General features: G+C 33.7%; 7 protein-coding genes and 2 pseudogenes across 12 annotated transcripts; 4 read left to right on the top strand and 5 right to left on the bottom strand.

Annotated features, from left to right (window-relative positions):
• The first annotated feature begins 13,372 nt into the window (after window positions 1–13,372).
• On the top strand, window positions 13,373–34,073 carry SEX1 (Pyruvate phosphate dikinase, PEP/pyruvate binding domain-containing protein). Of its 5 annotated transcripts, none has more exons than XM_029275102.2 (34): window positions 13,373–13,583; window positions 15,296–15,412; window positions 18,738–18,779; window positions 18,884–18,993; window positions 19,114–19,192; window positions 19,325–19,416; window positions 19,527–19,680; window positions 20,836–21,105; window positions 21,236–21,574; window positions 21,664–21,771; window positions 21,891–21,989; window positions 22,085–22,222; window positions 22,323–22,414; window positions 24,356–24,490; window positions 24,719–24,881; window positions 24,987–25,076; window positions 25,158–25,343; window positions 25,850–25,912; window positions 26,012–26,074; window positions 26,163–26,222; window positions 26,425–26,577; window positions 26,717–26,800; window positions 27,364–27,540; window positions 27,621–27,727; window positions 27,875–28,088; window positions 28,852–28,955; window positions 29,118–29,256; window positions 29,420–29,545; window positions 30,512–30,622; window positions 31,378–31,476; window positions 32,124–32,297; window positions 32,417–32,509; window positions 32,704–32,819; window positions 33,516–34,073. In XM_029275102.2, the coding sequence occupies exons 2-34, from the start codon at window positions 15,404–15,406 to the stop codon at window positions 33,718–33,720; spliced, it is 4,194 nt and encodes a 1,397-aa protein (XP_029130935.1). In that variant the 5' UTR covers window positions 13,373–13,583; window positions 15,296–15,403; the 3' UTR covers window positions 33,721–34,073. The 5 variants fall into 5 exon arrangements, with proteins under 5 accessions (XP_029130935.1, XP_020237483.1, XP_029130934.1 ...); XM_020381894.3 differs by lacking the exons at window positions 13,373–13,583; window positions 15,296–15,412 and adding exons at window positions 17,484–17,642; window positions 17,789–18,056; XM_029275101.2 differs by lacking the exons at window positions 13,373–13,583; window positions 15,296–15,412 and adding exons at window positions 17,484–17,642; window positions 17,789–18,056 and having other exon boundaries at window positions 22,326–22,414.
• Window positions 34,074–37,037: 2,964 nt separating this feature from the next.
• LOC109816768 (putative mitochondrial protein AtMg00860 pseudogene) lies at window positions 37,038–37,460 on the bottom strand (annotated as a pseudogene).
• A 5,714-nt stretch (window positions 37,461–43,174) lies between these two features.
• On the bottom strand, window positions 43,175–44,789 carry LOC109816772 (uncharacterized). Its single transcript, XM_020381888.3, has 2 exons — window positions 44,532–44,789; window positions 43,175–43,792 (listed from the first exon to the last, which is right to left on the bottom strand). Exons 1-2 carry the CDS (start codon window positions 44,756–44,758, stop codon window positions 43,384–43,386), a joined length of 636 nt encoding a protein of 211 aa, XP_020237477.1. The 5' UTR covers window positions 44,759–44,789; the 3' UTR covers window positions 43,175–43,383.
• Window positions 44,790–51,064: 6,275 nt separating this feature from the next.
• Window positions 51,065–52,720, top strand: LOC109816769 (uncharacterized; annotated as a pseudogene).
• A 20,821-nt stretch (window positions 52,721–73,541) lies between these two features.
• Window positions 73,542–77,999, top strand: LOC109816775 (protein neprosin). 2 transcript variants are annotated; one of them, XM_029275100.2, is made up of 8 exons: window positions 73,542–74,052; window positions 74,207–74,293; window positions 74,390–74,605; window positions 75,205–75,369; window positions 75,586–75,639; window positions 75,788–75,934; window positions 77,223–77,639; window positions 77,823–77,999. In XM_029275100.2, the coding sequence occupies exons 1-7, from the start codon at window positions 73,741–73,743 to the stop codon at window positions 77,598–77,600; spliced, it is 1,359 nt and encodes a 452-aa protein (XP_029130933.2). In that variant the 5' UTR covers window positions 73,542–73,740; the 3' UTR covers window positions 77,601–77,639; window positions 77,823–77,999. The 2 variants fall into 2 exon arrangements, with proteins under 2 accessions (XP_029130933.2, XP_020237480.2); XM_020381891.3 differs by lacking the exon at window positions 77,823–77,999 and having other exon boundaries at window positions 77,223–77,788.
• Window positions 78,000–84,022: 6,023 nt separating this feature from the next.
• LOC145957846 (uncharacterized) lies at window positions 84,023–85,132 on the bottom strand. Its single transcript, XM_083074259.1, has one exon. It carries the CDS (start codon window positions 85,130–85,132, stop codon window positions 84,023–84,025), a length of 1,110 nt encoding a protein of 369 aa, XP_082930385.1.
• A 306-nt stretch (window positions 85,133–85,438) lies between these two features.
• Window positions 85,439–88,003, bottom strand: LOC145957847 (uncharacterized). Its single transcript, XM_083074260.1, has 2 exons — window positions 87,502–88,003; window positions 85,439–87,324 (listed from the first exon to the last, which is right to left on the bottom strand). The coding sequence occupies exons 1-2, from the start codon at window positions 88,001–88,003 to the stop codon at window positions 85,439–85,441; spliced, it is 2,388 nt and encodes a 795-aa protein (XP_082930386.1).
• A 22,154-nt stretch (window positions 88,004–110,157) lies between these two features.
• Window positions 110,158–112,651, bottom strand: LOC109816770 (Tetratricopeptide repeat (TPR)-like superfamily protein). Its single transcript, XM_020381884.3, has 2 exons — window positions 112,364–112,651; window positions 110,158–111,624 (listed from the first exon to the last, which is right to left on the bottom strand). Exons 1-2 carry the CDS (start codon window positions 112,589–112,591, stop codon window positions 110,380–110,382), a joined length of 1,473 nt encoding a protein of 490 aa, XP_020237473.1. The 5' UTR covers window positions 112,592–112,651; the 3' UTR covers window positions 110,158–110,379.
• Window positions 112,652–137,553: 24,902 nt separating this feature from the next.
• LOC145957848 (uncharacterized) lies at window positions 137,554–139,068 on the top strand. Its single transcript, XM_083074262.1, has 2 exons — window positions 137,554–138,118; window positions 138,206–139,068. Exons 1-2 carry the CDS (start codon window positions 137,554–137,556, stop codon window positions 139,066–139,068), a joined length of 1,428 nt encoding a protein of 475 aa, XP_082930388.1.
• Window positions 139,069–144,179: the final 5,111 nt, after the last annotated feature.

The following is a 144,179-nucleotide window of genomic DNA, read 5'->3' on the forward strand; positions in this document are numbered from 1 at the left end:
AGTTTTTTTTTTATAAATATAAATAACATATATGTTTTATACACATAAATTTTAATAAAATTTATATTATATGTTAAAGGTGTTTCAAACACACACACACAAAAGTAGTTGAAAAATTTTATTTTCACATGATACATATTAAATATGTGAATTTTATATTTAAGATGATATATAAAAAAAATCTACCACGTATATAAAAAATAAAAACATTTTTACCAATCAAACAAAAATATTGGATTAGTAATTTTTTATTTTCTTAATATATATTAATATATAAATTTTATAATTAAAATTATATTAAAAAATATGTCACCTCTATATCAAATAAAATCATTGGAGGAGTGACAATTACACTCTCCATGAATCATGGGACCTAGTATCAAATCCTTTTTATTGTCAAAATTTTAGTTTTAATTTTTATTGGAAGTAATTAAAATCTATACCGACTGATCAACATAGCTTCATAACTAATTGATGGACATGTCAGCCCAAAAGTTGTGTGACCTATGCACATGTGCATGAGTGATTCATGTCCTAAACCTACATATAGAAATTTAGAATCAAGAGTTTTTGTGAGTGTTTGGAGATTTGTGCAAGAGAGAGATAGATAATTAGGAATAGAAAAGGAGAGTTGGTTGGGTGATTCCCGCATGCCATTGAAATAAATAATAAAATAGTAATCCTTAAAAAATTGAAAAAATATAAAGTTGGTTAAGTGGAGACAATTAGAAAAAGTTAGAAAGAAATCCTTGGTGAAAAAGCATGAAATATAATCTCCCAAAATCATCACAACAAAGTTCCATCATCCATCTAAAATAAATAAATAAAAACAAAAAGCACCGTGTATAAGGCAAAATAAATCTCACCTCAACTCTGCCAAACATTATCGCTATCAACAAGAGCAATTCGTGTGTGAGAAGATGAGAAGATGACGAGGCCATTTTAGCAATGCTAGACGAGGCCATGAGGCAGATATTAGCTTTTTCATCATCTAAATTGCTACTACTTCTACCTAGATATTCTCGTGTAAAGATTATACTTTTCATGACTTTCTTCTTACTAGTCCATCGTTTTTCTAAGTGCAGTGCATTCAGCCTTCATGTGTCTTATAGCAAGTAACCTTCTTATTAATTTATTATTGTTATGTAGATATAGGATGGCAAAATAGACCTAGACCCTACGAGCACCCATCAAAATACCCGTATGCCAGGTAGGTAAATACTCATTTATATGAGGATGGATACGGACAACTATAAACCAACAAAATTTAGTAAGTACTTATGTGAGTACGAGTATTATGGTACTCAACTCGCTCTACCCAACAGTTATATATATATATATATATATATATATATATATATATATATATATATATATATATAATTATTTATTTATTTATTTAAATTGTATTATGATATTATAACTTAAATCCTATCAAGTCTCACTTTTTCTTCTTGCAATCTTGCGTGTTCACCCCCACTGTGTTGTCACTTGTCGTCTGGAGACATATGTATCTATAAAGTTGGTTGAAACACAAGAACCAAGGTAATAAATAATTAAAAAAATATTTAATAAAAGTTGTTTTATTTTTTATTGTTGGTTTTAATTAATTTAAATTGTCTAATCATTCAATTTCTTGTCATGTAGTTTCTATTTGTATTATTGGATCAAAACAATATATAAACTTGGAAGATAAATGTTTGCAAAAATATGGAGAAGTGATTCTGATGATGAAGCCAAATGTCTACATATTTATTTTTTGAAATTTATAATATATAATTTAATCTATAATTTTAATCTAACTAATTTTTGTATGACTTTTTTCACAAGTCTTGGAGAATATTATTTACACGTGATCATGATGTTGGAAGTTTAATTACAAATTTTATTATGTTGAGTTTTTTAATGTTTATTTATAAGAATTGAGTATTTTATAATATTTATTTATAAGAATTGTTATGTTAGATTTTTGTAAAGTTAAAGACCTAACAAATTAATATTATGTTTGCTTGTGTTAAATGTTATCTCTTTATTGATTTATATACTTTATACACAAATGTGGGTTGTAGGTGTGGATATGGGTACATAGGTACCTAATAAGTATGGGTTTGGGGATTGAAATCGCTATCTGCGCAGGTATAGAGTAGGGTATAGGTATTGTTTTCAAATGCGGGTATGGAGAGAGGTACTATAAAACCCTACTCATTACCATCCCTAATCAGATCATTTGAATTTGTCCTTATTTTTATGGAAGCTCCTCAATCTTCTTTTCCTTTTCAGCATGCTCTTGAACTTTTTAAATGAGAGATGTGTTATCATTTGTTGAGTTCTCAAAGCTTTCATTTGAGTTGTTGAGCTTGGAGTCAACCTTTAGAGTTTTACCCTTTTCTTTTGTTTTATTAGCTTTATAACTTCTCAAGGCAACAGACTCATTTGCCTTAAGTTGGTCTCTATTGTTCAAATAAATTTCATGAACTCCTAGAGCTCCCAAAAGTGCATCAAGAGTAAGGATCTTTAGATCACGTGCTTTAGATATGGTTGTGGCTTTGGGTTCCTAGATCTTAGGAAGACTATCCAAGATCTTGAAATTATTCTAAACTTTGAAAAACTCAATTCCTAGGGATTTTAGTCCATTAAGAATTGTTTGGTATCTTCCAAACATCTCATCAATAGTTTCATTCTTCTTCATGGAGAATAACTCATAGTCTTTAAGAGTGGCAATTCGTTTGAGACTGACATCTTCAGTACCCTCATGACTTACCTTGATGGCTTCCCACATCTATTTTGTTGTTTTGCAGCTACAAAACTTGTTGTATTTAGCTTTGGATAATGAGCAAGCCAAGATGTATATCTAGCCTAGGTATTGAGTTGCAATATGTTGTAGTCATCTTGTGTAAGCTGGTTCTTTGTCTTTGTTACAATGACATCCCTTCTATAATGACCTTCCATAGTTGATATTGGGTGGATTTAATGAACATCTTTATTCTATCCTTACTATAACACCCTTTATCTTGCATACGTAGATAATTCAAAACTTCATAACACAAATACAAAATTCTCCGAATTTATGCATCAATAGTTAAGGTGAAACCTCCATCATAGGGTAAAGAGTCTCATATAACAAACTTTAAAACAAACTTTATACTACTGCAAAAGTATGAAACTAAACATGACCTTGTATTAAGAATTAATAAAGAATATCCCTAATCTAAGCTCTGTTGTTATATATTTTATCAGAACACTCCCAAGACAAGGATTAAGCCTCGTCTTCGGCATCATTAAGATCCTGATGAGCACTACCTGCAACAACATACATATAACCAAGACATAAAAATAAAAGGAGTGAGAAAACTTCTCACTCTAGTTCATGGCATGAAATAAAAGATGAATAACCAACACACTCCATACAATATTTTCACATTAGCATGATATTAACAAATAATTATCCTTATCAAATACAATAATTTATTCATCACCATTAACACAATCACTCGTTCGTAATGCATCAATCATAAATAATTCGTTTACATGCAAGTATGTAATGCAATGGACATGGACTCTCAATTTGCATGCATGTAGTACCAATCTCAAGATATGCGCAGCCATATAAAACGATTTGTCAATTTGTTAATTTATATGCATATGATGCATGTCACCATGGATTTTATACCATGCTCAATCTCATTCATCATGTTGACAATTTGCCATGTACATATAAATATTTTCATACATATAAGAAAATACCCATGAACATCACATCAATTGAACATAGCAATATACTTGCATAACCATGTTAACATGCTCTTATATCATTAACATTCATCATACAACAAGTATAGTTAACATATAAGTCATTCATCAAAATAAGAAGAAACTTAAAATATTAAAATGTTAGTGTGACAACACAGAAAAATAAATTAAAATATAATATTAATAAATATATATTAATTTATATGTGGGGGTGGGAATGAAAAATTAATTGAAGCCGCGAATCGAAATATTGTCTAAGGCACGCACAACCCCTTCTTCTCATTCTTTCTCAGCCACACGTGGCACAAATTCATGCTTAGGGCTTGGATCATCTCAAACGGAAAATGCAACGCATAGTCTTGGCATTCATTATATTGAGATATGATTTCCTTTTCCGCTAAAATCCTTATTTTTCGTCTTTTCTTTGGATTCATTCTACATTAAGTGGTCTTATTTGTTCCTAAACTGGTACCCTGATATCCCTGTGGGTAGTGGAATAGTGCGTAGAGGAAGGTCTTGGAGATGGGTTTTGTCTTTAATGATAAGCTAATAAAAGGTTAAATCACAATATTGCAGTAAAGTGGGAAGTTATGATGTTGTAGGCATTTGTGGCCTCTGTTGTGTAAACTGGATGTCATTTATAATCTATTGTTGAATGTCATTTATAATCTATTGCAAATATATGACCTGGGGTTTGGTTAATTAGTGACAAAATTGCAAACCGAATGTCATTATGTAGTGGCCATTAATATAGAAGCAGTTGGTGCGACGGGTGATGGAAGGGTCACAATGTTAATATAGAGGCAATTGGTGCAACGGGTGCTCTAAGGGTCGCAATTATGATTTTGCGACGATTTATGCAGCGATTTCGGTAACCATCGCAAAATTCACTTCTGACAGACATTTCTACGACGTTTGGTGAATCGTTGCAATGACGTCTTTGCGACGGTTCTAACCGTTGCAATGTAAGCCATATAACTGTTGCAAAATCTTCATTTTCTTGTAGTGAATATATATTTATTTTTGATAAATTTCATGTTTTGAAGCATGTTGGATATGATTTAAGTTGTTTGGAAAAAATGGATTTTTATCAAAGTTTTTTGTTCTTGATTTTAATTCTTCTTTATGATTCTTTTATGTCTATAGTTGCTAAATATATATTTATTTTTAATAAAATTTCATGTTTTGAGCCCTATTGGATATGATTTGAGTTGCTAGTGAAAAAAGGGTTTTTATAAAAGTTTTTTGTCTTAATTTTGATTCTTGTATATGATTCCTCATTGCTTGTAGATCTGAAATATATATTTATTTTTAATTAAACTCATTCTTTGAAACCTATTGGATATGATTTGAGTTGCTTGTGAAAAAAAGGTTTTTCTAAAAAAATTTGTTCTTGATTTTGATTCTTCCTTATGATCCTTTAGTACATGTGATGCTAAATATATATTTATTTTTAATTAAACTCATGTTTTGAAGTCTATTTGGTATAAATTGAGTTACTTGTGGGTTCTTGTGAAAATCCTAAGGTACATTTTGGATAAATTGCATGTTTGATTATAATTGGTTGTTTTTGGGTTGTAGAAGTGTTTATATGTGAATACATGATGTTTCGCTGATTGAATTGAGAAAATTTGCATGTTTGAGTGATTGTTGCATGATTTGGATTCATAGTTGGTGTTGGTGTTTGCGACAATGTTAGGTGTAGACTCATATCGTTGGGCGCCAACACAAAGTGTCGGGTGCGGGAAGGTCTCACCAAGTGTGGAAAGGATTCCCCTAGGCGCCATGCGTGCAAAATTGTTTTATGCAAACTTGAATTTAGTTGTAATCTTTCAAAAAAAAATAATATTTTATAATTATTCTTAACTTTATAATTTTTAGTCACGATTTTGAAATTATAGAAGAAAGAAAATAATCGTGTACCTCATGTCAAAGAAAATATATATATAATTGTTAATAAAATACAAGTTTATTAAGATAATATAATACTTCCACAAGAAAAATATTACTTTTGGTCTAGCCTACTATTAAATGTGTTTTTAATCATAAACTTTATCAAATTTCACTGTAACTTTTGAACAAAGGAATATCTAATTTGTACTAAAAGTAAATTTTAAATTCTAATTAAATAGAGTATATATATATATATATATATTAATATTTATGAAAAGATGATTTAATTTATCAAATATCTCATATTTAATTAACCATTAAAATAATAAATTTCATAAATTATTTATTAGTTGTTCAATATTCTCGATTTAATCCCTAATCAAGATGTATTATTAATTTCACTAACACATAAAAAAATGTAACAAATATTTTTTTTAATTTTTAGTTTCCCATGATTAACATAAAACTTTTTTATTCTAAAATAATTTAAAAGATAGAGAAATAAAATATAGTATATTAAAGTATTTTTTCCTTTTTAACATTTCTAAATGTAATTATATGTCATTATGATTTTACTTTTCTATTTTTTTATTGAAAGTAAAATTATAGAATTTTGGAATGTACATGGCTTTGTGTGAATTTTTTTTTCAATTTCTACTTTGTAGATTGCAACGGTTTACTACAAATTGCCTCAATATGGATAAATTTTGCGGCAGTTATTTGACTCCGTTGCACGAACTGTTGGAATATTGAAACATTTTGTAACGGTTAGGAGTAAATGTCGTATGAACGGTTACAATATAGAAGCAACGACGATTTCATGATAACTATCACAATTTATCCGTTGTAATTGATCATTTTCCTTATAGTGATTCAGCAACTATAGGCATTATCATAAGGAAAAATCAAAATCAATAACAAAAAACTTTTACAAAAGCCCCTTTTTCGCTCCAACAGGTTTCAAAACATGAAATTTATCATAAATAAACATATATTTAACAACTACAGGTACTAGGGAATCATAAGGAAAAATCAAAATCAATTAAGAACAGAAAATTTTTACAAAAACCCTTTTTTCACATGTAACTCAAATCATATCCAATAAGTTTCAAATACATGAAATTTATCAAAAATAAACATATATTTAACAACTAGAAGCACTAAGGAATCATAAAGAATAATCAAAATAAAAAACATAAAACTTTTATAAAAATCCCTTTTTCACATGTAACTCATCATATCTAACACACTTTAAAACATGAAATTTATAAAAATAAAATAAACATATAGTTAACAATTATAGGCACTAAGGAATCATAAGGAGGAATCAAAATCAAGAATAAAAAACTTTTAGGTTTTTTCCCCTTCATACAACACATACAATGCATAAAGGCAAAAATTCTTTACCAATCAATTATCCCACGCCCTAGAGCAAAAATTCTCACTCTCCTTACATTGATCAACACTGATTGTAGAAAACGAGGCTCGAGTGTGGTTTCTAGGCACTTCTCTCCAAGGTTCATTCAGCTAAGAACAAAAATAAAATAACCAAGGATCTATCTTTTTTAACACTTAACTTTAACTCAACCCTTCTTAACCTAACAGAACTCTCAGCTAACTCTAGTTGACTAATCCCTTATCAAATTCCACCTTTAAAATAATATTAACAACATATTAATAATAATATAAAATAACAAAATAATAATAATAATAACAAGATAATCATAATAATAATATAATATAATATATTATATATTATAATATAATTTCATAAACAATTTAATTAAAACCTTCTATAAAAACCAACTCTTTTCTATTTTAAAAATAAATATATGGTTAATTTATTTATGAAAAAGCAAGATGTCACACTTGCACTAGGGGTAGTTTTCTCTATTGAAGGTTAGGAGTCTCGCAAGAGAAACTCTTTCTAGTAGGTATTGTCCTTCACTGCTTGCCATCTTAGGATCTTTTCGTTTGGCACTTACTCAACCTCGTTAAAGGTTGAACAATAAAATCAAACTATGGAGAAAAGAGAAACACTATATGGGAGGGTTGAATATTGTTACTCAAAAACTCACATTTTTTTGTAGAGCAATGAAGTAGTATCATAACAAATATAAGAGGATAAACAAAACAAAAAATGAACTCAAAGATTCATACTAGTTCGTCTCAACACCGCCGACACTACATCCAATTCTTGATCCAACCAAATCAAGTTCTGCTATTTTATCAAAGATACAAGTATTCTTTACCAAACCACTTTTGACTCAACTCTAAGTATTATTTGAGTAACTACCTAAGTATTCTTTTTAGAAAAAGTCTCTTCAGGCTTCAATACCAAGTATTCTTTAACAAATAAGTCTCTTTAGGTGCAAACCAATAACTTAAAGTTTTACAAAGTTGTTTCATCTTCCTTTCAAGACACGATACAACAAGTTAAGTACAAATAAAATTTACAAAATGAATGAAGAACTAGGATTTCATTCTGGATTGTTGTCCTCTTCTTTTTGAGCTTCAAATTTCCTTTTATAAGGACTTTTAAAATGAATGACTAAGGTTCCTTTAGTTTCTATTTTAAATATGTTATTGGTAACTTGAAGGACTAAAATAATAATTTTGAAAATAACAGAAACTAAAGATAACAATTTTAAATTTGAGACATCAAAAACAAATTTACTCTAAATTAAAGGACCTTAATTTTTTTTCTTTCAAGATATATGAAACTTTTAAGACCGAAAGAACCTTATTTTTTTCATGAGTTTGTTAGAAGCAATTTTGTTTGAAATAGAACCAATAAATCATTATTTATTTATTTATTTATTTTTGTGAGAGATTAACTCTAATTCAACTCCAGTTGGCTAACTTTTTATATAACCTACCTAATAGATTCTCAACATTTCTAGTCATAAAGCATTTTTATGTATTTTATTAATAAATAAAATTTATATATAATATCTATAACAATAGATATAAAAAGATATTTTTTCCTCTACTATTTTTTTTTTATCAATGGGAACATTTTATCCTCTAAATAAAAATTCTCATTATATAACCGATATTTTTATTGCAAATAAAAACTTTTATTTAATAATTATATATTATAAAATTGTTTTTAAAATTATTATTTTTTTTATGAAAAATAAATTAAGGTACAACATATCTTGACCTTACTAATCCGTATTAATATATAAAAAAAATATCGCTTTTAATAATTATTTTTAATTTTTATTTTTATACAGATCATTTATCCTTTATTTATTTTTATAATTTTTTAAAATTATATCTTTTTATGAGTAATTTTTCTTTATTTTATTTTATTATGAAACTACTGTAACTACTTATAAAAATAATTATTTTTTCAATACAGCGCCGTGCCTTTTTCATGCTAATGTTAAATAAAATGGGTACTTCTTTAGTATAAAAGTTTGTTTCAAGTTGATATATATATATATATATATATATATATATATATATATATATATATATATTACTTGATTTTATTGAAAATAAAAATCTAATATATATATTCAATTCCCTGCTATTTTTAGGTGTTCATTCGTTTTCTTTTTGAGGATTAGGTTTTTATTTTGAATAAAATCAAGTAATATATATATATATATATATAATCCAAAAACAAAAAAGATATATATGACATTTTTCAGACCAAGCCGAGGGCGAAACATTTTTCTTCGGACCGTTGTTTCTCGAGAATAAAGTCCAGAAATAAAATTTAATTTATTTAAATTTAAATTAATTAAATTAAAATTAAAACCAGGAAATAACATTCAAAAGAAGTAAAACATTCATAAAGATAAAATTAAATATTTAATAAAAACAATTTCTTGAATATTCTAATTTAGCAATGAAATTTTACAATATAAATATAAGGATGGAACATGCTACATGTTCCTTAATCCTTATTGTGGCATGAATGTTATTGAAAGGGATGAAACATATGATAGTATTGCAAGTGAGTATAAAAATCTAGACACCAATGATAAATCGTGTGACCCATACACAAGATGTGGTTCGCCGCTAAAGCGAGGAAATCGACAAATACAAAGTGTGGCTTTGCTTGCGAGGTTGGGCAAGTGTCTCTCATCTTTCACATTTAGCTTTCGTTTTCACATACAAATCATTTTTGTTTTTGGGTTTTATTTTTCTTTAATTGCTCTTGAAAGTTGTGCATTTTCAACCCCATCTTTACTCTTCCTTAACACCTAAATCTATGTGCTTCTTCATTTTGTCCTTCATTATGTTCATCTTAGCAATTCTCGACTTTGCTTTGATTTTCTGACTTTTAAAATTAAAAATATTTAATTGATCTGCATTATTGATATGATATTTGATATACCATCGATTATTATAAGAATAAAAATTAATAATATTGAGGTATAATATGTATACTAAATGAACATTCTGAAATAATGTGCCAAAGGATAAGATATTTAAGTCGGGCTGAACCATTGATGTGTTAATCACTACAAGATATAAATGAAATAAATATGAAATATCTGCCAGTGTGTATCTTCAATCTTGGATCCATCAAGGACTCTGAATCAAGAAAAGCGGTTTGTGGAAATTACCACTTTGGCTGGTCAAACGACTGAAACTACGAAAATGGTACTAATATAATTTTACCTTGTATTTTTAATTTTTAATTTTTACAATGATCATGATGAAATTAAAATTTATTATTTAATGTATATTATCCAAAACATCCATGTTCCCCAATATTATATATAACCCAACAGGATTGTACTTGTAACAGATAACAGTAATAATAAGGATAAATGATATATTTTTATTTATTTTTAATATTTAATTTAATTTTTTTTATTATTTTAAAAATATTTCATATTATTTTTTAAATTAATAACATATGATGATTAAATTAAATTATTTAAAATATTCAATTCGAATATATTATTATTAAAATGTTCTATTTAATCATCTAATTTTAAAAAAATGTTTAAAATTATTATTTCATCTAATTTCATTATCATTCTTAATACCAATTTAAATGGTATGATAACATTACACTTTTTAAAAAAAAAATTAAAAGGTTAAATTAAATTATTTAAAAATAATAAAATTAAATTAAATCTTAAAAATAAATAAAACACTAGGAATATAATTTAACCTAATAATAATATAAAACATAAAAAAGCAATAAATAAACATAACTGAAATATTGGTGCAAGAGCCTATTCGTCTTGGCATGACCATGAGTATAATTATAAAACAATGTTCTCTGCTTAATCCAGACGTACACAACACTGCCAACACTGGACCCATAAGGATGATTTTCCTTTCAAAAAAATTTATTATTATTTTTTTATACTTAATATGCTTTTAGTTCATGTAAAATAAATTACTTTGATTTTGATATTTTTATTTTTATTTTTTATTTATCTAAAATTGAAATTATTATTTTTAGTTCATAATATTATATTATGTTTATTAACTATTTTTGTATTTATTATATGATTAAGTGATTATCTCTTGTGACTCACAACTATATTTGATACTATATTAATATGAAACACCTTTTTTTTATTTTATAAATTCTTAAAATAAATATTATTTATTTATATTATAATGGACATTAAGGACAAACAAAATAGTGGATTTAGATTTTAGAAGAATTAAAGTAAAAAAATTATAGGGAGTAAAATTAAAATTTGTTCATTTTTAAACACCAAAACTACAATTTCAAATTTTAGAGGGAGGAAAAAATGTGATATCATTATGAGCAAATTGTGTGTCTCACTTAAGCAAGAGAATGTCTTGCTTAAGAAATAGAATACATATTTATGTGAGAGAAAGTCTCGATTAAGTGACTGACCAAATCAAGACTGACCAAATCAAGTCTTGAGGTCTTTATAAGACGTATAGCCTTGGATGTTAACTAATTAATGACTTTGAACTCACTAAAAAAGTCTAGAACTCAAAATATGATTAAATTAGTGGTAAAGGTCAAATTGTCAACATTAGACAAAAATGTTATGATCTATATAATTTTAAGTATAATAATCGATAAAATTAAAACTTGAGATCAATACAAGAATTTTATATAACTTTCTAGTAAAATAAGGATCAAATTGATAGCATAGATGTAACTCTAGACATTTGTCTAGTAAGGGGAAAAACTGAGAAGTCTAAATGTTTGTTCAGTAGAGCAAAAGTCTAGGAAAAGTATATATGTTTTAAGATTAAAGTATAAATAATATGAATTAAAAGTGTGAATATCCAAATGATTCTTGAAAAATGATTGAGTGTTAAGAACTGAATGGATCATTTATATTGTGCTTGAGTTTCTATGTTATGAGTATTTGTGTGTTTGAGTCATATATGTCGAGTTATGTGACATATATGTTGTGAAATGAGATACTTGTGTATTTGAGACATATATGTGTAAAATTTATGTGATTGGGATATTATATGAAGAGTTATTTATGTTATAAGTTACCTATGTGTCAGGAGTTAAGTTTAAGTTAGGCTTAACAGTGTGAAAAGTTAGATTATGCTTGGTCATTTGAGAAGTCTAAACGTTTGTGTAGTTGGACAAAAGTCTAGGTATTGCCTAGTAATGTGCGTTGATGTGTTGTGATGTGTGATAGAGTCCATGCATTCATGCATCTTTCATTTGGAGGTGTTGACTGTGAATCTGTGTGAGAGAGTCTCTATGATTTTCTACCTTGATCCCAAGAGTTTAACGGTAGGGAATCTCTTATCAACGTGTGTGATGAGTGGAAACCATGTGCATCTATAAAACCCCGACTGATTCATGATAGATATTTGTGCTAGTGAGATTTGTAACACCTAACTTTTAAAACACTTGTTTTCTTTTATTTCTAGATTTTATATTGAAAAATTTGGAGGGAATATATCTCAAATTTCTAATCCATACCATTGTGATATAAGTTTTGAGTTCTACTTAATTGTGATTTTTACTAATCATTTTGAGTTGGAGTTTGAAAAATTTATAAAAAAATGACAAATTTTCCCTTGTTTCATAGTGTGATAAGTGCTTACATGAGAACAAAATTCAAGAGACAATAAAATGTCACTCTCAGCTAAGGATCATGTCATGTATATTAAAATAAAATTTTTGGATTTTTTTTTGAATTTTTAGAATCTTTTGAAAAAATGATTAAAATGTCCCTATTTGTTTACCAAAGTTAACTAATATCAGTTTAGCCTTTAAACTTGATAAAATTAGCAATGTTAGTTAATCTTTAGATGAAGTATACAAAAATATAATTTTTATAGTTTATTTTAATATTTATTAAATTAAAATGAAATTAATATAAAATTTTAACTAAAAGTACTAAAATAACTAATGAGAATTTGAAATTAATTAAGAAAATAATTTTAAATCATGAAACTTAATTTTTATATCTAAATGAAAATCTCATAAAGTTTTAATAAAAATTGAGATCAATTAATATCAAAACAAGAAATCTAGTGCAACAATAATCTTTGATCATTATTAGTACAAGAGAAACCTTCTTTCTTATAAAGGCATTAGAAAGTGAAAAATTAACGCTTTATCCTCTACTTATTGCCAATTCCTCTTTCTCTCTATTTTCCACACATGCCAATTAATTTTAATGGAAAATAAATTATGACATAAGCATGCTTACATCATAGAGCCCACACTAAGCACCATTTTTGCCTATAAACAGCCCATTTGTGGGCAGCCAACAAACATCACCTTCTTCCTCTCCAATAGCACGAGAATATCTCCCTTTCTCTCCCAAATTCTCTCAATTTTTTAGCTTTTATGTTCTAAGAACACCATGTTACAAAATAATCTCTATTAATCTCCTACCACCATCAAAGTTATCTTCATGGTCTTCATCCTTCATCCACCACCATTACAAGAGTTCCAAAGCTTCTCAATCAATATTAATCATCACTTTTACTAACCCAAGGTATAGGAGAGTGAAAATTGATCTCTTTATGCTTTTATTTTACTTAATTATCATTTATGTTATGTTATTGATAAATTTTCTTATTAAATTTGTGTGGATGTGTTGATGTTCTAAAATTTATAGGAACGATTCTAGTTGTGATTTTGCTCCAATTATTTTTGGAAAATACTCTAAATTAAAGGAAGACTCAACCAAAATTTCTCTTGAATTTTTTAAGTTTATTTAATACTTTCCAGAACTATGAATCTCTACCTAGAAATTTGTTAGCCCATATTTCTATTGAACACGACTCAATGAAAATTGCATAACTTTCATTTTACTTATCAAATGATCTAAAACTAGATTTGTTGAAAATCAAACTCAAAAGACTTCAACTTAGGTGTTGGAATTACTTGAAAAGGTTTTGAAGCAAAGACGATAACGATTACATAATAATGACGATAACGATTTTGAATAAGAATGAACACTATATTCAAGAAATTATCATAAATTATATGTAACAAATTAAATTATGATTTTTGGCTTTTTGTAAAACCAATTTATGTACTCAACATTAGTAATAAGTTTGAATTATTTTAATAATAGTATGAGCTTCGAATTCCAGTTTTATCCAAGTAGCTTTTCACATTGCATATAAAATTATAAATTTTTATAATTTTTGTAGATTTTTGTTGAATACAAATTTCCCAATCCAGAAACTATTTTCATAGATCTTTCCAGTATATACATATTTTAGTTTTTAAAACTGTTTTGTTTATTTTAAAAGTGCATTATACATTGACTAGTTGTTCAAAGCTAATCAGTAAAGTTGTATACCAACTAATTTTTATTAAAACTCATTATTTTAACTAACTTATTCATAAATAAATTTTAAAGTATCTTATTCCAATTATTTTGTAAAGTATTTTTTACCAAATTAATTCTTTATTTTCAATCAACTTATGTACTTTTAATTTTTATTATACCGATTAAATTTACAATTGCGGATTGATATTGTTGTATCTTGACACTAGTATGTTATGTGAAAAATCTCTAAGATTAAGGGTACATTGTTATGGATTGGTACTCATGGTGAATGAGATCAAGGAAGTCTATGTAGAAAAAAAAAAAAGATATTTTGATGTATTGTAAGGAATATGACGACGTGAGAGGCACTTGACAATATGGTGCCTTGCACTAGAAGTTACAACATGATAAAGTTGAGGGATGAAAGACAGGTTCCCACTAGGGAGAGGCTTTGAGGTAAGATGTCAGGTGGTAGAGAAAATTAAGGGTCACAATAGCGCCTTGTATTGAAATTTGTACCTAACCAATCTAATAATTACTCAAACATTTTGTGATTGGTGTTAGTACGTTCTAAATTTGGACAGGGAAGTATCTCATTGATATATTGAAATTTAGTCATGGGATGGAATTATACCATTTATAAGTTGGGATGTATGTATTTATAAAACCATACCGAGTTAGAGTTGAGTACAACTATTCTAGTTTCCCCACAAAGTCTTGTATGTTTGAAGGTAAGTGTTTTTACATTTGTACTTAAAAGAGTTAGTGTCCAATAAATAAACTATAACTAATTCTATTTTCCCATATAGATTCCTATGTGACTAAGGATAAGTATTCTTACCCTTAGTATATAAGTAAGTCAAGATTATAAAATTCTCACTCCTTTGTTTCTTTTATGTTCATGTACTTGATGAATATACATGAAGTTACTAATCAAGTATAGTGATCAGACTTATTCATCACAACAAATATCAAGAAAATTGTGAAGACCGACAAGGAGATACGACAATTAAAGACTATTTTTACTTATACTCATGGCAAGGGTAAGGCAAAATTTATATATACTACTTTGATTTGGTTTCATGATGTATAGGAAGAAATAATTAATACATATTTTTCTTGTATATGTTTATAATAAGAATTTATATTCATATTTAAGATCACGATTCTTTATGTTTTACGTTGAAAATATCTTATAAATAAATGCAAAAGATTTATTATCATTTTCATAACAAATAAATAAATAGTTAGTAAGGGATTGTGTCTAATGTAACAAGGTGTCACAAGATTAGATGTTAAATTACCCAGTGAGGTAATTTGTGTGATTTCATATCCTCCTAGGTTGCTTCATATATATGCGCTTTATACAAAGAGCTAATGATATCACATGCATATAAAATTAAGAACATAAGAGTCTATGTGTCAAGTGTCATGATTTGTGTGTGTTGGTTGTGTTTGAGCTACAATCTTGTGATATATTTTTAGATGCTACTCTACTTTCTTATATGTGCTTTTACATATGTGAGATGTATTCTCACTCCCTTTTTCATTGTTGTTTTGTTGTTGTTGCTTGGGTGGATCATCATTACAAGTGAGCATTATGTTGAAAAAAATGATAATGTGGGTGATGAAGCTTAAGCTTCCTAGTTTTATTTTGCTTGTTTATGCTATGAGACATGTGACATTTGAGTAGTTGAGAGAGACTCTTTTATATTATTTTATTTGGAGTTCCAATTTTGGATCTATATTATCTTTGAGAAATTTTGTAAAGGCCAATTGAGTGCATATTATTTTCAATAGTTATATTTCCTTTTTATTAAAAAATTTATTTAGTAAATTGCAAATGTGAATCTTTTATCCCATATTAAACTTTAATATTATTAAATTAATTCTTATATTTATTATAATATAAGAAAAAATATTTTAGAAAGAAAAGGATTGTCATAAATAGAGATAAAACTAATGAAGTTGCGAGAGAAATGAAAACACAAAATTACTAAAGTTAAAGATATATTTTTAAAAATTTTATATTAATTGAATTTGAACTAATGTAGTAAAGTTTCTTTAAAATGCAAAAAGATTATTGCACATTATATTACATCAATTCACTCATAAGTTATAACCAATATAAATGGTAATATAAAATACATTATTTACATTAATTACCTGTCAATGTTGTTGACATAATAAAACATTACATATATGAGAAAAGAATGATTATAACTCTTCATATAACAACTTATACAAAAAATTCTTAATATAAAATTAAATATTTATGTTTCTTAATAAGAAATGCAATCTTTTGCTTAAACATGAAGTGACAAATAGAAATGCATTTTATCTATATAAATGGATCAACTTAGTAGAGTTATACCTCCTATACTCATTAAAAATAAAAAACTTCTATTAATCCTTCAACTACCTTTATATGGTAAGAGTGTCAAATGCTTCTTCTACCTTTTGTATGGTAAGTATCAGATTCTATTTTTTTTATATTTGTAAGATTAAATATATTAATCTTTTACTTTTTTTTATAAAGACGAAGATATTATAGAGAGATTTGTCAGAAGATACGGCATCACGAATGATAAAAATATATTGCTTCCAAGATGAATTTAAACAAGAAAGTCAAGTTAGCAACCTCGTAACCGGGCTACAATACCCCTTGGGGAATGAGCTCAAATTTTCCAGCATAATCAACCAGACCCAACTAAGGTTAACATTATTTAAAAGCAACTTCAATGGTTTAATTAAGCCACACAAATTGAACCCAAAAATCTCAAGGCAATTTTTGCCGTCAAAAAAGAGAAAAAAAAGTAGTTTCGTTATTTCCCCTAACAATGCGGAAATTCTCAGCGTGTGATTTCTTTCCCTGGACACAAAAGAAGGGTATAATTGAAATTAAGTCTAAAAGCAGGGGCAATTAAGAAAGAAAGAGGTTGTGAATATGAGAAAGAGAAAGTATCGGTTCTCACGGGCCCCACGGGTTTGTCTCAAAGACACTGTGCTTTCATGCGATGAAGCACGTGACAAGTTCTCCATCCCTCACCCCGTCCAACACCATCGCGCCACGTGTCCCTTCCCGTTGATAATCATATTACCCTCACTCCATCCTCCCGAGTGAACCAACCCATATCACACACGCACAGTTCCAACCTCTCTCCATATTTGATATTTTCCTCTCCCATTTCCACGTGATTCCAATCTCACACTATTCTGGAGCGCCAACCGAGAAGCCACTGCCACGTTCCATTCCACCGTCTCAACACAAAGGTTTCTCTCTCTCCGCTTCCTCGCCAATTTCACTTTTGCGTTCCTTTCATCGTGTATATGTGTCGTTTTGCATCGCCAATTTGAGCCAGTGTCGTGCTTCATCATCAACGCGTGCTGCGCTAATGGCGTGGCTTGGATTTGTGTAGAGTGACAGTGATAAGGAGTGGATCCGCCGCGAAGATGAGCCAAAGTATCTTCCACCAGACCGTGCTTTGTCAAACGCAAACGGTTGCGGAGCATCAAAGTAAGGTTAGTTCCTTCGCGGTGAGTGTCAACAAAGGAAAGAATCCTTCGCTTTCTACAAATTTTCGCGGCAACAGCTTGTGTGTGAGGAAACGCAAATTAGCCATGGGAAAGCACCGCCACGTCGACGCTATTCCACGCGCTGTGTTAACCACGAATCCGGCTTCTGATGTATGCTTCAATCACCCTAACATCTTCATATCATCCTCATAATTACTATTATTTTTACTACTACAATTATTATTATTATTATTATTATTATTATTATTATTATTATTATTATTATTATTATTATTATTATTATTATTATTATTTAATGCTGCTGAGAAAATCGTATTGGAGTTCTGGTAGGTAACTTTGAATACAGTTTTGTAAAAATGTTATTATAAAGAGACTGTAATCTTAATGGAAATGCTGAAGCTGAAGCATGTTCACTCTTGACAATGTCTGAGGCGGAGCATTGAAAAATATAACGTTAACTCGCTTGAGGCATTAAATAATTGTAGCTGAGATAGTGGCTTGTATATGTAATGGTTAATTTGGGCTTAAAATTAACATTTCGCATGCGTGCGCACATAGATTTTAATCAATAATTCAATGTAGTGGACAATATAGACTCTTTTTAACATTTTCTTTATTATGTTTTAAAATTTATTAAAAATTACAAAATAATGAGATAAATTCATTAAACAAGATGTGAGAATTATAAAATTTTGTGATTTTTTATAAATTTTTATTGATAGAAAAGAGTGTGCCGTTAACATTTTTCTTTGAAGTATTTCTGTGCCTGTTTGCTTTTATTAACTTGAACTCGAATGCTGTGTTGACTGCATCTTTTTGGCCGTGGAGCAGCTTTCTGGGAGGTTCAACCTCGATGGAAATATTGAGTTACAGGTATACAACTGGACCAATCTGTTGAATTTTGTTTATGAATGATAAGTATGAGATTTTAGTATTGTGTTATTAGCAATAATGGATGCTATTATTCAATGGAGCAGGTCGGTGTTAGCTCCTCAGTACCAGGAGCTGCAAGACAAGTAGATATTAAGGTTTCATATAGTAGTGGCTCTCTGCTTTTACATTGGGGAGTTGTGCGTGATCAGCCAGGGTATGTTCTGTACTAGTTTTTGCAAGTTATTATGAAATTCCTCTAGCTTTTTAAGTGTTTGGGTGAGTTAATAATGATATGTAACTTGAAGGAGTTTTTATTTTTAAATTTTGTTTTCAGGAAGTGGGTACTTCCTTCTCGTCATCCTGATGGAACTAAGGTTTATAAGAACAGAGCTCTTAGAACTCCTTTTATGAAAGTAAGTTTTCAATAATGCCTGCAAAAGAATTTCTATTTTTTTTCTAGGAGTGTTTGTAAACCGACTTTTCTGATTTAAATATGAATTTGCTTATTGTTTGACTATTTTTTGCTTTTGCTTTTTTTTTATTAGTCTGACTCGGGATCCTCCCTTAAAATAGAAATTGACGATCCTGCTGCACAAGCAATTGAGTTCCTCATACTCGATGAGACTAAAAATAAGTGGTGTGCTTTTCATAATCTTGTTTCCTTTTTCCCTTTATTCAATTAACAATTTCATAGTAAATTTGAACATAGTTATTTTTTTATTTATTTCTCTCTCTCTCTAAGTACAGGTTTAAGAATAATGGTGAGAATTTTCACATCAAGTTACCAGTAAAAAATAAGCTATCTCAGGAAGTTTCAGTTCCTGAAGACCTTGTACAGATTCAAGCATATCTTAGATGGGAGCGAAAGGGTAAGCAGATGTACACTCCACAGCAAGAGAAGGTCAGTAATTATATGATTTTCATGGCTTGCATTTTGGCTGTTAATTTTGAAGTTTGCTAATTCTTTCTGCTGATTTATTTATTTTTATGATTTCCCTAGATCAACATTTAGTTTGTTTTGCTCTCCAATTTTGATGTTATATATTGCTTTTCTGCTTTACCTTTGGAGAATATATCAATTAATTTCTGAATGTATCCAGGGTAGTACATTTTTTGATTATGCTTGCCATTCCAATCTCCGAACAAGATTAGTCTATGCAATCTCCTTTTAATTCTATGCTCATGTATTCTCTAGCTTTATCGTTCCCAGTCCTGATCCTCATTTTAGTTGATTTTAAGATCTTTCACAGTAGGTTTTATGATCCACTCTCTTGTTTTTGTCTTTACCTTCCATGAAATATTATTCAGAGATAAGAGTAGACTTTCACTTGTGATTGAGAATACCAAAAGCAGCATATCTGTCTTCTCTATAATGATATGTATCTAAGAAGATAGTGTTCTTGTGCCTGTTGGATTGGCACTTTCCCTATAAGTGCCATTTGCGAGGACTCTTTTGCATTCGTTAAACATCCATGCTTTATATCATGATAAATAACCACTCTAGAAAGATTGATAATTGCATTAAAATATAGGTTATTAGATTGATTTTCTACCACCTTTGATTTTGTGATAAATAACCCATTGTTAGGATGTTAGGGCATAATGACCATTTTGTTAGTTTTGGTTATTATGCCTTAAAGTGAGATTATATAAGGGAAAGCTAAAAGGAGATGTCCCTGTACAACAGGCACTGTGAGTTACTTTCTCTACGAGAATTTGTTAATTTTTATTGTTCATTGTTTATATAAAACCACTGGTTTCCCTGCTCTTTTCATTACTTTTGACACAATAATTCTCTACACGAAATTGGACGATTTACTGTATTTGATTCCTTGTGTTTGCACAGAAGTTTGGTAAACATGTTTGCTTCTTTTGGTTTATAAGTTTATATCACAATCAGTACTTTATAGTCCATGTGTTGATAATCCAACATGTTATGGGAAATGGCTTTTATCACACTGTTGTCTTGTATTGTTGTTGGAATTCAACATTAGCTTGATATCTTTTACTGCTTGAGTCAGTACTCAGGACTAATGCATTTTGTCTTCACATATAGGAGGAATATGAAGCAGCTCGGCGTGAACTATTGGAGGAAGTAGCCAGGGGTACTTCTGTACAAGATCTCCGTGCAAGGTTAACTAACAAAAATAATCCTGCTGATGTAAAGGAGTCTTCTGTTTCTGAAGCAAAGAAGCCTTCTGTTTCTGTAGCAAAGAAGCCTTCTGCTTCTGAAGCAAAAACCATCCCTGATGAGCTTGTACAGATTCAAGCTTTTATACGCTGGGAAAAAGCTGGGAAGCCTAACTACTCTCAGGAACAACAACTTGTAACTTTCTGACATCCTTTCTGATTTTTTTTTCTTTTTCTTTTGAGTATTAATAACTGGGATTGTCAATATTACAATTTTCATTTTATTCTAACAAGCCTTTTTGGCACTCGCTGCTCAATTGAATCAGATGGAATTTGAGGAAGCGAGAAAAGAACTGTTAGCAGAGCTGGAGAAGGGTGCTTCTTTGGATGAGATACGGAAGAAGATTATCAAAGGAGAGATACAAACTAAAGTTGCCAAGCAATTGAAAACCAAAAAATACTTCCGTGCTGAAAGAATACAGAGGAAAAAGAGAGATTTGGTGCAGCTTATCAACCGACATGTTGCTGAAAATATAGTTGAACAAGTTATAGATGCTCCAAAAGCCTTGACAGTAATTGAAAATTATGCCAACGCTAGGGAAGAATATGAAAGTGGTCTTGTATTGAATAAGGCAATATACAAGATTGATAATAATAGTCTTCTGGTGAGACGATTTTGTCAAATTGACATTTTCTGCTAGTGGGTCTTCTTTTGTTGACCATCCTAATTTTGATAGTCTTTCATATCTTTAAGGTCCTCATTACCAAGGATGCTGGTAAGGTTAAGGTTCACCTGGCTACAGACTCGAAAGGACCTTTTACACTTCACTGGGCTTTATCTAGAGCATCTGAAGAGTGGCTGGTGAGTGTATATTGTTAACTGTAAACCTGACAGGAAGACTTAGGCTGTTAAAATTGTTGTATTTGTTTATCACATCTCTATGGGCATTTCATTTACATGAAACTCAATGGCAATCTTAGGTACCACCTGCAACTGCTCTGCCCCCTGGATCTGTTACTATGAATGAGGCTGCTGAAACACCTTTCAAAGCTGGTTCCTCATCTCATCCTTCTTATGAGGTGTCTACTGTATCAATCTGAAGATGTATTTTTAGTCATCAAGCCTTTTGAGATTTGAACCTAAAGAAATTTAATACCATCAATACAATTTTCAGGTCCAGTCCTTGGATATAGAGGTTGATGATGATACTTTTAAAGGAATGCCTTTTGTCATTCTGTCGGATGGAAAATGGATAAAGAACAATGGATCAAATTTTTATATTGAATTTGGTGGGAAGAGGGAGATACAAAAGGTTACACATCCTGAAAATTTTTATTGTATTTCCTCTTTATCAAATGTTGTTGGCGTATGTCACCATCTTATTATGACCAACAATATTTTTTTTCCATTAGAAGGATGTTGGTGATGGAAAAGGTACAGCCAAGTTCTTGTTGGATAAAATAGCGGAAAAGGAAAGTGAGGCACAAAAGTCCTTCATGCATCGGTGAGGAATCCCTTAAACACTTTTACTACTTTATTAAATTATTGTTATCTGTCATCAGATGCTAGAAACAAGGTTTTGAACAGTATCTTAAGAAAACATTATTTGCTAGTACTATTGTGCCAGAGCATGTGGCATATAGACTGGCCCAGGGTCTCTCACAGATAGTTATAGTCTTAAAGACAAACCGAGCTTCCTGTGCCACCAGCTGCCTATGCCATATACCACGTCTTTGTGTTACATGCACGTAATATCAAAGGTTTAGTTGAGTTATTAGTTTGTTGAAAATACTCATCACTGAAGTATTGGAGATTATTTTTTATTTTTTGATTTTGATATCCATGAAGAATTAATCTTTAGATTTATCATATTGAGAGTCATATTAATATTATAGAATTACAATTTTGGAATTGGGAGACATCTATCAAACTGTGAAAGGAAGATGCTCATGAGGTTAAGTGAAATAACTTCATTTTGATTGGATTAGGTTGGGTTGATTTGGTTTTCATGTGTCAAGTGATAGATGTTCCAAATTGATAGAGGTACTTTTAAGTTGTTTTGTCCGATTCTATGGGTGTAAAATATGTTAAACCAAGACATTTGTAACAAGAAGCTGAATTTTGGTTATTATCATATTTAATTTGATACCTTTTATACGAGATGAAATTTTTATCGAGAAGTAGGTAATCTCTTTTATGATAGCTTTGATAAATTATATATTTTGTTAGTGAAAAGAATATATATTTGGTTCATCTCAGCACCACCTTTACACAATGCTTTTGAATTTGGGTTATTTTCTATAATTTTTTAGTATCATATCTTTCAATTTCGAAGTGCAGCCCCTAATTAATATTATCAACTCTTGAGTCTTGATGTGTGTGTGTGTTCTTGTTGTAAAAAATCAGTCAGTGAATATCAGAAGGATGAATTAGTCAAAGGAGACTGCGTTACTATTTTGTTGTATGGGAGTAGTGATGACTGACTGACATTCTAGTCTGGAAATGCAATTTTTCCTGTGTCATAGATACATGGAAAATGATGTTAATTGTGAGATGATAAATTATCCTGACAACTACTTTTAATGATATTCTGAAACAAATATTTAACTTATGCTAGTTTGAGGTTGATTTTTTCTGCATGTTGGCACCTTCTATTCCCTGACTACTTATTGTGGGTTCACTAATATATTATCTTAGGTTTGGATAACACATGCCTTTTTGTGAACAAAACTAGGTCGTCTGCTATGTTCAGCCAGTCTAATATAAGCACCATCTTTACAAATAATTCTTCTCCTCAATATTAGTGAAATACATGAAAAGAAATAAGTGGGCATTTTCAAAACAGAGGAGGTTTCCTAGGTTCCTTTGTTGGATTTGAATTTGAAAAGAACTTGATTTTCTCCCCCTTTCTCTTTCTCTTTCTCATTGGGTTTTTCATTTGTTGACTGATCACACTTAATTTCCCTGTCAAGCGCTTATCCTCTTTTGTTGTTGGTTTAAGCATCATTTCTTATTGATAGTACTAGACAATAACTTTTTATTTAGAAAAGTGCCAGCAACACACTTTTTGACACACCCTTTACATTACACTATTATAGGTGAAATTCACGTATGTCTCACTAAATAGTGAGACCCACATAAATTTCACCTAATAATTAGGACATGTCAAATAGTTTGTGTAACAGCTAGCTAAATAGTGAGACCCACTCAAATTTCACCTAATAATAAGGACATGTAAAATAGTTTGTGTAAAAGATAGGGTTCCTCCTTTTTTGTTATATCCCTTTTCATTTGTAAAACCAACCATGATGCATTTGGCTGAACAAAATGTGACATGCATATGGATATTTTACTGCATTATTATTTTGCTTCCAATCAGTCCTTGATGTGGCAATCAGTCCTTGGATCTAGGTTGGTCACTCATCCTATTTTTTTTTCTCGTTAGATTTAACATTGCATCGGATTTGATAGATGAAGCCAAAAAAGCTGGTCAACTGGGTCTTGCGGGGGTGTTGGTGTGGATGAGATTCATGGCTACAAGGCAGCTCATATGGAACAAAAATTACAATGTGAAGCCACGGTAGACTTCCAACAAATTGTTTGTCATCAATTGGTTTACGCTCTTCTGGAAAATGAAGAATGTTTTAGATTATGAATCAAAATATTAGCTTTCTGCTTTCGGTTTGACTATTTTATTGTCTTTCTTTTGTAAACAAGTCATTCATTTGCTATATATTTTATGATCATGTATTTCCTGTCTGTGCTTGATGCTCTTCTAATCAAACGTATTAATTACCAATTGGAACAGTGAGATAAGTAAAGCACAGGATAGGCTTACAGACTTGCTCCAGGATGTTTATGCAAGTTATCCACAGTATAGGGAAATTGTGAGGATGATCTTGTCTACTGTTGGTCGTGGAGGTGAAGGAGATGTTGGACAGAGGATTCGGGATGAAATCCTTGTTATCCAGGTACATATGATTTTTATTTGCTTTTGTTTAGTGTCTGCCTATTTCCATTTTGTCTGCATATGTGTTGACATTAAATTACATGCAAAATTTCTATTTGACTTGTAGAGAAATAATGATTGCAAAGGTGGAATGATGGAGGAATGGCACCAGAAGTTACACAATAATACTAGTCCTGATGATGTTGTAATTTGTCAGGTAATGTACTTGTTCTCTTTGTAATCCTTATGGTTTGCCTTATCTTCCTCACCTTTGATGTTTCTCGTTAAATCCCTCCAGGCACTAATTGATTATATAAATAGTGACTTCGATGTTGGAGTTTACTGGAAAACATTGAATGACAATGGAATAACAAAAGAACGGCTTCTGAGTTATGACCGTGCCATCCATTCCGAACCAAATTTTAGGAGAGATCAGAAGGAAGGTCTTCTGCGAGATCTGGGAAACTACATGAGGACTTTGAAGGTTGTATTTATATATGTGGTCTTAATTATGTGTTCTTTCTTTTTTCTTGTTCTTTTTTCTTTTTCAGCTAGTTGGTGCACATCATTTGAAAATGCTCTTGGCTTCTATTCAATATTTTTCTTTTTTGTTATAATTCTTATTGTTGTGCTAATATGGGTACATATGCAATTGGATATGATCAAGATAGAAAAGTTGCAGTCTCTTTGTATACCTGATGGCATAAAAAAGTAAACGAATTGGAGTTCAATTTTTTTTTTGGATAAGGTTTGTTGTTGCCAATGATAAGCTTCAAGGGGAGGGCGAGGTTCATTAGGTTTCTACCTCACATTCTATAGGCATCTACTACTGCTACTGATTTGAAGATTTATTTCACCTTTCATTCCCTTTTTAGTGGGCTTCTTAGAAAATTTTGTCCATTCCTGTGTTCCCACCCTTGACATATGTGGCTCACTTTGTGGGTTATATTTTATCATATGATGATTTTGGTTTGATTACAACATATGCAGGCAGTTCATTCTGGTGCAGATCTTGAATCTGCTATATCAAATTGTATGGGCTACAAATCTGAGGTAACAAGATTGATAAAACCTCTGCTGCCTAGGGAACCATCTTGTTCTTATATTTTGAGAGATTTTTATGCCATTAATTTACACTTCATTGTTCCTCAGGGTCAGGGCTTCATGGTCGGAGTGCAGATAAATCCAGTGCCGGGTTTACCTACTGGTTTTCCAGTAATGTTGATTAACTCATTATAAATTTGTTTGTGATGCTGTTATGCCTTCTGAAATATAACAATTATGGTTGATCTGCCTTAAGCAGGGATTACTTGAGTTTGTCATGGAACACGTTGAAGATAAGAACGTTGAACCACTTCTTGAGGTATATGCTACTTTAATATAAATTATATAATCAATATTCAATAGTTAGTTTTTGTTTGAATTGAAATTATAGAATTTAGGTATGGAAAAAGGATAAGTGAGAATATGCTATTGAATAATATGAAATTGATATTGATTTGAGGTGATATGACAAAGCTCTAGCCTATTTATACCACACTAATATGTTTGTTTCTATGCAATAGGGGTTGCTTGAGGCTCGTCAGGAACTCCAACCATCACTCAGTAAATCCCAAGGTCGTCTGAAAGATCTTTTATTTTTGGATGTTGCCCTTGATTCTACAGTTAGAACAGCAGTGGAAAGGGGTTACGAGGAATTAAATAATGCTGGATCTGAGGTGATTCCCTGTTTTGAGGGTCTAACTGTTTTTAAATGTTGCTTACTGAATATGTTGATTATTTTAAATCAGTTTTTTTAGTAGACCATAAAATATGCAAAGATATGCAGTCTGATATGCTGATGTATGGACTATGCAGAAAATTATGTACCTCATATCCTTGGTTCTTGAAAATCTTGCACTTTCATCGGATGACAATGAAGATCTTATCTACTGTTTGAAGGTATAGTGATTTTCCCATTTTTATTTCATATTCACTAGTCATATTATTTCAAAATGCAGCCTCAAGCTTATAAATGTGGTTTGTCATCTGTATTTTTTATTTTTATTTTCTAACAACAAAGCCTTGGGTTCACTGCTTTAAAATGTTTTGTTTTAAATGCAAGCTGAATTTAATTGCAGTGGCAAAGTAGCAATTATTAGTATAAAAATATAAGTCCATGTCATGAGCTCGTTATTATTTACAGCTATTCATTATGAATTATAATTTAAAGTTATATGGTCAAACAATGTGGGAAGTTCTTTCAACAACATTAATTTGTAAATACCCATTCCACATTAATTTGAGAATTAAGATTGTTTTGTGCAAAATTAAGCTTCTAAAAAATGATTATACTTTATAAAAGGTTCATAACAATACTAGGAAGTAGAAAACCACATATGCTTTACCAGTATTGGTGCTGACTGCTAGATGGTACTGTATATGGTCTTGTAGATGTTCCTGGTCTATTTGTCTAGACAGGAAAATATCCACCACAATTTAATATCTCTCTTTTTCTTTGAAAGGGATGGGATCTTGCCTTAAGCATGTGCAAGAGTAAAGATACTCATTGGGCATTGTATGCAAAATCAGTTCTTGACAGAACACGCCTTGCACTCACGAACAAGGCTAATTTATACCAGCAAATTCTGCAGCCATCGGCAGAATACCTTGGATCACTGCTTGGTGTAGACAGATGGGCTGTACGTATTTTTTGGTTTGTCTTGTTTCCTATCTTTTATTTTTTTTCGTTTGTTTCTCACTTGAAAATCTCTTTTTGCAGGTGGAAATATTTACTGAAGAAATTATCCGTTCTGGATCTGCTGCTTCTTTGTCTACTCTTCTGAATCGATTGGATCCTGTGCTCCGAAAGACAGCTAATCTTGGAAGGTGGACTTGATCAAGCTTGTTTAAGTTGAATCCCTGATTTCATCTTAAATATAATATAGTTAATAGTTAGCATGCAAGACTGCATGCCATTATTCTATTGTTTTGATAATTATAACCTTCTAATGCAATTATAGTTACCTGAAACAGCTGGCAGGTTATTAGTCCAGTTGAGACTGTTGGATATGTTGAGGTTGTAGATGAGTTGCTTGCTGTTCAAAACAAATCATATGAGCGACCTACAATTTTGATAGCCAAGAGTGTGAAAGGAGAGGAAGAAATTCCAGATGGTACAGTTGCTGTCCTGACACCTGATATGCCCGATGTCTTATCCCATGTTTCAGTACGAGCAAGAAATAGCAAGGTATCATGCCTCGGATAGCCAGGCTATTTTGCTTATATTTAATGCTACTATTATTAAATCATGGACCTGTGTATTTCATGTTTAATTTGGCACTTGATCAGTGTGTCCACAGTCAAATATTGCGCTCTCTTTCTTTAACTATAATGACATTTTAGTGTATGCTCCATCTGTAAATTAAAGCACTTAGAGCCTGTTTAGAAGAGTTTTGAGAGATTCTCTATTGAAAATAAAGAGTTTTTTTTTTTTTTTTTTTTTTTTTTCAGTAGAGAAGCTCTGAAAAGTTCTTTTAAGTTTATATCCAAACAGATTCTTAAACGACAATGATATCTTAAAATAAATTCCTGTTTTTATAAACAGACTTGATTAAAAGACTTGACATGCTTCATCAGCTAACCTGTTACAGAAAGTGATGTTCATTAATCCAAGAACAAAATTATAAAATAGTTATCATACTTATCTTGTGTTCTTTTAATCAAGCCGAATGATGTTTTTTGACCCATGTGGCTCAAGTCATCTAATGGGATAATAGTATTGTTGTATCATACTTATCTTGCATGCCAACTTTAGAAAAATTAAATAATATGTATGTGACAAAATAGGTGATATTTTACTCTGTACATAAAGAAAAATTATCTCTGATGATATATCAACAGTGTATTAAGCAATTTTTAAAATTTTGATCATGATAAATGATAAGATATTTATTGCTGATAAGATTTTCACTTGCAATGGCTGTCAAATGCTGAACTTTCTAGTTTTCCAGGTGTGTTTTGCGACATGCTTCGATCCCAATATCCTGGCCAGCCTCCAAGAAAATAAAGGAAAGCTTTTTCGGTTAAAGCCTACATCTGCTGATGTAGTTTATAGGTAACGACGATAAGATTATTTCTGCTTTAGATTGATGTTCAAAAGATGTTTAAATGCCTTTTCACTAAAATATTCACGTCACCTCCTGCTGCACAACCTAAATTGATGTGTTCTATTTCCTTTCTTATACTATTTTTCTTTATCTTTTGGCATTTCTTACAGTGAGGTCAAGGAGGGTGAGTTTATTGATGACAAATCAACTCACCTGAAAGATGATGGTTCTGTGCCATCCATATCTCTGGCCAGAAAGAAGTTTAGTGGTAGATATGCTGTCTCATCTGAAGAATTCACTGGTGAAATGGTCAGGCTTCAAAATGCTCTGTTAACTTAGGCAGTTATATCGTTTATACTCATGTCTTTTTCTACCTATCATATAGCCAAACACCAGATGTGTTAGTATACATATTAACTTTTCTTATTCAGGTTTCCTTCAGCATAACTTGCATAAGGTTGTGTTTTCCCAGGTTGGAGCTAAATCTCGTAATATCTCTTATTTAAAAGGGAAAGTAGCTTCTTGGATTGGAATTCCTACTTCAGTTGCCTTACCATTTGGAGTATTCGAACACGTTCTTTCTGATAAATCAAATCAGGTTCTACATTTTATTCTTTTTGCCCATGTTTTCATGTTGCATAATGCACTGTGCAGCTCGTATTAGTGAGATTTTTTAACTAACAGGAATTGTGATTTGTAATACGCACTCAAATTGGCTTCTGATTCTGGCTTTTGAATAGCTAAACGTAATGTATTTGATCCATTGCAGTTGTCAATTGGTATACAAAAGAATTAGTAATTCTTCATTGGTGCATAAAATTTGAATATGAACTTTAATGTTTTGTTTGGGGGAGGGGGGAATGGAAGAGAATAGGTGAGAATTGATTTGATAGAAAATAAGTAAGAAATAATGTGGAATTCTTAGTTGTTTGGTAGAATGGAATCGGGTAAGAAATAAAGAGAAATTGATATTTTAAAATTGTATTTTTTATATAGTTATATTTTTATGTAAAAATATATTATTTAGACAATTACATTTTTACCTTTTATTAACTAACTATTTAGACAATAGTGTAGGTTAGTCTTGTCCAAGTATTTTTTTGTGAAAAATTCCACACAATTCCACCCATTAGAGAGTGGAATTAAATTCACATGGGTCCCACCATAATTTTCTCACAAATCCACTTAAATCATCTCCTCCAAACACACGTTTGTTTTTAATTCTTTGATAATCCCTCCCTTTCTTCTCCATTCCCTACTGAATCACCTTCCTCAAATACACTATAAGATGCAGAATCCAATTTTCATATAAAATTTTATGATGAACTGTTCTTAATACATTTTAAGTCCCCTACCTTATTGTTTGTGTTATAGCCTAGTTGTATATAGATGAGGTTATGGCGGAGGTAAACTCTTTTACTAAAGCATAGTGGTCCATAGGATTAAATCACAAAGATTATGTAACTGTATATATGACATCTATGACTTCATCTCATTTTTCATTTACTTTATGCAAATCTTTCCTGTAGTCTAATGAAATCCTGGACTGCATATTAACTAACAGGCAGTAGCTGAGAGGGTCAATATTTTGAAAATGAAGTTAATTGAGGGAGACTTCAGTGCTCTCAAGGAGATTCGGGAAACAGTTTTGCAGTTGAATGCACCATCCCAGTTGGTATGTTTATTTAATACTAGGCTTAACTTTGACATGATATGAAAAACATAATTTCTTTCTTTTGATTCTTATTGTTGCATATAAAACTAAAAGAGCCTTTGCTCAATGAGTCTATTGATAATTTGGTCTTTGATAGAGTCTAGTGGTATCATTGATTTATGTAGCTAGCCAACACCACCTAATAGGACAACGTTTGCACTTGATTATTGTTATGTAAAATATTTAATACATAATTTTGATATATTCAGGGTTTTTGTGTAATCAGAATATAATTTATTTATTTTTTGGTATTTTTTGTATATCAAACTGTACAACTATTGGTCCCTATTTATCATACACATTATAAAAAAGGCACGAGGTTTCCTATGAACACGGCTGCCAATCAGCAAAAATAATTAGCTGAAAAAACAGCTTAAATAAGTTATAAAGAATTCCTCTTTAATAACTCCACTTGAATTGGAATTCTTACAATCATTCTTATTAAAACAATTCTCAATATGTCTGTTATGACACTCCAAATACTCCATTCCTCCCCTTTCAAATATTTCTTTTCAAATATCTGTTTTAAATTTTTTGTTGTTAAAAGAAGGCCATTATTTTTGTTTCCCGCACTTCACATAACTGTTACTCAGTGTGGAATACCAAAAGTTGATTTCTAGTCTAGAGTTCTGTTATTTTGGTTATATTTTTAAAGAACTCCATGTGAAAATAATGTGAATTCTTACAGATGAAGCCAATGAATTATTTATATTCAGGTAGAGGAGTTGAAAACTAAAATGAAGAGTTCAGGAATGCCTTGGCCGGGTGATGAAGGTGAACAACGCTGGGAACAAGCCTGGACGGCTATAAAAAAGGTTAAGACTTCTGTCCATGTAAAATATATTTCATAAACTAGGTTCGCCTGTTTCATTAAAGTTTATATCTAATGCAAGAAAAAGTTTTATTTTCTTGTATATTTGGCTGCTGTCCGCTGCCCTTACATTTTCAATATGGTCAATATAAATTTGAAATATTTTTCATGACATGTTCCAGGGGCCAATATTTCTTTTTCCATTTATTTTCATCATATATATCACATACTCTTTTTGTACAAAATGATGTGTTCTGGAAATCATTGTTCAAATGCTATTCTCCAGAATCAATTTTTAACATTATTTTTCATGAATTTTTTTTCTCAATTATGAATTTATTGGTTCTTGTATAACACTCGATATGTAGAAATCCTTAATATGATGCATGGAATGAGTTAAAACCTTGAATTTTAGTTAAGTTTGTAACGTTGGTTTCCTTTTCTCATGCAATTTTAAGCACAATTTACTATCCCCCGATTTTCCTTGTTCATCACTTATTTTATTAAAATCTCCTCAGTTGTTTGTTGCACCTGGACATGCTAGCGATGTACAGTCAAAATAAAAATGTCTTGCAAAATATCCATGTTAGATGTGTAGTTTCTATTTATCTTACTGCTCATGAATCAATATATTTGTTTGATTCACAAAAGGTGTGGGGCTCAAAGTGGAACGAAAGAGCATACTTCAGCACAAGAAAAGTGAAACTCGACCACGATTATCTTTCCATGGCGGTCCTTGTTCAGGAAGTGATAAATGCTGACTATGCTTTTGTCATTCACACAACTAACCCGTCCTCTGGAGATTCGTCAGAAATATATGCTGAGGTATGTTTAATGATGTCATGTTTTTCATCTATTCTTCCACTAATTTAAGGAAACGTATTCACCATTTAAGAGAGACGGAAAGAAGCAATGATTTTGAGGGTGATGCTCTTTTGATATAGGTAGTAAAGGGACTTGGAGAAACACTTGTTGGAGCTTATCCTGGTCGTGCTTTGAGTTTTATCTGCAAAAAACGTGATTTAAATTCTCCTCAGGTACTTTTGGTCTATGTAGTTATCATTCTTATATTTTGTCAAGTATAAGAACATGATAATTGAGACCGTAGCTCCCTTTCCATTCAACCGACCCCCGACCCCCACAAAAAATAAAAATGAAAATAAATTATGGACGCATGAAGTTACCTTTACCAGTGTTAGAATTTTTCCTTATTTGTTTTGGGCTTCTTTAGGTCTTGGGTTATCCTAGCAAACCTGTCGGCCTATTTATAAGACGGTCAATTATTTTCCGATCTGATTCTAATGGTGAAGATCTAGAAGGTTATGCTGGTGCAGGCCTTTATGACAGGTAAACTTTGACATCTCCTCATCAGTGGACATCTTTCATATAGACCCTGATTAGTGATTAAGTACTTATATATACTTATCAATAAGTACTTATCGAAGAAAAAATAAGATAAAATGAATTAATATTCTTCCATAAGCTAAAATTAACGTTTTGGAGAAGTTACATGATTGAACTTCTATAAGGGTTGAAGAACATTAGTTAATTTTAACTTGTCAAAGAAACTTGCTTAATTCATCCAACTTTTTTATTTTTTCTCCTCTAAGTATTTATTGAGAAATTTATTCAACATAACTACTAAAATAAGGGGAATGGATTGTGTACACGTGTTGTGTCATCTTAATGAAATGGTTCTTTTCCCTTTTAATCAATATGAAATTTGAGGCAAAAATCATATTCAAGATACAAGTCATTTCCAAACAAATTGAACATGAAATTTGTCTAGCATAACTTGTCTGGCTTAAAAAATGATGTGTAAGGACAAGAGAGTATAGTTATATCTCCATGCATATTACATTAAGCGAAGTGTATCTCACTTTTCGGTCTTTCTGTTTCATAATTTCACGACGAATCCCTGGGATAAGTAGTATGCATGGAGATTTGAGAGATTAATCTGTCTTGTGAACTCTTCGAATTAATTTTTTGCAACTCCATTTCACGTTTTCTGGCATTGGTTAACTATGTTTCCATTCTGAACAGTGTGCCAATGGATGAAGAGGAAACAGTGGTGCTTGATTACACATCAGACAAACTGATTGTTGATGGTAGTTTTCGTCAGTCAATATTGTCAAGCATTGCCCGTGCAGGAAATGAAATTGAAGAATTGTATGGCTCTCCTCAGGACATTGAAGGTGTCATCAAGGATGGAAAAGTCTATGTTGTGCAGACCAGACCACAAATGTAGACATGTATACCCATGTCTAAGCTACCTACCTCAACTATGTTTATCCCCGTGCAACCCGGCGTTTCAAACGTGCCTGGGGCTGCTTCTGCGAGTTCAAGAGTAAACCTGGGGATTACCAAATTTGGCTTATAGATTCAATACAATTGATACATTAAATTAAGGAACGATATATACGTATATAAACGTAGAATAATGTAAATCAAGAAAAATATGAATGTTCTTATTCTCTCTCTATTATGTTATATCTAAAGTTACTTTGAAGTAATGAAGATTGTAATTTTACTTGAGGTGTATGGACCATGATTATGTTCGATAATATGCGATTGAATAATATGTCAACATTGTTATTCGAAGTACCCTTTTTAAATTTTGCATTAGTTAAAATGATTAGTCTTATGTTGTATTCGATGGTTTCATTAAATTTGATGATATCTAATGATGTCTAGGGCTCAAGTTCAAATAGAAAATCAAAAGGAGTGACTAGGTTTGAAAAAAGAAAACACCTAGTTTATATTGAACTGAGTCACATTTAGTAGTATTTTTCTATGTATGTTTCACAGGTTAAATGTTTATTATAGATAACTAAAATTTATAATGAATTATATATATAAATAAATATTATATTTGAATGTATAAATTATATTCAAAATTTGTATATATAAATATTTTTAAACAAATAAATTGTATTTTAGAAATTAGATAGTCGTTTGCATTCAATTTATAGAGATTGATTTAATTTATAAATATGATAAATAAAATATTTAATTAGTTAAGAAGTTAAAAGAAAAGTTAATCACCTATATACTGTTAATGTAAAGTTTTTTTACACTGACAACCAATCATATCTTTTAGTTGTGTCATGTCACTATAAATACATTTACTTTTAATAATGACATGGTGCAATTAAAATATATAATTGGTTGTCAGTGTAAAAAAAATTTACACTGGTAGTGTATAGGTAATTAACTATTAAAAGAATACCTATAAATGTTCTTATAAAAAATTAGTTCCTAAAAATGCTTTCGTGAAAGATAGTGAAAGGTACTGTAGAAAGAAGAAAGTGGCAGCAGAGAATAACAGAAAGGAGAGAGAAATCTTCAGAGAGAAAGTAAATTACTTTTCTATATCTTCCGTGCCTTTTACGCATACAAACGTGAGCTATATAGTCCAATTGGAAACCACCACACAAACTAATTATAAGCAATTAATAAAAAAGGAATATTACAATTATTCCCTTCTAACAGAATTGCCCTTTCTACGGGAGGAGGGACACGTGACAAACTAATCCTTCAGGTGTTGGGGTTGTTGACGAGACCTCTTGGAGCTACCCTCTGGTGCAGCCATGACAGTAGGGGCATGAGGCAATTCAGTATGGGCCTTTGTTGGGCTATGAGTATCTACCAATGGAAAGGACCTTGAGTCCCTTACATCCCCTCCGGGTTCGAGAAACACCTCGTCCTTGAGGTGAAATTGCTGCTGGAGTTGGTTCCAAGGCTCCCAAGTGGCTTCCTCGAGGAAGACCTTGCCAATGGACTAAGACATGCACCTGTGGGGGATTGGAGGACGTGTCCATTTTCCAATTGAGGATGTCACCAGGCTCTAAAATATGGTGGTTATCCTCAATAACCGGAGGAAGGGAAAGAGGGGCAGAAGTAACGGGCCCCTTGTGAGGCTTGAGCAAACTAACATGGAATACATTATGTATTCTGGCAGAGGGAGGGAGTTCAAGCTCATAAGCCACTGTGCCAATTTTCTGTTTGACTTTGAATGGCCTAAAGAAACGCTTCATCAGTTTGGCGGAATGTGTCCCCGAAACAGAGGATTGCCTACGAGGGCGTAAGCGCACATACACCAAGTCGCCAACCTCAAAATTCAATTCCCTGCGAGATTGGTCAGCAAACTTCTTCATGGAGTCTCGTGCCTTCCGCAAGTTAGACTCGAGTTTGCTCAGAATGTCACTTCGAGTAGAGAGCTCTGACTGAACCGCTGCATTTGCTGAATCCTTGGGGACAATTGGTGGCAAGAGTGGAGGTTTGTGACCATATAGCACCTCAAAGGGAGAAAATCCAGTGGAGGCATTGACTGAGGTATTGAAGCTCCATTTAGCCCAAGAGAGAAACTTGCCCCAAAGTGATGGTTTGTGGTGGACAAAACATCTGAGGTACTGCTGCAATGTTTTGTTGGTCACCTCGGTTTGTCCGTCTGTTTGCGGATGATATGCAGTTGACATTCGCAATTTGGTGCCTCTGAGCCTGAAAAGGTCTCGCCAAAACTGACTGAGGAAAATGGGTCACGATTAGAGATAAGGCTACGAGGTAGACCATGGTGTTTGCAAACAATGTCAACGAATAACTGAGCCACACTCGTCGTAGAGAATGACTTCGGAAGCATCCCGAAGTGAGCGGCCTTAGAAAATCGGTTAACAACTACCAGTATAATGGTGAAGCCTTTGGGAGGCCCACGATGAAGTCAAGGGAAAGATCCTCCCATCAACGCGAAGGAGGTGGAATAGGATGCAATAACCCCGGAGTACGCTGCGTTGGTATCTTAGTCTGTTGGCAAATGGCACATTGTTCCACAAACCCTTGGACATCTTTCCTCATGCTGGGCCAATGGAAGTTAACAGCAAGCTTGCTAAGCGTGCGGGAGACGCCTGTATGACCAGCCATGGGGGTCGAATGGAATTCTTGTAGGAGCAAGGGAATGAAAGTACAGGATGACGGTAACCATGTCTTCCCCTTATATAAAATTAAGTCATCGCGCAGCGAGAAAAGAGGGAAAGCATCAGGGGAGGCGGTTATTTTGTCACGCAATGCTGTGAAGTCAGAGTTAGAGTGCAGGGAAGACTTTAGATCGATCAAAAAGTCTGGATGAGACACTGATAGGACCAGAACCCGGATCATATACAGGCGCACCATCCACGCGTGATAAGGCATCAACAACATTGTTAAACTTTCCCGGTTTATACTGAATCTCAAAATCAAAGCCAATAACTTGACTAAGTATTTCTGCTGGTCTGGTGTCAGTACTGTCTGTGTGAGCAGCTCTTTTATTGATCTCTGATCTGTTTGGATAACAAAATGACGCCCCAAGAGGTATTGACGCCATTTTTGCATAGCAGAGGTAATGGCACACAACTCGCGCACGTAAGTGGAAGAGCTGCAAAGCTTGGGACAGAACTATTTACTAAAGTAAGCAACTGGATGCCCATTCTGAGATAGCACCGCTCCCATACCTGTACCAGAGGCGTCAGTTTGTACAGTAAATAATAAATCAAATTTAGGTATAGCTAAAACAGGAGCAACAAGCAGTGCATTCTAAAGCCTGTCAAAGGCCTGTTGTGCGCTATCAGACCAGTGGAAATTGTCCTTCTTGAGGAGGTCCGTGAGGGGCTGTGCAATTGACGCATATCGGGCAACAAAGCGTCTATAAAACCCTGTGAGACCGAGGAAACCGCGTAGTGATTTGAGGAAGGTGGGGGTTGGCCAAGCCTGTACTGATTCTAGCTTCTCCGGATCAGGTTGGACTCCCTCATTCGAAACTACGTGGCCCAAGCATTGGATGGTCTTGACACCAATAGAGCATTTGCTTCCTTTCAAACGAAAGGAGTTGGAGAGTAGCAGTTTGAAGGCAATTTCCAGATGAAGGACATGATCCTGTAAAGTGGAACTGTAAACTAATATGTCGTCGAAGAAGACAATTATAAAGCGGCGGAGGTGAGGGCGGAACATGTTGTTCATGGTGGCCTAAAATGTGGATGGTGCATTACAGAGGCCGAAGGGCATGACTTTGAATTCGAAGTGGCCATTATGGGTTCGGAATGCAGTCTTCTCCGAATCGGAAGGGGCCATCAAGATTTGGTGGAATCTAGAGTATAGGTCCAATTTAGAGAACCAAGACGCATTGCCCAACTCGTCGAGCAACTCGTCTACGGTAGGAATCGGGAATTTATCCTTAACAGTGACAACATTAAGGGCCCGGTAATCAACGCAAAAACGCCATGTGCCATCCTTTTTTTTGACGAGCAGTACCGGAGATGAGAAGGGGCTAGTGCTTGGTTTGATGAAGCCCAACTCAATCATTTTCTGAACTTGTGTCTCAATCTCCTGTTTCTGAAAGTGAGGGTAACGGTAGGGTCTCATAGAGATGGGAGCAGTGTTTGGGGTGAGGGTGATGGTATGATCAGTGGTTCGGGAGGGGGTAGGTGTGTAGGTGTAGAGAAAAGTGAGGAGTACTGGTGGATGAGGGAATGCAAGGGTTGTTGCGGGGAGGAGGGAAGAAGGTTGGTGGAGGAATTTGAGTTAGATTCGGTGGGGTTGCTGGGTGTGGGTGTAGAAATTGGGGAAGGGTGATGTGCTAAAGACAATTGGAATAAAGCTTCAACTCTATTTGTGCTCTGCAAACGACAGAGCTGATGGGTCGATATTGGGGATGGGGTTGGGCCTGGATCACCCTTTAACTCTATCAACTTTTCATGCCACATGAATCTCATAAAAGGCCCGTTATAATCCATGACAAAAGGGCTGATCATGGAGAGCCAGTGGACACCTAACACAACGTCGGTCCCTAATAGCTCTAGTGGGTAGAGATCCACTGAAAATTGTTGTTGATCCAAAAAGAGAGTGATTTGAGGGCAATATGAAAAGCAGGGTAGGAACTCCCCATTTCCCACCATAACTCTTAATGGGCTTGATGTGGGACGAGAAGGTAAATGAAGAAACTGAGCCACTCTACTCTGGATGAAGTTGTGGGTTGATAGACCCTGTGACCCTAAATGTGCGTGGTGTCCATTGACCAGAGAATGCATGGAGGCTGATGAGACCCGCCTCTTGTGAGATGTCATTAGTAATCTAAAATTCCTCCGTGTCCACCGCCTCAAGCTGCTCGTCTGAATCAAAGGTAGTGAGGAGGAGGAATTACGGTTTGCACCGGTGACCACGGGTGTACCTTTCGTCGCAGTTAAAGCAAAGGTTCTTGTCCCGATGGGCTTGCATTTCTGCTTCGGTCAATCGTTTGATGGGGAGTTTGGTGCTTGGTGTGGGTAGGAGAGGAGGAAGTGGTTTCGGTGTGGTTGATGGAGGGAGAGTGAGGGAATGTGATGGGACGGTGGGGGGGTCGAAACGCGATGGAGGGAAGGGTGGGGGGCGGTGTTTATCGTCATGGAGTTTGGCCAGTGCTATGGCGGTGGGCAAATCTGGTGGTTGGAGGGCTGTCACCTCACGACGAAGATGAGGTTTGAGGCTGGAAAGGAAACAACTAAGATAGAAACTCTGTGGATAATCAGAGATCCGGTTGGCTAAGGTCTCAAACTCAGAGAGGTATTCTTGAAGCCCCTGAGTTTGTGTGAGCTTGCATAAGGCAGCAATCGGGTCATCAAATTTGGATGGAGAGAAGTGCAACTCCAAGGCCCTCAGAAATGCATCCCAAGAAGTCAATAGGCCATTGTTAGACATCCATTGAAACCAAGCAAGGGCCTGCCCTTCAAGGTAGAATGAAGCAAATTGAATGCGTTGGTCCAGGGGGGTCTGATGGAAGTCAAAAAACTGGTTGATCTTGAAGATCCAACCAAGGGCGTCTGTGCCATGGAAGGTGGGAAGGTCAAATTTGAGGGGTTTGGAAGAGGGTTGAGGGTGGTTATGAGGTTGGTTTTCAAGAAGGGTGGTGCGGTTGGAGAGGTCATGGAGGGTGTTAGAGAGGTTGGCGTGTGAAAGAATGAGCTAGTCAAGCTTAACGTTGAGTTTGGTGAGCTCATCATGAGGTGGTGTATCAGCCATGGTGAGTAGGGACAACGAGAGCACCAGTGAAAGGTACTGCAGAAAGAAGAAAGTGGCAGCAGAGAATAACAGAAAGGAGAGAGAAATCTTCAGAGAGAAAGTAAATTACTTTTCTATATCTTCCGTGCCTTTTACCCATACAAACGTGAGCTATATAGTCCAATTGGTAACCACCACACAAACTAATCATAAGCAATTAATAAAAAAGGAATATTACAATCATTCCCTTCTAACAGAATTGCCCTTTCTACGGGAGGAGGGACACGTGACAACATAATCCTTCAGGTGCTGGGGTTGTTGACGAGACCTCTTGGAGCTACCCTCTGGTGTAGCCATGACAGTAGGGGCATGAGGCAATTCAGTATGGGCCTTTGTTGGGCTATGAGTATCTACCAATGGAAAGGACCTTGAGTCCCTTACAGATAGCCATTAACATTTAATATATGAGTTGATTTTAAATTACACATTTGTTGAAATCGTGATTGAGTATACCTTTGAGAATTCTCTATGCTTTATTAAAGTTTTTATATTGGATATATCATCAGGTTCTAAATCATATAAATTTGGCTTTAATATGGTGATACCAAATCTAAGAAAAAAGACGCTAAGAGCATCATGTTTTATGAGTTTAGAACATTGAATTTGGTTAAACACACTTGTTTAAAAACATATGTTAGAGTGAACTTGTGGAGAAAAGAAAGATATTAAAATGTGGGTTTAATAGTGTGAATAAAAAAGTCAACATTTTTTCTTTGAAACAATGAAGTAGTATAAAAAACTTTATGGATGCAAACAAATAGTCAAGAAAAAATAATACACTATTTTTATATTGGTCTGTCTCAATCACTGAGACTACGTCTAGTTCTTGATCAATCTAATCAATTTTTACTATCTTTTACAAAGATACAAATATTCTTTCACAAGTCACTTTTAGCTTAACTTAAGTATTTTTTGACTTGTTTCTTCAAGCAACTATCCACGTATTTTTTGAACAATGAAACCTATCCAAACTTCAACGATCAAATATTTTTTTATAACGATCAAATATTTTTTTCTAGGCAAATCTTTTCAAGCTCAAAGACAAAGTTAAAGTTGGGAAATTACTTGTTGTTTTGTCCTACTATTAAGACGTGATGTAACCAATTTAAGTATAATGCTTTTTATAGAAAGAATGCATATGAATTTTTTACAATTGTTATTCTCTATTCCTTTTGAGTCTTTTAAAACTTCTTTATATATGTGTTTCATAAAGATGATTGTTGCAAATCATTGAACATTTCGTACATGCTTGCTTCGTCTGTCTTTATATTCCTTCTTTTCAAGAAGAGATGTCCTTTGGTTCATTAATTGTGAGCAATAAATGTTTTCACAAATGGCCACCTCTTATCTAATCAAGAAAGTTACTTATCACATTTTTTATACCAAGTGGTAGGAACTATTGCGTGTGTTAATCACAAATGACTTTTTCTGAGATTTTGCCTATTTTGAGAGATTTGTTTATCATTATTTAATGCAAAACATGTTTTTTCATTTTTGAAGTGTGAGTAGCAAATAAGCTTTTTATTCCTTTCAATCTATTAAAGAATATCATAGTCAAATATGAACTATTAAACCTAAATTGGTTTAATGATGGGTCTGATTTTGAAAACATTGTAAAAAGTGATATAAATTCATGCTTGAAAAATTATATAACATCATACGTTATTTATAAAATTTTACATGTAGAATTAAATTATTATATAAAATAAATAAATAAATAAAAATAAGTTAACAAGAACTTTTCTTATTATTTTTTATCAAAAATATAAAATAGAAATAATGTGACAAGTGGGAGGTCAAACTCCTTGGGGCCTTGGCCCTATCCCTCTTTTATTTGGGATTGTGTATTAAGTGAGACGAAAATAAATAGGGCTTTTATGGAAAGGGGCATGGGTTAGTCCCAGGGCCATGTGCCAAATAATTGATTCCTCTAGGTGAGTGTTAAAACATATTTCTCGAGAGTTCTTTCTAAAAGAGTAAATATATACTTTAGGAAAGTACTTTAGGGAAGAGTAACTTATTTTTCTTTCGAAAAGTACTTTTTAGAAAGGTATTTAGAAAATAACTAAAGAAAAAAATGATATGGAAAGTGTATTATATAATGGATGAAGGTGTATTTAGTAGAAACTTTCTCATGAATGTAGTGCTTATTGATAGTTTCTGGTTATTTATCCTATGTACAATATGATTGCATGCATATTTGTTCAGTGCACGAACCTCCTCATTCAAAACTTCAAACAAATCCTAGATACATAAGTTGTTTTAAAAGATCACTTTCTTTCATTGATTATCGTTACATTTGGTTTTAACCTATAATAATGTCATTTTATCATTTAGAGTCATGGTAGGATACTATATGTTCAAGGGTTCAAACTTAAGGAAAAAGATGTATTGAGTCTCTCTTAAAGTAAGCTGTTTTAATTTCAACAATGATATTTTTTTTAAGGTATTTTGTTTTGAATTACCATTATTATTGAAATTATTTTTATATTCTTGTTGTAGTCTAATAAATAACCAAGAAACTATTAGTGCATATACTATGTAATGAAGACAGTGCATACTATTGTTAATTCACACATAATAACTAAGTGAGTTGAAGTAAATTTTACAATTTTAAAAATTATTAGCTTAAGTTGTCATTTTATTATATGTTTTATGAATTATTTACTAATTTTTGTTTTAAATTCCCTTAAATAATATTTATATATCAAACACCATTATTGTATGAAGACATAAAGATCATTAGAAAGTAAATGTACCATAATTCTTCTTGAGCATTACATTAACTAGGACTTATGTTTTTTAATTTTACACATGTTTTATAGTTTAGGTTGTATAACATTATTTTGGCATTTTACTTAACTTATTATGTTAACAAATATCTTACATGCATTTAAAACTCTTTCGATGATATTAATGGATGACATTTAGTTTTAATGCTTCATTTGTATGTAATTTGGTTCATTAAGGAGTAACATAGAAAATATAAATATTTTAATCCATTGAAAACTTATTAATTGACTAAATATGTATATGAATTACTTAGTATTGTTTGATTTGCAGGTTTTGTTTTGGGATCGTCCCAAAACAAACCTACCATTTAAAAAAATTGTCACTTTTAAAATTAATTATTTGATAATCGATTTTAAAAACTCAGACTTACAAAATTGTCTCTTTTAATATTGAGCAAACAACCGTTTTTAAAAGTCATTTTTTTTACTAATACTAGAAAATACTTTTCTGGAATAGTAAATTTATTTTTCTTTAAAAATGTACTTTCTAAAAAAAAAGTATTTAAAAAATAAATAAAAAATGATATGGAAAGTTTACCATATAATGGATGAAGTTGTATTTAACAAAAACCTCACTTAAATTCTCACCAATAAGCCCAACCTAGTTGATTGCACTAAATTATGTATTATAGTATGAGAAAAAGGGATATTCATTAAGAATGTAAAACAACTTTTCACAATCATCCAATCATAAACCACTTATTATAACTCTCATGGATTTTACAATAGTTATATTAAAAATCATATGATGGGTGATTTTTGATTGATTAACGGTATAAATTTTTTACAACGACAACAAAAGTTAAACAATAAGTCAATAATTTGTAACAAAAATTTCTAAGCCATCCATGAACCATCAAATATTTCATAATTTATATTTATTTACTATTTAATACTGCATATTCAAATCATTACCTATAATTAGATGCAAATTTCGAGTGCATGGAAGCATTGATAGTTTACATGAAACAAAACACTCCAACCACAACACCACTAAAACAAAACACTCAAAGCACAACAACACAAACAAAATACTGTCCATATACAATGGACAACCCTCAGCAATCAGCCCCTAGTTGCGATACTTTAATCCACACTTGGTTTAATCGATCCGTAGTATTATGAAAAGAAGCGTTGTATTGGGCAATAATATAGGAGCTGGTATCTTGTATTTTCACTGAGTGCTTGTTGAGGGAGGTCACAAGAGCTTCAAATTCTTTGTTAATGTTATCATCCTTCGCATACCCACTAAACTTGCGAACTGCGAAGCACTGAGGTTTCCATTTCTCTATGCCCAACTTCAGTTCAGGATTGGGAGTTGGAGGATTGCCCTCAAAGTGACTTGATATGAACATTCTTACAGTGTAGCCATCCCCAGGGGGTGACGAGGGCACACTCGTTAAGACTGGAGCAGTGAATGCAATTTTTGAAGAATCCGAATTGGCACCATGAATATATTCATACAATCTGCAGTGCATGATTTTGAATAATTAATTAACAAACAAAAATGATATGTTACATAGAAAATTATGTGAGATTCGTTCACTGAATTTTAGCTGTACACTACAATAATAAAGTATGTCCAAAAAGAATATATATTATTCAAGAGTGCATTACTGGCCTGCATTTCTTAAAATAAAAAGCACGTTATATTATAATCTTTCTGCAAGATATGAGAGTATATATTTATTTCATGTAGAGTATTGTTGCTAAAGTAGATGCAAATATCCCTTGATTATAGCATAAATTCTTAGACGCGTACGTGTTTTTATATTAAATTTCTAAAGAGTAGAGATATAGAGTGTATGTAGGCCCACTTAATTACATTGTACTATCGAATTTTCTTTTATCAATGAGAAGAATAGAACAATAAAATTTTTGAGTAAATCCTTTTTTTATCATGGTGAAAGTTCTCATACCTTGTCATAAGCCTTTTAAGTAAAAATACATGAATAGTTTTCAGTTGTATATGCATTATATCGCAATATAATTGATCAAAAATCTTATAAATATATCACGTGTATGTATTGTCCCAAAAAAGAATTCAACAAAAACAAATTGTAAGAAGCAGACTGGAATGATGCAATGGTGTTTAAGATATAATTAAGCAGAACTAATATGGTATAATATAATTAACATTTGTATATATACAGGTCTAAATTTCTCATATATACTATACAGAAATACAAAAATTAAAAAAAAAAACCTGTGAAATCCAGTTTTAGAGGCCTGTTCGAAGGATGTTCCAGAAACACGAGCTGACATCCATGAGGATTCATTGTAGAGTCTGATCTGAAAATCTGATTCAGACAATATGATTGTGTATTTTGGCAATTCAATTGCGCTTACTTTGGTGCCACACATTAGCATTAGCATTAGCATTAGCATGGACAAATAATAAAGTAAGTGCAGCAGTGTTGTTTTTGTTTCCATCTTCTGCTAGCCTCCTCTTACTAAACCATGAGTCCGCTTTAAATAGGAAGAAGCAAGAGAGAGAATAAGTGGGGGTGGGGTTTCGTTTTCGTCATTATTTGGATCTATACAATGATTTTAGATGGCATCCAAATTGGTTTTAATTTGTTGCTAGAATTTCCCAAATATCTTAATTAAGAGTGGGGGTGTTAATGGGTATGGTGTGATATTATATAGTATTCTCTCCTCTAAAAATAAGTATCGTTTTAAGTTATCTTATATATAATAAGAAAGTTAATTAATAAATAGTTAAAAAAAATTATAAAATTAATTTTATGACTAATATTTTATTAAAAATAATGTAATATAAAATCAATTTTTTACATAATATTATTAAAGATATAAATGAAAAAAAATGTGCTTAATATTGTATTAATAAATTAATATGACATTTTTTTTTTCTAATGCAACATTTATTATGAGATAAAAAGCATATTTATTTTCGTAATTACTTTTGAAAAATTATCAATCTCCACTTTCATGTCCATTGAATAGTAACTTAATAATAACCTTTTATATATTTAACATAATCATTAGAAACTTTGACATTATTTTTTTTAATATATGAATAGAGTTATAATGATGACGTCAATGAAATTTTAATTTTAATTTCTCATACATCTAATTTAACCTAATCTATAATTTTATATTATAAATTGTAAAGAACATAAATAGATAGATTAAATTTACTTCATCATTAAAATTGAAATTTTCATATTTGTGTAAATGTGTTTATCTCTCAAGTTAAATATTGTTTTAGTCTAATAATATTTATAAAAACTAAAATATGACAAAAACACTAAAAGCAACTCCAATGGGAGTTACTTGTCCCATAAAACAACTCAATCCTCGATTTTTTGTCATTGGAGGACTCTGACGTGGCAATATGAGTTACTTGAAGAAGAGACATAATTGTTTCTTCAAACAACCGTTCCTTACAAGATTTCAAGCAGATTTTATTGAACATAATTTGGAACGTTTCGGAAATAATAATAATGATGAAAATTAATTTCATATAATGTTTATGTATTTACTATTGCTTTATTTTATTTTTAATATTTACTTATTGTGTATTTTTTCTCGTAATTTATTTTCTTTCATTGTAGTGTAATTATCCTTTTTGATAAAAATTTAAATTTGATTCATAAATGATTAGAAAAAAATTCTAAAAGTTGAATTTCTTAAAGTTTCTTACCATTGGAGTAAATTTGTGTTTGAGTTGCTTAATGCTAACATGGCACACTGGGGACCACTTATTTCATTTTTCAATGCATGAAGTAACTCAAATCTGTTGCTTCTATTGGAGATGTCCATTAACTTATCTAAAATAACAATTAAAAGTACGAATAAAAGATAAAATAATTGTAACCGAATAAATAAAATATTACAATACAATTTACGATTTTAGGTTAAGATTTTATGTTATAATATAAGATATTTAAAAAAAAATTATACATAAATAGTGAGATGAGTGCGGGACACAATGACTATTATACCCATTTTAATTGAATTTTGTAAATAAATTTCCATTCATGCCTTTATCTCCATTATGCGAGTATTTACCTTCTGCATTTAGAATATTTTTGTGAATATTCGTAAGACTTGAGTACATTTTGTTATCCTTAACTAAAATCATTTTCGACACTTTACTTATAAGCAAAAGTATTATTAGATAATCAGATCATATAATCTAAATGAATTTTTATATGACACATAATTGAGTATTATTTTTTTAAAATTAAAAACTTTTTTTTACATAAAAATTAGTCGAAACTATATGAACATAGTGATCCAAGACGTCTATTAAATAATTTTTGTTCTTAAGAGAATTTTTAACTCGTTCTTGTACATTCTGCGGTACAATGTCATATCATATACTAGACTTCTTAATAGAGGTTTTAACTTGCTTTTTTTGAGCACTGTAATTAATTTCACATTTTTATTTTAGATAATTTATTTGTATTATATTTTGAAATAATAAATAAGTTAAAAATAACAAAAAAATCAAAATACTATTTGCGATAATAAATTATAGAAATAATTAATGAAAAATACATAACATTTTGTTAATAAAAAATAATTGTCATCTGATGTGTACTTCGTTTTTTTTTTAATTTTTTTTAATTTTTTTTTTTACTTTACTTCATTTTCTTTGAGGAGCATGGTGCCCAATTTAGAAACACACACATATTAATTTATTTCATTTAAAATGTTACATGGTGCTCAAATCTTCTGTTTGTCTCTCTTCTGATTTCATTTGGTATGTACATTGGGAAAAAGTGTAAACACTAAGATATAAAAATAATTCTCATATGATGAGTACTTCATTTTTTTAAAATGTTACTTTATTTCATTTTCTTTGATGAGCATGGTGCTCAATTTAAAAAGAAAAAAAAAATACAGACACACATTAATTTATTTCTTTTAAAAACGAATGTTACACGGTGCTCAAATCTTCTGTATATCTCTCTTCTTCTGATATCATTTGGTATGTACATGGGAAAAAAGTGTAAACACTAAGATATAAAACTATTAGATACTAAGTATATGCTCTTGTGCTCTGATACTAAACATCTTTTTATGATGTAAATATGAGCACGGTAATGCTTTTGATTTATTTTTATTTTGTCGTTATTTAAATCATTAATTGCTATTTTATATGATATTATACCTCTCTCTTGAAATTAATTTACGATAAAATAAAAGTATATGGCATATCATGGATGAAAACCCTCTATAGTCTATAGTTTCACATGAACTTTATGAATGGGAGGCAGGCATCATTTTCAACACTTGGATGACCATGTTTATAGTGTAAATAACGATAGGATTCTCGAGGGACACGAAATGGAGAGAATAAGTGTTGTGACTCGTTACATGACCCTTAATCTTTATCAATCCTAAAAAAATTATAATTTTCTTCATTACACAAATCATTTACTATGAAATTATGTAACTCCATTTTTAAATACTAACCATTATTAAGTAAAATGAATGCCCCTTTTTTTCACTATCCGTAGCATAGTAAATAATAAATAGGAAGAAGATATGTTTATGAGGTAAAGTTTATTCACCAGTGATTTCATTTCTTCTGTGAAGAGCTTGATTATTGGGAAAAATTCAAATCTCACATCGACTAGAAATTAGGCAATTAAATAGTATGTTAGAAAAGAATGACACAATTCAAGAGGGGGGTGAATTGGATTCTATGACCCTTTAAAAATTTCAAAATATTTAGGATTTTTATTTCACTTAAACTTTTCTAAGACTGAATTTTCAAATGAAGCTTCTTTAAAGACTTGTTATAGAAGAATGAATTCTATATGCTTTCTTGATTACAAAAATAATGAGGTTCAAATGTAATGCTTTAATTCAGTTTAAACCACCAATATTCACACACACATGCTAATCAAGAATCATCTTCTTTAATGTACAATCAAGATATTACTCATAGTAAAAGATAAAGGTAGAAGAAGATTGCACAAGTCTTTTATCCTGGTTCAGCCACTCCACATGTGACCTACATCCAGTCCTCAATCAGAACCTGATCAAGATTTGTTCCACTATCTTAATGAAGAAGGTTTACAAGCATATCACACATGCATATACTTCAACACTCAAGATAACCACTTTCTTGACCCCAAGAAAGCACTCCTTGTAGAAACCCACTACAAGAATCCTTACCACTTGAGAAACCCTTATCAAGATTTTACAAATATTCACAAAGAATTAAGGAACGAATTCACCTGAAATTCAGAAGCAAATCTTAATCTTCCTCTTTCAAGAATGTGATGATGATGATGATCCTTTCTCAAAGTTTTTCACAAACGTTTTTCTTCTTGGATTCACAAAGAAAACTCTCCAAGATGGTCACAAAGACTCCACAAAAACGCTTTTCTAAATTTGATTCTCAATTCTAACTCTTGTCTGAAGTTTCAAAAAGTTCAAACTATTTATAAAAGTCTCAGACCCAGATAATCGATTATTTTAAAGAATAATCGATTATTTTGTTCTTCAGGTTTTCTGGAAACCAACCAAGAACAATATAATCGATTATTTTGCTGGATAATCGATTATTCTAGAGAGTTATTTCTGGGATAATCGATTATTTTGCAAATAATCGATTATTGCAGCAAGGCATCCCATTTTTTCTGTTGCTGGAATAATCGATTATATTTAATGATAATCGATTATTTTGAGTTAGTTTTCAAAACTTCGTTTTAAGTCTCAAAATAACTTTTTAGTCCCTTTAACTCATCATCATACACTCTCTAATCAGTTTAGATATAGATTTAGCTTATGCACACATCACACACAACAAATAAACTCATTCAACACAATGTACATACTAATCCCTATTACATAGCACTTTCTTTGACTTTGTTTTTGTCTTCTAAGTTGTTGTTGTTTGTTGTTGTCCTTGACACACATTTTGTGATCATCAAACTCTCTTAAGCTTCAGAGATAATCTTGATCTCATCAAGTTCAGGCTCCCCTAAGCTCAACATAGTATATAAGTAGAAAACAACCCTCACTTTATAAGCCGGTTTTGTAGGGTTGAGTTAGGCTTAATTCACTATTCTAACATGGTATCAGAGCCATTTAAATCCACTTTAAAAATGGGCCACCCACCATTGATGCATGCCTTATAGGCATGAGGGGTGTATTGGGAAAAACTCAAGTCCCACCTATCCTAGATCATTAAAAAGGGCTACCCACCATTTATCCACGTACCAAGCCCAATAGTGCTGGACGTGAGGGGGTGTATTGGGAAAAACCCAAGTCCTACATCGACTAGAGATTAGGCAATTGAATAGTATAAGTGGAAAGCAACCTTCACCTTATAAGCCGGTTTTATAGGATTGAGTTAGATTTAATTCACTATTCTAACATTGATGGAAGTGTATTTAGTTTTTATGTACTGGTTTTGATGATTTTTAATGCCTCACTTCTTGATAATGTGGTGACATGTAAGATAGTGTGAGTCTATTTTGTTGTTGATTATTAGGCTATCTAAATAATTCTTGATGAATGATGATTCACAATTTGATTTTGCTGTCTCCCACTTGTTTAAAGTTACCCTATAAAAGCTTTTTGAAATTAGCTATTGATTATCAAAATCAAAGATATAATAACTCCATTCATTCATCGTACAAAAACAAATATGGGGCAATACCTTTTATTTACGGGTTTTGATCGATCTCACTGGCTAAAGTTCAAGAAATCGTAGGTCACTTCGACTTTCCTGCATTATCTTTCTAGATAAAGACAAAAGATTCAATAAACACGAAATTCGTATAAGGGGATTAATTAATGAGATCAATGCACAAGTGCTTTGGTATTTTGTAAAAAACTTAATATGGTTTGGACATGTGGATATCATCCAGATTCTGTTCTGTGTGGGCAAGATTTGAAGTGTACGGGCATGAGAATTGAGAAAATAAGAAAAATAACATGGGACAAACAAAAGGAAAAAATAATAAGAAACAAATGAATGCACTATAGTAAAGGACTAGAAAGTATTGCATGTGAGAGATTTTGAGGCGATTCCAAATTACAAAAGGAAAATGATTATAAATAGATAGAAATAAGAATGGCGTAACTTTTATTAGTTATATATATCATTTCATAATTTTTAACTGAATGATGTTTCTTTAAAATTCATAATTAAATTGAAAGTTTTTTTTTAAAATAATATATAGTCAAAATCTGTCATAAAAATCTATAAGAATCACTCTAGAAATTTGTCCAAACAATTGATTTGATACACCAATACAAATATATCAAATATCTTACCAAATATGTAACAGATCAATTCGTGTTGCAATCAATTACATCAATACGAGTAGAAAACTCGTTTTGTCAAACAACACATACTAATCAATTACATTTCATGTTTCAAATCCTGGTGCTCTTAATTGACTCTATATTTAAGGTCCTCGAGCCCCACTAATTCCACGTCATCAATTATTTGTTCACTCTACGATTACATCTTTAGGTCCATGTGTCCTCTACTTTTACATCCATTAGTTATATAACCGTTAGCTTTTAAATTTTTAGGTCATTATATCATGAAAATTCTAACGTGAAGTACCAGAATGTGTTACATGGATAAAATACTATTTTTAACCATTATATTTAATATTATAATAATTAACGGTTCAAATTTGTTACTTATAATTTGGAAAAAATAATTTTTGTATTTTACATATTAGTCCTTGTGTTTAGTACTCCACGTAGGAACTCACCCACGGGCCGACACCCACGATGGCGTCTAGCACCACCGTCGCCACCGCCTGTGACCGAGACCGTGATCGTGACCATGACAGAACTCGCGACAGAGAACGAAGATGACACAAGGATGACCGGGACCACGACCGTGACAATGACCGAGCGTGTAGCAAGAGATCCCGTTCGGGTTCGCCTGACCGTAGCCGCTCCCGCCACGCGCGCTCTCCCTCGCCCACCGACCGCTCCCACCGTCGTTGCCACCACCAGACTCCCTCCCTCGACCCGCCGTGGAAGCGCCACCAGAGAGACTCTGCGGATGAGGAGCACAAGGAGACGAAGAAGGCAGTGTCAGACTTCGTGGAAGGCATCGTGAAGGAGCAACAGCAGCAGCAGATTTCCACTAGATTTGACTCTACCAAGGGGAAACCGGTTGTCGGTGCTGACGTAAGCAACGTTAGAGCCATCACCAAGCACCAACCATGCCAATACATGAACCGCCGCAACGGATTTAATCATCCATTGCCTCCTGAGAGGAATCGCTAGGCTTTTTTCAGCCGCCAACCACGGCGGCGCCCAGCACCACCGCTGCCACCACCCGATTCCTACCCCGCCCCTGCATCGCCTCCCTCATCCACCGCCACCTTTCGATCCTCCACCGACATAAAACTATTTAACATAAGGACTATTTTGCAATTATAAACAAATTAAAAAACTTGTTATTGCAAGTCATTTTATTGCCTCATAGATGAGACATTGGTTCAACTGCTTCATGTTAGAAGCACTTTATTACTATATCCACGGCTTTTAAGTTTTGGATCCACACGTCTACCATCTTTAAGTTTTTGGATATTGTGTATGCTATTTTTAGTTTGGATTCTCGTGTCCATCAATTTAAGTTTTTAAATCCATTGGTTTTTTTTTTTTTTAATTACTTTTAACCTTCATGTCTCTAAACAAAATTGGACTTCATGTCTTTACATAACTTTTACTAGGATAATATGATGATGGAATCATACTTGGGAATGCAAGAGGTGACACACTCAAAGATCCAAGAGGAGTTGGCTAGACATGAAGGTTTGGGCCAGTCAGGGCCCAATGGGCCTGGGAAGGCCCAAGTTGAACTTTTCATGGGCCATATTTTGTTATAGCTATTTTTCATATGTTTTGTATACATCATGTTAGTATATGTATCATATATTTTGGTCTTGTATTTTGGACCACATAGAATAGCATTTTAGGTTTTAGGCTAGTTGGGCCTAGTTTTGGGCTTCATGGGCCTTTGGGCTTTTGGTACCCAATATTAGGCTCATTCTTCTTCTTATATTTTTTCCTATTCATTGTATTCATTAGACCAATGTATTTTGGTCAATAGCATAGGATTATATGAAGTATACATTAATAGGAGAAATAGGTTTCATTTAAGTATCATTTAGAAGTAATTTGATTTGAATTTGAGTCACATGGATGGCATGGAGTGGATCAGGCCATGTGAGCTTCAAATTCACTCCAAATCACTCCTAAATGACACCTAAATGAAGGTAGCAACCGGATTAAGCTTGTAGGATGCCAAAGTTTGAATTTCAAATTCAAATTTGAAATTCAAACTTGGCGCCAACTTTGCTAGTCTAAGTTGCCGCCAATCTTAACCTAGTTTCCCTCCTATATATGTAACACTTCCCTCCATTGTAAAACACTTTTGAATATATGAGAATTTCTGAACATTACCTTCAGCTAATTCCCTCAAGAGTCACCGAAATATCCAAGAGAGAAAACCTAAGAGAATGCCTTCAAAAACTTTAGGAAAACCTAGTTTCCTTCACTTTGAAGTGTGCAATCCCTTGAGTTCTTGAGCTTGGATACTTCCTTCTTCTATTTCAGCAAGTGTTCTTCATCTTCACGAGTTCTTCAAGTGTGTCTCCATCTCCATTGAAGAAGATCCGAGCCTAGGAGGAGTTTAGGAAGAGTTTGAGTTTCACTACTTCTACTCACCTCCATCATATGAAAACGTCAACTATTCATATTAATTGTAAAATGCAGAAATTCCTTTTTTATAAGAGTGAATAAAATGTGGATCATGAAATAGAAGAAAAAAAAAAAAGAAGAACGTAGGCTTGAAAATTGGCCTCTGTTCTGTTAGTTGTTGTCATGAGCTACCACTAGAGGCAATTTTCAATGATGGTCATTCACCTTCAATTGTCAATGATCCTTGATAGTAGAATTCTTCTCTCCCTCGTCACCCTACTATTGCTTAGGTTGCATGTGCCAATCCTAACTCAAGTTGCATAAATGGATTGAAGCCTTTTTCTTATACTTCTTAATGTGTCAATTTGTTTAAACCTAAAAAATTAATTAAAAAAATTATTTTAAAAAAAAAAAATACATTTTAAGAAGCAGATAGAATTTACTTCTTAAAATAAGTAAAAAAAATGCTTACTTTTAAAATAAAGTTTAGATAAACGTACTAAAAAGCAGAAGACTGCTTATTTTATTTTGTTAAAAAATAAAAAAAAAATGGACCAATATCCCTTATTATTTATTGCTAATTATTTTTCTTTATTTTATTTAATGAGGTCACCAGGCTGATTAGTACCTTTCTATTTCTTTGTGTGTGGTACATGGACTAGGCCCATTTCTTTTGTTTTATTATCAACAAGGCCTTTCTAATTGGATCAATTGATTTTGTTGAAGATAGATGCATATTACGCTGCAACGTGACTTTAGTTTATCTAGGCATTGACCAAAAAAATAAATAATAGAATATAATTCTAGCAATTTAATACAATCTTTAATAAGACTCATAATTGATTTTTTTTTTAATTTTAATTAAATATGAATGAGATTAAGAAATAAATTGTGATAATATTTATATAATAAATCATCAGAAATAATAATACAATATTTGATTATAATAGTTGAAAATAGTTTATAGATTATGATTATAACTAAAAAATTATTAGAGAAATAATTATTTGAATGTGGCATTCTCTTAGTAATTTAAGAATATAAGTTGTGATGACTTGTTATCTTAAACTTCTTTTTTAAACTAAAATTATATAATTAATGTTGTAAATAACAAATATGGTTACAATCTTCAACAAAAATACTTAAATTCTTGTTGTATAGACATTATTGCATAAAAGATTAATTCTATATGACATCTCTTTAATCTTAGAGTTTTGAAACATAAGTTAGACTAAAAAATGTTAAACTAAAATTAAATTATTAACAAAATAAAATTTTTAAACAAATTAAAATATTTGAATGAATTTACTTATGTATACATCTCTATCAATTTTACACTTTATGATATATGAATTGTGATGGGTTAAAAATCATATATCTAAAAAAGACAAATCTTAATTAAAAAGGTTTTAAAAAGACACAAATATTTTTTAAAAGAGCTATATAACTTTGATTCTTCATTACAAGTGGAGGTATATAAGAGTAAGAAATCACTTAATTCTATCAAACTAAAAAAGATAAAAAATAATAATAATATTAACTCTTTTTTATTTTTATTTTTTATTTTTAAAATAATCTATACTAATAAAGAAAATTGTACTTTTGGTCCACATATTTTCTGGGCAAATTTTCCCCCATAAATACCTCTTAAATTACTCTTTACTTTTCATCATTTTTATTTAGTTTTTATTCTTTTTTCTTTGTTTTTTACTTTTTAAAACTATCAAAAACTACCCTTACAATTACAACTACTCAACAAATTACAAAATCCTCTAATTATTGATCTTTGCTAATATTTAAAAAAAATATATGAAAGCATACAGTATTTTTATAATAATAATAATAATAATAATAATAGTAATAAAATTCACTCTTCATTAAAAGAAAATAAATACACAAGTTAAATAAATAAAATAAATATTTTGTCATAGTTAAATTAATTGTTTTAAAAGATAAATAGTTTAATAAATGTTGTATAGTGTTACCTTTCATACCGATAAATGACTAGAGTCCAAAATATGTTTATGTAGGCAATTTTCTTTTTGAGATTTCTTTTCTTCTAATGTTTCTAAAATAATATTTGTGGTGACTCCTTATTTTTTGTTTTATCTTCATCGTCCCACTCCCACCACAATCTTGGTTGTGATGATGTGGTAGGACACAAGAGCAAAGATCATGCATAGATTACCATAAAGCACATAAGATAGAGTTTTTTTTTTGAAGTTGAATAAAAAACTAAGATAGAGTATAACAAGGTTAAATATGCAAAATTAGCTTTGTTATCTGATACACCTGGTTGGGTTGCACACTTACATAGGATTTTGGCTCGAAGGTCTTAAAGATTTGACACAAAGAATGGTATACAATGCAACTAAACTTTAAAAGCATTACAACAAAAATTAAATCATTTATTGGTTTATCATACAACAAGTAAACATGAGCATGATGCATGTACAAGACTTGTATATACTTAGGATCTCAATGATCAATAGGAACAAAATCAATAAATAATTCTTGGTCATCAAACTACAAAAAATAAAATTTCTTTATGGAGTTATAGCCCTAAAATGGACAAATATATACATGTACACAAACTATACTACACAACTAAGTTAATCCTACAATAAAACAAAAAGGGTTAAGAGATGAATCATCTCTAACTCCAACCATCCACCTAATGGCCTTAACAACACCAAGCCACTCTCCTCAAGCTACACATATGTTCCCGTGTCAAAGACATGATTAGTTCAGTCAACACAACAACAACAATAAGGTGAGCTTGATAAAAGAAATACAATATATCAATAATATGGTAGTGTATAAAAAGATAATACATCGTACAATAATAAGCATTGAAAGTCACACAACATCAACAATCCCACATCAAAGGTCCATGCACAAGCACATCATATCAAAATTGTATGTCATAACTTGCAAACATCACAACATCGTGCCTACTTGTAGCATGTGTCATCATACAGGAATAACAAAGATCTTTTAAAATAAATAATTTATTCAACTCAACCTTACGAAATGATAACCACCTTAGTCACTTAGGTATTGTTGACATAAACCTGGAAAGTCCATCATCATAGATCTGGTATATAATAGCTTGGGTGTGAGCCTACCACAAAATTGGTTTGTAAAACCAAGTCCTTTATGGGTTTATCTCACTATACCCTTCCAACACTATATTGAGGTGCAGCCTAGATGACCACCATTGACTTATGTTCCAACTCAACATTTGGGCTCCTTAAGGTCAAACATGGCCATTCAACATCAAATATGAGTCGACACACTTCATACCATTTTCACAACACTATTTAAAGGAAAAAATAATGTTTTCATATAAATTCCATTTGGGGCTACAAAGTACTAGGCTCCTTGAGATCCAATCATCTAATGTCTCTTGTTGAACAACTCAACGAAATAGCCAGACATCATTCTCCTTTAAATTTCCTTAAAAGATTTTTCAAAAATAGCAAGGATGAAGGGGATTAGGCCTTGCCAACACTCACATACAACATCGCGAATAGGAGCCTATAACACCCCTTAGATTTGATATTTCAACGATTTTATACCATGACACTTTACATAGTGACACTTCATACAACTCTTTGCTGGTCAGAATCCTTCATCGGTCAGAAGCTTCCATGGGTAGTTCTTTTTGAGATGTTAGTCCGTCTTTAGAATCAACGACTGACCCCACAAATCAATACAAGACTTTTTTGCATGTTTTCTCCTCACTCGCATGCTTTCTAGGAAATTTTCTAGAAGGTCACCCATCCCTAAATTACTCCAAGCCAAGCATAGTTAACTATGGAATTCTTATGTGATGAACTACCCAAAAGTAGATGTATCTTGTTGGTATAGGTAGTACAAATTAATTCTTTTTATGCCATCCTCAATTATACAATCTCACACTTGTACAAATCTCTAGACCCCTCTTATTCTAGTGTGTTCGGGTTGTTATAGTGCCCAAGTTTTCCCTACATTCACTCTTAACAACATGCAAAAGCATAACAATTCAACACAATAATAGCCTTAATAGGCCTATGTCCACAACAAGACACACGACAATAGGTATACATCACCATCATAAATAATAAGCATTAACCATCATCAAACAACATATAATAAAAAACAACAATCATAACACTCACAAGACTTAAGGTAGAAGCCTTATTTTCCTAGCCTTTAAGATTTTTTGGAACTCATCACTCATCCATAACAACAACAAGCACAACATCATCCTTACTTTGAACATCACAAATCTTAGCTTCATGGCCTACATGGTAAAATAAGAGTTTCATTGAGTGAGCCCCTTTCTCGCTGAGTGAGACAATACCTTAGAAGGAACTTTCACTCAACTAGCTCTACTCATTCGGTGACCCACAAAGCCATACCAAGTTAAGGACTAATTCTTGCTTAGCCACAGTGTGCATCCAAGGCATCATTCTCGTTGAGTGATCTCCTCGTCACTAAGCCAGAGCAACAAGACTTAAAAGTAAAAGACTCGACATCGCTTGACAAGGACTCCTCATCAAGTGACAACAACATTCCCCAAATCCAAGGACGACCTACTACCACTTAGCAAAACCATTTACCTAACCAACCACAAAAAGGTCACATCTAAAGGCCATCTATTGCTTAGCACAATCACCTCGTTGAGTGACTATCACTTGTCCTTATTAGGGGCCAATATTCGTTGAGCGGGCTTCTCTCGCTTAATGGAGCTTCATCAAGTTCCATTGAGTGAGACCCCATTGCTGAGTGAAAACCTGAAACCCAACACTTGAGTCATCATGCTATAAAGGACTTTTTAGCGATAACCAACTCAAAGATAAAATGCTCTACAACTATAACGTATAGGGATTTTTCAAGCCTCCTCCTCAACATGTAAACCATCAAATTCCATCTAAACATCGTATAGTTTACGAATCCAACTAGAAACAATGCATGCAACAAGGTTTAGGGCTCCAAATCAACATCTCATTATTTACCCCCAAAAGAAAAAAACCAACACATGCATGCCATCAAATCTAACAATTCATCCATCAATTTAACTCAACAAAAACATCTATGTTTATGCAATATACATAAACTATAATCAAGTTTCTCTTACCTCAATTGAGCTCCCTAGATAAAATAATTGAGGAAGTAGAGAAACTCCATTTGTGATTCCCAACTAAAGTTCTCAGAATTTGGATCCTCTAGATCTCAACTCCACAATCTTCCTTTGGCTTCAAGATAGACTTAATGACTTTTTTTTTGCATCAAATTTCAATAATTCGATTGTTAAATTAAAAGTTCTTAATGTAAAGGTCAAGTTTACAAGTTTTCTTAAAAAATTGAAAAACATATGATACTTTATTATATAGGTTCAAATTGACATATAAAAAACTTTTATAATTATTTGTCAATTTGAATTAATGACATGAAGCATCAAATAATTTTAATTTTTTTTAAAAAAATTTATAAACTTAATCTATGCATTATACATCACAATAATAGTAAAGTCTCTAATTTTATAGGGACTAAAAACATATTTAAGGAAAATAAAAAAATAAAAAATATTTCTAAATTATTTTAAAAAAATAACATTATACATCACAATAATATTAAAAACTAATAAAAAAATTACTAGCTATCATTCAACTAATATTAGTTTATAAAAAAATTATTAATAAAATATGATAAATCATTTATATATATATAATCATGATTAAAAATTACGAATCATAAATTTTAAAAAATAAAAATTCATTCTATATATTTTTATAAAATAATGATTATAAACATTATTGTATAAATATTAACAAAGAAACTATTCTAAATGTGCTATTTGCGAGAGAGAGAAGAAAATTTATTAGCTTTTTTTTTAATTAAGAGGAGAATGTGAATTTTGAGGGAAAGAGATAAAAAAAAAATAGAGAAGAGAATAAAAATAAAGAGGAACAAAAACTTTTGAAGTGGTAACAAAAATCTTTGGAGGGGGTAATGAAAAAAACTATGAAATTATTTTTTAGTGAAATAATGAAAAAATATAAAAAATAAAATAAGTTATTTATTTCAATGACATTATTTGAACTTAGATATTTTTCAATAAGTTACGGGCATATGCTAAGTAATAAGTTTAACTAAACTAATAGGTTATTTTATAAATTTGTTCAAATACTCTCATAAGCACTTATTGAATATTATAAGTATAAATAAGTTATTTATAAGTCCTTCCAAATGGGGTCTTACTCTTATAATAATAGATCTCTTCTCATATATAAATATCTAGATATAAATATATAGATATATAGATATAGGGAGCATATAAAGTGAGAGGGAATTTATTATGAGAGATGAGAGGGAATTTATTATGAGAGATGAGAGGGTTAAAATATAACCCTTAGATTAATTTCCTCTCACTTGATTAAACCCCAAATTTTCTCTCACTTGATTAATCTAAGAATTATATTTTAACCCTCTCATCTCTCATAATAAATTTTCTCTTACTTGATATACTCCCTATATATATATATATATATATATATATATATATATATATATATATATATATATATATATAATTGTAGGTTCAAGTGAAACTTTTAAACGTAAAATTTTGAATTCAAGTTATAAATAAAAAAAATTATGATTGAGAACGAGGAGCATTGCTTGACAAAGATGAATAACTAATAAATAGATATTATGTTTATTTAGGAATAACTTACTCGATTCTTCAATAATTACATCCTTATTATTAGCTGATTTAATAGGTGTCATCTATTTTAGATCTTAGTTTTGTTTATTATTTTTGTACTTAATAAAAAAAGGAATAATTAACTCAACTCACATACATGTTTATTATTATAATTAAAATTTAAAATAAATTATATTATAAATAAATATTATGTTTTAATATATAAATAATGTTTAAAATATGTATAAATAAATATTTTAAACATATAAATCATATTTTAAATTTATGAAAAATAATATATACTTTAGTGCAAAATTATTTTATTTATTGATAATTTATTTTAAAATGTTAATATTTAATTAATAAATAATTACAATAGATAAAAGATAAATAGTACAACTTATAGTGTATTTTTTTCTAAAATTTTCACGACATAATAAACTTTCTTCATCATTTATTTATATTTTTTTTATCATATAAATGTAACTTATATAAGAGAAAAGGTTTAAATATATTATTTAAAGATCTTACATTATTTAATAATAAGATCATAATAATATATATAATATATATAAGTAAGAAATAATCTTTATAAGTGAAAAATAATCTTCAATATTTAGTTTCTAATATGTGCATACGTGATTAAGAAAGTTTACTTTTTGGTCTATAAGATTTTTTTAAAAATAATTTTTTTATCTATTTCAAAGTCAATAACCTTGCTATATATGATAGGAACCCATTCATGCACGAAATTTGAGGCTGTTTTCAATATTTGTTTTTTGTAAATACATCTATTTCCATGCACGTCATTATTGTGTGTAATTCGTTCATGCTGTTTGATATGAAACCAACATTTCTTTTCAACGAAACCCTTTCCATCACAACCATGTTGGATGTCAGAAAAGCTTTATGCGAGAGGAGCAGTTTTACTTCCATGGGCATGATTGATCATCATTGTTTGTCCCCCTAACTGCAACAACATAAAGCCATTCCCATTTAAACAATGTAAAAATGGTTGGAGCAACATCATGTTGAATTGTTGATGTAGATGATGTGTTAGACATGAGGGGAATGGCCCAAGAGATGATGCTAGCATGCAGTGCACCATAAGTGAAGAAATGGACACCTTTAAACATTACTTTCTCAAATCTTTTGGGCCTATGAGTTTAATCTTTGTCTCTTTACAAACCCGTTTAGGATTTATTGGTATGGACACTTGGAACTTGAAAAGTAGGTCATGACTCTTATAGGTTCATTGACAAAATCATTGCTTAACATCAATGTTCCATGCTTGGAACACTTTATATATTTCTGTTCCCTACTTTTCATAAACCTTTTGGCATTTGAATATTATACCATACTCACATGTAGAGGACAAGGTGCCGAAATAACCGTATTTTATAACGAAAGGGAGTGTAATCTAATCCATCAAATTAGAAAAGAGGATACTCCTGTTTTATGTTCATCATTTAAACCCGAGTACCTACCACTCTTTCCCATGATTCTATTCTCTTCTTTTCATAGGCCACTTTACTATTATTCCACTTTTTATACAAAAAACAAAAATAAATAAATTGCTAGTTAGGTGCCTTATCCTAGCATAGAATATAATTCGCTAGAATGGGGTGAGGGACATGGAATAGAATATGGGGTTACGTCTATGACCTATCTTTATATGTTGTCGTATATCACTACTAGAAAAGTGTCATTTTCTTGTAAATTTTTTTGTAAAAAAATATTCGCAAAATTTTTTTTGCAAATTTTCTTGCTAAAAAATATTCGCAGAAATTTTTTACAAATTTTCCTAAAAAAAAATATTCGCAGAATTTATTTGTGAATTTATTTGCGAAAAATAATTTACAGATATTTCTTACAAATTTTGCTACAATTTTAATAATCATAGAAATTTTTTTCCATGGTGAAAATTTGCAGAAAATATTGTAAGAATTTTATTTTGTTTCTTGCAGAAAATAAATTCGCAAGTAATGTTTACTAAATTGGTAGAAAAATTTTACAGGTAACTTTTCCTGCGGATTTTCCTACAAATTTTAATCCACAGGAAAAATAAAAAAAATTATTTAAATTTATAAGTTTAATATTTTAAAAAAACTTCAAGTCCCACATCAATTGAAAATAAAGCAATTAAAGAGTATATAAGTTGAGACAACATTTTCCTTACAAGTTGATTTGTATGGTTGAGTATTAAACTTATAATCTACAATCTTAGAATTTAAAAGATTATGTATCACATGTTGGAGACATGGAAACAAATGCTTCGGATGAATTCATTGTGAGCATTTGAAAGTTGAAAAATTATTGATAGAATTTATAGTAATTTCTTTAATTTTTTTTTGTAAAAATATTTTTGCAAAATTTTTTGCGAAAAAATTCGCAAAAAACTTTCCTGTGAAATTTTTTTTTGCAGGAAACTTTCCTGCAATTTTTTTTTTGTAGGAAACTTTCCTGCGAATTTTTTTCACAAGAATTTTCGCAGGAAAATTTCCTGCGAATTTTAAAATTTGCAAAAATATATTATCCACGAAGGTATTACCTGTAGATAAAATTTTGCAGAAAAATTTGCAGGAATAATGTTTCCTGCGAATTTTTATGGAAAAAGTCGCATGTAATTAAAAAAATTCTAGTAGTGTATGTTAGGCTTCGTGATTTGTCATTGGCTTAGAACGTGGAGAAAAATGCTGAGATTTCTTGCCAATCATTATGCCACTTCCAATTAAATTGCCAATTAAGCAGCTGATTATGGCCATAATCTTGACGGCCAAGTGAAGGATTGATGAAATTTTCTTTCAAAGTTATTATACCTTATTCAAAAGTCTTCTCTTAATCTATATTATATACCCTTAATTAGGACATTTTCCTTTTCAAGTGGGATCGCATATAATCATGCAGAAGAATGTGGAAGTTGCTCTCCTTTGACTTGGAATCGTTTGACTTGGATTGGCGACTTTTATCTTGGTAATATATTCCACTTCTATGTATGGATTTAGGTTTGATTGTACTTGTCTTGAAAGGAAAACCGAAAAGCTGTGTGTGTGTGTGTTTTTTTTTTTTTTAATATTTAAAATATATTTTAAAAAACTCCTAAATATGTTGTTAGTAGAGATGAAAATAGATTAGGCCTTAAATAAGGATCTATGACACTATTAGAAAAATGTCATTTTCTTGCAAATATTTCTAAAAAAAAATATTTGTAGATTTTTTTTTTGCGAATGTTTTTGCAATAATAATTTTACAAGAAACTTTTGCAAATTTATTTGTAAAAAATAATTTACAAAAATTTCTTACAAATTTTTTTATGAAAAATAATCTACAACTTTTTTTTTGTTGCAAATTTTGCTACAATTTTAATAATCATAGTAATTTTTTTCTATGGTAAAAATTTGCAGAAAATGTTGTAAGAATTTTATCTTGTTTCTTGTAGATTTTCTTGTAAAAATAAATTCACAAGTAATGTTTACTAAATGGTAGAAAAATTTCGCAAGTAACTTTTCTTGCAGATTTTTCTGTCAATTTTAATCTGCAGGAATATATATATATATATATATATATATATATATATATATATATATATAAGTTTAAGAATTAAAAGATTTTTCTCAGGTCCCACATCGATTGAAAATAAAACAATTAAAGAGTATATAAGTTGAGGCAACACTCACCTTACAAGTTAAATTTGTATGGTTGAGTGTTAGACCTATAATTTACAATCTAAGAGTTTAAAAGGTGTGGAAGCAAATTTCTTAATGTTTCGGATGAATTTATGGTACGCATTTAAAAGTTGAAGAATTATTAATAGAAATGTACAAAAAATTACCTCGAAAATTTTCGCAGGAAAATTTCTTACAAATTTTAAAATTCGCAAAAACATATTATCCATGAAGGTATTACCTAAAGATAAAATTTTGCAGAAAAATTTGTAGGAACAACGTTTCCTGCGAATTTTTATGCAAAATTCACGTGAGAAGTCACATGTAATAAGAGAAATTCTAGTAGTGTGGCTTGATTTCTTTAAAATTTAGTTTGGTCTGACTTGTTTTAAAAAATGTCAAGTTTAGACTTTTAAAAAAACTTATTTATATAAATGATCAAACTTATGTTTATAGAAAAGTCTATTAAGTCTGATAGGTCATCTTATTTATTTATATAATATAATATAAAAAAAAATTAATATATATATATATTATTAAAAATATAAATAAACAAATAAATTTATAAAATAAAATAAATTATCAATTTTTTAAAATATTTTTATACAATTTTTTCATTATACGTTTATAAGTTTTATGACCTGTATATGAATGTACATCAATATATACATGGTTATGCATGAATTGTCCCTTCAATAGAAAATGATTCAATTATTCTTCTATATTTCTTTTAAAATATAAATTTTACTAATATTGAGTAAACTATATTTTTAAAATAATTTTGTTGATTTTTAAAAATTAAGTTTATTGGCCTAATTAATATTAAATTTAAATAGGTAATAGGGTAGGCCAAACTTTAAAAATGTTAGGTCAGACTTTAAAAATGTTAGGCCAGACTTATAAAAAAGCCTATGATAGCTAATAAGTTAGACTTAGGCCTTAATTTTGCAGAACAGGTGTAACCTATATATTCAAAGTCTAGTCTAACCAGACCTATTTTCATCCCTAATAGTTAGTGAAGGTGTAAATGGGTTTAGTCGGCCTGATTCAATCTAACCTACACAAGCCAAGTTTTATTTTAGGGTAGGTTGCTTTGATCTTTCTTTTTTTGGCTTGTCATTTTTTGACCCAATTACCCATGTTCAGCCATCAGGCTAAATTAGCCTAATTAAAAAATATATTTTTACAATAAAAAAATATAAAATGATTAATTCATGTTATATATTGTCATTAAATACCCAATAGTTTTATATATATACAAATTTTCACAATCATTGCATTTTCATTTATCTATCCCATCAACTATTCCAACCTTTTTATAATAATTTCATACCTCAACGGTATTAGGCTTAGTTTTCTTAGCTTTTCAGTATCATTGTCTTGGTTATTAATAACACTACTCTTGCTTTTATTTCAAATAGTAGTAGCAGAAGAATTAATTACAATAGTAATCTATCTCTTTGTTAGGTGGAGTTTTCATTGTATCTATAACATGCTCCATGCTATCAAAAACATCATAAACATTCATGATTACCATATTCAAAATTAAACAAGTTTACTCATTATTGTTTTATAGTTCCTATAATGGGTTATAAAGCAACAACAAGCCAACATATTTCTTAGTTCAGTTCACAAGCAACAAGAACAATCAATAAAACAACATTAAGCAATAAAGTAACAAGCTACAATTCAGTTCACAATTCTTAGTCCACACAACACAAGCCCTAAAAAAACATAAAATAACATACTTGATATTTGGTAAAAGTTTGGAACTAGGGGCAACACTAACAGCAAGTAATAAAGCAACAAATAATACCGTGACTTTGTGAGCACATAAACGATTGTGATTGCATCTTTATCTTCTTTGACAAACAACATCTTCATCTTCTTTGATAGATGGAACAAAGATGACAATCATGAGGTTAAACCATCAAAGGCATAATAGGAGCGACGAAACTCTCACAATGGTTAATCCTAATTTTAAGCTTGTAATCACAACTTTGTAAGTGAACACAAAAGAGTGAAAGACTATTATTATTATTTTTTATTTTATTCTATTATTTTATAATACATTACAAATTCATAGATTAACAATAACTCATATTATTCTACACATTAGTTTAACGGTCCAACTCTTAAGTCTACTACTCAACCTGACCCTTAGTCCATTTAGCATATCATCAGACTTAAAGAGTCTGACTAAAATGATTTGGTTCTATTTAAATCATCCTTTTTAAGACCCAACCTAACCTTATTTACAAATTAGTTACATCAATTCATTAGACTGGACTCAAATTGACAACTCTATAGTTAGGAATTCATATATTATTTTCTCATTCTTTTAACTATTATTTTAGTTTGTCCATTACATTGGATAAATGTTTATTTTATATACTATAGTTTATAATAAACAATTTATATTATAATATATTATTTTTAATTATTAATAATTTGAAAAAAATATTAAAATTATATGTAAAACTAAAATTAACAAAAGATAAATTAAAAAAGATGAGAAGTTCAAAAATATTTAACATGCTCTAATTGAAGAAAATCAGCTAATTCCCTCATTGAAAAATAGTTTCCAAGAATATTCTGGATCATGATAGTTATTCTAATCAATATATATATATATATATATATATATATAGTATATATATATATATATATTAAATATTAGTATCTTACATCAGAGTATTTTTACTTTTTAGAGTTATTCTTTGAATATTTTTAGAAATTTTTTTAAAATTTTTATTTAATTTATCATATTTATATATAAATTAAAATTTAATATTTCTAAAATAAATATCAATAATTAAAAATAATGTTGTGCTACGATAAATTATTTATCCTAAATTAAAAATACAATTATATGTTTAAAAATATCTATTTATAAAATTTTAAATATAATTTATATATTAAATATAGCATATATAATTTATTATAAAATTTAGTTATTTATATTTATACTATTTATAAAGAAGATGCTCTTTTTAGGTGTACAAATTTTTTTGACTAGTTTATCTCTTTACTTCTTAAACACTCTTTCTCTCCCAATTTTTTTTATTCTCTTTTTTCTCTATTTATTCATAAATTTATTTTTTCAAATTTCTCACACTCAAAATAATTACTCAAAACTGCTCTCACATTTAATTGTTAAGCACTCACAAATATATAACTTTAATTATTTTTATCATTTATTTTTAAATTTCATAAAATACACAGAGACATAAAATACTTTTTTTATGATAATATATAATAAATATTCATTTTGTGAAGTGTAGATGCTAAAATACTAGTTTAAATATATAGATGGATTCTCAATATTTTTTTTCCCTTTTTATCTTCCCCTATAAGATGTGGATAGATTTACTTCTTCGTAGATTTTAGTTTTAGTTGCATCGCTTCTAAGGATGTAAGTGAGTTGAGTTGGGTCGGGTTTGAATAAATTTGTTATTTGATCCAATCAAAATTTAACAAGTTAAGTTGGGATGAGTTTGTGTATTTTTTTAAGTCCAATCCAGTTGAACTCAATCACAAATGAGTTGGATTAATTAGGTTGGGTTAATCAGGTCAATATAATTAAATTTTTATTTATTATAAAATTTTAAATATTTTATAATAGATGTAAATCATTTTATTTCTCATTGAAATGTTAAGTTATCAACCCCATAAAAAAATAATGATACAAATTAAATTTCACAATGAATTTGTTGACTTGCTACAAAACAAATATATTGTATTGTTACAATGTTATCAACCCAAAAATAAAAAACTTATTATTGAGCAAGAATGATAGAAAGTATTGCCTTAAGCAAGTGATTATCCAAACACGAACTTTAATTATTATTATTATTATTATTTTATTATTATTATTTTCTTATTATTGTTATTATTATTATTATTATTATTATTATTATTATTATTATTATTATTATTATTATTATTAGTGTGTCAGGTTGGATCGCGAGTCACAAAACACAAAATCTATTATTCGATCCATATATAGTACTTGATTTTGACCGGGTTGGGTCAAGCCTGATCAGAACATTGAAAAAATATAATTCAAATTCATTGTGTTAATTTGGGTTAATTTGAGTTTATAGGTTACTCATAACCGCTTACACTCCTTGTAAAGATGCTTCTAGCTCTGGTTTTGGATCTAAGAAAAACTTATCGACTAGAATCAAAATATTTCTCTCATTAGTATGTAACTATCATTTTTTTTTTATCTTTATAACAATACTGATAAAAATATATTTTTAGTCTTGTGGGTTATGGATTCAGATTCTCTAACTTTGAAATATAAAAGTTACGTAACTTAATGCATTTAAATCGTTAGATTTATAAAAATAAATCAGATTATGACACATGTACAATATATATTTTGACTTAAATGTATACATGTCACAATCTGATCTATTATTACAAATTCAATAGTTTAAATGTATTAAGTTATCATAACTTTTTCTCCATAAAGTTAGAGGATCCATTTCCACCTTTGCCTTAGGTCTCAAATTATTTTTATTTCTATTTTCATAAATTATTTATTATTAATTGAAATTATTATGTTATCTTGATATTATATATAATTTACTATTATTTTTATTATTCAAACTCTATAAGCATAAGATATGAATATACATAATTTTTTAAAACTATTTAAGTGTAATCTTGTTATTTATTTAAAAAAGTTAAGAAAAATACTTTTGAATTCTACCTCTCCTCACCCTCGGCACAAATTATTGAAATTAATAGAGTATAAATTTAATAAATAAATTTATATGTTATGATACAATTAAAGTCTCACATCTTTAGAATAAGAGGAAGAATATGGGTTGTCATTAAATATACTCGTGGGTTGAAAAAGATAGCTTTTATGATAGAAGATTAAACCATGGTCTTTTGTTTGAGGTAATGATTATTGAGATACAATTAAAGTCCCACGTTGTTAGAATAAGAGAATGAATATGAGTTTTATGAACACATATATGTCTCCATAAGTAGGAGGTCCTTTAATTGGGTGATAACCAAAAGTAAATCTTTAAGAATTTAGACCCAAAGTGAACAATATCATATCAATGTGAAAATATGTGTGTGAAAATCCCCACTACACAACAATATACAAAAATGGTGTTTTTGGTGTGTTAAATTAAAATTTGAATACAAAATGAGTCTTAGGCTCCTTAATTTCTTGACATGATCCTATGCCACTAGTACAAAAAAGTGATATGATGTCAAGATACAAAATAGTTCATAAAGGAACTAATTTAATAAGAAAGATAATGACATTTTTGGAAATAATACCACTACTTTTGAAATTGGTTGTGAGACTCAATTCTTAACAAAAATCTTATATACTTCTGAACACCTCACCTTAGAACATCACAATATATAATTATTGGTAAAAGCACAATAATTACCCAAACTTACAATGTTATAAGAATTTTTAATTCAATGATTAAAATTTGATGTAAAGTTATTGAGTCAAGTAAGCCTACCAAAATTACTCTTGAGTGAATAACTCCCCCTCCCCCTCCCCTTTCTCTCTCTATATATATTAATTAGAAAATATATATAATTTTTTAAATTATATATATATTTTTATTTCTATAGTTTGCTATGTTTGAAAGGCCACATAGAACCACTCCAATTTTTATTACATGTACATCTATTCCGCTTTCAATAAAATTAAGCAAAATAAACCTAACCAATTTTGCATCAAATCAAGTACCGACTTTCTAAGCCCAATTTTTTTTTTTTTTATTTAGATTTTGATTTTGGTTTATAATTATTAATTATGTATACTCATGTCTGTTCGACTAGATGTCTATATTAAGCAATTAGGAGAAAGGCCCGAAACAATAAGAATTATGTGAAGACTTAAAGCATGTTAAAGTATAAAATCCTGTGAAAAAAAATTATAAAAAGGAGAAGTATACTTTTAACCGACAACTATCTCATACTTAAATAATTAGTTTTGTAAAAAAAAAAAATTCAATTATATAATTAATGACTAACAAGTCCATAGTTCAAGTGTTATTAAACTAAATCTTTTTAAAAGAATTGAGTCTAAGTTTTATGAATAGAAAAATGTAATTAAGAGAGAAGACCTATTATAGGTGATTGGTAAGATTTTTCTATAAAAATTAAGCATCAGAATATTTTATATCAATATATAGTTAAAAAAATTATATAATTGATTATGTAATTAGTTTGTACTCCCACCCAACTTATAATTAGTCGGCCTGATAACGTCTAGGCTCGGATCAAGACTCGAAAGAACAGCTTCAGTCTTACACTTCTTGGCTCGGCCAACGACTGAGACGACTAAATACAACAATTAGGACAATGATCATGATTAATAAGAACAAACACATAATTAAGGCATAATCAACTATTTAGCACCGTATTACCTAATTTGGTAAATGTTAGAGGAGACCCACCACGCTTAGGGCCCATTATAACTAGTATAAATAGGTAACGTAAAACGAGGTATGTACTATTCATTTATTATCATCGAGATTCGTGTTTGTCCTGACTTGAGCGTCGAAGTGTCTTTTGCAAGTACCATTCCCCTCTGAAGCATCCGTTCAAGGCTCTCGTTTGGCCTTCAGACTACTAGAAAATTACGAGTGTGCCCGTGCCCTTAAACATGTACAAAATATAAACAAAATTCAATCAAGTTGACTTATATTTAATGTTTTCAATCTAAAAATATGTATCCTTAAGAATATAAACAAGAGTGTTATCTATAATAATTGTGATTCATGATATTTTATGAAATGTAGTATATATTTTTATATAAAATTAAATATATTTAACTAGTTTTCTTAATATGTTTGAAACTAATTTTTATTATTATTTATACATACATACCTAGACTCATATACGTCAGTGTTAATTAAATTTATTATATTTAATGTTATTATCTTTAAGATATTTCTTAATTTAAATGTGGTTGTTTTTTTTAATGATGTATTTTATTTTTAATTTCAAATTTCGAAAAAGTATAATTTAAAAAATTAAGATATTTTAAACAAGTTTAGTGCAAATAAATGATATTATAATTAATTTTCTTAATTAGCGTAAATTATTTTATTTTATTTTATTTACAAAATTCAGAATCAGAGCTGTATTCTTTAACATGACTATGAATACGTAAGCACTTGGTGAATTTTGACTGAGCCTGTTTTGAAGGTTGTAAGTTGTAAGTTGTATTGTATGGGAATATGATTCCCTACAGACTACAGTTGAAATATCAATTTGCATTCTTTTTATGGTGACCATATAATTTGTATTGATTGGTGCCACCGCCCGAGTTCACACGCGCGCATTCACATTTCCATGCATGCTTATGTCATGCTCAATTCCATCACCTCCATGCGTAATTACCTATCATACCTTCTCTAATGCTTATCATTTTCACCAATTTATTATCAAATGGATAATTATTTCTTTTGTTTCAATATTCTTGAAAGAGACAACATTAGAATACTCTCTACATAGATTGACCACATCTTTTGATGTAGCATTAATGCTAGTAGTAGTGTGGCTCATAAACTTCTGCATATTCCTCAATGGCTCAAGAAAGCATTTGTGCACAATTGAAACTTTAGATATACTTGAATTCACATCTAAAGGTGCCAAAATAAAAACTAACAAGAAAAGAATTAATCACATATCAGATAACCTCAAAACATGATTAATTTAAGAGTTATAATTGATATCTATATAATTTAAAATATGAAAGCGACAAGTTATGGTGTTTTAATCTATAATTAAATGTTTTAATCACTAAAAATTAGACTTTTTAAGAGATGGAATTATTTATTTATAGGTTAATGATTAATATATAGTTATAAATTTATTGACAAATTGACACTTATGAGACCGTCCCTTTTATATAAATGTGCATTTGAGAAAGGTAACGTATGTCATGATGTCGTCATTTTTGGCAACTAGTTGTATGAAGAAAAAAAAAACTTTTAGCGTCAAATTTTATATTAATTTTTATTTTAAATTTTTAGTTGATAATTATAAATAATTAAATATTTCACTTTCTAGACAATTAGTTTTTTTTAAGTCCTCTCTAAATAATTGCTCATTACTCAATTACTTTTGTTAGCGGCGATGATCGATGTTTTAATAACACAAACATTCTTCTTAAGAAACATAATTAGACCGTTTAATAGTGGCTATTCTTTCATAATAAAGATAGAGATTACACTCTCGTTTCTTGTTGTTTGACAATTTGGCGATCATAATTTGTTTTATTTTGACTGTAATTTTATAATATCATGTAATATCACATATTTTTTTTCTACTATATTGTTAACCATTATTAGTGCATTTTTTTAACTAAAGTGTTGTTTTTCTTTTTCAATATTTTCTTTATTAGATTTAAATCCAAAAAAATTAAGAGAATATTTGGAAGATACTTTTTTTTTTGCTTAAATATATATTTTCAGTCCTTCAAATTTAGGATAAATTCATTTTTATTCCTCAAATTTAAAATTATTATTTTTAGTTCTTATAATTTTTAAAAAAAATTATTTTAGTCTTTATATTCAAATTTTATTAAGAAATTTATCAAACATTATTGCATAAAATCTATTTATTGGTGTCCCTCATAGTAAAAATATCACATTAAATGCAATTGATATTGCATAACCGTCTTAATTTGTCACTTTAAATATATTATTGGTGATTTGAGGGACTAAAACAAGATTTTTGAAAATTACAGAGATTAAAAAAATAATTTTAAATTTGAGGAACAAAAACAAATTTATCTTAAATTTAAAGGACTAAAAACATATTTAAGTCTTTTTTTTTTTATATAAAATCATACATATTAATTTTTTTTTTTTTTTTTAAGTATTATGTAAAAGTTTTAAACATTAAACAAAATGGAAAGGAGCTAGGGGAGAGGGATTACAATACTCCATGACGTGTGTATATTAATTTTTAGATTAAATTCTTCCTCAGCCATTATGTGTAGAAAAAACAAATTAATTAATCTTCTTATGGATATTAAGAAGTTTCTTTAGTTTAGTTTGCACACCTAGAATCAAGACAATCAATGCAAGGTGTGTGTATATTAAGTTTTAGATTTATTCATCCTCAGCATTGATGTACAAATTGAGTGTAAAAGAGGTAATAATCTCCGATAACTTTTAATGGTGGGAATTATTATGATTAATTTTTGAAAAAAAAAATCTGACCAGTTAATTTTAGTGGAGTCTAAGTGTGTTTATTAGATATGATCAATTTGACTAATCTGACAATTTAAATTGAATTAATTAAATTAGATTAGATTTTTTTTTGTCTAATCCAAACCAAACCAATTAAATTCAATTTTGATTGGTTCGGATATCAAATTTACATATTTAAAATTTAAATTATCTCGAATCAAATCAATTAATTTATATATTTTTTATTTGGTTAACAATTAATATATATGTATCATTTTGATTATTTTGAAAACGTTTGTGTTACAAAATATAATTTTTTTCATTCTTTTTATTCAAATACTTAAAGAAATAAAAAAAAACTATATTAAAATATATTGGAGAAAAAATTATTTTTAATTTAATTTTCTTAAAAAAATTATTGGATATCCAATTATTCAAATTGAACTAACTCAATCAACATCCAATTAATTTAGTTCAATTTAAGAAGAAAAAAAAAATTATAAAACCTAAACCAATTCAAACCAATTAAATTTAATTTTTATTCAAATTTAATCCAACCCATAGCTAGCAGACTCTCTTTTAAAAACACTTATATTTTGGTAACAATATATAGTACAAATTGATTTTATTCATCCGCACTTTTTTGGTAACAAGATACTAAAGTAGAACTCTTTTTAAAATCACGTATATATATTTTCATGTAATCTTTTACATTGACACCTTTTTATGAATGAATAGATACATGTTTTCATTAAAAAAACTATTCCTACTCGCGTATTTGACGAAGCAATACATGGTTTCATAAAAGGACATAATCTTCTTTGAAATTTGGAAATCCCTTGTATTTTCACCTCTTACTTACTTTTTATCCCTTTTAAAAAACACCTATTAATAAATAATAATAAAAAGTCATCTGAATTTCATTGCAGAAAAAGAAAAAAAGCATTTTCCATAGCATATATAGCACTCGAAAGGTCCCCAACGCGCATGGTCAAAACTCGACCCTGTGTGTGCATTTTAATCAGTTAGCTAGCGCCAAGTTGGCCCAAGTTTTAGTTCTTTGTAGCATACCACCACACAAAGTGAGAGAGAGAGAGAGAGAATAAAAGGAGATTGTTAAGCTTCCAATGCTTCGAAAATAGTGAAAGAGTGTAACTAAAGCTTCCCATAGTACTCTACTCGATCGTCATATGTTGTATGGACATGGCTGTGGATGTGTTTCCATGGACAAAACCAAAACCAAGGAAGACACACCCTCTTTCTCTTGGTGGAACAAGACACCAACAATGTCGACAAACACACACCTATTTGTCAACCAAACGAAGCTTCTCAAACATGCGCTCCCTTGTGAATTTTCTCCTTGTCGTTTCTACCCTTTGTCTTTCTCCTGTTCATTCCTCACAATTGGGTAGCAACCAAACTTTTCTCCCAAAGGAAGAGTTCCGCAAGTTGAACGCCATAAGAAACCGTCTTCAGAAAATCAACAAGCCAGCTGTTAAGACAATTCAGGTTTGTGTAAATTCTCACCTTGTTTTGCTTTCTGGGATGGTTGAAATAGTATGCACAAGATCTTAAGTTCGAACGAAGTTTGATGAAGTATTCGTTGTAATAGGATGAAAAAAAAAAGCATGCATAATTGAGATGCTTGGGTTGTGTTTTGTAGAGTCCTGATGGAGATATTATAGACTGTGTTGTGTCTCATAAGCAACCAGCTTTTGATCATCCTCAACTGAAAGGACACAAACCATTGGTATTTTTTTTTCGTTCATTCATTGTTGTGTTGTTATGTGTGTTTTAATTTTAACTTAGATAAAAGATTGGTAATTAAGTATGCATGTGTGTGTAGGATCCTCCAGAAAGACCAAGAGGGCATAACGAAATGGGTGATTGGAGTGAGAATTTTCAGTTGTGGAGGCTATCGGGTGAGTCGTGTCCCGAAGGAACGATTCCGATTAGAAGAACAATGGAGCAAGACATGTTAAGAGCTAGCTCTGTTCGCAGATTTGGAAGGAAAAAAATAATAAACCGTGTCAGAAGGGACACCAGTGGCAATGGACATGAGGTATAAACTTGAGAGCCATCATAGAAAGCAACGCAAACTCAGATATTCTTTTCTCTTTTCTCTTTTTCTCAAACCAAGTAAAGTAGTTAGAAATAAACAAACATGTTAGCAGAAACCGATGAGACAGTAACTGGTAAAGCATGCATGCATATGGCCGTTGAATGTTTCATTTTTCATCATATGTTAAAACACATTTAAGCATTAATTTCCCCTATTTTACTATTTGTTAGTCCTCTTAACCATCAAACTGAAAATAGTGGTCTTTATTCTTTAAAAAAGCAACTAAAAGCTAAAATTGATTCTGAATGAAAGTGTAAACAATAAAGAGGGTCTCAAGTATAAAAACAAAAAACAAAATTAATTGATCATGAAACATCATACTTTTTTTTTTCTTCTATTTATAGTGATAGCAGAATTTCATGCTTTTCACCCTCAGTTAAATATTTGGTTCACTTGCTCCAAAGCAAAAGGGTCTTTTCTATTCTTCTCTATTGAAAAACATAATTAAACTTTGAAGTTAATTTCTTCAATGAACCTTAATAATGCTACCTTAAAATTGGTCTAACAAGAGCTTGTTGATGATGGTGCACAATGCACAGCATGCAATTGGGTATGTGACAGGGGATCAGTACTACGGAGCAAAGGCTAGCATAAACGTGTGGGCACCCCTTGTAGAAAACCCAAATGAATTCAGCTTGTCTCAAATGTGGGTCATTTCTGGTTCATTTGGGGATGATCTCAACACCATTGAAGCTGGTTGGCAGGCATGTTACTATCATTACTTCATCTCAATTAATTCCTCATTTACTTTGTACTATTTTTTTTTCTTTATCTTCCAAAGTTTTTTCTTAATTGCATTCCATTTGGTCACGCATTCAAAAGGAAGTTGGCACATTCAACCACCTACCTCTCATTTTCATCCATGTATTTAATTTTGTACTTTAGCCAACCAAGCTAATTTCAAGTAATTTTCTATGCAGGTCAGCCCGGAGCTATATGGAGACAGCTACCCTAGATTCTTTACTTATTGGACGGTAAGTAAATTCATTCAAGAAATGCTGGTGGAAAACTATATAATATGTATTATTATTTTGGCTTTCAACTGTAATATACCTAGTAATATATCTTTTTTTTTTTTAATTTAAAAGCGTTAATGATATTAATAATCGCCATCATTTGCAGACTGATGCATACCAAGCAACTGGGTGTTACAATTTACTTTGCTCGGGCTTTGTTCAAACTAACAGTAAAATTGCAATTGGAGCAGCAATCTCTCCAACTTCTTCATATAGTTGTGGCCAATTTGATATTAGCTTACTCATTTGGAAGGTAATTTTCTGCTCAGCTTACCAAATTGACCTTGGAAAATTTTAGACAATTTGGGGTGTTTCTATTGTTTTTTTTTTTTTTTTTTTGGTTTCTTTTGTCTTTGGTTTTACTATTTTTATTTGACGGGTACTGGCAGTTTTTACTGTTGAGGAGGAAAGTTAAGGTTTGTCTCACTGGTCATATTAAACGATTTAAGGATTCACTTTATCAATTTACTGTTAAAACCCCTTGTAAGAAAATGGATACTTTACACAAGATCAGCTTAAGGGTCCCATATATGAAATAAAACGTTTGATTTGATCCGCAAAATATGTAAATCTCGTAGTCAAAGTCTCAAAGGAGCCAAAAACTAAGGAAAATCTAAACTGAAAAGATGGTCAATGTGGGGCTCTCCACAATTTTGGAAGTTTCTTATTGCCTTTGAATTTTGTTATTACATAGTATATAACAAAACTAATTTTTTAAAAAATAAATTATCTACTGTTACACATGAAAAAAAAATATCTAAACTAGTAATATTAATAATATTTACTTTATCATCACATCATGTTACCGAATAAGATGACTTAGGATTATACAATTTAAACTCTTGTAAAATAAGCAAAGGCAAGGCCATTATAAAATTTTCAAATGATTATAAAATATAAAACAGTGAGAAAAAAGCGAAACAAAATTATGGTGCACAAAATTTTGTACAGCGTCCCGTCTTAGTTAATATGTGCACCACTTTACCTACTTTACTACTTTGGAACATCACACGCGTGCAATGAGTGCATACGAATAATGCACTGTAACAATCTTATGCTTTACTTCTTTAAGATTCTTTTTCCTTTTCCAACTAAAGAGCCTATATTTCTGAGCATCCCACCTTTCTTTTTTTGATTTCCTTCAATTTTCTAATATTTTAACAAAATCCCAACATTTTGCATTATTTCATGAGTTTAATAAATAGTCGTACTCTAATGGTGTAAAATAGTTTTATGTCATAGTTTATTATAAATTATAAATATTTTGACTTTTATAATAATTATTTTAAAAATTATATATATAAACTGTAATTTTTTACTAACTGAAATTGTAAAACTTTTTACACCGAGAATAGTTACCATTAAATCCTTGTATCATTCACCACCTTTGTTTTTTGCTCCTCTTTTTTGACCCATTCCACTTCTCATGCTGGCCAACATGGTGCTATTAATGATTATGTCTATGTTTGAGTAGCTTTGCTTTGTGACAAAAGAGAAGGGTGAGATTGAAGGTTTAATTTCCTTTACTCTTTTTTGAGCAGGATCCAAAGCATGGGAATTGGTGGCTTGAATTTGGATCGGGGATCCTAGTTGGGTACTGGCCATCTTTCTTGTTCTCCCACTTAGGGGATCATGCAAGCATGATTCAATTTGGTGGAGAAGTAGTGAATTTAGGGTCATCAGGGTCTCACACTTCCACCCAAATGGGTAGTGGACATTTTGCGGAAGAGGGTTTTGCAAAAGCTTCATATTTTAGGAACATGCAAGTTGTGGATTGGGACAACAACTTAATTCCCTTGTCAAATCTAAAGGTTCTTGCAGATCACCCCAATTGCTATGACATACAAGGAGGGTTTAATAATGCGTGGGGGAATTATTTTTACTATGGTGGACCTGGAAGAAATGTAAAGTGTCCCTAAGGGAATGAATGAATGAATGAATGATATATAGAATGATAGGTAGAGGTGAACCCTTTATTTTTTTTTGTATCTTTAATGTCTTTTGCCATTTCTGGGTTTGGTTGATAGGGTTTTGTTCTCAAGGTCACTCAATGAACTTGGGTCATTTATTCATATATTAAATTATATATATGGCTCTTATTTGTTTATTTATTATTATTTTTTGTTTCTTTTGGCTAACAGGTCATCCTTTGAACACACAATTGCCACCTGGACTCTCTTGTATATATATCTTGAAAGAGAAATAGTGAATATACTGCCTTCATTGGCATCCCTTCCCCCTTCCAAAATTCCAGCAGTTTTCCTTCTACATACTTCTCTCCTCTTCATTTTTCTGCATGTACTTCAATTACATATAATGATAACTTGCAAATGAGTTCATATAATCTTATAATAATATCTGGCCGAATATAATTTTATAACAGCTGGCCCAAACCAAAACCCATATTAAATTTGTTTCAATTGATAGATCATGAAAGCCATAATCCCAACGACTGATTAAAAAAATTCGGGAATATAAGTTCATATAATTTTTTAACCCCTTTTTTTATATAAAAATGAAACCTTTTTTATTCTATTTTACAATAGACGATAAAAATATTTAAATTTAATTATGTAAATTATTCAAAATATTCTCATCAACACTAACATGTCTTTGGTTCCAATGAAACTAAACTTAAACTATTAAATAAGATTTTGGAATTCAAATTCTGTGAATAGAAAAATGTGATTCAGAGAAACTTCAATAAAAATTATTATTAGTCAAATTAATTTTCTGACTAAAATTAGTTAACTACAAAGTTAATATATACATATAGGTTAATGATATATTTCTTCTGCTTGTATATGTTTTAATTTTAGCATTATTTTTAGGTATGAATATTATAGTAAAAAGTTTTATCAATAACTTTAATTTTATTAAGCATGTTGACAGAGGTAGTCTTTACACTAAAAAAAAATGAATTAGCCTCCGATTATTTGTTAGAGGATATACTTGGATCATATTAAAAACAAAATCTTTAATTAATAAGGAGAGGACTTTCGGAGAGAAATTTTGATTTAATCAGTTGGAAGTTATTTAAAGGAAAAAAATTCACCATATATATATAGTTGATACTTACATTCTTTTGTACAAATTAACATTTTCTTTATTATCTAAATGCGACAGCGTTGTGATATGCAATCAAACTGAACAGGTTCCATATATATATATTGTACCTGTCTGATGGGCACACTAATAATCTTCTCGTACTCTGAAGGCCGAACGAGCGCTCCAATCGAATATTCCGGTGAGGGGGAGGTACCTGCAAAAGGCACTCCAACGCTCAAGTCAGGACAAGCACGAATATTTACGGTAATTAATGAACAGTGACGTTACCTTGTGACATGAGCTATTTATACTGACATTTATGGGCCCGGATTACCATGGGCCCTGCAACAGGATTACCATATTAGGTAATATGCCTCTAATCGGCTTATTGGTGTGATTAACTCTTAATCCTCAATTAAGGGTAATTCTTAACTCTTGATTAGGAGGAATATGAGCTTATGGACCATCTGGTGGCCGATCAGCAGTCGGCTACTTGGTTCGGCCATTTGGGTGCCGTTTGGGTGTCGGTCATTAGGTGGCCGAATGGCCGAACCAGGTGGCCGAATGGTCTCACTAGTACACTTGCCCCCTAGCCTTGGGGAAGGAATACCTTGTTCAAGGGTATAGATATGGTGTTAAGGTATGTGAGGAGTCGAAAGGTTGAAGCGATCTCCATCGTTGGATTTTGAAGATCTGGCAGTTACTTTTTCGAATTTTTTGAATTTTCCCGCCATTTTTGTTTTGATATATATAGGTATGAGTGGTAGGGTCTCCTACGCGTATCGCTTTCTGCCGAATTGTGTCGTCCGAGCTAGTGTAGAGATCCAACCACACACGCCAAGTGATCGTTTCAAGTTTTCATTGTTGGTAAGTTCGAATTTATGGCTACTTCTTCCGAGAGCTCTTCGGCTAGTGGGGCTCGGTCGGCTTCATTCGAGGGGTCATCGTTTAGTGCTTCAGGGCATTCACGCGTGGAGGTATCTTCGCCGAATGAAATCAGAGGATCTGGTGAGAGTGAGAGTGGATCCGAAGAGACTTCGACTAGTGGGAGTGAGGAGGTGCCGATTAGAAGTAGGCGTGTCTCCAATCGGCAAAAATATGGGCATTCTAAAGTACCGGAGTACGAATGGGTGAATGGAGAGGTCACTTCATATTACTCTCGCTACCGAGATACTACTATGATTACCAACCTATTGGAGTATACCAAGTGTTTGTATTTCGATGCTGGGGAGAATCCCTACCCGATTGGGGTTCGTGTGTGCCGAAACAACGCCTTTCCCAATCCCGACATGGTATGCTTAGACAAACAGGCCGAGAAGATGGCATCCTTCTATATGTACGATTGCCTTCTGCGAGATTTAAAGGTGAAATTGCCGTTTGATGAATTCACCATGGGGGTTCTTAGAGTTTTAAACGTGGCCCCGACTCAACTACACCCGAATAGTTGGGCACAGCTTCAGGGGTTTAAACATCTGTGTCGGTGCGTGAACATTAAACCTTCCCCTCTACTTTTTCTCTATTTTTACTCTTCTCGGCCTTCAGATCTGGCGAAATGGGTGTCTCTCAACCGAGTGGGTAGTCGGCAGCTTTTGGACAGTTTCACTTCGTCTTATAAAAATTTTAAAGCTGGATTTTTTCGAGTGACTATTCGTCCGAACGGAAGACGTTTTTTCTTTGGAGCTGATGACTGGAGTTTGTTTCCGTTGTGCTGGACGCGTGCCCCTCGGCCATATGATGAAGTGCCAGACGAGCTTCTCTCAGCCGAAGAGCAAAGGGACGTGCAATTTTTGCTTCAACTTCCTCGGCGCTTGCCAACGAGGTCTTTAATTAACTTAGTTGACTCTTCCTGATAGGACTACGATTTGATAGGTACGTGATCTTCCTATTTCGGCCTTAAGCTAAATTCATATTGATGTTCACTTGGTTGTTTGTGCAGGAATCATGGTGAAGAGTGGTGCTGACGAATTCAACATTCGTGACATTATGGCCGGTCGGATTCAGCAAGTTAAGGCTTCTGGAGGTGTAGGTAGCTCAACCATTGCCCAGTCTCCTCGGCCAGATCAAGATAGCCGAACCCCTCCTTCTCTGACCCGTAAACATAAAAATGGGAAGAAAGGGAAGGGGGTTGCTGAGGGAAGCCACAAACGGAAGCATGCCGAAGAGAGGCCCGAGAAGACCAAGAAGTCGAAACAAACAGTGTCTTCACCGGGTGGAACGGTAATTTGTGTGCCTCCCGGATTGATGTCTCGGTCCTTCTGGGGTGAAGGTATTTATGCCGATTCGCTTGTTCGGCCGGAAGCCTTTTCGGAGCAGGGCCGAGAATTTTTGGGCCAGCTTGATGCGGTGTCGAAGTGGAAATGTTATTGCGAGTTGTAGTCTCGGTCGCTGGCATTGGTGAATCAACTTGCCATGGGACCTATCGGCGAATTGATGCACTTGAGGCAAAGACTGGAGGAGGCCGATAAAGCAACGGCCGAGGCTAGTGCAATTGCCGAGGAGGCCTTAGCTCGGAACCGCCAGCTTGCAGCTGAATTAGACGTGCAGAGACGTAATAACGACACGCTTCGGCTGGACCTTCAGAAGGCGATGAACGAAGATAAGCGCCGAGAGGAAGAGGCAAAAGGCCGAGTTAGAACGAGTTAAGGAGTAGGCGAGGGAGCGCATTGTGGCTCAGCATGAAGCTGGATTTTGCCATGCTCTTCGGCAGGCCAGGTGCTTCGGCCGTTTCCGCGAAGACTTTGAGTTTGATATGACCAAATATTTTTATCAGGGGTCATTCATGTCATTCGAAGAGATGCCCGCGGGAGCTGTCCCTGACAGTGACGATTCGAATGACCTCCCTGAAGAGGATGAGGAAACTCAGGGTGCCTCGGAAGACGAAGCTGAGGAGGAGCAACCAGGACCGAACCATGAACAAGAGACCAAGCCAGAAACCCAAGAGGATGCTTCTGTAGACCCCAATGAATGATTGTTTTAGCTAGATTTTACGTGATAGTAATTTTTTTTTTTTGTACTAAAGGTCTATAACACCTTCTTTTTAGTAATGAAAAGTAACTTGTCTTTGCATTCCGAATTGGTGTTGTGTGATCTTGAATTTCCGAACCCTCTAATCTGAATTGGTCTTCAAACACAACGCTTGTTAACATAAGTTAATAATTAAGACGTGCTAATAAGAGCCGAGTGAGGTCGTTTTAGGATATGCGTTTTCGTCGAAGCAAAACCGAATGGAGTCATTCGGCATTGCCTGCTTTTTGAAGCGAGACCGAATGGGCTCATTCGGAATTGCTTGCATTTTGAAGCAAGACCGAATGGAGTCATTCGGAATTGCTTGCTCTTTGAAGCAAGACCGAATGGAGTCATTCGACATTGCTTGCTCTTTTGAAGCAAGACCGAATGGAGTCATTCGGCATTGCTTGCTCTTTTGAAGCAAGACCGAATGGAGTCATTCGACATTGCTTGCTCTTTGAAGCAAGACCGAATGGAGTCATTCGACATTGCTTGCTCTTTTGAAGCAAGACCGAATGGAGTCATTCGGCATTGCTTGCTCTTTGAAGCAAGACCGAATGGAGTCATTCGGCACTGCTTGCTCTTTAAAGCAAGACCGAATGGAGTCATTCGGCATTTCTTGCTCTTTTGAAGAAAGACCGAATGGAGTCATTCAACATTGCTTGCTCTTTGAAGCAAGACCGAATGGAGTCATTCGGCACTGCTTGCTCTTTGAAGCAAGACCGAATGGAGCCATTCGGCATTGCCTGCTTTTTGAAGCAAGACCGAATGGACTCATTCGGAATTGCTTGCTCTTTGAAGCAAGACCGATGGAGTCATTCGGTATTGCTTGCTTTTTGAAGGCACATCCTTGGCCGAGTGGGGTCGCTCGGGAGGGAAACCTTTATGAGCGAATTTCGAAGGCACATCCTTGGCCGAGTGGGGTCACTCGGGAGGGAATCCTGTTTGTGTGAATTCCGAAGGCACATCCTTGGCCGAGTGGGGTCACTCGGGAGGGAAGCCCGTTTGTTTGAATTCCGAAGGCACATCCTTGGCCGAGTGGGGACACTCGGGAGGGAAACCTTTATGAGCGAACTTCGAAGGCACATCCTTGGCCGAGTGGGGTCACTCGGAAGGGAAGCTTGTTTGTTTGAATTCTGAAGGCACATCCTTGGCCGAGTGGGGTCACTCGGGAGGGAAGCCTGTTTGTTTGAATTCCGAAGGCACATCCTTGGCCGAGTGGGGTCACTCGGGAGGGAAACCTTGTTTTGTTTTTTGGAAAATAAACAATTGAAGTAGAGATGAGCAGAATGTGTTGAATTATATTTCATTGATGTGTGCCTCGTTAAAAACCTTGTCGGCCAAAACCCCTGTTCACTTTTTTATAAGGGGAAAAAAGACCGATCAAGGAAAAGAGTGCACCCTGTGTTTACATCGTGATCATTATTACAAAGCTTTAACTATAGTACGTCTTCAAATAGGACGAGTTCCATGTTCGTGGAATGATCTTGCCCGAGAGCTCTTCGAGCTTATACGCGCCATTGCGCCATTGTCGAGGTTGTGTCGAACTCGAAACGGGCCGTCCTAATTAGCTGCCAACTTGCCTTCTCGCGGATTGCGTCCTGCCGACCCCTGCACTCCCCACACTAACCTGAGCCCGAGCGCGTATTTCCTCGACTAAATCAATTTCTGCTCGTAAGGATGCATCATTGGAATCCTCATCGAAATGTGTTCGACGAAAGGAAGGTTCCCCGACTTCGACTGGTATCATTGCATCGGTTCCGAATGTTAGTCGAAAAGGGGTCTCTTGAGTTGTAGATTGAGGTGTACACCGATACGCCCACAATACTTCCGAAAGCTCTTCGGCCCATGCACCCTTGACTGCCCCCAAGCGCTTCTTCAATTCTGAGAGGATGACCTTGTTAGCGTCTTCAGCCTGGCCGTTTGATTGGGGGTGTTCGACTGACGTGAATCGGTGTTTGACTCCCAAGTCTTGAAGAAATTTGTTGAGTTTCTGATCTGTGAACTGAAGTCCATTGTCAGTGACGATGGCATGGGGGATCCCAAAGCGTGTGATGATGTTCTTCCAAAGGAACTTCTGAACATTATGTGTTGTGATAGTAGCGAGAGGCTCGGCCTCAATTCATTTTGTGAAATAATCCACCGCGACTAGCAGAAACTTGCATTGCCCCTTAGCCATTGGGAATGGTCCGAGTATATCCATTCCCCACAGGGCAAACGGCCAAGGTGAATTGATGTTGTGCAGTTGCTCGGCTGATGCATGTATCAAGTTGCCATGTTTTTTGCACTAGACGCATTTTTTGACGAATTCCATGCAATCGGTTTTGAGTGTGGGCCAGTAGTAGCCAGCCCGAAGCACCTTTGGAGCTAAGGTTCGCCTTCCGGTGTGAGAACCACAAATTCCTTCATGAACTTCCCTCAGTACATAATTGGCTTGTTCGGGGTCAAGGCATTTGAGTAGAGGGGATGAAAAACCTCTTCGATAAAGTGCCCCCCCTACGACCGAGTATCTTGCAGCTTGAGTTCTAAGCTTTTTGGCAGCCGAGGGACACGTAGGTTCAACACCTTCCGTAATGAAGCGGGTGATATCAGTCATCCATGTTGGTGACGGCTCAGAGATCGCTAAACAATCGGTACAATCGATACTTGGCATGGAGAGCTCAAGGTGAAGAGTGGTTCGGAGCTGTCCAGGTTTACCACTACTAGTTGCCAACCAGGCCAACTGATCAGCTCTTTCATTGTTTTCACGGGGTGTGTGCTTTACAATTACTTCATCGAAAAATTGGCACATATTCTGGAAAGTATGATAGTACTTCAACAAGTGGGCGTCTTTAACCTGAAAATTTTCATTTACCTGTTTCGAGACAACCTTTGAGTCGGTCCAACAGATTAGTTTTCGGACACCTACTTCTCGGGCTAGCCTTAACCCTGCCAACAATGCCTCAAACTCGGCCTGGTTATTAGAGGCTTTGAATGCAAATCGTAGCGACTGTTCAAGTGCCATGCCTGTCGGCGCTTCGAGAATTACGCCGGCCCCACTGCATTGGTTATTAGACGACCCATCGACCCGGATCGTCCATTGATCACTTTCGAAATGTCCTGTCGGCTGTAATTCGTTGACAAAGCCTGCTAAGCATTGTGATTTGATCAGGCCCCTTGGTTCAAACGAGATGTCAAACTCGGACAACTCAATGAACCATGCCATCATGCGGCCTGCCAGCTCGGGCTTTCTCAAAACCTTAGCAATTGGGCAATCGGTGCGTACAACGAATCTATGCCCCTGAAAGTACTGTCGAAGTCTACGAGCCGTGTGAACAAGTCCGAGTGCAACCTTTTCCAGTAGTTGGTACCTTCCTTCCGACTCTTGTAACATCTGGCTGATGAAGTAAATAGGCATTTGGGTCTCCTTTTCTTGTATCAATACCGAGCTGATAGCCTCATGTGAAACGCACATGTAAACAATGATGTCCAAAGTAGGGTCAGGCTTTGAAAGGATTGGAGGAGTTCCGAGGCGCTACTTTAAAGCTTGAAAAACTGTTTGACATTCCTCCGGCCATGTGAACTTGTTTACTTTCTTCAACAACCTGATGATGGGCTTTGCGGTCTCGGCTAAACAGAAGAGGAACCGAGAGAGTGATGTTAGACGACCTGATAACTACTGAACCTCCTTGATGTTACGTGGACTTCTCATGCCGATTACTGCCTAACATTTATCTGGGTTTGCTTCAATGCCCCTAGTTGACAACATGAAGCCGAGGAACTTAGCCCCGGCAATGCCGAAAACACATTTTTCAGGGTTCAACCTCATGTCATGTTTCCAAAGTTGGTGGAAAACTTCCATAAGGTCACCTTTATGTGCACAAAGATCATTTGACTTAACCACCATGTCATCAACGTAGACCTCGAGATTTTTACCGATTTGCTCTTTGAATACCTTGTCCATTAACCTCTGATAGGTTGCTCCCGCGTTTTTTAGTCTGAATGGCATTACCTGATAACAGTAGTTGGCCGAGTCAGTGATGAAAGCTGTGTTGACCTCGTCCTGCGGGTACATACGGATTTGGTTGTACCCCGAATAAGCATCTAGGAAGGTTAATAGCTTATGTCCGGATGCTCCATCAACTAGTCGGTCGATGTTAGGCAATGGGTAGGCATCTTTGGGGCAAGCCTTGTTCAGATTGGTGTAATCCGTGCACATGCGCCATTTTCCATTCGGCTTTTTAACCATCACTACGTTTTCTAGCCAAGTAGTGTATTGCACTTCCCGAATGAATCGGGCCTGTAACAACTTGGAAACTTCCGACTCAACAGCAACTTTTCTTTCTGTTCCCATTTTCCTTTTTTGTTGAGCAACCGGCTTGGCTGCTCGGCAGATCGACAACTTGTGACACATGAATTCTGGGTCTATGCTAGGCATGTCCGAAGGCATCCAAGCGAACAAGTCTTTGTTGGAGACGATTACCTTGCACAACGCGATTCTTTCTGTTTCTAACAAGCCAATCCCGATGTAAGTAACCTGGGACGGGTTCGAGCTGACCTGTAGGGGGACTTTTTCTTCTATCGGTTCCGCTCGCTCGTCATTTAACCTCAGATCAAGGTCCCATGCTGAAGCCGATTCTGAAGGCTGAGGAGTTATCGCATGTACACGCCTTGCCTTTGCTTGCCTTTCTTCAACTGGAGGTAGGCACAGACTTGCAAAGTAGCACTCCCGAGCTGCCTTCTGGTCGGCATGAATGGTGAGGATGTTCCCTTTGTTGGAGGGGAACTTCATGGCAAGATGGGGGATAGAGACAATGGCCCCCAAGGCATTCAATGATGGCCGACCTAGCAGAATGTTATATGATGTGTTGGCTTGAACAACAATATATTTCACTTGGATGTCCCGATGTTCCTTTTCGTCGAAGAAAAACCGAGTGGAGAGTTTGATGAACCCTCTAGTGTTGACCCTCTCACCTGCAAATCCTATAAGCGGTTCATTATAAGGAGTCAGCTCTTCCTCGGGGATGCCGAGTTGTTTGAAGGTATTCCAGTATAGAATGTCGGCCGAACTGCCTTGATCTATCAGTGTTTTCTTCACAATGCAATTATGGATCTCAACACTGATGACCATAGGGTCATCTTGAATCGGGTCAATCCCTTGAAAATCCTTGTCAGTAAACGTGATAGCGGGCATTCGCCGACTTAGACGTTGTTCGACATTATTGACCGACCTAACCGCTCGCAGATGTCTCTTTTGAGCCGACGACGTTGATCCTCCCCCGGCAAAGCCCCCGGCGATGGTATTAATCACACGCCTATGCGATGCTTGCTGCTCGTCTTTCCGATCTCGCGATTTTATGCGCTCACGCCGATGTCTGTCTGAGCGCTCAGGTCGGTCTCGCTGCTGATATTGGTACGAGGGGCGATGCTGAGATGTATTTGGCCGATCAATGAAATTTTGGAGTTGTCCTTGCTTGATGAGGTCTTCAATTCTATCCTTCAAGGCGGCACACTCTTCAGTGGAATGTCCCCGATTGCGATGATACCTACAAGACTTGTTGGTATTAGCCCTAGGAGGGGTTGCTGCTCTCTTTGGAACCGCTAACACTTCTGATGCCAGCGCTTACTCGAGAACCGTAGCTCGGCTTGCATTTAAGGGAGTATAATGAGAGTACTTCGGACCCCGTGCCGGTCGATCTCAAAGAGTTAGCTCTTTTCCCCGCCCCCTGTAGGGTTGCTCTGGTTGCTTTTCGGGTTTGCTTACTGGTTCGGCCCGAGTTTGATTACGGTATTCAGCTAGTTCTTCCATCTGCATGTACTTATCGGCTCTCCGTCGTAGGTCGTTCATGTCCGAAGGAGGTTTCTTGCAGATGCTATTAACAAACGGTCCCAGTTTCAAAGCTGTCGTGAGATGATGGAGCGCCACAGCTGGGTTAAGGTCTCGGATTTCTAAGGTTGCTTTGTTGAACCGATCCATGAAAGTTCGAAGCGACTCCTTCTTGTCTTGCCGAAGGCTAACCAGCGACAGAGACGTCAAGCTGTGAGGACGACTCGTTGTAAATTGAATGGTAAACTGGGACGAGAGAGTATTGAACGAGTCGATAGAATTGGGAGGGAGCCAAGTGAACCAACTCAGGGCTCTGCCTTTGAGAGATGTTGGAAAAATCCGACACAACGCGGCATCATCAGTGGTGCTCAAGGTTACCTGCGCCAGAAAAACATCCAAATGTTCGTCAAGATCTGTTGTACCATCATATTTGTCAATAGGCAAAGATTTCCAATTGTCCATTAGGGGGAGTTGCATATGATGGAGGGGGTAAAGGGATGTCGGTGTGATCCAATAGTTGCCAAGTCTGTGGGATGACCAACTGTGGGTAGGGCCGAAGGGAACTTTTCAGGTGCCACTGCCGGGGCATGGGGGACCGAGGTGTGGATCGCATGAGATTGATAAGACCCTTGGGGTTGCGCGTTTGCAGTTTGAGTGGGTTTCCATGAAGGGTCTTGATTTTTCAAGGCCTCATTTTCGGCTCTCAAGGCCGAAAGCTCTGCATCCTTTTCCCGTTGTTGCTTCATTGCCTCCATCTCTCGCTTTAGCAGACGAACGGTCTCGGAGAGATCTGTTTCGTCTACGACCTCAACGTGCTCTTCCTCTTCAGTCTGGTGACCTTCCATATTCTTTCTCCTTGTTATCGTCATTGCTTCGCTCAGTTAATCTTCATTATTGTCTCGGTTCGGCCCCACGGTGGGCGTCAAATGTACCTGTCTGATGGGCACACTAATAATCTTCTCGTACTCTGAGGGTCGAACGAGCGCTCCGATCGAATATTCTGGTGAGGGGGAGGTACCTGCAAAAGGCACTCCAACGCTCAAGTCAAGACAAACACGAATATCTAGGGTAATTAATGAACAGTGACATTACCTTGTGACATGAGCTATTTATACTGACATTTATGGGCCCGGATTACCATGGGCCCTGCAATAGGATTACCATATTAGGTAATATGCCTCTAATCGGCTTATTGGTGTGATTAACTCTTAATCCTCAATTAAGGGTAATTCTTAACTCTTGATTAGGAGGAATATGAGCTTATGGACCATCTGGTGGCTGATCAGCGGTCGGCTACCTGGTTCGGCCATTTGGGTGCCGTTTGGGTGTCGGTCATTAGGTGACCGAATGGTCGAACCAGATAGTCGAATGGTCTCACTAGTGTATATATATATATATATATATATATATATATATATATATATATATATATATATATATATATTATTTGTATAGAGAAAAAAAGGTTGTTAGTGTTTATTTGAGAAAAACAAAAAAGTCTATTGAGTTAACACATTTAATAAATAATAAATTAAATTTCAATGATTGATTCTTAATAATTCCTTTTAAGTTTAGATGACGGTATAATTATTTTATTAATTTTGTTTTCAGTGATGGTTGATATTGAATAACAAGAAATCCTCTCTCTTTTCTTTTTTGTATTGTATTAAGGTTGAATTCTTCTCTTTTGGTGTAATACTAGAATGATATCGTAGTTGATATATTTAATTTGTAAAGGATAAAATAAAACCTAACATGTAGGAGTGATTCATTAATAAAATGTGTTTGCTTCATTCTTCAAACAAATTATATTTAAATGTGCGGGTTAACGAAAAGTACTTTAAAAACTAAAGTTCAACCGTTCTTGTTGTAAAGAACAAAACATCAATGTTAATTAACCTTTAGTTAAAGTATATATCAAGACGAGAATTAAGAAAAAAAAGATAGAGGCTGTAAAAAAAAAAAAACATAGATAGCTAGATAGAGAAAAAAATTGATGACAAAAACTGAAAAGTATATACAATTAACCCGTTAATAATAGAAAAGTAAATAATTAGATGTTAATTAATTTATAAAAAGTAAATATAATTTTACAAGATAATTTGCACATTTTGTAGCGAATTGACAGTAAATCGTTATATTTTTTTTTTGAAAAAAAACAATAAATCGTTATAAAAGATTATTTGTAATATTTTTTTAATATCGTAAAAATCCTCTTAATAGTGATTCCATGATATAAAATCACTAAAAAAAACAAAGTCTACCTGTTATAGTTTTATCATGAAATGAATTACTGTAACAGGTGACGGGTAAAATGAAAAAATAAAAAGAAAGTCCTAAACTCAAGCTTAATTATCATGGGGTCTAGCTTAAATGTTGAGTACGTGTGTGAATGTTATAAATTATTTTAATACCCGTATTCCATTCTTATGGATTAAAAAGAAAGAAAAAAAACTCAAACTTAATTAAGGCAAGCCACCCACAATGTCTTCTTGTCATATATATGCGGGGTATTTAAATTGGGAATGAATTTTATGATGACAAAATAGGTAAGTGATGCACTTTTTAAGTGTCAAATTTTAACTTGATAAAGTTATATACAAAAATTTTGTATACGAAAGTGTTGGATCTCATTAGACTTTCACAACCTAATATCCACATATGTACATTTTAGTGATAGTTTGTAAATTTATTATGAATGATTTTGATTTTATAAGATTAATTTAATTTAAATAATATTTGGAATAAAATAATTATGTTTAGAAATCTTTGTGTTAAAATTATATATCTATATATATATATATAAGAATTTGTTAGTTATACACTGATTATATAAAATTATTTTATACTATCAACATAAATTATGATATGTATAATTTTTAAAATAATTTTTATAAAAGTCAATAAATTTATTGCATAGGATAAAATTTGATTATATGATAATATAAAAAGAATCTTTACATTGTGGATAGACTATTTTCTAAGAAAAATAATAATAATAGTCAATTTCTCAAACTTAATACAATTTTTTTACTTTTAATAAAAACACACTCTTCTTAAAATATACTTTAATCATAAAATACTACCATATTATTTTTTATAGTCCCAAACAATGTTGGAGAATACAAGTATCAAATTCAAGTTAACTTTGCATAATTGATTTTGTAAAATTAATTTTGGTTTAAATTTATTTTTAAGTAAAATGGTTTATGTTTTAATAGTTCTATTTAAAAAAAAAAATTCTACGAAATATAGTATACATTTTGCGATCTAACATGAAAGCTACTTTTATAATTTTAATCAAACCGAGGTTTTGAGAGAGAGAAAAAAAAACCAATTATACCAAACAATAACAAAACATCTATATTTTTCCTAAAATCGAGTTTGATTACAATCAAAATCAATTCTCAAATTTTCCATTATATAACAAAATATAAAATAGGTCTATTTATCAAAATATTAAAAATTTAGAAAAGAACTTTATAACCCACACTATTGTTATCCAATTTCATTAAAATGTACATGGTTTCCAAATACTTTTATATCTAAAAATGATTGCAGTTTATAATTTTTATTTTATTTTTATACAAATAATATTAAATGTATCACTTTTTAATATAATTTTATTAAATATAATTATACTTTCTCGGTAAATACATTATTTTTAACTGTAGTGTTAAATTACTTATAAAGAGTAAATTAAAAAATAATTAAAATTATATTAAAAAATAAGCATTTTATATATTTTTTAAATATTAAAATTACAATCGATTTGGAATAAAGCAGTACTAATTATGCCATAAAAAGAAAATATTAATTACAGTCTATTTAGATAAATTTTTTCATAAATAATTTTTTTAAAAAATGAAGTAAATTCATTCCTAAGATAAAATTTTAACTTGTGCATAAAATATGTTTTGAACCATAATAATAAAAAAGAAATTCCCCCAAAAATTACTTGCATAGAAATTTATATCCTTATTATGTTGGTAGTTGGCAGATCTTAGATCCTTAATGTATTTGACAATCTAGCAAAGCATTTATATATCATTTATATGGATTGCATTAATGTGTTGACTTATTTGTGGCATCTGATAACCTACTACATACTGGTGGCGATTTCATAGTGACTGATTTTTCAACGACTCTTTTAAATTGGTGCAGGTACGAACTATAGCAAAAGTTTTTATTGTTTTACTCAGTACAGCAAAAATATATATATATCTTAAGTTCAAAATTTCTATTGGATAAAGAAAAACGGATATATATAATATGCGTGCTTTAAATGGGAGTTTGACTTATTCACTCTCACCTTATATCATAACATACCCCAACACAATTAACATTGTTGCACTGTCAAAGCAGTGGCATAATTAATAGAATAATACTTGGGCCAGGGCATTTTAATAAGTATGAGCACATTCATAATATTTCCGAGTAGAATTATAATGCATGCACGTGAATATGTCCAACGTCATATTTATGTTTGCTGGCATTTAATTAATTTACCATCTGTCTTCTCCTTAAAGCTTACGTTACTACTATAGGAGTAGATATCATTCCAGCAATGTAGCTTATCATTCATATCAATCCATGCTTTAAAAAGACTTTTTTCTATGCCTCTCTAATAGGGATGGCAAATAAACCCGTATCCGTGGGTAATACCCGAACCCGTCCCGACTTTGACGGGGAATACCCGGTTTGACCGGGTACGGGAACGGGTACGGGTAAAACCCGATAAATTAAACTGGGTACGGGTACGGGTACGGGTATGACATCATACCCGTACCTGTACCCGTACCCGTACCCGATTTAATTATATTAAAAAAATTTAACATTTTATTATATGTAATTATTTATTATAATGTGAAATATTTATAGTTGTATAATTATTAAGAAATCTCTTGATTAAAATATGAGATAAAGAAATAATCTAATTATAACTATAATATAATAGAAAAATAATTTAAAAATATTATTATTTTTTTTTGCAAAAAAAAAATAATTTTTTACGGGTACGGGTACGGGTACGGGTATACCCGATACCCGACGGGGACGGGGATGGGGATAAAAATCACATACCCGACGGGTACGGGTACGGATACGGGGATGAGTTTATGTCGCGGGGACGGGGACGGGTATCATAAAACCCGTACCCGACCCGCCCCGTTGCCATCCCTACTCTCTACTCACAAGTCACAACCAATCATATTGTTTCTACTCAAAACTCTAACAAAACTAAAATAAGATTGCCCCATTAATTAAATCTTGTGTGTAATTATTTCTTTTTAATCCTGTCACTGCCTGATTTTAAGTGTCAAACCATTCAAGCTAGGGTTGGTATGTGGAATTCTTACATATAAATATATGATTAATTAGGACATTAACTATCTGATACACCGTATTGATTAATTACCTAGAATGATTAAAATAAGGATTGACTTGGGAGGACAATTATAGATTAGTGGCAGTGGCCACATCATTTGAAAAAGTCAATGAGTTATGTTATGTATGACACTGTCACAGTGCGTTCTCTATCTTTTGCATTTCAGTGATTGCTGCATGAAGGACTTGGACCAGTGGAGACTGATATAGGTTACGTACGCTAAACAAGATTATGATTAAATAGGTCTAATGTGTTTAAAAAATTAGTCTATATTATCTTGTATAAGTATTTTTGTGAGGTATGCAATGACGCATGAGGTCATCACACCAGTATAACGCAAAATTTCACAGCACAAAACATAACAACGTCATTGTTGGAAACAAAGAAAAATCCTTCGATCTTTTATGCATAAGAATGGAAAATACACAAAAATATTAAAATAAATAAATAAATAAATAAATAACCATAACCATATATGTTTGGATAGAAAGTTTTAGAAATTCAAATTAAAATTTTTAAATTTTAAATTACTTTATTTCAATTTTTATCATTTTTTAAATACTTTGTTTGAATAAGTAGTTGGAGATCTTCTACAATAAAGATCACTTTAAAAAAATAATTTCTCTTTAATGTTAGACTCTACAAAGTATCACAACTTTAAATCCTTATAATAGGGTTTTTACAATATTAATTAAAACAACTTTATTATCCTCTGATTCAACTTTCTTCTTTGAAAAACATGCATTTTAAATAAATGATTCTACAACTTATATAACATACAACTTATTAATCAACTTTCAACTAATTAAGATACAACTTATCGATAACTCAACTTCATCAACTTGTCACTTAATTCAATAGTACAAAAACATCGAGAAACATCATTCAATTATAAATCAACATAGAAAAGCACCATACAATTAATCAACTTGTAACATCATCTAACTTAGTGTTTTATATCAAAACAAGAGATTCGTTGAGCTCGACTTTCTCAATGAGCGGCCCCATTTCATAACTAAGAAAATTCATTCAACGAACCTTTCTAGCTAAGTGATCCAAAAAAAGGCCATAGGTAGAGACCAAGGTTCGATCAACAATGAAGTTTGGCTCAATGAGCTCTAAAAGCTCACTTTTGCTAGAGACAAAATACTCACTTAGTGAGTCAAATTAGTCAATCTACTAGGAGCCTAGTCTCATAGTCCATTCTATAAATTAACTTACTCCATGCACTAATTAGTCCATTTTATGGACTAACTTCCTTTTTTTTTATATAGACAAATATTTAAATTATATTCTATGAAGAACTTTAATTTTTTTTTATTTTTTTTAATTTTAAATTAAGATAAATTTATTTCAAAATAGAAATAATATTTTAACCAACATTAATATTTACTAAATTTAATATTTTAACTAAAATTAAGATAACCATATTTTCGATAAAATTAAGATAAAAACATTAACAAACATAGCTTATACTAATTAAATAGATAAAAAAATTGGAGAATACTTAAAAATATTTGAGATTGACATGTAACATTGAGTCATGATCTTGCATACCAATTATTTATATTATTTAAAATAATAAGTATGAATTTTAAATTCTAATAAAATTAATTACATTGCATTTAAAAACCTATAAAATTTCTTAATTTGACAGTTCATGGTTTTTAAAATGAGCTTAAATTTTTTATATATTGTTAGTGAAACTATTTATACAATCAGATTAAAAATTATTTTAAATAATAAATAATATTTTTAAATTAATTATTATAAAAATAAATAATTTTATCATACAAATTATAATATATAATCGGATGAAAAACTATATATTTAATTTCTTATAAAATTGAATTGCATTTCAAAACCTTGTATTTTATTTTAATTGATTAATTTTGTTAAGATATATTCTATCATGTACTATTATATGAATATTATTTGTTACAATTGAGATATTAAAAATATGAAATCACCACCAATATATTATTTGTTACAATTGACATGGTATAGTCCGATGTAATTTTTTTTTTAAATTTGTATTATTTTTTGATACGTCTAAAACTTGCATACATTCCAAAATACAAAACTTGCATACATTCCAAAATACAAAACTTAACCCAGGCAGTCCAGTATACAAATTCAAATATAATTTATATTTCAAAATTGAATGACAAAAAGAAAATAATATATAAATCATAAAAAACATAAATTAAGACAATGTAAATCCTATTATCCTAAAAAAACTATAGAACATATGTTTGTCAATGCTATCAAACTAGAAACATAATATCCAACTAACTAAACTTAGAAATCTAACTATTATATACTTTGAAGAAAAAAAGTTGTCCATTGTTCTCTTATCTTGATGATTTCATCTTCGGGCAATGGAGATGGATCTTGAAAGACCTGAAATATTAATTTAAGTGTCATTAATATGCAATGTTAATTATCATAAAGGTAAATATACTTAAATAAATTTTGATATGAATTACCTGCCCCCAAGAATCAGTAATACCCGCAGAAACTATGGCTCTCATCCAATACATGATGTAATAGCCACATTCAAACGAGTTTTGTTGCTTATTACACTAAAATGAGAAACAAATAACTATTATTTCCAAAGTCGATAAATTCAAATATTATTACCTCTATTAAATAATTTGCTAACCTTAGGGTATATGAAGTACAATGTCTTTGATCTGACTCTTCCACTTAAAATATTAGTTCTAGATCACGATTCTAATTAATTGAAATAAAAACAGATGTTAGCCAATATATATAGTTACATTTTAAAACATAATGAAAAATTATAATTACCCTTGTAATTGGGATTTCATTTCGTGACTTGATTTTCGATGTAGTGAACAAAACCACACCACGGTGTATTCCTTAGGAATGATTAAAATTAACTGTCAATGAGACCTACATTGTATGACAAACAAATTAGTTATAAAATTACCATGATTAAAAAACCAATTAAAAAACTAACCCTTCAATGTATGGAGCCATGTATATATGTCTTCCTGATTCACTTATCCATGTTTGCATATATTGTTGGATCTGGACCTAAGTGTTTCCTGATTTTTGGATGGATTGAGGCTCAATAAATCCATATACTTGTGTTTGTGCTTGCTCCACACTCAATTTGTCCAAGTACCTAACATAATTAATTATTATAAGTTAAATGTAATTATTGTAATTTTAGACTCATAAAAGAAAATATGACTTACATGGCCCACAACTGTATGATAGATATATTTAACATGGAGTTTCCCCCAACAATCTCTAATGCGTCGGGCAGGGATATGTATAGTGGAACATTAGAGCTATCAACTCTAAAAACTCTAATGTCTCACTGCAATTGAATTGGTTTCTTCTTCAATCGTGGTAATATGGTTAGAAGCCTAGATATGGGATCATCCTCAGCTTCTACGATATCAACATCATCAATAACAGGTTCTCTCATGACCTCCTTACCACGATTGATAAAATCCTAAAGAAATAATCAAAATTAGTTAAACAATAATAGAATTATAAGAATATAAAAGAGTAATAATAGAATTACCTTTGCCCGTGCTGAAAGCGGCATCACCAAACATTTTGGCCAAGCTAAGGACGTGTTGGTTTCTTGCCCCACTAGTTGAACCTCTATATTGGGAAAAGGCACTGGAGCAACAACATCTTGAACTTGGTCAACCACAACCCGTGTTCAGTCTGGCTCTAGAGGGACACCATGGATGGTTGAGCCACCCTTAAATACTCGACCAATAGCCACTAACCGTGGAGGGTCATCCTTAACATATAACTCACACTGGTTTGGTACATTAGTGTTAGTCTGTTCCCCTGAGGGATCTGGAGCAGCACAACTCCCTTTAGTGTTGACTCGAACACCATCATTAGCAACTACAGTCTGTTGCTGAGAACGAGCCAAAAGCTCAAACTTCTGTTCAAACTCTTATCAAATGTTATTCAATTTTTCTTCAAACTGCATCTCCATTCTTTGCATAGCCTCCTAACTGCAAGAGTCAACAGTACTGCTCCTCGATGGTGGTGCACCAAAGTAATCTCGGTGACTCCAAGAACCACCAATACCACGCACACGCCCTGGGTGCTCTAGCCTTCCTATGGCCATTGTGAGTATATCATCCCGACCATGGGGAACAAATGAGCCCTGGGTGGTCTGCTTAACTAAACCCTCTTACAACATATTAACAATAAGTATACCCTAAACTACACTTATGAATTGAATGAGTTGAAATTAAGAGTGTTAGTTTGTATATTTTTACTTACTATTTTATCAGCAATGACCCTTGCAGACTCAGAAGTCATTTGCCCATCTGATTTTGTTTGAGCTGCTATCCACATCTCAGAGCGGGGAGGTGGATTCAGAAGGTCACTAAATTTAAACCCTGATGCCTCTGCCCTAGCCTTCATCAATTTTTTTTTAATTCATATCCCCCTCTTAACAATAGATGAGGTGCATCATTCTTGCTCTGTTGTTCTTGGACAGCTACTCTTTTGGCCTGCAATAATACAAATAAGAAAATGAGATTAAAATATACCTTAAGTATTTGTGTCAATATAAGAATTATCAATAACTAACCTGCCAAGAAGGGTCCAATCGAGTGGCACGAAATGGCATCCACTCCTCGTTAGTAATCTGGTACTTTAGACAGGGAGTCTCATTTTTTCGCTCTCCAAATACATACTCCCGTGTCAAGAAAGTCTTGAAGTCTCTCCACCTGGTGGCAAGAGCAAATAACATCTTCTTCCTCATGATCTCAGTGTTGGGAATGTCAAAATTTTGCTATTAAAATAACAACAAATAATAAATAATGTATTTAAATTATATAATATTGAAGGGATTTTTTGGTCTATACCTGAATATCCTGCCACATGAGGTTCTTGTCAGCCTCCTCAATGTCATCCCATGATGGAATGATAATAAAAACATGACGTCGAGCTATGACTTCCAAATAGCTCCTAAACTTTGCAGCATTTGGGCCTGACACCTTGCCAGAACGAGGATCCACCTTAACCTGTGTCCTCTCCTTGGCAATGCGTCCAACTGTCAACCTAGACAATTGGGTGACAGATCTACCTTCCCTCCTTCCACTGCCAGATCCCGAATCTTCCATAACCCTGAAAAAATAAAAATATCATTATTAAAACAAGGAATTAACTAAATAGACAAATAAAGTAAAAAAGATAATAACAATATAGCAACAAAACAACTAATAAAAAAATGAATAATACACAAACACAAACCTAATAGGTTGGTATGTTTTCCCGTATTCCTTCATCATGATCACTTCGAATAGCATGCATTTCGTCCACTTCATTGTCCGCAATAGGACCAAATGATCTACTTGAGAAAGACGGTGTCTCATGCATATCTAGAGACTCGTCTTCGTGAGTTCCGTGCATGGTTCTTCCTTCGAGGACCATTGACCATTTCTCATTACATGGATCCTTGACATAAAAAATTTGTCTTGCTTGATATGCCATAATAAAAGGTTCATCCTTATAACCGACCTTGTTCAAATCAACCAAAGTAAACCCTAAATCATCTGTCCACACACCCGTTTTGCCATCAACCCATTTACACTTGAACACAAACACTCTAAACGTAACATAATCAATTTTCCATATGTCTTGTATGACTCTGAAATAACTCATGGATGTTGTAATGATATTTTTATCTTTAGAACTACCAAAGTGCACAACCTCAGCCTGAATTGTAACCTAACTGTTTTGTACTCTACTTTTGTCATCTTCTATCTTTGTATAGAAACAATATTTGTTAATGTCATACCCACCAAATGTAATGACATCGTTGTTAGGCCCACGAGCGAGTCTCAAAAGTGTATTAGAAGCATTAACCTCATCGTAAACCTTTTTCTTAAACCAAGCTAAGAAACCCTTGTTATGTTCATTCAATACCCATTTTTCATTCATTTGGGGGTGTGCTATCTTGATTTCATGTATGTGTTGCGATATGTAAGGAATTACTTCATCAGTGTTGTTCAATATGTACAAATGTGCCTGGTCAACTTCTGTTCAACTCACAGTTCTAATCTTTAAACTTCAAGTACCCTTACCAAAATGTTTCCCATCATGTCGAGTCTTAGGAATTCCTATTGGTTTTAATTTTGACATGTACCCTGAACAAAACTCAATGGCTTTTTCTGCAATGTACCTCTCCATAATAGAGGCTTTTGGGCGGTATTGATTCTTGACATATCCTTTTAAGATCTTCATGTATCTCTCAACAGGGTACATCCATCTAAGATAAATCGGGCCACACAATCGAATCTCCCTAACCAAATGAACTATCAAATGCACCATGATATCAAAAAATGAAGGTAGAAAATACATTTCCAATTGATACAAGATTGTGATTGCTTCATTTTCTAACTCATCTAACTTTAGAGGGTCAATTACTTTGTTGCAAATGGAATTGAAGAATAAACACAATCGAGTAATCAACTTTAAAAGAAGATGGTAAAATATTACGAATAGCCACAAAGCAAAAGTTGTTGCATTAAGACATGACAATCGTGAGACTTTAAACCAATTAACTTCAAATCTTGCATATACACCAGAATCTTAACATCTGAGGAGTACCCTTGTGAAACTTTCACACTACGTAAGCACTCACAAAAGCTTTTTTTTCTTTCTTTTTTTGATAGAGTATGACAAACTGGAGGCAAGTAAGTACGTCTTCCAATAGACTGAGGATGTAACTCAGAACGTATACCCGTGTCTACCAAATCTTGTCGTGCTCTAACTCCATCTTTAGTCTTTCCTTTTATGTTTAGCAATGTCCCAATTACATTATCGCAAACAGTTTTCTCCACATGCATCACATCTATACAGTGTATAATATCTAGCTTGCACTAATAAGGAAGATTAAATAATATTGATCGTTTCTTCCAGATGTTTCTCTCAGTTGACTTCTTTTGCGTCTTTCCAAACACAATGTTAATGTTCTTCACCCGTTGATATACTTCTTCACCATTGCGCGGTGTCGAGGAAATTTCATCCTTCTGACATCCACTGAATGCTTTCTTCAATCTACGATATGGATGACTATGAACTAGAAACTTGCGATGCCTAGTGTACGTAGTCTTTTCCCATGTTTCAATTGGGTATAACTTGTGTTTTCTTCATATTTAGGACATGCATAATGACCCTTCTCACTATACCCACTCAAGTTACCATATGCTGGAAAATCATTTATTGTGCAAAATAACATTACACGCAAAGTATATTTTTCTTCTTGATATGCATCAAAGACCTCCACTCCTGTTTCCCACAACATTTTCAAGTCATCAATCAAGGGACTAAGATACACATCTATGTCATTTCCTGGTTGTCGGGGTCCTGATATCATCATAGACAACATAATATATTTTCTCTTCATGCATAGTCAAGGAGGCAAATTGTAAATGACCAGCAAAACTGGCCATGAACTGTGTTTACTACTTAAGTTCCCATAAGGATTTATGCCATCTATAGCTAGACCAATTGTCAAGTTTCTTAACTCTGCACCAAATTCTGAAAATGTTTCATCAATCCTCTTCCATTGCGGAGAATCAACTGGATGTCGAAGAAATTTGTCACATTTTCTACCATTTTCATGCCATGTGAGGTTTTTTGCATCCTCTTTAATGGAAAACAATCTTTTAAACCTAGGTATTATTGGCAAATACCATAAGACCTTAGTAGGGGGACCCTCTATTTCTTCCTCACCACTACTTCCATCAGTTTTCTTTTTGAACCGCGACAATCCACATGTCGGACACACTTTCAATGTAGCAAAATCATTTGTATACAATACGTAATCATTAGGGCACGCATGTATCTTCTTATACTCCAAACCCATTGGACATAGTATCTTTTTCGTCTCATAGTTGTGATTAGGTAACGTGTTATCTTCTGGAAGCATCTCCTTCAACAACTCCAACAATTCTGTGAAACTTTTATCAGTCCAGGCATTTCTTACTTTTAAACTAAACAATCTTAAAGTTCCTGATAATCTTGTAAACATACTGCATCTTGGGTACAATGGTTGCTCAAAATCAGACTTTAAGGTATCATACACATGTGCTCTTTCAAAATTTTCTTCACCAACATCACGTATCTTCTCTTATAAATAATCGTCCATCCCTTCAAAATTTTCAGTTGTTGACACCGTTGGAATGTCTAATATTTCTCCGTGCCATGTCCATATTGTATAACTCTTCACAATACCAAATATAAATAGGTGATCACGTAACTTCCTGACGTATCTGATTCAAACAACAAACGCATGGACAATAATATGCCCCTTTGATGGGTTTTCCATTTTCTCTTGCAGATTGCAAGAACTCTTCAACTCCATTTCTGTACTCTTGACTAATGCGACGTGCATTCATCCAAATTCGATTCATTATCTATATATTAACACAAATTAACTATTGACTCAGTTATTCATAATTATTCTAACCTAAACTACAACCCTAAAAAATTGATAGTAATTTCGGATAAAATCGATAAATCTACTAATACGATGCTAAACTAAAGGTTAATGCCTAATTTGGTCCCTCTTAATAATTAAATTCTCCTTCTTTAATGCATCTGGAACGGCCCGTTCTGAAACTAGAATGAGTCGTTCCAGATGGACAATTAACACATAATTAATGCATCTGGAACAGCCCGTTTTGCAACCAAAACGGCCCGTTCCAGATGCATTAATTTTGTGTTAATTGTCCATCTGGAACGGCCCGTTTTGAAACCAGAACGGGCCGTTCCAGATTAACAATTAATAAACAATAACTGCAAGCAGAACGAGTCGTTCTAGTTGAAAAATGAACAAATTAGCTAATGCAAGTCAGGATTTTTGAAACTAACCTCAAACGTGCAGGCCCAATGCAAAACTGAGGTGCAGAAGAGAACTAAGGTACGCAAAAGAGAACGTGCAGGTGAGAAACTCATATTCTTTACTCTTTGTTGACAAATCAACTAAGGCGCGTGTGGGAAGAGAATGAAAAGGCTGTGATATAAATACTCTTTTACGTCGGACTCTAGAAATTCCGACGTAAAAGAGTCCACTATTAATTACAAAAATGCCACCATATCTTTTTTACGTTGTATTTTGGTATCTCTGACGTAAAAGAAGTGACGTAATACCCTTATTTTCTACTAGTGACTTTTACTTTGGAGAAAAAAAATAAAGATCAAATTATCATAACTTGTATCTTAAAATAAAAGGTTAAAAGATATCACATCTACTTAACCATTTCTTCAATAAAATATTTGATATAATGATTTCAAATATTTATATTAAACATTGTAATAATACTTTTTTTAATACATAATTATAGTTTTGAATTTAGATAAGAACTTAGATAACAAGTTTGTCACAATTTGTATCTTTAAGTCTTAGGATTAAGAGAATGTCACATTCAAATAATTTATTTTTAAATGATATTTTATTAATATTGATAAAAACATATCATAGTTATATTTATTATTATTATTATTATTATTATTATTATTATTATTTTACAATCAATTTCTACACTAATTAAAAATAACATGAGAATTTAACATACATATATATACATATGTGTGTGTAAAGAAATGACTTAATCAATTATGCTAATCCTTTTGTTGCAAAAAATGCAAATAAATGTCAGTCATAAGCATCATCATGAAATATATTAATCTAATAAGGTACAGATCTTAATCAAGAAAAGGAAAAGAAAATAGAGGGAAAAAAAAAAGGAAAAAACTTAGTTGCTTAAGGAACATTTGCTCCCCCAATGGGCTCGGCCCACACGTCCTGTCTAGGAAGAAAAAGAAAAAAGAAAAAAATGGCATTAAGCCATGTTTTCAAATCGTGGAATAGGAAAGAAAGAAAACACGTGACTGAGGCGAAAAACCCTCGCGTCAAGGTTGCGCAAGCCATATGTGGCTTCCTGCGAAAAACCTTGATGGTGCGATGATGCACAAAATCAAATCGACACGGTGACACTGTTATGGTCCAGGCAATTCACTATGCAGAGTGCAAGGAGAAGACGATGGTAGTGGAGAGAGACATGAACAAGAAAAGAGGATTACCGTTGAAAATTGTCTCCAATGGTGACACACGATGGTTCTTGGTGGCCGCGCACAAAAATGGTGCGGGGGAGAAGATAAAAGCGAGCATCGCTATCATCGAAAATTGCCTTCGACAATGACGCACAATAACGTTCACAACAAATTGGTTTTAGTTTGTTGTGGCCACACATAACATGGTGCAAGGGAGAAGATAAAGGTGAGCATCGCCATCACTGAAAATCGCATATGGGGGTGATGCACAATAGTGTTCATGAGAACCACCTTTCTATTACATTCCCTTGGTACTATTTGTTAAGTCAAAAGAAAATTTTAGATCCCTCTGATTTTAAGTTTTGTTGTTAACAGATAAAGATTTTTATTTTTTTATCAATAGTATAAGTTTTTAAAATGACTTAGACGAATCTTCTAATAAGATGTAACCCATTAGTAAGATGAATCTTTGTATAAAATGAAAGATGCATTAAGATGTTTCTCTTACTAACTAAGACAAACCCTTAGTCCTATATATATATATATATATATATATATATATGCATTAAATTTGTATCATTTATAATCTTTAAACAAGGAATTGACTATGTCTGAATGTTTCCTTAATAAATCAAATTTAAAAGTACTTCCTTGATATAAATTCTACAAAATGGAGTGAAAAACATGTTTTGCATCAAAAAAAGGATAAGCAAATCCCTGCAAACATGGAAAGTTGCACATAAAAGTTGCTTCATCGCTACATCTTAACACATGCATGGTTTTACCCACTTGGTACTCAAAAGGTGATAAGTAGCTTTGACTGGAGAGAAAGATACACACTAGAAAGGGGAGTTGAATAGTATATATCAAAAATTCGCATTTTTAGAGTGAGGTAGTGAAAAACTTAAAGAGATGAAGTACTAGAAGGTAATCATATGAAATGGTAAAACAAATGAAATAGCACAAGTGTTTTTATATTGGTCCGTCTCCAACTCAGAGACTACGTTCAGTTCTCAATCCAACCAGATTGAATTTCACTTTATTCAACAAGATACAAGTATTCTTTACCAAGCCACTTCTGGCTAAAACCAAGTATTCTTGTATCAAGCCTCTCTAGGCTTTTAAACCCAAGTATGCTTTCAATAAGTTTCTTCAGGCTTAAACCCAAGTATTCTTTAAACAAGGCTCTTTAGATTCAACCACTAAGTACTCTTTTAAACAAGCATTTCTAGACTTAACTCTTACAAATACAATTGATAAGAGTTAGAAAAATAACTTCGTCTCTTCTAGACGTAGTGCTATACAATTTTGGCACAAGTAGTCTACAAAAAATTATATACAAGATTTGCTATAACGGTTTTCTTCGTAGAGCTTCAACTTTTTATTTCTCACTACGCGAGATTTGCTTTGTTATGATGCTTCTTTATTTACAACACTTTTTTTTTTGTTTTTACACTCTTTTTACTTCATATTTTGCTCATCCTTATTCACATTGTGCATTCTTACTTGTCTCTAAGTCTCATTTTTTATTTGAGGGCTTGACCCATATATAGTAGCTTCAGAGAAGATGACCATTGTAACAATGTTCAAAATTTGGATGTTCAAATTTCCTTGAGTTGTTTCATCTATCTTCCCAACTATTCTTCAGAGGGTATTATAGATGTATTTAATGCAAGCATTAAATGTTGATCAAAGATGTGTGTATCCCCTATCTGATCTAGGCAGCTACTTATCATCTCTTTCTTCTATTTTGAGTATGACAGAGTGGTGTCATAGCAGAGCCGTTCTTTTCAGTGTCTTGTCCGAGTATGCTTCATTTGGTGTGCTTTGTCTTATAGACGAAGTATGTCACTTCTTCATCTGAAATGCTTTATTTTGAAAAAAATTTGGCTTCTTATTTCTTATTTTAGAGAAAGACGTTTTATGAAACTCTAATCTGTTTAGAAATGTGTTTGTTATCATAAAAACTTATAACACTTCAAGGGATTTTAGATGATACTCTAGGCTTCTTTTTTATCTTATAGCTTTTTTGACCAGATAAGAAGTGGAAAATTGGTCAAAGCATTTAATGCAAGCTTTATTACACCAATGAACACTTCTCTCCTCAAGAATGAAATAATAAAGACAAATGAAGCAAGTCATGAGAGATAAAGCTCAAGGATTTGCAATGGTCATCTTCACTAAAGTCCTATAAAAGGAAAATTGAAATTTCAAAAAGAAAGAAGAGATGATGAAAAGAAATACAAAAACAATCAATTGAAAATTCTTTTTTGTAAAAAGTCTTTGCACTTAACTTGTTGTATCATGTCTTGAAAGGAAGATGAAACAACCTTGTAAACCTTTGTAACTTTGAATTATTAGGTTTGAGCCTGAAAAGGCTTGTCTGTAAAAAAATACTTGGTATTGAAACCTGGAGAGACTTTATGTAAAAGAATATTTGAGTAGTTGCTTGAAGAGGTAAGTTAAACAAAACTTAAGGTTAAGCAAAAAGTGACTTGGTAAAGAATACTTGTATCTTGGATAAGATTGTGGAACTTGATCTGGTTTGATCAACAACTAGACGTAGTATCGATGGTTGAGACTAACAAATACAAAAACACTTTATGTTCTTAGTGTTTACCTTTTCATCTGCACTCCTTATTGTAATGGTATTACTTCACTATTCCACGAAAAGTGTGAGTTTGAATGACATCATTCAACCCCCTTCTAGTGTCTCTCTTTTCTCCACACTATTCACTCACTATTTTTATTTTTCGTTATCATTTTTCCTATTAGGGTTGGATTTTTATTTGTTGTACAGAAAACCCTTGATTTACATACATATCATTATTTTAGAATACAAAATATCATAAAGTTAAATTAGAGACAATATTAATACTCAAAGTTGTGATTGCACACTGTCTGTATCTCTTCTTCTATGCTTTGTCTGAGTTCCTTTATCTTCCACACACCCACTCTCAATAATTAATCATTTCATGGTTCTTCTTGTTTGAAATTTTTTCCAACCTATTTTTCCATGTTATGTTATGGTATCTATAGACTCACAATTTTATTATTTTTTTTATCACTACAATTTAAACCTCCTTTGGTAGCTGGTGCCAAATTCATGCTTTTGGAAGCATATTTGGCAGAAGTGGGATCTTAGGAGCTTGTTAGTGGCTCTAGTAGGTAGGTTTAGTAGAGCTAGTTGGAGGAGGTTCAATGACAACAATAAAGTGTAAGGTGGCAAAGATTTTTTTTTTTTTTTTTTTATTCATGAGGGGGCTAACAGCCCAAAGAAAATAGAAAACTAGAATCCACGAGGGAAGGTTACAGCAGACTCATCTGCTAATAAAAAGGAAAAAGACCAATCTGGAGGAGAATAAAAAACATGAACACCTGCTGACAAAGAAAGCCCTTTTTTGGCAAAACAATTTGCTACCTGATTTGCCTCCCTTAAGGTGTGAGTACATTCAATATTATTGAAGTCACCAGCCGCCTTAACAACTTGGTTGACTAGCCCATAGCAAGAGTGATTTCTAGGACACCCTTCATTTAAGAACTGAATTGCAATTATTGAGTCAGACTCAATAATGATCTTATCACAAAAGTTTCTGTCTCTGAGAATTTTTAAACCATAGAGCATGGCCCATAATTTAGCATGTATGATAGAAAAATGTCCAATCAGACAAGAAAATCCTAAAATAAAGTTACCCCAACTATCATGAAGCACCCCACCATAGGAAGCAAGGGATGATGTTGCAACAGCCCCATCACAGTTCAACTTTAGAAGTCCTTGAGGAAGAGCTTTCCACCCAATATTTGAGGTTGATGGAGGGGGAACCTCTCTACGAGTAGCTTCATGACAAATGTAATGAGCTATCTCACGATGCCTCCCATGGATCTCTCCCAGCACCAGAGTAGTATTGAGCTGAGTCTGTTGAAAAACAAAGGAGTTGCGAGCCTTCCAAATAGAGTCTATAGATAGTGCAAATATGATAGACCAGACTTTGTCTTCTTTTGATAAATCACTCTCCAACCAATCAAGGGTAGCATTTGAGAAGAAATCTATTCCAGGGGCCCCACGGTATAAGGATAGCCAAATAGATTTTACAAAATGACAATCACATAACACATGCAGAATCGTTTCCCTTTCTCTTTTACAAATAGGGCAATAAGGTTCATTCGTAAGGTGACAAAGATTTGATACAGAGAGAGATATTTTTTTCTTTCTTTATCCCTTTCTTGATTTTCTTTTTACATATTTTTCTTTGATTACAAATTTGATTGGTAAGTTATTTTTATTCTTGAATCACTGATTTATTGTATTGGATTAGATTATTCTTCTAATTGGGTTTATAAAACCCCAAAAAAGAAAGGAAGCATTAATATGGTTGGTTTAAATAATTTTGAAAAGGAATTTAATGAATGATAATTGAGTAAGATTAAGAAAAATTAGTAGACAAATAAGAGGGGACAAAATTAGGTATTTACATTATTTATTCCATATAAAAATGATTTAAATTAAAATTAATGATATGTCAGTTTATTATCTATATGTAAAAAAATAAAAAATAATGTTATAATTGTTTTTTTTTTTACTTTTTGATGTTTTTAAAAATAAAATGAAAAAAAATCTCATGTAATGAAATCAAATAAAAGTATTTAAACAAAACATATTTTGAGAAGTAAAATAAAAAGTGTAGAAACATAAAAAATTAAATTAAAAATTATGTCAAAAAGACAAAAGTCACTAGTCTATGTTGTTGTTCCCACCGTACAAAAAATTTAATGTTTTGGGATGTTGTGTGAATAGATTGACCTAATTAATTTGCATAATTCTTTGGAAAAACATGAATGATTTTGGTTACAACCTTCATTTAGGAACTTCACTGCTAAAGAAGAATCTGACTTTACTAGAATCCTCCCAATAAGGCCTTTATTTCTTAATATTCAGAGACCATGATGAATGGTTCGTAATTCAGGTTGAACAACCGAGTAGGAATCCAACTTATAAGAATAAGCAAAAACAAACTTAGTCGAAGACCCTCTTTCCTCCTTAGGCATACATATCATTGACTAAGAAACAATGTGTATTTTTCTTTGCAAGTTGTGACCCTCCCATGAGAAAACTCTACATACATATATGATCAATCTTACTGCACAACTATCTTTGTAAGAAGGCAAATTACATACTGTGAGTAGGCATGACAAATATACCTGTACTCGCGGGTAATACCCGAACCCGTCTCGACTTTGACGGGGAATACCCGGTTTGATCGGGTACGGGTACGGGTACGGGTAAAACCCGATATATTAAATCGGATACGGGTACGGGTACGGGTATGTACTTACCCACCCCGTACCCGTCCCCGTTTTCATTTTTAATTTAATATTCACTTTTAATTTAATTATATTAAAAAAAATTAATATTTTTTTATGTGTGATTATTTATTATAATATGAGATAAAAAAATAACTTAATTATAATTATAATATAATAAAAAAATAATTAAAAATATCATTTTTTTATAAAAAAAATAAAAAATAAAAAAAATTGATGGGTACGGGTACGGGTATGAGTATACCCGATACCCGACGGAGACGGGAATGTGGATGAAAATCTATACCCGACGGGTATGGGGACGGGGATGAGGATGAGTTTAACTTACGGGGACGGGGACGGGTATCATGAAACCCGTACCCGCCCCGCCCCGTTGCCATCCCTAACTGTGAGAGACCTATATGAACACCTCTAACAATACTAACTTGCATATGCATTATATAAGAAATATAGAATAAATAAAACTAGTAAATTTTAGTTATAAAATCGAATTTGGTATCAATAGCCTTACAATACCTTAGGCACCTTAATCAATTGAATTAGACTCTATTTGTACTCTGAAGTTTTCTTTTATAAGTAGAAAATTTATATCGATGACAAAAAAAATTGAACTTAAATCATCATGTATTTGAAACATGTACTCCTAATGTTTTTCTGTAAAAATATATTTTCCTTCGTTTAATTTAAAATGCATGGCAATTTTAATTTACAAAAAATCGATATGACATTGAAAGCCTTCCTTTTGTCTTTTTCATTTTAATCAGAGATAATTATTATATATTCAATAATCAAATTAATATGAACTCGCCTTTAGTTGGCTGGCAATTGACAAATGATTTATGCTTATTGTTGTTAGTGTGATTGACTATGCATTTATTATTGATTTTAAAGCAAAGCAATTTATGATTATGTTTGGGTGCTAATGTTTAGATTAATAATCCAACCATAACCATTTAGTAAACGTTCAAATACATACTATTATACCTAAATTATAACCAGTTTACTATTTCCTCAATTTTTTTTATAGTCATTTTGGTACTATTTTTTTGTTTTTTTTTAATTGTTACTTTTCTAAAATCAATGACCTATAATTTTTTTTTTTCATTTTTATCCTTGATAATTAATGTATGTTTACTGAACAATATATCTATTCATTTTCTAATATACCTATTTCTTCTCTAACTACCTAAAAGATATAACAAGAAAATAAGTAATAAATACTTTGAAAAGCTAAAGTATCAATCATTTTCTTAATTTTTGTACATAACTTTAAACGTCAATAAAAAAAAACGAGGGAGTATAATCAATTTTGGTTTGATAAAATCTGCACATAATTTTTAAAAACCCGATTATATATCCAAAATTATTTATATAACCAGTTATAACTAAAATTGATTATATAACCAATTATATATATATATATATATATATATATATATATATATATATATATATATGATTTTTAAAATTAATTTTATACTTTATATATTTTAACAATAGTTTTACACTTAACATTTGTTATATTTAATTAACATTGATCTGATAGATTAAAACTATTTTTTATCTTTATAACTATTTTTTAATTAATTGATTATTATGAAGCCAATCAATTATGATTATAGTTAACTTTTTAATAAACGGTTTTTATATTCACCCACTCTTATTCATAGTAACAAAACTTTTATAATTTCTTTATCCAACACAAAAATTACTTGAAAGACAATTAATTGTGAACCACAATAAATTCTTCCTAAGACCAAATATATAACCATTTATCCAAAATAATATTAATTGGTATTTAATCGAGACTATGGATAAACTTCACGCGAAACCAAACACTTAAATCCCATTGGTGAAGCACTTTTATGTATGCTCCTTCCCAGTATTTCATTATTCAATAATCAAATAAGAGGAGGCCTTCAATGATTGACAGCATTCGCCATTCCAAAATGTATAAATCGAAATACCAAATTCTATCACCAAAGCAAAATGTGCTGATAGACCACAGCATCTCAATTTACAACAATCAAAAATTGAAGGATGAAAGCATCATGAGTCACTCCACAGAAATTGCCTCAAGTAACTTTTTGGTGTCTTCACTCACCTCCACATTCTCCATCTTCAATCGCCGTTGCATAGCCGAACTGGTTCTCCCAGCAGCTGCATAAGTTCTGATCAAGGATTCAAACACCTCCACCCCTAGGGAATCCACAGATTTCTTCAAGATCTCTAGAAATTCTTCTGCACCATCAACATCCTTCTCTTGCTCAAAATGCCTCATCATCGAATCAATGATCTCTGACGATGGTGCCCACTTCTCACCATTCCCTCTACCAATTGATATTGCTTTGTCTAGACAATCCACTGCCAACTTAACCTCTCCTTTCCGCAAATGGTAATCCAAAAAGATTTCCCAGGTTTTTGCATTAGGCTTGGCACCCCTTCTCCGAGCACGCTCCTTGAACTCTTCAGCCTTCTCCAGCATATCTAATTCTGTGTATGCCCTTATCAGAACATTTGCAACTCGAATATCATAAGTGGGACAGCCACATTCCCACTCCCGGAAACATTTCTCTGCTCCTGGGAGATCTTTCAAGTTAACCAACACCTGAATCATATTAAGATAACTTATGTTTGCAGTTTTGGGAAATGCCAGCCTCAGTGAACGCCAGACCCTATAAACCTCGAATAAGTTACCCGTTCGCCCATACAATGTAATTAGAAACTGGTAAGCATTAAGATTTTTGAAAGCATTTCTCTTCTCCAATTCCTTGAGGGCCACCTCTGCCTTATCAAACAAGCCAGCATCAACTAAAAGTGATGCTAAGTTGCTATAGGTAGTCCAATCTTCAGTGACTCGACCGTCCCGCTTCATCTCTTCATGAACCCTTTCAGCACCAGAAATATCATTAACAGCAGCAAGAGCTCTCATCCAGACATTGTACGTGTAAGTATCCAGCATGATATTGCTATCCTTCATTTCCCGTATGATGGATGGAACCTTTTCTGGCTGCCCTACTTTTGTATAGAGAGTCATAAGACTGTTGCAAGGCATGGAGCTAAAAGGAAGGCTAAGCTCCTTCATCTTATCCACAAGAGCTTCAGCCTTTTCAGTCATCAATTCCTTGCAGTAACAGTTCAGAAGGGCACCATAACATAGATGATTCTTAGCAGATTCCGGGAGATTAACGAAATAATTTTCAGCGACAGTAATTCCTCGGGCCTTCGCAAGCAGGTCGAGATGAATGGCATGGTCACTGACAGTCTTGTTCATGTTCCTCTTAGACATGGTTTCTGACAACTGTAACATACAAAAAAGAACACTTCTCCATGAATAATAGTTACAGAAAACTATAGCCTGCTAGCTACTATCTCTAGATTTTGTGCTAGCATAGTTTTGTTCCCATCTTGCACACTTTATCAAAAACAGCACATCATAGAATGTAAATCACACAAGACAGTTAATTATTCAAATTTGAAAGCATTAATACAACGAGAAACATTAATTTCTTTTCTTAAAAAATAAATAAATTGAAAACTCATTTTCCTTAAAAATAAGATTTACACTCCCCCATCTTTCGTGCATCTGCATTGTCTGCCAGTGCGCGATTGTGTGAGTAAGTAGCCAGTAATTACTATCATTATCAGTTCATTAGCCTTTGGTGCATCCACATTCATAAACCACAGCAAAAAATTGTTCATTCAAAACCCAAGGTTTAGAAAAACACCAACATCAATTACTCAAAAAATCAAACAACAACAACAACAATAATTTCCACTGCATTGCATGTCAGATCCAAAGCCACACATTAGTAAAAAGCAAAATGATTAAATAGCAGTGTCCGCTTCTCTTAGATCATTATTCATAGAAATGTGAATGCAATTCCCATTTTCAAAATGCAGGAATCAAAAGGACACAATTTTAATTTTATTCTGAGAAACTAATAGCAAACATTTGAGTATATATAAACAAATAAAAAGAAGTTAAAACGAGTACGATTTGTGCCATACTCTGTTCCTAAAGTGGAAACGGTGTTAACCTTAAGAGCGGGTTGATAGAGGTTGCGGTGGCGAAGCTTCTTGAGGGTGTCGCCAACCTCCCATTTGTAAACGCGCTTTCCGCTTTTGATGAAGTTGTTGAGATTCTGACGAACGTTGAGTTGGGAACTTCCATCTCTGAAGAGCTTCACGTAAAGCGCTTCCTCCAAGTACTTCTTCGAACGCTTCAACACGCTCTTGCTGCGTCCGTTCCGTTGCATCATCGACATTTCCAAGATTCGTGTTACCACTGATTGGAGGAGAACCCGTACCCAAAACCCTAGCTGCTCCCATCACCAACAAGAAGAACGGTTTGGGCTTGCGTTCTGAAGGCCCATAATGGATGGGTCTCATTCTGGCCCAATATGAAATCTGGCATCCAAAGCTTGAAATGGTTGATTGACCCAAACTTAATTTGCTATAAATTATACCAATACAAATATACCTTTTAGTATTTACTAATAGTTATTTATGGTATTTCTCTATAGTGAAGAAAGACATGTTAATAGGTGGCTTTTTGTAATGTACTAGATAGTATGTGTAAGACATTAAGAATAAAAGTTTACTCTTATGCTAAGAAATTATTATGTATTTTGTTATATTAAGAAATGTTAAAGAAAGATTCTACCCCGAAAAAACCTTTAAATCTCTTCATTGGAGGTATAGTGCCGAATTATTTTAAATAAATTTAATGTTTGATTTTTGCTATGAATATTGCTTCAACATACATGAACTTTGTTGTAATAAGTTAGCATTTACATGGTCTAAAGAAATTATATGTAAAGTTATGAAGGAATTTTCTTTTCTAACATCTTTTTTTTTTTTTTTTTGTGTAGTAAGAGTATTCTTAATCGACAACCAAAACCTAATACTCTTAAAGAAATAGAAATAATTGAAGTTGATTTTATTTCTCTCCACGATATTTTTCTTAATATATATGAAAAGTGATCTATTTATTTCAAAATTAAGTTTAAGTAGAATTGTTGTATTCAATAACTTATGTTCTATATTAAATTTCAATTATTCAATCGATAAACTAAAAAATTTTAATATAAAGATCAAGTTTATAAATTTAAAAAATAAAATAAAATTATTTGATATTTCATTATATAGATTCAAATCAATATATATATTTTTTTTTTTATAATTCTCTATTAATTTGAATTGATAAAATAAAATATCAAATAGTTTTTAAATTTTTTAAAAATTTGTAAACTTAATCTATGAATTAAGAACTTTTAATTTAATAATTAATTCGTTAAAATTTGATGTAAAACATGAATTATTGTATCGGTTTTTTATTCTCACATCCATTCTAATCAAATAATATTAAAAATATGTCACATAGTTTCCTACATATCTAATGAATCCATATCTGGGATACTATAAAATGCAACGGGGCTCATATACAAGTGAGTTCAGGCACCAAATTCCAAGGTTATATAAACTCAATTCTCAAACTTTTTCTGCAAAATACAGATATGAAGAAACTGAATTAAATTTCTCCTTTATATTGAAATCAAGTTATACGTACGTTTTAATTAGAAAACTTATAAAATATTAAGCTATATGTTAATTTTAATTTATCAAAAATGTTTTTACCTGTTTATTTCCTTCTCTTATAAATATAAAAAAAAGTTTATCCAAATTAAAGTATTATAAGTTTGCTTTGCTTATTTCATTAACTTACATTTCCTAATTCAAACATGTATTGTTTGAATGATGGTTAATCCCACAAACAGTATGAAATGTTGTTTTTGTTTATGATAGAAATGGTTCAAAAAGGGAAAGTAAAGAAGAAGAAAAAAAAAAGAAAGTTCTATGGTGGATTCTAGCATGGAATAGTTAAACAAATGGTCCATGGGTGAACAAGGGAAATAACCAGCCGCAGTAAGTAAAAGTGGATTCATCTGATTTGCGTAACTCATTTGAAAATTTTATAAAAATTACATTTTGTTTCTCTTTTTTAACTCATTGTAGCATGTTTTCATTTGGTCACTCACAAAAGTCGTCTTCTTTTTCTCAATATTGCACATTTCATATTTGAAAACCCACCCCCTCTCACAATTATAAAACTGGATTCGTTGATCTCCTATTAGGGTTCTACTATCCAAGTTGGCATGACGGTTGACTATATTGTTAGTGAAGGAGGAAGTGTGACACTTTCTACCCGTATATCCTAACACATAAATAATAAAACTTAAATAACATAATCTTTCATTATTAAAATACCAAACATGTTCAGATAGAAAGCATCACATCCATAAGTTAAACAAATAACATAATTAGCGAAAATTACAAAGAGAAATAAGGCTAAGGTTTTCAAAATAATTTAATAGAAATAACATCCTAATCTAATCCTATCTATACTCCGATGTCACATGCATGTCCTATCAGAGCAAAGACCAACACTGAAGCATAAACTTCATCACCAACATCCTCAGCCTCATGCTGATGATCACCTGTATAACAATCAAAGGAAAACAACACAAAAGAAAAGGGAATGAGAAACATCTCACTCTGCCTCATGGTGTAAGAATACACACCGGATAGCCAAACACAAACAAGGCATATATATATATATATATATATATATATATATATATATATATATATACATAGCATAGATAGATTAATAATAATATCACACCATACTCATCCATGACGTAAATCAACTAACATATAATATTAAAATGCACATGTAATGGACATGGACTACATATTATCATGCATGTGGCGCTAGTAACAAATCACATGGTGCATTGCCGCTAGCAACACATGTAGAGTAATCTAAGAGTACATGTCGAGTCACACCCTCTGCACACTCTCACTAGAAGAACATACTATTAGGGTCTGATCGATATAGTTAAGCTGCTGTTAGTACTCGAAAATGAATTCGAAGACACTCGAAATACAGGGGTGCTCGAAATCCCAGATGATCGAAAAAAGGCAGAGAAGTTTCTGAAGAAGGCACACGAAGCTTGAAGAAAATTAAGAGATACGCGAAGAAATTTTTCGTGAAACTCTCGAAATCCTTGAACCAGGAAAAGGGGCTCACGGCCTCGCAACCTCTCAAAGTACAAGCAGATCAGGAAACATTCAAGTATATTTTTCGTTGGTTACTCGAAATCCCAAGAATCCGGACATATACGAATACACTTCATAACTTCTCAAAATAGAGAACTTAAAGGAGATACGATTTAAGAGCGGTTGAAGTAACATGGGATAAGTGTCGAAGGCTGCAGAACGGTTTGGGGAAGTTAAATGAGCGGTTCTAGAAGTTATCCAAAGACGTGCCCAGGAATAAGCCACTATGTGGAAGTTTAGGACAGTTATGCATTTCCGGGACACGTCAGAAACAGTTACCTTTCCCAAATCTTTGTCTATAAATTAAACGAGCCATGCTCGTAGCAAAGGGTCAGAAATCTAATTCCCACAATACCTCTGTAGACCCCTAAAATTGTCCGGGTCGGAAATAAAGCTTGAAGACTCTCGAAGACCAAAGGAAAGTCAGCCGGAAGGACTCCTGGAAGACCCTAGGATGACAATCTGTAGGTTTAGAAGTCTTAGAGTAGCAAAAAATAAGAAAGTGGAGGGAATGAAGCCCAATACGGCCTCCCAAAAGTTCAGTACGGCCGTATTGAACATTTTAAACTACAATACGGCCGCATTGAACTCAATACGGCTGCACTGAACTTCAATACGGCCGCACTGAACTCAATACGGCCGTATTGAGGTTTTTTGAACTTCAATACGGCCGTATTGAATTCAATACGGCCGTATTGTAGTTCAAAACTTCAATACGGACCGTATTGACCCCCAGAGGCCGTATTGCGCCTCATCCCTATAAATATGACGTCAATTGGACGTCATTTGAGACTTTTACACACAGTTTTGACTCCCTCCTTGAGTATTCTGGGGTTTTTGAGCAGTGTTCTGCCCTAGAAATCTCTCTGGGAGTCGATCCGACGAAGTTCTGGAATTCCGAGCATTTAGCTTGGAGATTCGAACTTAGTCGAAGGGAAATCCTCCGGATTTCCATAGTTAAAATTTTCTAGGAGGGAGCGAGCGGGCTTGTAGAGCGAGGGAACGCCAAAAAGCTTCCCAGTTTTACTTGAATATAAAAGCACGCTTCAAAGGTTTCTTCTTAAGACCTTCCTTTTACTGCTTTCTGTGTGTATATTTAACTGTCATCATGTAGATAGTTAAGTTATAATTGTTTAGAATAAATAGGGGTAATTTAGTAATTTCGCACTATTATTTTTAGAAATAATCTGTCATAGGGAACCCGAAAGGGGCGCTGTGGGGTGCTAACACCTTCCCCACGCGTAACCGACTCCCTTACCCGACTCTGGTTGTCATGGCCGAAGTCGATTTTTGAATCGATTGCCTTAAACTTCTTTTTCCAATGTTTTGAGTAAAACATTGGTGGCGACTCCATGAACCCTACTTTTATGAAAACCGCTAATCCATGGAGGGTCCCGCTTGGGATTAACATGGATTGGTGAGCCTTTTAATAAAATTGCTCGTTTGACAAGGTCTCAGTTTGAGAATAAGTCATTCTAGCAATCCATATTTTCAAACAAATAAAAGAGTCCAACCATCCCTCGCGAATGCCGAAAGCCCGTTTCGGGCCGGTGGCGACAGATGGCGACTCCACTGGGGAAGCCTCGAGAGTCAGTCCCATTTAGTGACAGATTATTTTTAACAAATAATAGTTAAAATTATTTCATTACCCCTTGCTTGTATGATAACATGTTTATCTATTTGGCTTTAATAACTGTTGTTTGTTTAATTTTCCGCAATTGTTTGAAATACAAACTGCACACAAACCTTTGCACACAACAGTTCCCTCTATACCCGGGGGCATGAGTGGTAAACCATAGGGAGTGGATGTTAGTACGGCCGGTTGTCGAATGGGTCTATAGGTGCCCGTAGACCGTTGTCGGAAAGCATCACTCAAGGTGATAACCATGAACTCGAGTCCGACAGTGCGTTGGAGCTTTCCATCGACTTACGACGAGAGGAATTGGGTCCCTATAATGGGGGCACCTTGGGGGCCTCAGACCGGTGAGAACAGTTAGAACCACCTTGAATATGCACTTTTCTGCAGGATACCCCTACCTCGTGATTCGCTCGTGATTGTTCGTGGATGAGTGAATTGTTTGTGTAAATGCTTATGTGCAATTGTTTGTGCATTAATAAATAACCTCGTGATAAGGTCTAAGAATAAATCCCCATGCATGAAAATGCCATGACATGAGAGAAAAGACCATGTGTGAAAATATAATAAAAAGCGAGGAGCATGTACATCATTGCCAATAAGACCTCATGCATCCTCATCAATTATTCATTTTAGGATCACCAATACCCTCTCGATGTGAGTAAAAGGGACCCATGACTATTGAGATTCTCCGTTGGGGAGAGATCATAGGCTAGGGAGGGTGATAAACCTTCATCTTAAAAAGGCAGCGCCTTAAAGATGGAGTCTTATCAAGCTCACATCGAGAGTGTATTCATACCATAAATTAATTAGATTAAATATTCATTTTTAGAAAGTGGCTGGTCATCTCTCTGTCCTCACGCGCGCGCAGAAAATCAAGAAGATGGACGCGTTGGAGGAACAAATTAAGAAGTTTACAGCCGAGCTCTCACAGCTCAAGGAGCAAATGGCGCAAATGATGGAACTCATGCGTCACCACAACATACACGGGGCTGAGCACAGTGACCATGAGTCCCATCATGATGGAGGAAGAGTGGAACAAGAGCTGAAAAGTGGGAAGCTAGCTGAACCTTCCCAATCATTTAAAGCTAAGAAGACCTTTGGGAAGAAGAAGGAGAGAAGAGTCAGCGCCATAACCATTTCCTCATCTTCTTCCACTTCGAAGTCAGGAAAGTCGCAATACAACCCTGTGAAGAAGTTTGATAAACTTCCGACCACATATAGCGACCTCCTGCCGAAGCTAGTGGAAGCACGTCTTCTAGCTTACGTTCCACTAAAGAAGGTTGATCCACCTCATCCCTATTGGTACAAACCGCAAGACAAATGTTTATACCATTCGGGGGCACCAGGGCATTCAACGGAGAACTGTAAAGCTCTCAAATACAAGGTCCAAAGCCTTATTGATGCCGGGTGGATCACTTTTGATTCGACAGCGCCCGACGTGAGCAAGAATCCTCGGCCAAAGCAGGATTAGAGAGAAGAACAAGCCACGATAGGGCCCCTCCATATTCTTCTTTTAGGGACTCATGATCAGTACCCGAGATCATGAGAACCTTTTCATGTAAATAAGGGTTTTACAGTTTTTTTTAATACATATCAATAAAGAGGCATTTTTCACATTACTCTCTTTTTTGTTCTTTTCTCTCTTTCCTCATTAACATTAATAATTCTAAACCTAAACAGAACCAATAAAATAATTATGTCTGTAATTGTTCGCTTTGACCGGGATCCGAAAGTTGAGGATAAAAGGGTTGAGTTGGACAGTGATGAGGAGACCATTTCTCCGGATCTGCAAAGATTGCTAGATCAAGAAGCTCGTCAAGAGAAATTGGAGACTGTAAATTTGGGGCATGGCCGAGAGATAAAATAGGTCAACATTAGGACCCATACCAGTGATGAAATAAGGACACATGTTTCCGCTATGATTATAATAAAATCATTCTTCATTGCTTCTTTTCTTGCTTATAATAAAATTCTAAACCACATTATTTTTAACCCTGTTTGAATAAACATGAATGAGGTTAAAATCATCTTAATAATAATAAACCCGCATCATTTTTATGTGGAAGTGTGTGTGACAACTTGGAGCACCTTCCCTTGGCCTCGACAAGTGCCATCATGGGTAAAAAGAAATCTTTCAAAATAAAAGAAGCTCGGCAGGAAACCCAAAAAGGGAACTGCGCAAAAATAAGAGCAAAAGACCCGCTAGGAATCCCACGAAAGGGTGACCTAGGCAAAAGTTAGGGTTGCAAAAATGAATAAAAACAAAAGTCCGCTAAAACGCCACAAAAGGGTGTTTTAGGCAAAAATAAGAACAATCAAAAAACGAAAAGAAATCCATGATGGTACAATGAGCCAAATTCAAAAAAGAAAGGCTCAAGGGAAGCTATCCAAGTTGTCGAATCACAACACGACTTTTTAACTTCATAAGTGTTTAATCAAACAAGCCTAAACACATAAGCCTACCTTGGCCATCCATTCTTACAAAAACCATTTTTGAAAAATAAATCCCCTCTAAAACACAAACTTCAGAATAAAAGTATCTTTCCCTTCTTTTCTCTCTTGTCCCAAATGATTTTAGAATAATCTAGTGGAAACATGGAGAAATAAATCATCACTGATAATGGATCCAATCTAAATAACAAAATGGTGGAAGAACTGTGCCAAGAATTCAAGATCCAACACCATAACGCTTCCCCATATCGGCCAAAGATGAATGGGGCAGTCAAGGCAACCAATAAGAACATCAAGAAAATAGGGCAAATGATGGTTGCCTCATTTAAAGACTGGCACGAGATGTTACCCTTCGCTCTTCATGGTTATAGGACTTCAGTACGCACGTCTACAGGAGCTACTCCATTCTCCCTCGTTTATGGGATGGAGGCAGTTCTACCCGTCGAAGTCAAGATACCTTCTCTAAGGGTAATTATGGAAGCAAAACTTTCCGAGGCAGAGTGGGTTCAAAGCCGATACGACCAGTTGAACCCTATCAAAAAGAAACGGCTGAACGCCATATGCCATGGTCAAGCCTATCAGAAGAAGATCAAAAAGGCTTTTGACAAGAAAGTCCACCCTCGAGTCTACCATGAGGGAAAGTTGGTAATGAAGAAATTGCTACCAACTCAAAAGGACAAAATCGGAAAGTGTGCCCCAAATCACGGAGGACCATACGTGATAAAACGAGCCTTCTCAGGAGGAGCATTAACCCTCACAGACATAGATGGAGAAGAACTTCGATACCCAGTCAACGCCGACGTGGTAAAGAAGTATTATGCTTGAAGACGTTGCTTGCATAAGCCCGCTAGGATGAAAACCCGAAAAAGGGCATCCTAGGCAAAAGTTAGGGCAAAACAAAAAGCCCGCCAGTACAAGGGTACTAGGCAAAACAAAGGCAAAATTATCCCCGCTAGGATACGTCCTAGGCAAAAGTTAGGGGCAAAAGAATAAGATGTAAAAGCAAAGCAAGCAACGGTCACTTGAATCGAAAACCGAAAGGCGGTTCAAATGATTATCTTCTAGAAGCAAGCGTCTTGCAGCATCTACACTCCTGGCTCAGGCATCTCACCCGAAGCAATTAGGGGAGTGTAAAGAGCAACAATTACAGATATAATTGTTAAGCCCAATGTATATAGCCTACCCTGGCCAGCCATTCTTCAGAAATTCCTTCTGTATATCTTTCTGTAAAAACACTTGTGAATATTAATAAAATATCTATTCATTTCTTTTTTCTCTTGACCATGTGATTATGCCTCTAAATTGGTATTTCTAAAAAATTGTATGAAATTCCTTAATAATCGGTCAATAAAGAAAATTGGAGGGGTTCCTACAAAGTCCATAATCTCCTGCATAAAAGGCTCACAAAAATATTCCCTCACGTCGATGACAGAAACTCCTCCAAGAAAAGGAGGATAGGGAGAGCCATTCACTTTTCTAAATAAAAGAACAAAAATAAAAACTTGCATCGCGTGCATCACACACATTAGTTGCACATTTAAAGACCTTACCACGAGGCAATTGCATAAAATAGAAAAAATAGAAAATTGCTTGTGTATGACAGCAGTCAACAAAAGCCGAAAACGAAAAAAGGCAAGGATACAAACAATACTCCTCAGTTTGTACAGAATAATTGAGCCTGGAGAGGCTTGCTGAAAAAATACTTCCTCAGAATAATTAAGCCTGGAGAGGCTTGCCGAAATAATACTTTCTCAGAATAACTGAGCCTGGAGAGGCTCGCCGAAATAATACTCTCTCAGAATAACTGAGCCTGGAGAGGCTTGCCGAAATAATACTCTCTCAGAATAACTGAGCCTGGAGAGGCTCGCCGAAATAATACTCTCTCAGAATAACTGAGCCTGGAGAGGCTCGCCGAAATAATACTCTCACAGAATAATTGAGCCTGGAGAGGCTCGCCGAAATAATACTCTCTCAGAATAACTGAGCCTGAAGAGGCTTGCCAAAATAATACTCCTCAGAGACATTTCTGTACAGAAAAAGCCAAAACCAACAAAAAAGGCAAAAATACAGAAAAAGCCAAAATCAACAAAAAATACAGAAAAAGCCGAAATCAACAAAAAAGGCAAAAACACAGAAAAAGCCAAAATCAACAAAAAAGGCAAAAACACAGAAAAAGCCAAAATCAACAAAAAGGCAAAATACAGAAAATCCAACAAATTATACAGAATAACTGAGCCTGGAGAGGCTTGCCAAAATAATACTCTCCAAAAGACATCTCAGCTTGCATTCTTGGGCTGAACAAAAAACCAATTCATCATACAGAATAATTGAGCCTGGAGAGGCTTGCCGAAACAATACTCTCTCAGAATAACTGAGCCTGGAGAGGCTTGCCGAAATAATACTCCCACAGAATAACTGAGCCTGGAGAGGCTTGCTGAAATAATACTCTCTCAGAATAATTGAGCCTGGAGAGGCTCGCCGAAATAATACTCTCTCAGAATAATTGAGCCTGGAGAGGCTTGCCGAAATAATACTTTCGCAGAATAACTGAGCCTGGAGAGGCTTGCCGAAATAATACTCTCATCAGAATAATTGAGCCTAGAGAGGCTCGCAGAAATAATACTCCCTAGAGAAACCCCAACTCAAGCTCACGGAACAAATCCCCAGCGAGAGCTATCAAAGCAAGATCGACAAAATTCCCAATGGAAGCACGATCACCCAAGCAGTATATCTAGTCAAAGGACTTAAAACTTCCTCAGTGGAAGATAGCTCTCCAACCCAGGCGTTGAGTGAGTCTAAGCCTGTAGAGGCTTCCTAAATAATACTCTGGGATACATAAGATCCCCAAATCCCCAGTCGCCTACTCAAGAGGCATTCCTACAAAAAGAAAAAAAAAAAAATCAAAAGATCAATAATCATTCCCCAAATGGAATCCGGCTCTTGGCCAAACATCAAGCGTCAAGATGATCTGCCTAACAGAAGAGGCTAATCACAATCAATGACAAAATCCCCCAGCGGATAACAGCCTACACAGAGGCGACAAAACCAGAAAAACAAAAAGAGTCACCCGAATAAGGATAACCGGGATACTCCACCATCGTCGAAAGGACGTCAGCCAATCATAAGGCACCGCTCATCTCAGAAAGAGCATCTTCGTGTCTACACCCCAGGGAAACAGAAATTCCTCAATGGGCACCAACTATGCAAAGGAAAGTTGGGACACAAGAACCTATGAGTAACTGCACATCCCCTAGACGGATCCCTGCGTTATCCAGCCCTCAGTGGCACAAAAATCAAAAACAATCGTCAAAGCAGCATCGTGGACTGTGGAGACAAAATCAAAATCAACATCCAGAACCCCCAGTGGATAATAGCCTACACAGAGGCTACAAAATCAGAAAATCAAAGAGAGACACCCGAATAAGGATAACCGGGATACTCCACTTACGTCAAAAGGACGTCAGCCAAACATAAGGCATCGCTCAATTCAAGAAGAGCATCTGTGTCTACACCCCAAGGAGTCAGAAATTCCCCATGGGTACCAACTATGCAAATGCAAGTTGGGGCACAAGAACCTATGAATGACTGCACATCCCCTAGATGGATCCCTGCGTTATCCAGCCCTCAGTGGCACAAAATCAGAAAAACGTCGAAGCAGCATAGTGGACTGTGGAGACAAAAAAATCATCTCAGATCCCTGGAGAGGGTAAACTCGCATTGCCGAAGTGATCAGAAGACACGGACGCAGACCCTGGAGAGGGCAAACTCAGTTGCCTAAGTCTGGAGAGACGGTACTCAAACAAAGTCTGGAGAGACGGTACTCAAACAAAGTCTGGAGAGACGGTACTCAAACAAGGTCTGGAGAGACGGTACTCAAACAAAGTCTGGAGAGACAGTACTCAAACAAAGTCTGGAGAGACGGTACTCAAACAAGGTCTGGAGAGACGGTACTCAAACAAAGTCTGGAGAGACGGTACTCAAACAAAGTCTGGAGAGACGGTACTCAAAGAAAGTCTGGAGAGACGGTACTCAAAGAAAGTCTGGAGAGACGGTACTCAAAGAAAGTCTGGAGAGACGGTACTCAAAGAAAGTCTGGAGAGACGGTACTCAAAGAAAGTCTGGAGAGACGGTACTCAAAGTCTGGAGAGACAGTACTCAAAGTCTGGAGAGACGGTACTCAAGGTCTGGAGAGACAGTACTCAACCATCAGCGTCGTCAGAGGCACGTTGGTGTTCAACTTCCAGCTCGGACGTCGAGTGAAGTTGACCCTGGAGAGGGTAAACTTAGCTACCGAGGTTGTCAGAAGCGCCGAGGTATGCAACAACCTGGAGAGGCTACTCAACAATTTTCCACTGGAAGACGCTACAAGTCAGAAGGTTGGCACATCACCCGGACAATTGGGTCAACTCCTTTACTTGTCAGCCGGTACACCAAAAGGCCGTCCGACTAAGTAAAGGGGGGGCAGCTGTAGACCCCTAAAATTGTCCGGGTCGGAAATAAAGCTTGAAGACTCTCGAAGACCAAAGGAAAGTCAGCCGGAAGGACTCCTGGAAGACCCTGGAAGACCCTAGGATGACAATCTGTAGGTTTAGAAGTCTTAGAGTAGCAAAAAATAAGAAAGTGGAGGGAATGAAGCCCAATACGGCCTCCCAAAAGTTCAGTACGGCCGTATTGAACATTTTAAACTACAATACGGCCGCACTGAACTCAATACTTCAATACGGCCGCACTGAACTCAATACGGCTGCACTGAACTTCAATACGGCCGCACTGAACTCAATACGGCCGTATTGAGGTTTTTTGAACTTCAATACGGCCGTATTGAATTCAATACGGCCGTATTGTAGTTCAAAACTTCAATACGGACCGTATTGACCCCCAGAGGCCGTATTGCGCCTCATCCCTATAAATATGACGTCAATTGGACGTCATTTGAGACTTTTACACACAGTTTTGACTCCCTCCTTGAGTATTCTGGGGTTTTTGAGCAGTGTTCTGCCCTAGAAATCTCTCTGGGAGTCGATCCGACGAAGTTCTGGAATTCCGAGCATTTAGCTTGGAGATTCGAACTTAGTCGAAGGGAAATCCTCCGGATTTCCATAGTTAAAATTTTCTAGGAGGGAGCGAGCGGGCTTGTAGAGCGAGGGAACGCCAAAAAGCTTCCCAGTTTTACTTGAATATAAAAGCACGCTTCAAAGGTTTCTTCTTAAGACCTTCCTTTTACTGCTTTCTGTGTGTATATTTAACTGTCATCATGTAGATAGTTAAGTTATAATTGTTTAGAATAAATAGGGGTAATTTAGTAATTTCACACTATTATTTTTAGAAATAATCTGTCATAGGGAACCCGAAAGGGGCGCTGTGTGGTGCTAACACCTTCCCCACGCGTAACCGACTCCCTTACCCGACTCTGGTTGTCATGGCCGAAGTCGATTTTTGAATCGATTGCCTTAAACTTCTTTTTCCAATGTTTTGAGTAAAACATTGGTGGCGACTCCATGAACCCTACTTTTATGAAAACCGCTAATCCATGGAGGGTCCCGCTTGGGATTAACATGGATTGGTGAGCCTTTTAATAAAATTGCTCGTTTGACAAGGTCTCAGTTTGAGAATAAGTCATTCTAGCAATCCATATTTTCAAACAAATAAAAGAGTCCAACCATCCCTCGCGAATGCCGAAAGCCCGTTTCGGGCCGGTGGCGACAACCTCACACGCACTCCGCAGCCTGCGCATAAGGCATACTGTGCATACGAGATAGCTTTGGGTACGATTTCTCGACCACTTTTCTTTTCCTTTTTTAGGAGTAGCGTAGCATAGCATAATCTAGCCTAGTGTAGTGTAGTGTAGTCATTCTGAACATGTTTCGTGATCCTTACGAATTGTAATTATGTTACTATTTAATGAAGGATATGATTTTTGCAGTCAATATACATGTCATCTGTTCGATTCACGTTAATTATTACATGCATGAATTTGATTGTACAATTAGCATAGATCTTCTGATGTGCTGAAAAAGCATAGATCTTCTGAAGTGCTAAGACTGGCATAGATCTTCTAACGTGCTCGAAATAGTGAGCATAGATCTTCTGAAGTGCCAAAACAGTATAGATCTTCTGAAGTGCTCGAAACAATGAGCATAGATCTTCTGACGTGCTGTAACAACACCCTAATTTAACTCTATTCGTTGTTTGTACGATTTTCTTTTTTCACTGAAAGTCTTCGATTTTGTCATGTCACGAACACGCATAAATTGAAACGTGAACTCGTGCTAGTTCGAACAAAAAGAACCTACGAACGAAATCCTCCACAAACAAATTTGCACGCCCAGTGGGAGTCGTTTGGTGAGCTTAATCGAACTAAGTGAACTAGTTTTGTGTGTGTTTAATTTTTATGAGACTTAGAAGTGGGAGAACTATGTCTACATCCAGCAGAAGAGATGCGCTTAATGAGGAAGAGGGTAATAGAGAAAATCGGAATACAAATCAAGAAAATGTGCCAAATGAGACCAGGGGGGCAATGTCTCCGCCTCCTGTAAATATTCTGAACTCCGCGGGATTTATGAATGCGTCACAAGAAATGGTGAACGCTACCCGCGAATACCCATGGGGGATGCCTCCGAATTGGAGAAGTACCCAGCCCATGAGCGTAGAAATGCCAATACCATATTCTGGGCACAATCCTCAAATGCAAATATCATCATATGGGTATAATGAAGCCCCAAATGGGATGGGCTTTTGATGGAACTAGGTGAGGAGATTGATGATTCCTTCACTTGCTCCATGCTTAGGACCGTGAATGCTATTGAGGTTAAGACTCCAATGACTCTTTGAAGCTCCTTGAAGTGTTCTTCAATGGAGAAGAAGCCTTGAAGTGGCTCGGTTACTCCTTAGCTTGAGGTAGAAGCTTAAGGAACCAAGGTAAGGTTGAAGCACCTTTGGAGAGAACTTAGGAGAGAAAGTTCTCTTCGGTTTTTGTGACTCTTGATTTAGAGAGAAAATTCAGATTTCATTTCTCAAATTGGTCAAAAGTGAGTACAAGTGTAGGAAAATCAAATATATAGGGGAAGGTAGCTTGTAGGAGAAGCTAACCTTAGCCATGGTTCACTAGGAACCATGGTAGGGTTAACTTAAACTCCCACAGTTTAGCTAGCTTCTAGGAGAAGCTAACCTTGACCATGGTTCACTTAAGAACCATGGTAAGGTAAGCTAACCTTACAAAGGTTTAGAAGCTTGCAAGACAAGCTTCAAACCTTTGAAAGGTAACAAGCAATTTTCGGCCAAAGGAGAAGGAACTAGCTAGGCGGCCTTGAAAACATTTAGCTCCATGATTTAATTTGAAAAACTTTGATTTGATTTAGTTAGGTTCATCATATGATGATGAAACCTAGCTAAATCAAATCTATGAAAAATTAGGAGCAAAATGAGTCCAATATGCAAAATTTTGCCTAGGCCCAATTCTGGCCCAATTACTTGTTACACCCACAAGCATTACTAAATGTCACCCTCTTTTCCCTACTGAAAAAATATAAAATGAATGTATCAACTAGGGAGGTTAAATGGAGTTAAACTCTCCAAGTAGCCCACCTTAAAATCAATATACAAACACTAGAAAAAGCAAGTAAAGTGCCTCACAAATACAAAGGCAAAAATAACCTATACAAAAGACTATATACAAAATATATGGAAAAGGTCTTCAAGATCATCCCATTCCTCTTGGTTCTTTTAAGGTATCACCTCTTGGATTCCTTGGCCTGGGCCATAGTCTATCATCCCCTCCCTCTTGAAAAGGATTTGACCTCAAATCTCGAGGGTCTTCATGATTATTGGCCACACCTACAAATATATAATAAAATTCATGAGAGGTGATATTTTCAACAAATAAATGTGAAAGGTATATCCTAATAGGAATCCTTTCACAGAACCTAAAGAAATCTATGATACTAGACCTACTAACATAATGAATAGGATCCTCTCCTAAACATAGACTAGGTATATTTCTAAATCCTAAAAATGTGCTAAAACTAAAATTATAGCACACTAAAGACTTAATCCTAAAAACTAAAATATCTTGCCTAAAGTACCCTATGTGGTAACCTAGGCATTTCCTAGAAAATAATGAAAAAACTACTAAGAAATTTCCTAAACAATTTTGGATTATATTATTTGTTGGATAGTTATGAAAAGAATTTGTCACAAGGAACCTTGAAGGTTCATATGTTATATCCAACAGATAATATATTCCATAAATTGGGTGCATTATTGACACAACTAAGGTAGGACAAGTCCTACACAAAGGAAGGCTATCTACCTTGGGCACCACCAAGGAAGTAGCATGAGAGGTAGAACTAAATGAAATCCACTTCTCCTTCACAAAATCTTGAAGTTGAGATTCTTTTTCTTTAAAAATAATGGATTTGTGAATCTCTTCTTCAAGACTAGTGGCAGCGTGAGGGTAAGAGTTAAGGATTTTATGAATAAAGAGAATAGTTTTCATAGGTTCTTTAGTGATAAAGCAATTCTCTTTAGATATAATTTCCTTAGAGGATATTTCTTCCTCTTTACTCTTCCCTACCTTTTCTTTTTTTCTTTTGTTTTTCATTTGTGCTTGATCCTCAGCCACTTGTTGAGGTGAGAGAGGATAAAGTACAAATTTCTTTTCCTTGTGAGTGAAGGTAATTTCATTAGTAAGACCATCATGTACAATTTTCTTTTCAAATTGCCATGGTCTTCCTAACAAAATATGACAAGCTTCCATTGGTACTATATCACATAAAGCTTGGTCCTCATACTTCCCAATGGAAAACTTGACCTTCACTTGTTGGTCAACTACTATGTCACCATCCTTATTAAGCCATTGTAAATGATAAGGTTGAGGATGTGGCATAGTAATTAGACTCAACTTTTTAACCAACCTAGTGCTACAACAGTTGCACCATGAACCACTATCAACAATGAGAGAACAAACATTGTTTAAAACATTACATCTTGTATGAAAGATGTTCTCTCGTTGCGATAGGGTACCACTAGGTTGATTATGAAGGATTCTCCTAAGCATTAGGAGCTCTCCTTCATAAGGATAAATTGGCTCCACTTTGGATTTTTGAAGCTTTGTTTCAACCTCACTCTCACTAGAAGAGGAGGTGGTAGTCTCTTCTTGACTACTATAAGTGTCATGCCCCCTTAAGATCATGACTTTCTTTGTAGGGCATTGAGAAGCAATGTGGCCTCTCCCTAGACACTTGAAACATTTAATATCACTAGTCTTTGTGCTAGTGTGTGGAGTGATGAGATCTCTATCCTTATCTTTATTTTTCTCTTTCCTTTTAGCTAATTCTTTGGAGGGTTCTGAAATAATTTTCTTTTCAAAAGGTTTTTCTTCCTCCAAGTAGTCTTTCCTAAGAGATCTAGAGTGAGAGCTTTCTCTTTTAGAAGATTTTCTCAACATTTGTTGTTCTACCCTTACACAAAGTTGGACCAAGTCATTTAGGTCCCTGTAGGGTAGTAGCTCCACTTGGTCTCTAATCTCTAAGTTAAGACCACTTAAGAATCTGGCTACTGTAGTGGCTTCCTCTTCTCTTATGCATGCCCTCATCATTAAAAGCTCCATTTGTTGTCTATAGAGTTCTACAGACATATCTCTTTGTTGAAGCCTTTGGAGCTTATTCATAAGCTCCCTACCATAGTAAGAGGGAATGTGTCTCCTCCGCAATGCACTCCTAAGATCATTCCAATATTGGATAGGTGGATCATTGTGGAGACGTCTTTCTCTTTCCAAAGAGGTCCACCAATACATTGCATGCTCTTGAAAGCTAAGGGTTGCAAGAGGGACTTTTCTTTCTTCACTTACCCTATGGCAAGCAAAGAGTTGTTCTACCTTCATCTCCCAATCAAGGTAGGCCTCCACATCATCCTTCCCAAAAAATTGAGGGAGATCCACCTTGGATTCCCTAGTTTTAATAGTTCTTCTTGGGGGAGGTTGATAATGGTTACCTACATTAAGGCTTTCATTAGGAGATGTGTATTGTGAATGTGAACTCCTACTCTTTTTCCTATGTTTTCTCATATCTTCTTTCAATTTTTCTTCCTCTTGCTTTAAAATTCTCAACTCTTCCTCAAGATAAGCAAGATGTCCTTCTCTTTCAATTCTTTCCTTCTCTCTTTCAATTGATTCTTGCTTTTTCCATAGTTTAAGTGATTTGAGCTCTTTAGTGATATAAGAAAGACTTTTTGGAGAGCCATCACTTTCACTATTGGAGGAATTTTGAGACATTTTAATTCAAGAGATATTTTTCACACAAAAATAGTTTTTATGAAAATAAGGTTTTGGAGTGCTTTAGACTTGGTACTTAGAGGTCTAAGAGTACAAATTGAACTTTGGAGGGAGGTGAGCTACTAAAGAGCCACTTAATAACCAAGCCTCTTCAAGTAAAAATCTCTAAACCCCCTTGTACTTTTGTCTTGCACAAAACAATTTTCACAAAGAACTTTTCTTAAAGGAAAAATAACAAGCAAGTGCCTATGTGTACAATTTATAAGATGCTTGAAAACATAAAGAGCATGAAAACATAAATTTCTTGAAAACTTAAAGACAAGAAAACATAAACTAGACGTTGAAAGCAAGTAAACCTAAGTGAGAGCTTGAAAGGTACCAAAGACCTTCAAGGACCACTCTCACAAGTACTACACGTGATTAGCTATAAGAGTTCTTAAGGAGAGATGGAGATACACCAAAGGCACTCCAAGACACTCCTTAACAAAGGCCTTGTACAAAAATTTAGAAAGCAAAATTACAAAGAAAATGAAATTCACTTTTTTCTTCAAATGAAATGCAAATTCACACTCTAAATGAAATGTAAATTCACACTCAAATGAAATTAGTGGCTGCACCTAATTTTAAGAAAAACAAATTAGCCACTAATTAGAAGCAAATGTTAGTCACGGATTTTGTAAGGAGAAGTAGGTTTTAGAATCAAAAATTTCCGTCACTAAAATTTGTTCTAAATTTTCACAAAAAAAATTCACAATTAGCTTTGTTCTTTCTTGCTCCAATTCAGCCACCAACTGCAGCCTCACAAAGGTGTTTCACTCCTTTTTTTAGAAGTAACCTTGAGGTTAGTCACTTCTAGGTGTATTCAAGAACCTTGCCACCAAGAGAGAACAAACTCCCTAAGCAACCACCAAAGCCTTCAAGTAGATATCCCTTGCCTTGGCCTCCTACACCTTTTAAGAAGCACTCAACCACCTTCAAGACTAGAATATTAGTGCTAAAACTGAAAATGAACAATTTAGAATGGCTACACCAAGTGGTAGAAGAAAATGAGACAAGACTAGAAAGAGTTCCACAAATTGACAAGCAAAAATTAAGGCAAATTTGGAAGCTAGCACACACAAGAGTATCCTAGGAAAGGCACTAGAATGGATTACAAAATTAAAAGCTAAGATTATGAACAAAAACAAGACACAAATAGGTGGCTGGACCAACTAAAAATGTAAGCAAAATAGATCAAAACCGAGAGCAATATTTTCTCAAATTTTCACTCCTTTGGCTTTTCTTTTGCTATTTTCTTTCTTTTTCTTTTGCAAATTATTTTTCACTTATTTTTCTTTGTATGTTCAGGAGTTTCAATGCCTTTTAAGCACTTATATGTCTCGGTTTCAATATAGAAAAACTGCAGCAAAATTATGACACAAAACAAGAGGTGTTCACAAGTATGTTTTCACTAGTGCTTCACTATTTTGTAGTATTTTTTTAGGTCAAATTTTTAAGCACTTTGTTTCTTTGTTTTTCTCAAGCAATTAGGACACTCACACCTCTGTTTTGGTTCTGTTTTAAGGTCCAAAAAATTTCAATAAGTTTCAGCCACAACACAAGACACAAGGAAACCTAATAGGAGAGTGTTTATAAACTTTTCTTGACAAAACTTTTAATATGACATAAAGGAAACCTAACTCTAGGAAATTTGCTAGAACTAATAGCAAATTAGGAACTCAAACATGTAAATCAAAAGCTCATATAGTAAGGTACAGATTTATCAAGAAAATATTCAATAATTTTCGGACACAAAAACACAAAGCAAAAAATTAGGTCAAACAAGCTAGTCTAGGAATCAATGACATTCAAAGGACTACACATGACTCTAGACAAAACATATGATTCAAAAACAAAATATACACTAAACATTATCAATGTCCAATCACGGACTCATGTTATAGGAATGGAGAAGACTCAAGCAAAAATCAAAACGCACAAGTATAGGAACCTAGGCGCACCACAAATTGATTCAAGAATAAGGAACAAGCAAAACTATGAATCAATTACTTCATATGTGACATAAGGATCCATCAACATATTTATTAAAACTAGATCCATGCAGCAACACAAAGAGACATGTAAAAGGAGGAAGATACAACACGGATTCAAGAACAAAAAGTTAGAAACAAAAACCTCAAGAGCACTAGGCTCTAGATACCAAAAATGATGGAACTAGGTGAGGAGATTGATGATTCCTTCACTTGCTCCATGCTTAGGACCGTGAATGCTATTGAGGTTAAGACTCCAATGACTCTTTGAAGCTCCTTGAAGTGTTCTTCAATGGAGAAGAAGCCTTGAAGTGGCTCGGTTACTCCTTAGCTTGAGGTAGAAGCTTAAGGAACCAAGGTAAGGTTGAAGCACCTTTGGAGAGAACTTAGGAGAGAAAGTTCTCTTCGGTTTTTGTGACTCTTGATTTAGAGAGAAAATTCAGATTTCATTTCTCAAATTGGTCAAAAGTGAGTACAAGTGTAGGAAAATCAAATATATAGGGGAAGGTAGCTTGTAGGAGAAGCTAACCTTAGCCATGGTTCACTAGGAACCATGGTAGGGTTAACTTAAACTCCCACGGTTTAGCTAGCTTCTAGGAGAAGCTAACCTTGACCATGGTTCACTTAAGAACCATGGTAAGGTAAGCTAACCTTACAAAGGTTTAGAAGCTTGCAAGACAAGCTTCAAACCTTTGAAAGGTAACAAGCAATTTTCGGCCAAAGGAGAAGGAACTAGCTAGGCGGCCTTGAACACATTTAGCTCCATGATTTAATTTGAAAAACTTTGATTTGATTTAGTTAGGTTCATCATATGATGATGAAACCTAGCTAAATCAAATCTATGAAAAATTAGGAGCAAAATGAGTCCAATATGCAAAATTTTGCCTAGGCCCAATTCTGGCCCAATTACTTGTTACACCCACAAGCATTACTAAATGTCACCCTCTTTTCCCTACTGAAAAAATATAAAATGAATGTATCAACTAGGGAGGTTAAATGGAGTTAAACTCTCCAAGTAGCCCACCTTAAAATCAATATACAAACACTAGAAAAAGCAAGTAAAGTGCCTCACAAATACAAAGGCAAAAATAACCTATACAAAAGACTATATACAAAATATATGGAAAAGGTCTTCAAGATCATCCCATTCCTCTTGGTTCTTTTAAGGTATCACCTCTTGGATTCCTTGGCCTGGGCCATAGTCTATCAGCTTTATCATGCACGATCCTCACCAGCATGTTGGCACAAGCCAAGAAGGGTCGTTGGTTCGACAAAGTAATTATATACCCACGGGTATAAGCAATGAAGCCATGATAGCCCTTCGACAACAAATGGATCATAGTAACCACGATATGGTGAAATTGTTGTCTACACAAATGCACAACATACTCACACCCTTGTATGAGCTGATGGGCAAAATAGGAGATAAACTTAATGATAATCGGCTCTCGAGAGATACGAGTGTAAATCTGAATGGCCTCGAAAATCCAACCGTTAATGAGACGAATATTCGAGAGATTAGAAATCGTATCAATCTCAATCAAGGGGGGCCTCTGTGAAATGTCGAGGAAAATTTGGATCATATAGTCGAGAGGGTACTGAACAGGCACGAATTTGAAACGGGGCGAAATGAGCACCCATACTTTGTATTTGCCTTTCCTGACTATATTACACAATCTGAGCTACCCAGGGGGATGAAAGTCCCAAAATTCTCGAAATTCGTAGGAGAGTTAGGTGAATCCACTTTAGAGCACATAGCGAGATATCTAGTCGAGTGTGGAGACCTAGTGGGTAATGAATATCTGAAAATGAAATATTTTCCAAGTTCACTAACCAAACATGCTTTTACGTGGTTTACGACTTTGCCACCTAATTCGATTATTACTTGGGCACAACTAGAAAGGAGTTTCCACGAAAACTTTTTTCGAGAGGAAACCAAGGTGAGCATAGTTGATTTGATGAATATAAAGAGGCAACATCATGAGACGTTGGACGAATATTTGAATAGATTTAGACAATTAAAGTCTCGATGTTACACGAATATTCCAGAGCATGAGTTGGTAAAAATTGCAGCCACTGGGTTGGATTTTTCGATTCGAAAGAAACTTGTAAATGAACAATTGAGAGATATGGCTCAACTAGCAGAGAAAGTGAGACGAATTGAACAAATTCGAGCAGAGAAAGAAAAGTTGAGAAAATTTGACAAGTTCGTTCGAAAAGAAAAAGTGGCATATTTAGACAATATGGACGTTAACGATGATCATTTAGAATGTCTAAATGAAGAAATGGAAGTGAACTTAGCTGAATTGCAACCCGGGCCAACCTATCAATGCCAGTTATTAAAACCTGGGGAAAATAATATAGAGGCCGGATCGAATAGAAAATATAGTTTCGATATTACGAAAGTTGATAAAATATTCGATATTTTACTGAAAGATAAGCAAATTATACTTCCAGAAAATCATAAAATCCCCTCTTTTGAAAAAAGGAAAGGGAAAACATTTTGTAAGTATCACAACATGTATGGTCACTGGACTAACAATTGTGTATGTTTCAGGGACATGATCGAGAAGGCGATTACTGATGGTCGCTTGGCTTTCGAGGAGAAAGAAATGAAAGTTGATACTGATCCATTCGCTGCACAAGCAGGATATGTGGAACCTCTGCTTATGGGGATCAATGTGGTTGAAATTAATATGGTTGACCTGGTTGTGAACGAAGAGGAAGTTGTCGAACCTATTACGGATGAAAAGCTGGAGGAGCTCTTAGAGGAGTTCACGAAAGAACAGGAGCCCATTTATCCAAAAGAGGGGGACAGTTTTCTTGATTTCCTTTCGAAGAAGAAAGATGATGACCGGGAAGTTATGCTTTGCCCGAGATGTAGCACTGTGTTCGATAGATCAGCAGCTAAGACTTTCGAGGAATCTGAAATTATGAAAAATTATAAAGCTGAGAAGGCTCGAGGAAAGTCGAAAGTGAACACTGGCATAGTAATGCGTCATGTTCATATGCCACAAGGCAATGCTCCTATGGCTCCCATCAGAAAGATGGAGATGTACAACTCTTCCCGAGTTGGTAATACATACCTGCCAAATGCGCATGTTCCCATTAGGAAATGGACTTCTCCACAAAGGCCCAATGTTGGAATGGGTCGAGGAAAGAAAATTGTGAACTACTCGAAAAACCCATTTTCTGGAGGACCCCGATTCGGGTCAAACATGCAAGGAGGTTCTGGAAGAGGAATTAAATATCCTTTTAATGGTCTTACCAAGACTCAATGGAGAAGGCAACAGAGAATGAGAAAGGCAACTTTCGAGGGACACAAAGGTAATCAATTTTCGATTCCTGTACCTTACAAAAGTGGGGTATCTAAGAAATTCGCAGAGGATGAGGAAGATTTGATCACGAATTATTTTGAAAGTGGTTTCGAGGACTCTCTCGAAGATATTTGCGGAGTGGTATCAATCTTACCTTCCGAATATGCTGAAGCAATGGAATCCGTGAATGAACAGGAAGACATACACCGTGAAGATTTTTTCGGTGACCCTAACTATGAGTCAAAAATAGTATGGGTGAATCAAATATCTCGAGTCATTCCAAAGTTCAATTCAGCAGTGTTCGATTCACCTACCCCAGAAATGAAGGACCATCTGAAACCTTTACTGTTGACCCTTATGATCGAAGGAGTTGAAGTCAACAAAGTCCTAGTGGATGGAGGTGCTGCTATAAATATACTCCCACAGACGTTGCTGAAACGTTTTGGGAAGACGTTGGCAGATCTGAAACCTCACAATATCCTTATTTCTGATTATGCTGGAAAATCGTCTCAACTAGAAGGGATGATATTGTTGAACGTGCAAATTGGTAGTGTGAGGAGGACCACCATGTTTATTGTCACTCCCTCGAAAGTTAACTTTAATGTACTATTAGGAAGAGAATGGATCCACGAAATGGGAGCAGTACCTTCGACAGTGCACCAGAAAATATTTTTCTGGAATGATGACGGACAATTGGAAGTGTTGGATGCATATCAGAAAGAGTATGAGACGAGAATGTATTTCGCGGATCAACCAATTACTGCATTCGCGAGAACTAAGCCTTTCGATGCCACATACCTAGATGTCTTGGAGGCTGAAGAGGTTGTTAAGAAGACTTTCTGTTGGGATGTTTGAAGAGGATTTGTTATCCACGGAGCCGAAATTGAATCGGCTCAAGTGCGAGAATGATGAGACAAGATCCTTGTTCGAGCTTCTTAGCTCGAATTTTGGCCTACATGGCCGAGAGAACGGCCAATGAGGCCGAGGAAGGTAGTGAAGTCGAAAGAGCCCAAGGGGGCACGCATTCGATGAATATCGAAACTATAACGGCTCTGCGGGCTGACAAAAAAGCAAAAAAACCAAAAAGAGGTAATCGAAACAGCTACGAAAGAGTCGCCCAGAGTGAGACTCGAGGATGAGCAGAAAAGGGATTCGGAAGGAATCGAAGAAAGACTTGATTGTGTCTTTGATGATGCTCCTCTAGGATTCGAGAAAATGGAAAATAATGGGCTTAAGGTGGAATCTCACGATCCTCTCGAGGAAGTCAATCTGGGTACAATCGAAAAGAGGAGAATCACCTATGTTAGCAAACTAGCGGAGAAGAGTGTTAAAGAGCAAATTGTGCAGGTCCTGCACGAATATAAAGATTGCTTCGCTTGGGACTATGAAGAAATGCCTGGTTTGGATCGAAATTTGGTAGAACATAGGTTACCTATGATTTTGGGGAAGAAACCAGTGAAACAAAACCCACGAAGGTTTGCTCCGTAGGTGATCGAAAAAATCAAAAGAAGAGATCGAGAGGCTACTGAAGGCCAAATTCATTCGTAATTTGAGGTACGCTGATTGGGTATCAAACATTGTGCCTGTTATAAAAAAGAATGGAAAAATGAGGGTATGTATCGATTTTCGAGATTTGAATGCAGCCACACCTAAGGATGCATATCTCATGCCTATTGCGGAAACAATGATTGATGCCGTTGCAGGTAATGAAATTTTAAGTTTATTAGATGGATATTCTGGGTACAACCAGATTTATATTGCTAAAAATGATGTGTCAAAAACTGCCTTTAGGTGCCCAGGTGCCTTGGGAACTTACGAATGGGTAGTAATGCCTTTTGACTTGAAAAATGCTGGTGCAACATATCAAAGAGCAATGAACTTAATTTTTCATGACTTGATCGAAAAATTCATACAGGTTTATATTGATGACATAGTGATTGGATCGAAACGAAAAGTAGATCACATACAACACCTGAAATTGTCTTTCGAAAGAATGAGGAAACATGGGCTGAAAATGAATCCATTGAAATGTGCTTTCGGTGTTTCAGCGGGAGATTTCCTAGGGTTTGTCGTACACCAGAAAGGCATTGAAATAGATAAAAACAAGACTCGAGCCATCATGGAAACTAAGCCTCATTCGAATAAGAAGGAGTTGCAGTCTTTGTTAGGTAAGATAAATTTCCTTCGAAGATTTATTTCGAATTTATCAGGAAAGACTAAGGTGTTTTCCCCTTTGTTACGATTGAAAAAGGAGGAAGAATTTCGATGGGACGAAAATCATCAAAAGGCATTCGAGGAGATCAAGAATTATTTGATCAACCCTCCAGTGATGGTGCCACCCTCTGAATGAGGAAAGCTAAAATTGTATGTCTCGGCCAATGATTCGACTATTGCGGGCATGTTGTCGCAAGATGACGAAAATGGCATCGAGAGAGCCATATATTACATCAGTAGGATGTTAGTCGAGGCAGAAATCAGATACACTCCTTTGGAGAAGTTATGTCTGAGTTTGTATTATGCTTGTACAAAGCTGAAGCATTATATTAAACCTTATGATGTATTCGTATTCTGTCGAAATAATGTGATTAAATATATGTTATCTAAACCTATCCTGCACTCTCGAGTTGGGAAATGGGCTCTTGCATTGACCGAGTATTCGTTAACGTTTATTCCCCTCAAAGCCACAAAAGGACAAGTAATCGCTAATTTTCTCGTGGATCACTCGAATTTAAATGAACGCGTTAATTATTTAACCACGAAATCATGGGAATTATTTTTCGATGGATCGAAACACGAGTTAGGAGCAGGAATCGGATTACTGATTGTTTCACCGGGTGGGGTTCCTACCAAATTCTTATTGAGAATGAAATCCGAATGCTCAAATAATGAAACTAAATACGAAGCATTGATTACTGGGCTAAAATTGCTTAAGGACTTGGGGGCAAGAAACATAATCATTCGAGGTGACTCGTAACTCATGATTAAACAGTTAACTCAAGAATATGAATGCATGAATGAAAAGTTACTCGAATGCAATTCTTGAGCTACAGCTTTGTTAAATTCATTCGATGAGGTCCAATTAGAAGATATTTCTCGTAACGAGAACGAAATTGCGAATGAACTAGCTCAGATTGCATCCGAGTACAAGATAAACAGGGAATGTCTCGAATCTTTTGCTTGTATAAGGAAAGAGTTGAGTGACGAGCACGAATGCCTCACCATTGACACCTCAACCATTCAGGACTGGAGGAAAGAGCTAATCGAATATCTGCAAAGTCCAAATTCGCAAGCTGAAAGAAAAGTTAAATATCGAGCTCTTAATTATGTGATATTGAATGATGAACTGTTCAAGAGAGGTTTCGACAGAGTTTTGTTTAAGTGCCTCGAAAATCATGAGAGCTACATAGCCATGGCAGAGGTACATGAAGGGATTTGTGGTGCCCATCAAGCAGGGGAGAAAATGAAATGGACTTTGTCCAGAAAAGGATATTTTTGGCCAAACATGTTCAAAGATTGTATCGAATTTGCAAAAGGTTGCGAAGAGTGCCAGAAACATGGCCCAATACATAGAGTACCAGCAACCGAGTTGCATGCGATTGTTAAACCGTGGCCTTTTCGAGGTTGGGCAATTGACGTAATTGGCCAGATTCATCCTCCGTCAGCAAAAAACCATAAGTACATAATCGTGGCCATCGATTATTTTACGAAATGGGTGGAAGCAATTCCTGTAAAAGAGGTTGACCAGAAAGAGGTGATAAATTTTATTGAAGACCATATTATATTTCGATTCGGAATACCCTTAGATAATAACTACAGATCAAGGAACGGTGTTCACAGGTCGAAAAGTGGTCCAGTATGCCCAGTCGAGAGGAATCAGAATGATTACTTCGACACCTTACTATGCACAAGCTAATGGCCAAGTTGAGGCTGCTAACAAAGTGATCATAGCTTTGATCAAAAAACATATTTCGGGGAAACCTCGAAACTAGCATGAAACATTGCTGCAAATATTGTGGGCGTACAGAAATTCACCCAGGAATGCCACTCAAACTACGCCATACAAGTTGGTGTATGGTCACGAAGCAATTTTGCCTATTGATATCAATTTGCAATCCATTCACGTACAAAGGCAAAATGAGTTACTAGTCGAGGATTATTGGAATTTAATGTATGATGAACTAATTCGACTAGATGACGAAAGAATGACAGCCATGCAAAATGTCATTCATCAGAAAGAAAAGATAGCTCGATTTTATAACAAAAAGGTTAAGAGCAAACAATTTTCGAGTGGAGACTTAGTCCTAAAAGTTATCCTCCCAATGGATCAAAAATCTCGAAATCGGGGTAAGTGGACCTATAATTGGGAAGGACCATTCATTATCGAAAGAATCTACTCGAACAATGTATACTTGATCAAAAAGTTAAATTCGAGAAATGCAAGTAAAGTGATCAACGGAAAATACTTGAAGAAATTCCATCAAAGTAGCATGTACTGAGACGAGTGTTCAAAGAGATAAGCAATAAAGGTACAAGCGGATAAACATTAAATTATAAATAGGCATCAGGTGTTTGATCACTTGCAGAATTTGGATTTGAGTGCTTCATATGCCTGGTAGGCTTGGTCGAGACTTTGCTTTCGCGAAGCACATAATACCTCCAATCTTCTCTTTTGATCCAACGACTTTGAAAGTCGAAGAGATATGCCTTTTCCTTCATCCCGCAAACTCTTTTGCTTTAACATAATCTCTTGGCTTTGGAGCTTCAAGGCAGCATGTTTAGACTCGATCGAATCAAGCTCTCGTTGCAGGGCAGAAATGGTACGCTCCGCATCTTCCTCAGATTGCTTAAGCTTTATCAGTTCAGGAACTATCTGAGAAGTGGAGTCCTTGATCGAAAGAAGTTCAGTCTTGAGCTTTTCCAATTTAGTTCGATCCTCTTCCGTATCAGCCTCGATCTGAACCATCTCCTGGGAAATCTGTCCTACCTGATTATTACCAATTAACTAGGAAGGTCCTGCTAAATCAGCACGGATGAAAGGAGCCAAGTCATTCGAGAACTCCTCGAATTCAAGAATTGCTTGGACATAACGGGCAAAACCATTAACAGATTTTTTCTTGGGAGTCAAGGCAGTTAAGCGAGCGCCTTCGAGATTATATTGAATGGAGGCTTGAAGAGGAAGAAGCTTCAGTTTCTTCTCGAAAATGGCATTAAGCCATAGTTGCAAAAGCCAAAGTGGCCCTGTGAGGTTGCGAGGGCTAGTCTCTCGAAACAAGCTTTTCGAGGCTTCATCAAGACAGTTATAAAAATAGGCGAGTAACAACTTGCTCAAGCAAATCTTTTTCTTCAGATGCAAAGCCTGGGCGAGTGTGTAGTAGTACTTGGGAACTTGCAAAGAAGGGGTACAAAAGACACAAGCAGACAACCAATAGAGCAAGAAGGCAATGTTCTCAGAGTCAATAACAGGAGTACCTTCTTCGACATGGTGTGCACTGACAAAGGCCGAATACGTCTTTTTGTCCCAGACGATCGAAGTTTCGGTCATTGGGATCTCTTCTTCGAGAGTGTCAGGAAGATAACGGTCCCCCAAGGGTTTCAGTCCCGTGATGGCAACGATATCCAAGAGAGTGGGACAGACAAAACTACAAGGAAATTCGAAAGCACGAGTTTCCCTGTTCCAAAAGAAAACAGCAGATAATAACATCTGAGGATCGAAAACGTTCAGATCGTATTTTGATAATTGAACGAAATCGAATATTCCAGCCACTTTCCAGATAGATTGCTTCGAGGCCTCAATACGTTCCAACCATTGAATATGTTTGTCCTTGGGAGGGGGAAAAGCCCGAAACATCTTCGCGGTATCCGAAAAAAGAGAAAGGTCGATGGTTGGAGAGTAGACGAAAGGAAGGGTAGAATCATCTTCCGGAAGTAAATCATTATGAGTCTTCTTCTTGCTTGGATTCGAAAAGGGACCTAGAAAAGCATGCATTGATCCATCAGAGAGCGAAAAAGGGAGAAGTACCTGTGATTGGAAGATTTTGAGACTGGCTTCCTCCATGCCAGGGATAGGAACGAATGGGTTAGCCCTTTCGCTTAAGTGGGAAAGAGTTGCATTCTCCGTCAGCAAAGGAACGGAAGGAGTAGGGGAAACTTTCGAAGTCGCAGGTGTAGCCGTAGACGCGGATGCAGCAGAAGTTGCCATGGGAACGAGAGGAAGATGATCGAAGGTAAAAATGAGATGAGTGCGAGGGTGCAGTAAAACGTACTCAGAAGGGCAAGGTGAAAAGGTTTTATGAAAGAGCAAATGGGCCAAGGCGTAGTGTAAGCCCGCTGTGAAATTCAAAAAGGGGGAATTCAAATTTTTGGGTAACCGAAAATATTCCGCTAACGGACAAATTTGAAATTACATCAGCATATCCCAAGGAAGCGAAATCAGTGCCGCCAAATTTACTGCAGCCGGTACGAAAAGGAGAAAGTTGTAATTAATAGTGTCAAGGGCATTTAATTCTCGCGAAGAGCGCGTGGCTCTAGGGTTTTACCAAAGAAAGCTAAGGTATTGGAAAACATTCTTTCTCAATTACCTCGAACCAAATGTTTTCCAGGGGGCATTTGTTAATACTCGAAAATGAATTTGGAGACACTCAAAATACAGGGGTGCTCGAAATCCTAGATGATCGAAAAAAGGCAGAGAAGTTTCTGAAGAAGGCACACGAAGCTTGAAGAAAATCAAGAGATACGCGAAGAAATTTTTCGTGAAACTCTCGAAATCCTTGAACCAGGAAAAGGGGATCACGGCCTCGCAACCTCTCAAAGTACAAGCAGATCAGGAAACATTCAAGTATATTTTTCGTTGGTTACTCGAAATCCCAAGAATCCGGACATATACGAATACACTTCATAACCTCTCAAAATGGAGAACTTAAAGGAGATACGATTTAAGAGCGGTTGAAGTAACATGGGATAAGTGTTGAAGGCTGCAGAACGGTTTGGGGAAGTTAAATGAGCGGTTCCAGAAGTTATCCAAAGACGTGCCCAGGAATAAGCCACTATGTGGAAGTTTAGGACAGTTATGCATTTCCGGGACACGTCAGAAACAGTTACCTTTCCCAAATCTTTGTCTATAAATTAAACGAGCCATGCTCGTAGCAAAGGGTCAGAAATCTAATTCCCACAATACCTCACACGCACTCCGCAGCCTGCGCATAAGGCATATTGTGCATACGAGATAACTTTGGGTACGATTTCTCGACCACTTTTCTTTTCCTTTTTTAGGAGTAGCGTAGCATAGCATAATCTAGCCTAGTGTAGTCATTCTGAACATGTTTTGTGATCCTTACGAATTGTAATTATGTTTCTATTTAACGAAGGATATGATTTTTGTAGTCAATATACATGTCATCTGTTTGATTCACGTTAATTATTACATGCATGAATTTGATTGTACAATTAGCATAGATTTTCTGATGTGCTGAAAAAGCATAGATCTTCTGAAGTGCTAAGACTGGCATAGATCTTCTGACGTGCTCGAAATAGTGAGCATAGATCTTCTGAAGTGCCAAAACAGTATAGATCTTCTGAAGTGCTCGAAACAATGAGCATAGATCTTTTGATGTGCTGTAACAACACCCTAATTTAACTCTATTCGTTGTTTGTACGATTTGCTTTTTTTACTGAAAGTCTTCGATTTTGTCATGTCACGAACACGCATAAATTGAAACGTGAACTTGTGCTAGTTCGAACAAAAAGAACCTACGAACGAAATCCACCACAAACAGCCGCGCAAGATACATCCCATGCACACAATGGGCGAGACTAGGACTTACAAACCGAGCAATATCCAAGGACTAATCCCCAAGCTTTTACATAAGGGCGCCTTCCCTGGTGGTGTATTCCATATCGTACCCTTAAAAAAATTTATGCAAATGATGCATGTAAATCAAGACTCTATGCATTCTCATATCACATTATCATGTCGTTCCATTATATCAATTTTTCTCACATCACATACGCATCAATTATATTCATTAAAGGATAACATTAAATAACATAAGAGATTCACATCATTGCATATCATAGATCACAAGAGGGAAGTAACACATGATTTTTATTGCACCAATAGAATTTATCAAACAAAGAAGGAAAGAAGCATAATAAGACAACTAGCACTCAGCCCCAGATTGGGCGCTTAGCGCAAGGCTTCTAGAGAGTAATTTTAACTTTCTGGTTGAGCCACGCTAAGCCTAAGGCTCACGCTTAGCTTGAGGATCACAGATAGCATTATCAGCTTTCTGTCACCTTGATGCTTAGTACCAAAAATGACACTTAGCGTGGTTTCTGTAATCAGAACTCTACAGATTTGCAATTTTCTCACATTTTGTATCTAAATCATTAATCTCTTCATATAATCGGTAAAAACATTCTAAATCATGTAATAAACATTCAAAACAATACAACTTACTCATACAATTACTTCTTTCAATCATCATCTCTTACAACTACCAATGCATTCCCTTAGGGTACCTCATAGGAACCCATAGAGATCTCAAATGATAGCATTACAATTCTAAAACTAAAATTAATCATTCATTCAACCAATTCATACAATTAATTACACACAAGAAGAAAAACAAGTGAAACAAACACAATTGGGAAAATCCCTCATATATGAACATACAACAAACATAGGATTAGGGGTCAATCCCACTACCCAACATACATTACCACACCTAGAACGAGGTTTCTCACTCTCCCTCTTACCTTGTTGGAAGAAAAAGATGAATGCTTAAATCTGGGGTGGTTTCCTCCTCCTTCCGATTATTCGAGCTCTGGAGCGTAAACACATACGTGAGAAAAAAAGTAAAATGTAAAACTATCAGCTTCCTCTTTTTTTTTTCTTTTTTTTTTAAACTTAACCTCCCTTTAATCCTTTAGTAAAAATGCAAACCATGGTTATCAAAAATAATTTTTCTTCCCTTATTATAAATAATTAAATAATATAACCTTTAATTATAAAACCTCACAATATAT

This window comes from Cajanus cajan, chromosome 5 (assembly GCF_000230855.2).
Source record: "Cajanus cajan strain Asha chromosome 5, NIPB_CcT2T_4, whole genome shotgun sequence".
Taxonomy (NCBI): Eukaryota; Viridiplantae; Streptophyta; class Magnoliopsida; order Fabales; family Fabaceae; genus Cajanus; species Cajanus cajan.

Excerpts from the sequence above, each read along its gene's own strand:
- SEX1 (XM_020381894.3), top strand. The coding sequence starts at position 17,823 with ATGAGCCAAAGTATCTTCCACCAGACCGTGCTTTGTCAAACGCAAACG. Across the intron at positions 31,477-32,123 it reads CCTGGACGGCTATAAAAAAG|GTGTGGGGCTCAAAGTGGAA; the intron begins GTTAAGACTTCT and ends GATTCACAAAAG. Across the intron at positions 32,820-33,515 it reads GGTGCAGGCCTTTATGACAG|TGTGCCAATGGATGAAGAGG; the intron begins GTAAACTTTGAC and ends CATTCTGAACAG.
- LOC109816772 (XM_020381888.3), bottom strand. The coding sequence starts at position 44,758 with ATGGAAACAAAAACAACACTGCTGCACTTACTTTATTATTTGTCCATG. Across the intron at positions 43,793-44,531 it reads TCTAAAACTGGATTTCACAG|ATTGTATGAATATATTCATG; the intron begins GTTTTTTTTTTT and ends CATGCACTGCAG.
- LOC109816775 (XM_029275100.2), top strand. The coding sequence starts at position 73,741 with ATGGACATGGCTGTGGATGTGTTTCCATGGACAAAACCAAAACCAAGG. Across the intron at positions 74,294-74,389 it reads TGAAAGGACACAAACCATTG|GATCCTCCAGAAAGACCAAG; the intron begins GTATTTTTTTTT and ends ATGTGTGTGTAG. Across the intron at positions 75,935-77,222 it reads TTAGCTTACTCATTTGGAAG|GATCCAAAGCATGGGAATTG; the intron begins GTAATTTTCTGC and ends TTTTTTGAGCAG.
- LOC145957846 (XM_083074259.1), bottom strand. The coding sequence starts at position 85,132 with ATGCCTATTTACTTCATCAGCCAGATGTTACAAGAGTCGGAAGGAAGG.
- LOC145957847 (XM_083074260.1), bottom strand. The coding sequence starts at position 88,003 with ATGGACAATTGGAAATCTTTGCCTATTGACAAATATGATGGTACAACA. Across the intron at positions 87,325-87,501 it reads GGAAGAACTAGCTGAATACC|AAGTGTTAGCGGTTCCAAAG; the intron begins GTAATCAAACTC and ends CGCTGGCATCAG.
- LOC109816770 (XM_020381884.3), bottom strand. The coding sequence starts at position 112,591 with ATGTCGATGATGCAACGGAACGGACGCAGCAAGAGCGTGTTGAAGCGT. Across the intron at positions 111,625-112,363 it reads TCTATCAACCCGCTCTTAAG|TTGTCAGAAACCATGTCTAA; the intron begins GTTAACACCGTT and ends TGTATGTTACAG.
- LOC145957848 (XM_083074262.1), top strand. The coding sequence starts at position 137,554 with ATGTTGTCGCAAGATGACGAAAATGGCATCGAGAGAGCCATATATTAC. Across the intron at positions 138,119-138,205 it reads AAGAAACATAATCATTCGAG|CTTTGTTAAATTCATTCGAT; the intron begins GTGACTCGTAAC and ends CTTGAGCTACAG.